This window comes from Larimichthys crocea, chromosome XII, assembly GCF_000972845.2.
Source record: "Larimichthys crocea isolate SSNF chromosome XII, L_crocea_2.0, whole genome shotgun sequence".
Classification (NCBI taxonomy): domain Eukaryota; kingdom Metazoa; phylum Chordata; class Actinopteri; family Sciaenidae; genus Larimichthys; species Larimichthys crocea.
In genome coordinates, this window is record NC_040022.1 from 8,281,518 (window position 1) to 8,399,180 (window position 117,663).

The 117,663-nt window shown below is 38.4% G+C and overlaps 1 protein-coding gene across 1 annotated transcript; it reads right to left on the reverse strand.

The window, feature by feature from the left end:
* Positions 1-26,780: 26,780 nt before the first annotated feature.
* On the reverse strand, positions 26,781-92,709 carry elfn1a (extracellular leucine-rich repeat and fibronectin type III domain containing 1a). The gene is made up of 3 exons (XM_019261927.2): positions 92,083-92,709; positions 49,839-49,929; positions 26,781-33,400 (listed from the first exon to the last, which is right to left on the reverse strand). Exon 3 carries the CDS (start codon positions 33,018-33,020, stop codon positions 30,648-30,650), a length of 2,373 nt encoding a protein of 790 aa, XP_019117472.1. The 5' UTR covers positions 33,021-33,400; positions 49,839-49,929; positions 92,083-92,709; the 3' UTR covers positions 26,781-30,647.
* Between the last annotated feature and the right edge of the window lie 24,954 nt (positions 92,710-117,663).

A 117,663-nucleotide genomic window follows, 5' to 3' on the forward strand; every position in this document is an offset into this window, starting at 1 on the left:
ACTGGACCTTTAAGGTAAAATAGCAATTTATAATTGGCATCACCAAATGTCAATATCAATACATAATATTTCAAATGTTTGGGTGCAGTCATATTACCATGACGTATTAATTACTTTCAGACAAATGAAAGTCTCACAATGCAGTATCTAACATCAATTTATTTTAAAATCAGCCTGATTGAAACTGACTGTACAATGTGCCTAAAAAACAAACTTCCTAACTAATACTCAGTACAGCAGGACAATAATTTGATTACTTGAAAATCACAGCTGAAGTAGTGAGTACAACCTGTTAGTAAGACCGAGCCAGAGATGTGACTGCGAGAAGTCAGGACGAAGCAGCTGCCACACCGGCTGACCCTGCAGGGTAGCAGGAGGCCCCGGCCCCTGAGGTTAATTAGCCTGGACGGGTAGTGGTCTATCATGCCCGGTGCAGCATCTCTGTGTGTCCCTGACAGCAGTCTGGCAGGATATTGACATAAATACACATCAGGATGTTCTTTGTTATAAATGGTGTTAAAGTAAAATACAATACAATAACTAAAGACTGAAACAAGCTAGAGGAGAAACATGAAAACCCTAGCGACAGCTCAATTATCCGCACATCAGTCAGCAGGGGATGTGATTGGTTCTGTAAATGGACCTGGAGTGATGTGTTGTGGTAGATCGATGGCCCAGCGGTCCGCGTCTCAAACAAGTCCACTGCTGTCATCATCACCTCCACCCCCCTCAGAGCTGCTTGCTTCCTGTTTCTTAACATGCTGATGACTTGAAAATAATGCAGATTGTGCAGAGTGTATGCTTTGATCTTATCGTTCTGTGTCAAAAATATGGATGTGTACACAGATTTTTTTCATGGGTATCTGCAGATCTGTAAATCATGGTGGAAATCAAAGGCCAGTTGGCTGCACAATTTACATTTTTTTTTTATCATTTCTGAGATATAAATTGAAATTATGCTTACATTTCCACCATCAGTTGTTGATTCAAGTCATTTTAAAATTTAAAGTGTGCTCAACTAATAAGTCAGAGCCTGTAGCAGGATGACAAACATAGCAGCATACTATAAATCGGGGATGGGGCTTTTACTTATGTGGACTAAATCATTTAGTTTAAACCTGCAATAAGTGACTAAACTATTTCCTGGAAACAAGTTGTAAACACATCGATACAATTATATGGTGAAACAATTGCTTATTTAGACATCCAACACTTAAGGAGCAGCATTATGATCCTCTTCTAGCTCTGTTTTGGTTTCTACCAGTGAAAATCTGTAGGTACTAAGTGCTTCAGTGTGCTCACTAGCTTGTCTCTAACAGTGTCTGTCTACTGTTTGGGGATGAGTAGGTTGTGTATAGTGCTTTTTCACTAAAAATATCTTCCTGTCGCTCAGAATGACATTATAAAAGCACAAAGTTGTGGTTGAACAACTAAAACAAGGACTTGGAACTTTCATTGCTAAAGGTTGCCCTTTAACACTCTCACATTATCATTTCACACATTGTTATTCTGAAAAAAAATAATTATAGCTGCTTTAAAGTTGCACCCACTTCAGATAAATATACTGTTATAAGATGTGTACAGTGGCTCCTGGAAGCTGCTATATAAGCATTTCATGATCTATTATGTTTTTTTTTTCTAGTGTGTGTTTGCTGCTTTGTTGAGAGGTTGTTAGCCAGCACAAATGTGGTGGTAACTAATGTAAAAAGGCTCTAAAAACACAAGAGGGCATTCCCGAAGGAGTTTATGAGCGCAATGTAATGGAATATAGTAGGTAAGAAGCTATAATGATGGGTGGTTGGTTGACAAACAGTATCATTATCTACAGTGTCTCGGAATGGAGAGCTCTCACTTCTGTTATTATCACCAGTCCAGGCTCCTCTGAGTACTCACTCTATATCACTCTGATGTCCTCTCCTTCTGTACATTTCAGAGAAGACAAAGGTGCTTTTAAGGAGTAATTTGCTGTTTTTTTTTATTTCATCTTGGACTCTGTCTGCTATGACCCCAGGCCCACTGCTTTCTGCTTTCTGTCATCCAAATTGTCGTCCTGTTCATGATGATGTCTGATAGCTTTTAATCTAAAACTTAACAAATCATTTGCTTCTCCTCACATTAGTCATCACACTATTGCTTTGAATGCAACTCCTCCCTGTTAATCAACCCTGTTCATGCATGACGCTCCATCGCTCAGCTGCTGCAGTAAGATTGGATGTGTAGAAAATGGCCTCATTAAATTTGACAAAAGTCTCCATCACTGGCAAAACAAAACATCCACAACCATTTTGAAAACTTTGTTCTCTGCTCCTCCATCAGAGAAAAACAGCAAACTTCCCCCTCATAAAAGAAAAACGTTTAGACAAAAGTGTATTAGCTTCACAGAGTTGTCCTATGTGCTGTACCTGCTTGAAAAGTTTTCAAATTAAGAGTCTGATTTGAAGTTCACGATGGTGTTTCCGCCTTTCTGTCGGTGATAATCAAATGCAGCAGGTGGTGAGGAAATGTGCATCTCAGCAATCATCTCCATTGACATGTGTTAATAGCTCATCAGACTAAATTGTACTAATAACTGCTTTCAGGAATCATGATTGCACATACTTCAAGGTCTTGATTCCTAATAAGGCTGTGTTTAATTCCTGAGTCGTGCATCTATAAAATGTTTTGATAGATAACTGAAATGTAATCATATACACTGAAAAGTAAAAGTCCTATTTTTGGTGAATGGTTACATATCCTTGTCTTAAGCTGGTTCACAATAATACTGTAGCAGATGCAGACTAATGCTCTTCCATTCGCAACAGCTGTCTACTGTATTTTCAATGAATTTAGTGGCTATTGCACCTAAATCTGGATTTAGCCTCCGGCTGCCAGTCCGTGCTGGTGTTGTTGGCTGCATGCTTGTGGCTCTGAGCTTCACACGCCTGTGTCAGATGGACTGGAGCTGAGGCACTGCCATATCATGTCATTCAGTGTTGCTTTTCTTTGCTGTTCTGGCAAAATAGAGTGTTGGAGACAAGGGATGTAACAATGCATCATGACACGATTAAAAATCGGTACAAATGCGTGAAGATTCACACCGGTTGACAGAAAAAATGAGTCGCGATTCTTCGCGAATGCGAGATAAGTAGGATATGTTCTTTTTCTTCTTTTTTTAAAATTAGAAATAGGTTACGTAATCTTAAAAAAAGTCACTGGTAGGTGATTCATTTGTTCAACATCAGATGTCAAGTCACGTGACTTATGTCACTACATAGGTTTGGAGCACAGAACGAGGGAAGACATGGTGACGGTAGAAAATAGCCTTGAAATAGAGGATGCACCGAGCAGTTTTAAATCACCTGTGTGGCGGCATTTTGGATTCCCTATATACACAAATACAAGCGGTGAGAAATGGATAGACAAAACCAAAACAGCATGTAAATATTGCAAAAGACTGCATATAGCGGCAACACGAGCAACATGCAGCAGCATATTAGCCACCACCACACCGAGAAGCAAAGTAATGTTACGGCACCTCGTGAGCGAAAGCTACACATCACACCAGTTAACACCAGTTTACTGTGAGATTGTTTCTAAAGAAAGGAGATATGTTTCAGAGTTTCTGTAAACATAGCGCCAAAGTTTTTTTTCCTACAAATAAAAAGATAATTTTATTTGGTCATAATTTGTCTGTAGCTCATTTTGATTAAAAAAAGAAATCGTGAGAAAATCGTATCGTGATCAAAAAATCGTGAACCGTATCGAGTCGTGAGTTAAGTGTATCGTTACATCCCTATTGGAGACTTGAATGCTGGTTGCATAGAGGGTTGATAAAAGATTTTACTTAGTGTTCTGTGGGTGTCAAGGACACAGAGAGCTTCATAGCAAGACACAATGTCTGAGCAAGGAAAGAGCGTTACTGAGTATACTTACTGGATGAATTGGGAAGCAGAGACAAGTTGTGAACCTTGACATATAATCGCCTTTTAAAGGTCCAGTGTGTAGGATTTAGTGGCAACTAGCATTAAAGTTGCAGACTGCAACCGAATGAATATTCTCCCACCTTCACCTCACCCTCTTCTTCCATGCATGGAGGAAAAACTCTATCTGTGAAATTCACATAAAAAGCAAAAGGCCATTTCTAGATCAGAGTTTGTCTGTTCAGGTGATTATACACTAATGACACATTAATGAATATTGTCTTCCATTCTTGCTTATAGATATTCCTAAATCTTACACACTGTACCTTTAAGTGGGGCTGGATCTGAAAATTTGACTTTGTTTGTTGGGTAGATATTTAGTTTTTAATTTGGGGATTTGGATAATTGTTCCAGTACTGTGTAATAATGGAGAACAGCAAGGATCTGTAAAAGCTAATTCCTTTAATTAAACCAAAGATACTTGTTGCAGTGTTTTGCCCATCTTAGGCGAGAATGGAAAAATGTCTGGCTGAGTCCTTCCTGAGTCATCAGCACCCAGGTTCATTCTCAGAGTGTATGCACTGGAGCTTTCAGGTTTCACATCACGCTTATGTCTAAGCTGCATATTCAACCACATTCGGCTCCCACACTAGATGTGATTTAAAAGTGGATGATAAATCTACCAGACTGATCAGAAGCAAGAAATTTCTGGATATGTAAATGCCAAACTAGGTTTGAGATTTAGAAACCGTATCACGAGTACGTAGTCCATCCAGCAGAGAGCTCAGGCGAATGGTGTTTTGTAAATGTCCTGCTGCTTAGTCATAAGAAAAGCTTGAAACATCATTTTGCACAGTGAAAGTCAAACATCTAAGTGAAGTAAGAATAAGCAAGTGTAGGAGGACTCAAATGTATCCTATCATATAATCTCCAAATACAAACAAAAAAATTGCCTCAATAAGGTTAATATAACTTTGAACCTTTTAAAATGCTAATTAACGTGTGCATATCGATGTTTAATAAAACTGCTTTACAGATTTTCCCATTTCCCTCCCTTTCTCTTTCAAAGTGGTAATAAAACACACTATCAGCAGTACACAAGAAATGCCAGACACAGCATTAACTGAGTAATATAATATACGTCAGAAACATTTAGTGAATCTCAAATACAATGTACAGTCTTCTTCCATAGATCGCTTGTAGCCCTAACATTTCCATTTCTAATCAGATGAACACACTCTCTATTGACACCATAATGCCACTGCATTACAGTTTGATTTGCCGCAGTACAGTAGCTGTGCACAATTTCCACAAGAAGCTAATTTCTCACTCACTTCCTCGACACATCCCTTTTTATATCTGCAACAGCAGCAAACTGTTCAACTTCTCAGCCCCTTCTGCTTTCATTAAAGAAAGAGTGCTGCTCTCCCTTGCTACAGTAATTGACATGTGGGTGAGCAATGACTTACAGTGGAGAGTTTCACAGACCGGCCAGCTGAAGGGAATATCAAGAACGAATCAATATCGATAGCAAACAGCCCAAATTAGAAGAGCAGACAGTATGGAGGGGGAGGGGGTGGGGTCCTGTTTAGCAGTCTGTAGGCGAGGGCTGAGAGACTTAGTGGGTAGCATTGGGAGTTTTAATAACACAGAATCAATGAGCACTGCCCACAAACCTTTCACGGTGAAGTTATTAATTGGAGAATGAACAATACAAAACTGTCACTGCAGAGTTGTGGGCTTCCAGCTATTTAAACAGGGTCCATTTACCAAGGCAGGAAGGGTCCCTGCCTGCTTTGTATTAATGCTTTGTAGTGCTTAGGCGAGCTACCACCAGATTCCCTCTGTTCTGTCTAGTTAACACTCATGGATTTGGAAGCAGTGGAAAAATTCAATCCACGGTCTCCTGTGTAACATGTTGCTGTGAGAAACATCCAGCAGCATCTTGTTAGTGCTTTACACGAGGTAGAGGTTACAGAGTATGAGAGCTTTGTCCTCTGTCAGCCCAGCATTACTCACCAAACAAAGCTGTGTGATTTATCTCAAAATCTATTATCAAAATGAGTAGGCAGAGACCAGGGCTCATAACTCAATTGACACTTTATGGTGTTTGTTATTGGGAGCAGAAGGGTGGGAACACATAGAGATGCTGAAATATGACTGCCAGCAAACTAATGGGCCTGCAGTACAAAGTTAAAATACACACATGGTGCCCTCTCTTTTAAAGTAGCCAGCTGAGCGTTGATGAATTTGACAGAGTAATTCATCTGCTCGCTGTGTGTTTAACAATGCTCAGTAAAGCAGCCAGCACATATGCATCTTGAGGGACAGGCACTTGTAGATGTAAATGAGGGAAGTTTATATTTAGAGCAGCACCTTCATTCTGTGCATGTTAGCTCATAATGCAGCTCAGAATCACAGCGAAGAAAAGTTATTATCCCCTGACGTCTTATCATTGCGTTCTCCATAGTCGAGTAATCTGAAACCCTCTTAACAGCTGACCATCTTTGAACCACCGTGATTTTTCCTTGTTTCATTTGTCACATTGGATTTAAGGGGTTTCTCCTCACATCTGCAGGGTAGAGAATGTTCACTGTAAAACATTCAGCGAGTCCCAGTCCAGAATGCTGCTAAAGTCAAGGTTAGACTCAATTTAAATCCTGCTTGTTGAGGCTTGTACCAAAAGAAAATTACGTGAGACTAATTTAAATGTGTGTTGACGCCACTGAAAACTGTCATGTAGGGTTTTATTTATATAATAGTAAGCCTTCAAAAAGGAATCAATTTCAATCCAAATGTGAGAAATTGTCAGGTTTTTGTAAGCTATTCTTGGTTAGTCTTTCCACCGTTCCATTAATGAATAACTGTGGAAATATTCTGGTAGAATTGTTGAAGGACTCTGGTCTGGTGGCTTTGAAGAGAGCATACAGTAGATGGACATAATGGCTTCAGTTCAGAAGAAGTAAAGCGGTGAAGATTCATCATTTACTCAAAGAAATGTCAAGAAAAGTGGATTATATTTATTATATATTGTATATATTATTATATATATTATAGATGTTTAAAAGATTAAAGAAAACATTTTCAAATAGTGTAGGAGCAAAAATAAACATAGCCAAGACATCAGTAGGATTTAAAAGCAATGGCCAAGTGCAACCTATTTTAATATTGCCATCTTGTTTTGTTGCAGCTTTTGGTGTCAATGACATTATGTAAATAGAGCAGACACCTCTGTAAATAGAGCAGACACTCCCATCTTTATAATTTCAAAGACTGATTAGAGATCTGTTATCTCATGTGAATAAGGCCATTAACATTACAGATGTCCTGCAACAGAAATTACTTTGCAGACAATCTCCTGACGACTCACTCTGTTCAAAGAGGGCTTAAGATCATTACGAAGAGTTGTATCAAAGTTGTGTGTGTTTGTGTTTTTGTGTACTTTGTGTTTGTGTACTTTGTTTCCTGAATGAGGTGCTGTGCACCGTCATGGCTGAACCCATTAATCTTCCTGAGTGTGTTAATGAATGCAGCCTTGCCGGTCTTTACTGTTTGATGTTGAAATAATTAGGAGTAGACAACGGTGAAAGTTCATGAGTCTTATCAGAATCTTGATGTCGAGTATGTAGGAACCAATGCTCTTCATGTTTCATGAATGCTGATACTATGCGACACATTCCAGTCTGGAGAGAGTGCAGGTATTGCACAAGAGCCGGTGTGACGGCCTCTCGTCCAAGTCAGCTGCCGTGGGAAGCCTGATGAACAAAATAGGCTTCAGGCTTCTGTTACTCGGTTGATCTGTTGTTGAGAAAGAAAACCAGCAGAGGTGAAAGGGGGTTACGCTAGGTACAACCGAGTTCAAATCCAGAGCTTAGAATAGAGTTCCAGCATGAATTAATGCCACTGTGCTTGAGGGAATATGATATAAATGGTTTTCATAAGGGCTGAAAAGGTCATTGCACAAAAAAACGTGGGCCATCTATGTGATGTTGAAACAACCTAGAGTGGTAATTTCCTGAGAGACATCGTACTTAAAAGCAATGTGAATGTTCAGATAGTAAACATAATTGTATTGGCAGATTTAAAATGACTCCTGTGTAACTCGGAAGACTTAAAGGTCCCAGGAAATGAAAAATGTCTTTTCTGTAGTTTTTTAGCCTGTGGCCCTGTGTGTGTTGTACTGCTGCCCATCATTATATACCAAAACATGTCAAGAAATGCACTTCTCGTTTGGGTCTTTTTTTCTTTTACAAACCTTTTGCCTTCCCCATGAAGAGTATTTCTTTTTTTTTCCATTGACTCTGCACTCTGGCACATACGTATAAATAAATTCCCACCAGTAGGATGTGATTATAAATTTTGGGGTGAATGACGGAGTACTTGCAGCTCCCCTCGGCTCTTTAGAGCTCATTCTTTCATTTTTTAGCTGTCCAGCTCACAACTTTACTGTTTTTTTTTTCACTCGCGTTGATCCTTTTGTCTTTTTGGCTGCAACAGGCAGCTTTGTTCAGTGAAAAAACTCTAAAGATGGGCTGCACACTACCTGCTTAGCACCAAACGTGACCTGTTAGTGAAAGCTGGTGAACAAAATGGAGCATTTCTTCAGTCAAAGACCCAGTTATTTCCTTCAGGACCTGGTAGAGACCCAAAATAGTGCTAAAAGAAGAATGAATATAGAAGTTACATTTGCCAGATGACCAGAAATATGACTTCAAATAAATGCTTATGTTGCTCTATAACTGCTGGATATGTAAATAAACACTTGTTTGCTAACAAATTCACCATATCGACTCGAAAGTGGATGATGTGTCCTGTTTCCACTGCCCTCCACTTTTTGTGTGAAAGTATAGGGTATATGTGACTGTGTGACAATGATTAGTGAGGTAGTGGAGCAGGCATGTCATGCCACACATCTCTGGTGTGATGTTGTTGATTCGATCTGTCAGATAGCGTCATCTGAACGGTGGGAAAATACTTCAGTGCTCAGCTCCATCAGAGTCTTTCTTTTGAGCCCTTTCTTTAAGCAGCGATGAGCTTAATATTCACACAGTTACAATTATTCACATCTGAAAGCTGCCTACGAGAACCACCGCTTTCTTGTGTCTACTTTGGACCAATTAGCAGCTCCACTGGAGCAGTTAGGGATGTTAATACTTTGCTCAAGGGCACTTTGACAGTCACTGAGGAAGAGGAGTGCAAGTCTCACTCATTTTTCTTTTTACCATTTGATGTTGTGGGGATTGAAATTTGTAACCTCGTCTAGCCTGCAGCATCCTGCTGTCTTCTTATTTACTGTAATATATTTGGGACATTTGGTGAATGACAAAAATGGGCAAGGGAAAAAAACAACTTATCATTTATTATTATGCTTGAAGACACTAAAAGATAAAAAAAATGAAATTATTAGCTTTAAGCACTGATGGTTTTGTTTTTGCTTTTTAAGATCACACATATTTCAGTTGTCATGATTTTCATGAGGGATGGTGTGTCTTCATTGTCACATCTCCCTTGTAGTCAGTCAGGTTGCACTAGAGTTTACATTTAGAGTAGGTGCTGCCACTCATCTGTCATTTCAGTGGGAGAAATCTGCCAGTCATTGTCAAGTGTTTAAACTGCAGTTGGCTACCATTGGTTCTCAGGTTACTTTAATTCTTAACCCTCCTATCAAAGGCCCTATCAGCTGCTTTGCATTGTGGGAAATTGCTCGAACCCCAGAGGGATGAATAAACCCCAAAGTTTTCAGGCACAGCTTAAATCAAGACAATCAAAAAAAAAGTTATATAATATAACTGAGTCTCTATGATGAAGTTTTGAAGGGATATTCATGATGGAAAACACAATGAAGTAGAACTGAAAATGTGACGAAAAGAAATACGACCAGACTGATGGTTTGAAATGTTTCAGTTCATTAAATACAAATCGCATAGTCTCCATGCTGTAAGATTATAGTTCTAAACATCTTTAGGAACATTAGGAAGTGACTGCAAAGAAGAATAGATGTGTGATGTGTTTTAGTATTCAGAAATATGTTTGTTTAAATAACGTTGACCTGTTACTACATGCTGCATTGTTTCCTGTGAATCCTTCATGCGGAGGTAGGCGATTTTAATCCCCTGCTGTGATGGCAGACCCTGCCTCTAACGATGAAAACTACGACTTAAAGAGGCAGTTACTGAAATAAAATATGTTAAATAGTTATTGCAAAAAGGGCGTGATGTCTTGTACTGTAAAGGATCCAGGCATATTTTAATAGACTGGTATGAATAAAGCTAAGCATTCTGACAGTTTCTCCCTCACTTTAACCTTCACTCTGTAAAACCACCAATTATAACTTCAATGTAAATAACTTCTTGGTATGGTTTGGGAAATTTTCTCTTCATAGTGAAAAATAAGCAGCATTTACTAGGAGACAGAGAAAGACTACACATTTTCATCAGTCATTCACGCCATTCTCCTCTCTAATCGTTTTTGTATCAGTGTGCCTTCAACCTTTGTCCCCAAACATAAACATGTGGGGTTTCAAGAAATGATTAATACTGTCTCTGGAGAAGACAGCTATTCACTCCATAGTGCACATTAAAAAGGGCAAGATGTAATTATCTATGGTCACTGCTCAGTTCCATCACTGCAGAGTCTTTGGTCTTGGATTCTTTTGGTCTAAGCTCTGTAAAGTGGTGACCCAAGGTCTCCAGCTCGAATGTAAGAATCGGACAACCTTGTAATTTTTACTCCCTAGTCAGTTTTTATTCTGTAAGCACATGCTGCCAAGCCAGGCTCCACAACAAAAAGGTTTGAACTGTTTCAGTCGAACAAGGTCATCATTTCACATGCTTAGGCAGTTTATTCTGTGCAGGGAAAAATAAACTCCACTGTACCTTATCACAGATCTGTTTGGGTATTTGTCTCAGAGCAAGTCCTTCCACCACCACTCCCATATATCTACCGATTCAATATCTCAACCTTTTATTGTAGTGGGTGTAAGATTATGATACAAGAGCCACAAGGGAGATGTGGGAAGTGACCACAAAGTAAAAGTGAACAACAAATCAGAGAGTCTGTGAAAAGACAAGCGAGAACTGTCCTAAGACAGTCAGATAACGACTGTGAATCTGCCGATGTCATGGGAGAGAAAAAATATAATTCCTCTGCCTTGAACAATAGCCATATAGTATATGTCCAAGACAATAACTCTATCAAAGGTCATCCACCTTATTGACAGTCATAGTGTAATCCCCCACAAGAAACATTCTCAGTATTAGACTTAGAGAGAGTGGGTGGACATGCTCACTGTTGTGAGAAACATGCTTTTATGTTTCTAATGGTCTTTCATTATAAAGTCATAAGTACTTTGACCATCTTGTTAGGCAGCATGCTGTGGGATATGAACCCCCTGTAGATCAGAGCCAAATGAAGTGATGCATTTTTATTGAATTGCATTCTCATTTGACAAGACTTGCACGTTTATTTTGATCCACACATGTGTTGACTTTTATGAGAAATCTGTCAGCCGTTCAACTTTTAATATGAAATAATAAAAGCAAAAATATTATTTGTGTGTTACTTTTAGTACTTCTACAGATAATCTCTGTTTCCAAAATATTTCAGATGTTGAAGCCATTTTTTCACTACATTTAAGTACTCAAACATCAAGTAAGTTTTAAGTGTAGGTTGTCTCAGTATTTTAGTTTAATATTAGTTCCTTTATCGTTTATTTTATTCGTCATATTGATAATTATTTGTTTGCATTTCTTTGCGGATGACATTAACAAAAAAGTAGTTCTAATAGTTTTATTGTCATTAATTTACTGTGAAATGATTATTGTAAACATCTCAAATTTTTCTTTATCTTTACTTAATTAGTTTAGCAGTTAAGTCAGAAAATGCTGAAGCTATAGTTTGTTAAAGAAAATATTCAAACAATAAGACATCAAAAGGGTTTGCAGCCAAACATTCCCCTCTCCTTAGCACAAGATAAAAAAAAAATGGCTGACACATTGCCATTTCTGCATTATGACTTTAAACAATACAGGACAAAGCAATTGTCATGATACCCCCTCTGGTTTTTGTGAGCTTGTTGTGAAGCTATGGGACTGTGTTTATGGGCACTCACCAGGGCTTGAAATTAGCACCTGCCCACCCTCTAAATATGGTTAAAAATTCATCACAGCTTGTAGTGTCATCGGGTTACTAGCCAACTTGGCAGCTGATGAATATATATATAAAAAAAAAAGCTCCCACAAAGGCGCAAACAGAATCACTAAAACAGAGTGCACTATGCACAAAACAGGTGAAGTGAATGAGTGTAGTGATAAATTGTTGTTATGTTGGTCCTCTTACAAATAGACGTGTGCTTGAAGAACGTCCTGTTTTATGAATAGTTTGGTCTATGAAATGTCAGAAAATAGTGGAAAAAGCTTATTCTTGTTCCCCTAAAGATATTTGGTTTACAGTGTTATAAAATGGAGAAAATCTTCACATTGAAGAAGGTGTAAGCAGGAATCTTTCTACTATAAAATGGCTAAAATGAGATTCTCAAAATAGTTACTCTACAGTCATGTGCATCAGTGTGATGAGTTCAAGGCATGCTTACATCATGGTGGTGCACTAATATGAAACAGTGATAAGACCACTCCATTAAAGCTATATGCTGTTATCTGAAATTAATCAACAACCCTGGAGTCATTCAGAATCGAGTATTCATGGCAGCCCTGGTATTAAAGTGTAATGAAATTTATTAGATCTTAAACGGATGTGACCGTATAAGAATAATACCAGAGTTATTGAGTTTTTTTTTTTTTTTGCACATCTCTGAGTATAGAAATGGCACTTTATTCACCGCAGACATTTTTTTAGTTCTATTCACTGCTGCGCCAGAGGCTTTGATCTGAGATGTATTTAGTTAATGTCTTTCCAGTGAATACACGGTGCATTTTAAACATTTAGGAAATGTGGGTTTTTCTCAGAAGTTGGTAACATCCGGTGAATACTGTGTGGACTGTGTCTGCAAGTGTGCTGTGCTGTGGTTGATGTTGAAAATGCATTTTCGTAGTTGTAGAAAACAAAGTAGTGGAGTTCCTATTAAAAAAAATACACAAGCTAGACACATGAACCTAATCCCACCTACATTTATTTTGAAAAGACTGTTGCCTGGAGCCAAAATATGAAACTATTCTGTTGAGAGAGCTGACAGAGGTGACACAGCTGTCAGAGTCCTTAGTGACTGACACTCTGTCCATAACAATGAATTAAAAGCAAATTTGTTTTCCATGGTTCTGTTTTGGAGACAGTTGACATTAATAAGGAGGATTTAGTCAATAGCTGCACATCATATTAGAACTCTCAGTTTTGTTGTTAATTAGTGCTATCAGAATACTGTCCATGGCTGTGCTCGGATATAACTGTTGTTTTTATGATGAACTGTGTGGTGCATCTTATTAACATGCAGCTCAGTTTTTGATCTGTAACTTCACTTAATGGTTTTAGACTCTACTTGTTATTGCACACAGATATCATCCCCATGCTAGTTACTCTTGGTAATTGCTGTAAACACGTAAAAATGTTTTTCTCTGTGAAAGTGTGAAGTTTGCAGGCTCTGTTCATGTTTGTGTTGGTTTCAGACCTGCAAGTCAGAGTTGTTCCTCTAAACTATCTTCTTGCTCGTGGATGTGAAGGTGAGGTATTTGTCTTGGTTAGCTTGTGTGTGAAGAGTGTCTCTGTATGATTTAATATACCGTGTTAGTAGTTTTAAAGCTTTTAAGACAAGAACACCAGTCATTTATCTAAAGTGTTTTAAGCTTAGTCTATCATCCTTGTCCGTATTATGCTACTGAAATTTATTACTGAAAAACAGGGAAAGATAAGGAGCACCTTTGTTGAACAAAGCCAAGGTTAAAATATTGTGTAGATTGCCAAACATCCTCACTAAGTGTCACTTCTGTTTGTTTTAGATGGTACAAGTGGTAGAACAAGTATCTTTTGTGATTTTACATCTTTCAGCCGGTACTCTCTGGGGAAAACAGAATCACTTTGACTCTAATGACTCCTGACAACGTATCCACTGCTCTTCATTTGCTTTACTAATCAGCATATGTCAGCTGTTTGTGAGTCTCATAACGAGGAAAAACTATAGCAAGGGCGATATTCATGTATTCTTTATCAATTGATATTTATGTCTAAAACACAATGAATCAAATATGAATTATTCAGTCAGATCTTTAGGCATTTTTTTTCTTATTACTACAACAAACAAACAGCAAACTGAAACTTCACTTTGACTTATAAGTCAAACTTTTACCTGAGCCAGTTAATTATCATTTCATTTGGGATTTTTCCCCCCATTATTTCCCTTCTCCCTTAAGCCACATAAGCACAAGCATAAGTAGAGTGAGACCAAACTGGTGTCATAAAAAATGACAGCTTTGTCAGTGGCCCTAAGAGCAAGAAACTTAGGTTAGGTGGTTAAATGGATCAAACGAACACGGAAGACCTTTTGTATCCCAACTGAAACCAAAAGTCAGCGTTGACTTTTTGACGTTATGTAGGTTAAATACTTATTTTGACACAAACCAACTGGTTTGTGTGTTGATTGTTGGTCTAGGTTGTGCTTAAACCTAGCCAAACTATGACAGTTTAAACAAAAAAATTTGAAATGTTTGAAAGTCTAACACGGATTTTGCATATTAATTATTACTAACTTCTCAGGATGTTAGAGTTAAGGTTAGGGTTATAGGTTTAGAGTTATTAACTGTTGCTAACTTAAAACCCTGCACATGCAAAACTGACACTAGAGGTTGTCTACAGGCCTAGTATGAAGCATGTTGACCATGCTGCCATATTTGTTCGATTTGGGAGTGAGAATATGAGAACGAGTGAAAACACACAAATGATCTTCAGGACCCTGATTTTTGTCCAATGATTGTGGCACTCAAGGAATGTTGGGAACATATGACATGTTATTTAAAATGATGGATTATGGTAGCCAAGGCAGCCGAGATTTTAATGAATATATGAAAACAACTGAACCCTGTTGTGCCCCTGCAGAAGATCAGACACTACCTTGTGACTGTGACAAATACATACAGTAAATGTGGGTTTAACAAGTGAGAAGTAATTCTTAGCCATGTATCTGATGTACTGTCTTTGCACAAGGAGCCAGTGTTTGACTGTATTAAGTATTTTGCAACATTAAAAGACATTATGACTATATTTACTTAATTACTTAACATTATGACTGAAATATTTCAGCTTAGTGCAAAGCAAACAGACTTACAGATTAGCTGCTGGAAAATTTGTAAGAACCTCTAGTCAAAGTAGGTAATTGAAAACTTTGTGCAACTATTATTACCTGCTATACTGAGTGCAGCTACTCTGAAGGTGTTTAAATACACATACAGACCAAATCTATGCCCAGAACTAACCAAGAAGGCAGTAGTTTGAGAAGAAGGGTTAGTGGATGAGTCCTTCTGCTATTGACGATGCAGTCTATATTGCTCAATATGCCCCTGTGGTCTTGCCTCCAGCCATTTCTCTATTACCCCAGACTTGTTCATTTCTAAAGAACTTTTCACACCTGCCCTCCTGAGTTTTGACTTGTGCCCCTTCTTATCCCTCTGGGTCTGTTTACATGTTCACTTGAACAATGATTAGTAAATTCCTTTTTCTTCAACCAGTTGACTCAGTTGATTGTTGCGTTAAAATAGCCCTATTTCTAACTATTATATGCACTATATAAAGACTGGGAATGAGACAATTGTAGGATGGTTTACACAAATCAGTGACCATCAAAGGCACATAGGTCTGACTTAAAAACAAGTTTAAATCTAAGTCTAAATGCTCCTTTATGCAGCAATGTTGCCCCCTGATAACAAGCGATAGAAATATAAAAGAATGTGTGAAGGGTGGCAGGAAAAGCTACACAGATGTTTGGTTGATCCTTTTGGGAGCGTGATTACAGACTGAGAAGTGTCCTCATTGATTATTTTATTGATTAATCTACTGATCTAAAATACTGTCACATTTTTAGAGGTCAAGGTTAAAATTTCTGCTTTGGTTTTACTTACATTTGCTTTAATATCATATAATAAGGTCATTGGATTACCAAAAATATTAGGAGACATCCTCTGCAGACCAAGGATGTCCTCAGCAAATCCAGCCATTTGTTTTTTCATTGCAAAAATGGAATAATGCTGTTTTTTTTTCCTTCTTTTTTTAAACCACTTAGTCATCCTCTCACACCTCTGCCCTGACCGCTGCTCTGTCCAGCTGTTTCTGAGCTGTAGGCAAATCAAGATAAACCAATGGAGTCTGACTTTACAATTCAGTAATATTGACATGTACTCAGTGAATATTTCCCACTGCAGGGGGATATCTGACCCACTCACTCTGGCCTGAAAAACAGAGAGTATGATAAAAGAGGGATTATTCAGGAGGATCAATCACTCGGACTGGACATATAGATGATTTAGAGAGTATAGGCTTCTCAAATGAAAGCTTGATCACTGAATGTGGTTTGGTTGAGGGACACAGGAGTTTGGTGCATGTAATTCTTTGGATCATATCCTGGACCAAGGACACTGAATAGTTGTAGCAGGAAAAGCACAGGTGTAACAAACAATACTAATGAGACAGCATGCACGAGTACCTAAATGGAACGGAGCCGTAATAAATGTTATTAGTCTCTGTCTAGACTTTTTTTTTTTTATAAACGTTCTAATTGCATGGTGGCTCTGGGGTGCGAAACACATCAACACTGGACAAAACCCAGTCACAAAATAGAAAACACAGTGACATTACAGAAAACAGGATGATATTCTAGAACACAGTTTCTCAGAAAATGCAACAGTATTTCATGAAACACAATATTTTGAAACCCAGGTTACTCCAGAGTTTAATTTAGATTGATCAGCAATAAAATACAGAACTCAGATGCACTGGTTGAATGTACCTCGAGATGGTACCCTGGCTGAGTGTGGGGAGCACTTTGAAGACTTTGATCAGCATGAAACTGAAGCATAAACATTAATTGTCAGAAGTGTCACCAAGTCTGGAAGTCACTAACTGACTTTGCTTCAGCATGCACACATTTGCAGCACTATAACATACAGGGAGTTTAAAAAGTTGCTGACTTGTTAGCATCGGGCAGTCCTAAAAACTGCTGTTACAGGATATTATATTATTTTGCAATTCATTTAATCCAACTGTATAATTATAATCTTAATGTGTCTAATCTAAAGAGAACATGTAAACTATTTTGAGAACTTTCAGTAACTTAGTAAGTGTTCCTATTAAGGTTGACCCTGTGCTCGTGGTTTCTTTTGACAAAGTGTACCTTCTGGTCTCATAGAGCTTTTTTTTTTTTTGGTAAAGATACAAAGCTGCAGAAGTCAACACTTTTGAAGGCAAAAGGATCATGCTGGTTTATTGTTTTCTGCAGACTTCTGACAGGGGACTAAAAACTAGATGAATGAATCGGTTATGGATCCACAAGGTCCTTCTCATGAAAAAAGTTGGATGATATGTAATTTACAGATACAGCATGCATTCGTTGAGAAGTGGGGTATACTGCTGGAGAGGTCACCAGTCAATCGTAAGGGTCAACACATACAGACAGACCGACATATCCACTCTCACATTCTCACCCACAGGCAATTTAGAGTTTTTTCTTTCATCTGACCTGCATGTCTTTGGACTATGGGAAGAAATCAGAGCAGCTGCAGAAAACACATTCAGACATGCTGAGAAACTAAAAAACAACTCACACCAAGAGAGGCAAAACAAAACAAATTCTCATCCTGAAAAATGTAACTTTTGTCCCAGTATCAATCAAAAAAGGGCGAAAAGCTGAAAGTCTTTTCCTACTTTGATTTCACATCAGCATCATTTATTTTTAAATGAACTCTTCTCTTGGACAGAGCCCTGTTATCTTCACACAAAACATGAAGTGATGGGAGCTCTGTTAACACATTTACTGGACGTAATGAATTTATGCACAGCCACCTACAGGAGCTATTTCAGTAGAATTCAGGTTTCTCTGCACGCCAAGGATGTAAAAGGAAGAACAGAGCTTAATTTCAGTCACAATGCATACTAACACACCATCCCCGGGTCTGATGCATCTCATTCTCTATTCAGCAGGAGTGTTGTTGTTAAGTAGAATGGAGAGGAGGTTCAGTCCAAATTATCACTTGTTTTTTTTTTCACACAGTTTTATCCTTCAAAACTAGTTTCTGCTGCAGTGACAAAGCAGATAATCTTAAGCCCTAAAATGCCAATACACAATGAACAGTGTCATGAAGTGTTAGAATTACAGCATCATTTGAGTTACTTCATATGTATGAACATGGTATGAAAGCCTTCAGGCATGCCGGTTTTTGCATGTTCTTCCCATTGGAATATGAGCAGAGGTGGGGCTGGAACAACCAACTCCTGTTGTTGTTTTCAGTCTAGGGACCTTGTTTGTGTGTGGGAAGGGTGGATGGCCTTCTACATGGCTCATTGTCATGGACGAGCTGTCCATGGCTGTAGGCTATTTTGAATTATTGATACTATCTTATACTAGAATATTTCAAATCAAAGGGTGTCTAAACGCATCACTGAATGTGTGCAAGTGTGACGTTACTCGTCTGTCTGTAATTATCTGGCCTGCGATGGACTGGAAACCTGTCCAAGGTGTTACTGGGCCTTCAGCCCATTGCATGCTGGGATAGACTCTAACCCCCATTTGACCCATGGGCATGGAAAATTAATGAGTGCATAAAAATGTGTTAATAGTCACTTCATCATCACATCTAATACAAACAGTAAGTCTCCTTCATGTTGATTCTGTGCAGATGTTCCATTCATGTTCATTAGCTTCTTCGCTTCCTCATGTCTCCGTACTTGTTGCTGTCGCACTCATCGATTAATGCTTGGATTCATATGTTGCAAAAGAAAGAAGGGAGGAATAGGAATAGTTAGTGTTTGTGCATAATTTTGTAGCAATGGAAAATCATGGCGCTTCCTTCCTTTTCTGTGTGATTAAACAGTCAATAGAATTTGGATAATAGAGAATTGTTTTCTACTAAAGAGAGAAAATAATTCAAAGTGTGAAGTATTCAGAGAATTCTTAATATACTTTTAGTTCATGATGGGAAAATGTAGTTTCTTAATGGTGTGCAATCTAAGCTTTTTAAAATCATGAAGCCTCTGACTAATTGCATTATCTTGTGCACCACAAAGTCATTTCATTTGTCACGAAAGCTGCACATTTCAGAACTGATAATTCAAAAAGAAACTTCACAATAGCTTATAATGCATATCGATAAAGGTTGACTTGCTATGCTATGTAAATACTGTATGACCAACAATATTATTCTTAAATTGATGGCTTGTGAGTGTTTTTATTTGCATCCATGTCTTCAAGAGCACTGAAAATCAGTTTTTGATTTGTAAATGTGGGTGTTTACAAATCTTTAGCATACTATTGGACATAAATTGATAGAGGTTATAAGTGCCTTTCTTCGACAAGAAATAATGTGCTTCTTTTACGCATCTTCTGAAATGTCACTATCTGGAATAGCTTCCAGAGGCGCCATGATTGCTGGACAGATTAGAGGACTGTAGTATGCATCAGAGCCTCTTCCAGGAAATAACAAGTACCTCAGCAATCAGAAACACGTCCCTCAGGAAAGAAAGAAAGGAAAAAGAAAAGACCCTGTGATTGCAGCGTTTTCAGATTAAAAGACGTCACAGTGAGGATGATGGTGAATTCCCGGGTGGGACAAAAGAGCCTACAAAGTGTGACAGAAAGAAATCTCATTGTGTGAGATCACTGTTTAGGATCTTGGCACATATAAACACAGAGCAGCAGCAGCAGCAGGACATTATTTCACTCAACACAGTGAATTCCTACACAAAATGATTTAGTCCCTCTGTGAAATTCAACATTTTCTGACATTGGTTTATGAGTAAAGTTAGTGTTTTACACCCAAAAACAATGTTCTTAAGCATTGTAAATCCTGCATTTTTTACATGAATTATTTGTTTCATGCCAGTTCTCACCTTCCGTGCTGTAGTTGGTGCATGGCTGTATTTCTTGGTATGTTATTTCCACTTGTGGAGCAGAGGCATAGTGTGAACCCACTGTCAGGAATGTTCATGATATGCATGTGCGTCCTTGTAAAAGCATTGCTTCATACTAGTGGTCAAAAACAGGGTATCGTTAATAGATCATTCTGTGGACAACTTACTTGAGCTAAACTAAGAAGTTACCAGATTAATAACGCATATTCAAATATACACACCTGCACTGGTGTTCTCCCTTAGTTAGACTAAAGTTGGGTGTTGTGTGTTGAAGTCAAGGTGTTACCTCACCCCTCATCTCTCTCATCATCTATCTCTTTCTGTATTTTTTATATTTACTTGACATATAACAAGAATAATTCTGACAGGGTCACATGTTTACAGTTAAAAAATATATATTGTTTCTTCACTTTGTCTTCAAGGGTTGTTTTTTTCATAGATGGAAATGATAACAATGACGGTTTTGTTGTAGAAAAAAAAAGAAAGAACAAATAAAATAGAAACATGTGTATTTTTTTTACGTCAGTTTCTAACTGTCAACTTCCAACAATCTTTGGCACAATTTTGGAGGACATACACAATGTTTGTTAAAACAAGACCTCAATGACTTGATCAAACAGTTAATGTCCGTCCTTTTCCAATAGCCAATAGCTTGCAGAGTGGTGAGGCCGTCTCCATGTATCTGTAAGTATCCATTACCTTTATAGTAGGCTATGTGATAGGAGAGATAGAAAAATAGGGTGTGTGTGGTTAACAGATCATCCATCCATCCTCATCAGCCTATCCCAGCTGACTTTGGGCGAGAGGCAGGTTACACCCTGGACAAGTCGCCAGCACATCACAGGGCACATAGAGACGAACAATCCTTACACTCACATTCACACCTATGGCCAATTTAGAGTCACCAGTTAACCCGTTAGGTGTACGTCTTTGGACTGTGGGAGGAAGCTGGAGTACCCGGAGAGAACCCACAGAGACACAGACCAAACCAACAACCTTCTTGCTGTGAGGTGACAGTGCTAACCACTGCACCACCGTGCTGCCACACTCATTATTTATTTATTCATTGACAGCAGACTTTGACCTGTCAGGGTGGGAGAAGCAGAGGTATTACATTAAAGGTAGCTCTGTTTTATTCAAGCATCCCAATAAGCTGTGCGATAGGACCCTGAAACTGAAGCAGCCATCATTCATTTTATTATTTACACCTTTTATTATTTTGACAGGTCAACATATCTTTCACTTAGATTCAATCCTTCGGTTCACTTTGGTGTATAGACCGATACATAAACACTGTACATTTGTCTGTTTTCTGAGTTTGAAATCAGATGTTTCTCACCGGCTTTATTTATTTTTGTTTTGTTAAAATGTTTGTTTTATTGGATGAATTACTAATACAAGCAAAAACAAAGAAAGAAACTGATTGCTTTTCGGCTAATCCTTCTAGATAAGTAGTTTCACAGACTCTAACACAAATAATTAACATCCTACTTTACCTGACGTGAAAGAAAATGATCTGAAACTGAAACTGATCCAGCCTATTGTGAGCATCTTCAACTGAGTCCTCACCTCTGAATGGAGTGGTAAGCAAATTCATAAAGCTACAAGGGGGAAATAATTAAAGCTAAAAGCTTTTTATCTTCCTCAAGAATGAAACCATTGATTTTTTTTTCTTCTCGTTTGTATTCCACCATGATCAGAGGAGTCTTTGTTTGTCAGAGGGAGAAAAAAGAAAAAAGAAAAAAGGAGAGGACCAAAGATGTGGAGAAAAGACAGGAAGGCTCATTATCGGCAGAAGTTCCGGGAACAAAAGTCACGTGACCTGTGTGGGCACACGTCTTATATTTTCTGCTGTGTGAAGACTCTTTGATTTGCTCTCACTTTCATATCGTAATGAGCCATTCGGTCTCTCCTGCTCCAACATGGAGTGTGCTCAGCAGTTCTTCTTCTCTTCCCTGCCGGTAGTGTTGCCTGGTGGTCTCTCTGACCTGCCTCTGCACGGCGCTCATTTGAAGGATCATTCACTTGTTCTGCTTTGGCGATCACTGCTGCCGCTGCGCTGTGTATTAATGAGCAAGTCCTGGGTCTTTTTCAGCTCGTCGGAATCATCCATCAGCATAAATCTCCTTTTAACAAGAGTGAAGAGTCTCAGCCCATCAACATGAAGGTGCTCATAGATCACAGTCTTCAACACCCCTTGGTGAAAACATGAAGGATTCATTCATAATGCTCTTTCTTGGGGGATAAGTCACAGTAAGCACATAACACATTTAGCTACATGTGGAAAAAGTTACTGCTTAATGTTTAAATTAATAGTAATATTTCATATTTTAAAACCTTTAAAATTAAAATTTTAAGGTGCATTTTCCCCTGAGTCCCTGCTGGTCACTGTCCGTGCTGGAAATGTTATTAGCTCATTTGATCACCCTCCAAAGCAGCTTTATAAGAACTCCATCTGTTAATTATACCAGCTATTTGATCCTTGATCTCTATGCAGATCTCATTTTAGAGCCCAACATAGATACTCTGGTCTTCATAACTGATCACCCATATCCAATTAGACGTTGAATTTGACAAGAGCTAAGGAACTTTTGGTGTTTCCTCTCAAATACTTTAAAGTCAGAACCTTGGACATGCTCTGCTGACAGCTGATTATTGCACTCTCTCTGCCAGGTCCAGGGATAGTGGTTTCCATCTCTGAACTTCACAGGAAGGGTGGCAGGCAGGTCCGAAAAGCAATATTTCTTCCAGTGAAAGGGTGTCTTGAAATGGAAGTCACGTGTGGCTTGTTTTCCACCTCGACCGTGGACATGATCTTTTTGTCTTTTTACAATGTCGCTCATCCAGGGAGGAACACCAGAACCAACGTAAACAAACGTGTTCGGGGATTATGTTGACCTTTTTTTCCTCATTATTATCTCGCTGTTATGCTGTGTCCCCTAAAATATTTGTTTGTTCAGGATCAACATAAACCCTCGGGTAAAGCCTCAGTTGTGTGATCAGTGTGCTGTTTTCTCAACTGTGACATGATGCTCATTTTAGTCTGTGCTGTGTCTAAAGTCAGTCACTGCTTCTCACATTCATTATTCCCTTAGACTTAGTACTTTAATTTGATAGAGGTAATTATAAACTTCTATGCATCATCTTAAACTGCTATTCAGTAGTTGTGATTTTCATGATTCACAAGTGAAACAAACAAACAAAAAAAAAAGCCAAATTATGCTCAAATATAAGCTGACATCAGGTGTGGCCAGAGGTGTTGAAACTTCACAATCTTTAAATTAGATTTTGATGATGATTCATGATTCACGCTGTGTGCTGACTGAGCTGTTGTTTTCAAACAGAGAGAGCAACGCCGTGCAGCCGGGATGTCAGCGCTGCTCATGCTCCAGGATTACAAGTCTAGTCTTCAAAGTGTATTATATTTCACTGAAAAGTCTGGATGGATTTCAAGTTCAAAACATCTCTGCTGACCCGCTCCATTCCAGACCATATAAATATTGAGCTAGTAGTGTTCTAGGAATAGCAATGTGTCTCTGCTAGTTGGTCGGCTCTTCACTTCACTTAAGGCTAAAACATCTCTACAAGCAGGGGGTGGGAGTGTGAAGGGTGATGGGAGGTCAATCCTATGCTGACCTCTCACCCCTCACCACCATTCCCCCTGCAATACTTGGGTTCTTTCAGATGCAGGAAGTGACACTGCATGTTTTCTGTCGAAGACAGGAAAAGACATTAAAATGGGGGAGACGGGGCGAGGAAAGAAAACGTCTTCAGTACAATCCACTTCTTGAGTTATCGAATTTCCTTCCTTCAGATTGATTATTTAATTTCTGTGTCAGGGGTTAAATTTAAGTTTTCCTTTTTTAAGATAGTTGATTCATTAATGTTGGCTCAGTCGATTATGCTAACGACATGCATTGCGGCATGACGGCCTGAACAGATTAACATGCACATAACATGAGGTCATTCTCTGCGCTTTTACAGCGGTTATTTTACAAAACGACTATATTGTTACCATAAATGAGTTATATTATAAATGTAATGTGGAAATTATGCAATTTCCTGACAAAAACAGCTGAATTTTTAACGTTCAACCAGGGTAACAAAATTTCAGCGAAGCAAACATTATTTTTTACAGCTGATATTGGAAATGTTCTCCAGTACAAGAAAAAGGGAGGCACAAGACAACCAGGCGTTCTGTCTACAAAAAACAAAGCCGGACTATCCATGTTAGTGTCAACTAGTGTCAACTATTGAAAGGATTGCCATTAAATTCTGTACTGACATTTATAGCTGTGTGTGTCTGCAGTAGCATTCCTGTAGCAACCTGTAGTAACTACTGGCTGAAACCTTACGTTGCATTCTTCATGCCAATATTTCAGTGGTTTATGCATAAATACTTGTGTTATTATTACTAGTTATTAAATGTTAGTATGCTCAACTAATGTCCCAAATCCCTCCCTCATTCACTACTCACCATAGAACAGACGCTCAAAGATGAGCAGTAAAGAGTAGTCATCACTGGCAGGTGTAGAGTTGCACAGCGGTAATGTTTCGCATCTATTGAATTTGATGCATTGCATTGTGGGATTGTTAACATCACATAGGGTGAATGCCATGCACCCTGTGTTATGGATGGATTTTTTTTTTTTTTTCACTTATTGAGATGATTATTTTGACCTTTTTCTATATATGTAATGTGCATATTCTCTTCCATCTAGGTCAGCCTTTAGAATTTGAGCACTTGACCAATAAAAAGATGTTTTGTTACATCGTGTATGTAGGGTAGATAGAAGAAGGATAGCTTTGGATTGATAACATTTAAAGTTTTGATTGAAGGATAAATGACAAGCTCTGCGATCTGTCTGAACTGTCAAATGGCCATTAATCTGGATTATGCTGATTCAACCTAAAATAGTAATCTAGATTTGATTAGTTAGTTTACTATGTAGAAACATGTGGGACAGTCTTGCTATTGATAGTTTATCAACTGAGGGGGACATAAATGGGAGAGTCGAGGCTCCAAACCAGTCGCACGTTGTTGGAGTGCATATCCGCATCCATGTAAATCCATTTAAAATATTAAACAGTTCACTGATGACTGTGTAAACAGATTTTCTCATAAATGTGTCTCATTAAAGTGTTTTAGGTTTATTTTGTAAGCTAGTTTCTGAGATGAAGTGTTTTTCCACCTCTTGAAAAAAAAATATGTTTGGTCACATACAGTATGGTTTTCATCAGAGAGCGACAATATACAGAATAAATTTGCACTCAGTACAGAGAAATAAAATGGTGAGGCTTTAAATACAGGCTATTGCACTATATGGTAAGGCACAGTCTGTGTTTTTATTCTTTTCCAATTAGTATTAGACAGAAAAACTGACTTGCAGAGTCATGGTGGAGATAGCAAATCCCATCACAGCAACAGCATTTCCTGATTTTGTCTATCATTATTAATAATAAATAGAATTTTAGAACAATGAAACATTCTAAGTTGGATACAGCTGTAAAACTTTCCACCTCTAGAGGTTGGTCTGCATGAAGATTAAGTGAGAAGTTATAGGTTGAGTCTGTGTGTAATTTCTTCCTTAATGCTAACTTCTGCTGTTCAGTGATGTGAGCAACAACAGCAAATCAAAGTCGACACCTTCCACACGCTCTCCCCTTCATTTCCCTCCAGGCAAGGCAAATTGCAATAGAAAGGCGGCAAAAGCAGCATTGTAAACAAGCTATTGATGGTCGAAGTGAGTCAAGCAAAGTAAAGCAATATGGTTATTTCTTTGCCGTTGAAGTTCATTGCAAATTTAGGAAAGCAGTAATGAGCAGTTACTACGTAATGTATAGTACATGAAGCAAGTGCTGCTCTTAGCCTCAGGTACTGAAATGTTGATTATCCAGTGAATTACAGGATGTCATATACAATAATTGACAGTTTGTTCACATGCATTTTCTGCTCTCAACAAAGTGAGACTGTTGGACCTTCAAGCAAAATAAAAAACACAACCTTGGCCTGCTCCTGATTTTTGAATGCAATCTGGATGGTGTACCCTGGCTTGTTTACTCGCCTCTTTTAATCAGTAACCCCTGCAGCCATTCACTGCTCATTATAAACTTCCAGAAAGCAGTAAACACATAGAATCTTTAATATTATCATTCTGACTTTTGTGAATAGGCCTGAACTTTTGCTTTTAGTCAAAAGTGGGAGTCAGGACATGAAAAAAGCTTTTACCTTCTTTCATAGTTGCAACCATGCAATAATGACAATGACAGAGCTCCTGCAACATGCAGCTACATTGTGTGTACGGTCTATTGAGGCTCCTCTGAATGGATTAAAAAAAAGGTATTTTTTGTTATTTTCTCCCTGTATGATGAGTGTAAAATGGCAAGGAAAGACATCACTGCTCTTTGGTTTTGAGACACCCAGACCTTACATTTGCTGTTTAATACCTGAAAAAATATACTGCCCTGAATGGAATATTGCCATCAAACAGCACCACATTGTCTGTTTGGGCAGTTATCTACTGGGACAAGCAAGATACACACCTGAACAACAACACAAGTTCATAAAATACAAGGTGTATAGGTAAAAATAAGCTCTTAATCCAGTCATTTGGTACTTACTGTCATTATTACCCTAATCACATTAAAACATATGACGAGATGTGCGTGTGAACATGTCTGCTGGTTGAGAGCTGATATCAAAATGTGACTGACAGGTGTAACGTACATGAAAGGAGATGAAGGTCTATATTGGTTCACCATCACCAGCTTACTTTGTATTAAACCTTATCTTTACTGCACTCCAGGCTCACTTATAGCACACGTGATGTAATGATGAGAACAAAATCACAAACGGGTAAAAAAGGAAACACTTGCACACATCAAAAAACGGAGTTTAATTACTCAAGAGCAACAAGACTCATATTTCAGACACAGATTTGATATATATATAGTGGAGATGATGTGATTAGTTTATTGTAGAACCTTCCAGCATAATTTTGTGCATGAATGAGTTAGAATGGCAGGGCAGGTCTTAGAAAACATTTCTCCTAAAATAATGGAGGCTGTACAGAGGGCCTGCATATTTTTCATTACAGAAGGGTTTGCTCATCTGGCATTCATGATTTAAGAGTTTGGCTTTATTTGAAAATGATAAAAAAATATATGTTCGTAATAACTTTGTTTCAACGACCAGTGTGTGGGATTTAGTGGCATCTACAAGTGTAGTTGCAGTTGTAGATTGCAACCTCCTTGCCTCACGCTCTCTTTCCTAGCATGAAGAAGAGACTACAGTTGCCCCAAAACACACAAAGAACAAGAAAGGACCAATGTTTAGGTTGTCTGTTCTGGGCAACTGGAGAAGCATGGCAGTTCAACATATCAGACCGGCAACAATTCTTACTTTTGGTGCTTATACACTCATGAAAACATAGTTATAAATATTTGATTTAATTTCTGCCATATTAGGTCAATAGAGCCCTATAAATCTTGCACACTAGTCCTTTTATTATTGTACTTGTAGCTTTTTGCACTTTATGTCCACTGTGTCGTGTTTCAATTGTTCTTTGGTTTGGTTCCATGGTTTTAATGTCCACTGGAAATGTCTCAAAAGTGGTGTATCTTCTGGCAAATGTAGACTTGGCTCATAAAGATAGCAGAGTGGGTAAAAGGGTGTTAAATGAGATGTTTGAGTTCATAATAAAGAGAGTGTATACTGTATGTGCACCCTTAACTTTATTTCACAGTACTTTGTCTGAAAGCAGATAACATAGTATTAGGAAATGAAATAAAAAACACATTTTTGTGCTCTTGTTTGTTTTGATGCACTTGAACAACTGTTGATCTTTCTAAAGGTTTTATCAACACTTTAAACTCTTATTAGACACAGAAGTGCTACAATATGCAGTATAAAAAACATGTTGCTAAATAACTAAATGAACTAGAAACCTGACAGCTCTCAGGAGATACTGAAATGCTTTTATAAAAATAACAACAAATGGAGACTTGTCAACGGTATCAACAATGAAACAAAACAAAAGGAAATTTACACTTGTACACATATCCCAAAATCTTAAGGCGGTTGAAATATTAAGTCAGACAACCAAGTTAACACTTTATAAAGTGCTTACATAACACATTCACATCAGGCTCATGAATGCTTCATCTCACATTAATGAATAATAATAGTGTCGTGACACACTTACACAAAATGGATACTGCGTCATGACACAGAAAAAACACAAATGGGCTGACTAATGCCTGCAGTTAGATTACACACTCAATGTCTAATGCATGGGAAAAGACTTGATGAAAAAGTATGTCACCAGATAAATTATTTCCCTCGGCTCTGTTATCAAATCGCAGACTCTGGTCATCGCTTCAGCACACAGTACACAACGTATGTCTATCCTGCTTTCAAGTTTTTCACCCATACATATGAATTATCATTCATTTGCATTCCAACGGCTGATGTTTTTTGAGTATTCAAAATGAAATGACCACAGTTATTGTGTTTTCATCCACCTTCAGCTGACACATTCGAAACTTGAGTGTAATCAAAATACGTCTATGTTTTCACACTAAGCTCGGTTGAAAAGTTGTGCAATGGAAACTGACTCAGTGAGTCAAAGCACGTGACTTCAACTGAAGTTTCTGTTCCAGCGAACAGATATAAAATATGGGATCCGTGTGGATTAATGAGGACACTGTAATGGTTGTCAAAATAAGACATAAAACAAGCGTAGATTACATATTTCAATCATTTTTTCCAATCTGTTTTCTTTCCTTTCAGGACTCATTGGCATTCTTTTCTGATGTCACCTTGTAGCACCCTCTTGCTCTGCAGTGGTCGAGTAGAGAGTTAGTGCCACCAGTTGTTATCTTGATGCAGCCAACATCTAATATTCGCATAAAAGTGGTGGATGAATACACACACTTCTTTTTGATGATTTTCGGTTAAAATTAGTGTTAAATGATAGCAGCTGAGATATTCTGAATTTCTCTGCGGCCCTAAAAATGACACATCCCACATTGACATTACATTTCGAGTTACACTATTACATTTTTTCAAATAAGTAGGAGAGTTGAAATGCATATTCAATTCTCTTTCATAAATATGATATGAATCATCATGAGCCTGTTTGGGAAAAAAACGTTATATAAACATCTTACAAAGAAAAAGCGTTAAGTCTTATATTTACTCAAAAAATTCCATGATATACAAATTCACAGCCAGTAAGTCAGAGGATTCAGTTTCACATTCTCAAATTTTACTCTAGCAAGTTGATAATTGTCTGGTACGAAGCTTTCATAATATACAAAACGATTTAACAGCCTAGCAGGTAAAAATAAAACGAAACCTCTCAGCAAGCAACAAGGCTCATCCAAAAAAACAAACTACTTTCCTGCATTTATCGGGTCAGACAGTATGCAATATAATACAATGGAAGAAATACTGAAGCAAAGTAAAAGAAAACACAGTCGTTAATAGCATTAAATAAATATTTCCTTACATAAAAGCTGCCATAGACAGATCAGAATATGTATCTGTTACATTCATCCATCGGGCTTTCTTGTAGGGAAGAACAGCTGTCCTTACCTAAACAACAGGTGATAGAGTACAGTTCCCTTCTCGTTGAAATGTTAGTTAGTGTAGTAGGCTTCCAATGCCATATCCCGTATGTGGACATTATCGTTTCCCAATGTGTTCACCTTTTTGAAAGAGCAACTGATACAACAACAACAATAACAACAACAACAACAAAAGTCACCATGGACCTACTGCTTTGTGTTCATACGCTTCCCAGACCGTGCAGAAATATTGTAAACATTTCAGCTTTTTCTACTTTGGTACTAAAGATAGAAATGATGGTTCATGAATCTGATGACTGAGACCTTCATTACAGCATGTAATACACTGCATCTTGTCTGCGTGGAGTCTATCAGAGTCCATCCTGTGAATACTGCATTGCGTGATTAAGGGGACGTTAAGACTGAATCCATCTGCGTCTTGTAAAATGCATGTAAAAGCTTTTAATAAAAAAAACGAGGAAAGAATAAAAAAAAAAACAGGCGGTGACAGTAAAAATGAGAAATGTTCTGACAGGTTTAAAGTAGGATATACTGTTCTTCAGCAACAAGCTATTCGAAATGAACAGCTCTCCATTTGATAAAACCTGATTCATCCACTAATATTTTTTTAATTTACACAGCAAACATTGCAAATATAGAAACCCATATCTGTACATAGTTTTGTTGAATTAAATATATGCAGGGAGGGAAGAAAACAAAGTTCTTTTTGAATAAAGGATCCAGGTAGTTCCTCAAAAAATACTGAGGTTTCAGTAGACATATCTTCATATAGTAGTTTCATATTACACAACAGCAAATCCACTGTCACAGGACTTGGCCATGCGATACCCAAAAACCTATAATCCGTTGTAACATATATATTATTAATTTGTAATATATTTTCTCTTTAACAGATAAAAGTTTTCCCGATGAATGCTTTACATAATATGACAAATTTAAAGAATCTTTATCCCATTTCCCTCACATTCAAAAGAGAATGTGATAACACGTGAGTGAGTAGTTGACTATAATATGGAAGTATCCATTGATTCAATTGTCAGATGAGGTTCTTGTGTCATTTCTGTAATGTGTGGTCCATTTTAAAAACACCTAAAGAGGTTATGATTTATGTTGGGCTGATACACCTTTCCAGTAATCTAAAATATCATGCAGGTCCTCATCCTTTGCAAACTGGACTTTCTTCCGCAGTGCATGTCCCGCAGCCATGTACTCGTCATCTTTGTGCCGTTTCCGGTGTAGTTTGAATCTCTCCCAGATGCTGTGTGAAGGTTTGCAATAGTATTCGGGACTGGAGGAGTAGCTTAGATTATGATACTGAGATGGCAACTGGGAATATGCTAAGTCTCTAGAGCGGGAGTGAGTAAGAGGCTCCAACATGGAGGACTTGTGGCCATCAGGTCCCTCAAGCTCCTCTATCTGAGCATCAGGATATGAGTGCCGGTGGTCACTGTACTGACGGATCTTGTCTGCCTCAGCCCTCAGGATGGCGGCAGCAGGCGTCACAGTGAGGATGGTCTCTCCTGTTGGGGAGGTTTTCTCTATGTACTTGGATTCAGAGCGATAAGGCCTGGGGCTTCGCATGGGTCCTCCTGTGGCAGTGCTGGGCCTCTTTGGTGAGACATCAGAGGTCCGATGCCTCTGCAGAGAGTGGTGGTAGCTGTCCTTATAAGGAGGGGACAGAAGGCCAGATTTATTCTGTGGGTGTTCTGATATCAGTACAAGTTGAGGCTCTGCGGTGGATACGGCTCCAGATTTCACCCCTTGAAAAGACGTGGATTCTGACTTTAGAGCATCTATACAGTTGTTAATGATCTGATTGACTTTATCCACCTCTTTTGCAATGGTGGAAATCTCTGCCACCGACCCTTGGCTATTCCCAGCCATTCCCATGTCACACTCTCTGCGTTCATGGTGGTCCATGCTTCGCACTTCCATGTAATTTCCTTTCATCATTTTAGGAGTCTCACTTATCTCTTGAAATTTGTACTGCTCCATCTCACCTGCAGATGGTAAGTATGGCATGCGTGCCATGCTCTCGCCAGCCAACAGTTGTTTTTGTGACATTCGAGAAATAGTCCCTCCCTCTAGTTCTTGTCCATATTTAAGTTCCATTATATTTTTCTTCAGGCTCCCTGATTTTTTGTGCTTTTCATCTTGCTGACGCTTTCTTCGCAAGCAATAGTAGACCACACCCAGAAAAATGACCATGCTAAAGAGGCAGCCTAAAATTGTCATAATGTAGTGAGTAGCAGTTGCATTGTTTACAGCTCTGTCCTTTCCATTCCAAGGGCCAGTAGTGATTGTCAAACAAGTGTGGTTGTGTCTAAGTGAATTACGTATCGAAGCAACACAGTATGTGTAGTTAGTGTGGGGTTTAAGGTTTTTTAGTTCAATGTCCTCTTTTATATCTTTCAGGTTTTGAATATCTGTGAAAAAGCTGTTGTTGTAGAGAACCAGGATGTACATCTTCTTGTAGGGATAAGGAATCTGAACCGTGATGGTGGCACCTGTGTTTGATACTTGCTTCAGTTTCATTAGTGGATTTACTTCCACATCATTGTAGGTTGTACTAATGGTAATGTCTTCAGGTTCTGTGCCCGAGGGACAGTCTTCCAGCCCACAAAGTGTTGTGTCTGGTGGAGGTGTCGTGGGCTCAATGGGCACAGGAATAAATGGTGTAACGTAGTCATCAGTACACACAGTGGTGAGCATGTGAAGCGCATTCCGATATGTCGGATTGTTCGGATTCTGGCTCAGTAAACTATAACCAGAAACACCAGGTGGGGAGTCACAGACCATCCGCTCATTCGTCCTGTTGGGGAAAACTGAGAGCCATTTGACAAAACCAAGTAATTCGCATGAGCAGTTGAAAGGGTTGGTGTACAGCTCACAGGTGGTCAGCTTAGTCAAACTGGTAAACGTGGCTCCATCTAACTGCTGGATTCGGTTCATGGAGAGGTCAATGTTCTCAATGTTGGGGCACTCCCAAAAGGCATTGGGTGTCACAGTCTCAATCAGGTTTGCCTGGAGGTAGAGGTACTGCAGCTTTCCTAAACCCCTAAGGATCCCTTCTGTCAGGTTCCGCAACTTGTTGAAGCCCATTTGAAGGACTTGTAAGTTAAACTGAGCAGAGAAGGCCCCATCCTCTATGTAGGAGATTTCATTCTTTGTCAGGTTCAGGTAGGTCAAGTTGGCAAAGCGACTAAGGGCAGAATAATGAATACTTTTGATTTTATTTTCATTTAGACGAAGGTCCACAATGGTGCTGTTGATATGCTGTGGGATGGCCTCATAAGGTGGTTGGTTTTGGCTACAAATTGCAAGCCATACAAAGCCCTTTTCACCCTCAATTAACCAGCAGTCTCCTCTGACTCTGCCAATATGAGTCAAATATACAATGGCTACAGACCAAAACAAGGCACTCATCACCATGCCTAAACTGCAGGCCATTGGTGCTTCTCTGAGAGTCATGTGCAGAGCCAAAAAAAATCAGAGGAAGGTGATACCACCGTGGTTTCAGAACAGCTGAGACAATCCGGTTGGAAAATCAGCTGGATGTTCAACTGTTCTCAGGGGCCAGAGACAATCCTTTTATTTGTCTCCTCTTCATTGATGGATGGTGCTGTCCCCATGTACCAATCAGAAAAATGTTATGTATCTGCCCTTACACCGAGTTTCTTTCATTGAGGTTTGCCTGCAGTGAACTTGTGGTGATACTTAAAAGAGATCTCACCACCTCAGGCTGGCTTGTGCTTTTCTCCTTAAAGGTTACCATCATTAAATGGTCTCATTTTATTGTTTCGGCCACTGTCTTCTTTTCTGTGTCTCTCTCATGTGCACGGAGGCATAATCTGCAATACAAAGAAAAGAACACATTTTAAATGACATTTTATCAGGATGAGAAATGTATTTAAATATGTTGAAACTGTGCATTCATTCAAGGATTTATGTTTATTGCATGCTCTCCTTGTTCATGCTCCACTAATTATTTTGTACACAATTTAAGAGGTGTTTGCAGTCCCTGTGGCAGACTGCAATTTAGGGAAACTGTTGGCCGATTACTACATGACAGGTTCGAAAAAGCAGTGTCCCTGTTTTCACGTAATTAACCTGAGGACTGTCAGATGCATTTGAAAAAGGCCAATGTTACAAAGCTGCATTAAATCAATTAACTAACACCACATGAAACAACACTTTGGGTGGATAAATTTAAATCTTTTTGAGCACCGTGTCTACAAGAGAAAAGAGAAATCGTACACAAAATGTGATTACTGGATCTTGTGCAAATACAAAAAGATGACATCTTCACAAACACTGTGTGCTTTTGAACATGATTATTTGTTCTGTTTGTGCAGTCCACAGGAGGCATAAAGTCAGCAAACTGACTCTTTAATGTCACTTTCACATCTATACAGTATGTATCAAAAGTTTGCTATCATTATCCACTATAAGCTGGTAAGGTTATAGCAGTAAAACCCAAGGTTGTGTTTTTCTTACTTATGTTTTTAACTTTAAATTAAAAACAATGAAAGTGCTATTTTGTCTTTTAAAAGTTACTTTGTGTTGATTTAAAGTGTAGAGATTATAGTTCTTTCAGTAGATGGATTCAGAGCACAACCTCACTCTGTTATATCACCAAATCACTCATTATTACAGGTCAATGTACTGCTGCTGACAAGGAAATTAAAAAACATATCACGCTGCCTGCTGCACAGGTATGCAGTAGTGGTTGAAAAAGACTGCAGACACCAATATTGTCTTTTAAATCTATTTGTCGGATTGATTTTAACATGCAGCAAGTGGATGTTTATGCTCAACTAAAGAATTGTGTATAAAACTAAATTTGTTATGACAATCAGATTTTTATCTCGAAATATCGTCACTCAATATGACTTAATTAGCACAACCTTAATTGTTTCTTAAGCCAATTTAGATTTTTTTTTATATAACTTTGAAATCAAATTCAGCAATTGTTTTATTGTTACAATACAATTATGTTGATGTAAACACTACTCCTACTATTTTAAAGTATTTCCTTTGCTGTCAGATTTCATTTCCATAATATTTACATGTCAACAAATAACAGAAATAATAACAGTGATGAATATTTTTTTATATTATGAAGTAGTTAAACAGAGACTACTATTTATAATAAACGCGAATTTGTAATTAATTATTATAATTGGAATATGCTGGAAATGAGTGGGCAACAGGAACATCAACCTGCAGGTCTTGATATGTGTTATAATCTATTCTTGTCACCATTCCTGCCTCTGACACACACAAAAATAGGCTGCCTTGTAGAGAGGGACAGGATAAGGAGGTGTTTTGTGTTTTGTGTGACATGGCACTCATGGCAACAGGGACAGTCATTGTTAGAACATAGTGTAAATGTGACAGTTTATGTATATACAAATATATTTCAAGTTGAAAACACCACCTGACAACTGAGTTATTCCTGCTGTCATTTGACCTTTTCCTGTGTTTAGTATTGCGGTTTTCCTCATTATACATGGGCATACAAGTGTCTGCACTGAAACATAATCACTAATGTGTCCTCTTTATTTGACACTAAATAGGATGGGTATCAACCAGGGACCAGCACCAGTTATCTCAAGTGTCACTATTGTGACTGTTACGTTCATATGCTACTGATTTGATTTGCAAAATAAATTTTAAGAGAAACATAATTGATTTTCAAAATATATTCAGTGGCAACATTTTTCAGGTAAAGCAGTCAAGTCCAAAGTTACCACACTCAGGTTGTAGGGAGATGGTCGGAGTTGGTGCACAAGGCTCAGGACTTAGAGTACTGTGTGGTTAGGTTTAAGCAACAAAAGCACTTAAGCTGTGGACACATTTGTGGTTTTAGTTAAATGTTAATAAAGGAACATGTCCTGTGTCATGCTTTGAATCACTATTATTTAACCAACACCACAATCTCTCTCTAGGGATTCAAATGCCTGAACATAACCTTAAAGAAGATTTTTTGGTGTATATTAACAGATATTGTAAGAAAAACAAATACATTCCAATGTCACAGAAAGGATATGTTAATTTAACACTCGTTCTGTTGAGGAAACATTTGCTGTTGCAGATTAGTAGTATGTGAATACAATCTCTAGGACCATTGATGTATGATAATTCTGCAAAACCCCTGATTAGGTTTTTAACATTTAGTGCCAACATTTTAAAATTGCATGTTCGTGGCAGCTAAAGTTTGGCAAGGTTAGGTAAAGGTGGTATTTATGGCAGATAAATTATGGTTAGCACATGATATGCATGCACTACACTACTTCTTGGATTGTTACTGTAGCTCAATTATGAGGTCCTGAATCAAATATGAATTTTTATCTTTCTTACAAATGCTGAGTGTAGGAGTCTGTGTTTTCCACATTTTATATACAGAAACAAACCCAAAGAGCCAGACAACGACCTACATGTTATGTTAAAAGTCTTTCTTTCATCAGAATAATAATAATGAATTATGTTCAAGAACGTTCACTCTTCTGCACCCTGATAAACTGATACACTGGCACATTGTATTACTTAGTACAAATTGTATTACAAGTGTATTGTAAAGATTTGTATGTTTCATATATTTAGATTTATTTATTTTTTAATATAGATTTTTGTTGGGCCAGAGGTTAAGATTACATTGTATGTAAATCTGTAACTCATAGTTTGGCCCATGCTTTATATTCCATACACTGACTGTGGATGGGAAAGCTGGTATGTCTTCTCGACAATTCATTATTTCTGCTTTTCCATTGCTACTTTATCAGTTAAAGGTAAATGAATGCCTAGTACATCAAGTTGTTTTGCTATGTGGTGGATGCAAAAGCTGTCTTCAATAAACTCTGATATTTTTCAATATGAGTGTGACAGAGTTCCACATCTGAATGGAGACCCTGTCACTGAATTTCAGTCCTTTGCAAGTACAGCTTTCTGCAAGGCTGTGTCCATACACACTTAAAAGTGTAATTCAAAAGCGCGTAAAAGACAACACAAATGAAAGGCAATTTTGGTGCATAGAAACGTTTTAAAATCTTTTTTTTAATTGCAGTTCTCCCCCGATTCGCACTGAGACATTATCTGCAATTGGGCTGAGATGATCAAGTAAAAGCACTGGTCAGCTATTCAAGTAGAGATAAAGAGGAGACATAAACGCTGTGATGGAGGACACTGGAACAGAACGCCAAAGGCTGCCATTACAAAACCACCTTCATGACGACAAAAGAGCAGTGGCAGAGGAGCATTGAAGAAAAGAACACTCTCAAAGCTCCTGGGAGGAAAGGGGCTGCAAATCAAATGTTCCATGAAATGAATATGAAAAATACCGCTCTGCAAAAAGGATTTCTTAAAGAAAAACGTCTTGTTATTATTCCCCAGTCCCTGACCTTTATTGCAAATACCGCACGGCAGATACTGAGCTCTTCTGACCTGACCTCCACTTGCTCACAGCGTGACATTGGTGCAAGATCCTTTAGCGGCTAAATGGTAGTTTAAGTTAAAGCTGAGAAGTCTCCTCTCATTTAGAATGCATTGGCTGTGTTTTGTTTGTCCACAGTGACTCACTCTAGCGAGCCTCCAACTGATTCACTGCCACACAACTGAAAACCATGCATAAATTACAGCCGGGCTAGTTCCCCTTGTTAGAGGAAACGCAAATACACAGTCATGCTTACGCTGGTAGGTGATACTGTAGCGTGACAAAAAAAGCAGATTTTGCATTCAAACACCGTATCTTAACTCTTGCACACATGTCCCAGTGAATCCACAGCATATGCCAACAAAAAACAATGCCTGCAGGGTTGACTTGCAACAAACTACATTGAAATAATTTGTTAGTGCTTTGTTTTCGTGCAAATCGCATTGTACTGTACATTTGGATCTTCAGATGAGCCTAAGGCATCCAGCAGTGTAAGTTTCCTTATGAGAGCTTAGGTCTATTTACCACTACAGACCCACTTTCCATAATGGTAGCAATCTGTATGGTCCAGTGCTAGCCCTGAGTGCAGCAGGCCAGAACACCTAAGGCATCAGAGCTGAGTATATTCCCCTATCAGACACAGGCAGCCATTCCAGCCAGTCTCTTTTCCATTTAGGCTTTATGCACTAGGTAATGAAGGCTTTTCTTTTTCTTTTCCTCTTCTGTGGATAACCTATTGAAACCCTGCTGTTGAAGAATGATTCAAACACAGCCTTGTAAATTTCTGTTCCAGTTGCTCGGGGCCTCGTCATACTTGCACTCAGTAAACCATTGGTCCTTTTTTTTTCTTTTTTTTTTTAAATGAAAAACAAAGACAACAGAAACGCAGCTCTAAATGTGGAGAAAAGGAGGTTGATCTTTCAAAGAAGCAACGAAAGGCAAAGAGTAAGCAAAGAATTTTACTTTTATGAGTCAAGAGCTGATATGGCCTTAAAGCAGAGGGTTGAAGTAGGTGTGATAGTGACAGGTTATAGTACTTTAAGGTGAATGTTTCAGCTGCAGTAGCTCTCCATGTCTTTAAATGTGAAACAAAAGAGTCGTCTCCTATCGTACAAAGCCTCTGGAGTGCTGCATCGCCCGACTCAAGAGCCAGTGCTTCAAGGCAACCTTTGACAGAAGCTCCATAACGCCACATTGAGAGAAAACAGATCTTGAAACTGTGTCTCCTTCCCCACGAACAATCGTATATTGTATGCAAACCAACAAGACAGCAGCTCACCTCCCTCCCCGGCTATCTCTGCCTTTCAGTCCCCTTCTGTTTGTCAGTGTCTGTCCAAACAATTTTCACCGTGCATACTAAATTACTATTTTTCTGTTCTACCTCCAAGTGTCTAGAAAAGCATGATATCAAAGGATTTGTTTTTTGACTTTGGGGTCCTGCTTTTTCTTGTTTCTCCCCGAGCTTCCTATCTTGTGCTTTGTGATGTTGAAGGTGCCTCAATCTCTGAGGACCCTCCTCATCCATACCAATGACTGCCCTTTATTTGATGTCATTGAAAATGCATGCACTTCTTGTTGGGAAGAATGGAAAAAAAAGAAGTAAAGATGGGAAACCAGAAGTGGAGAATCAATTGAGTTGAAATGGAACTACTTCTCTTGGGAAGGAAAACATTGTGCTCAATGAGGTACTGAATTGCTTTGGAGAAAGAGTGGACGAGGGCACATATGCTTGGGTTATATCAGAGGATATTAAACTCATACATTAATTACTCAGGGAATATTGCCTGGAATAGAATTGATGGAACTGTCTTCATTGAATACTGTTTGCTAAAAGTTCAGCACTTTTTATTGTTTCAGTGATATACTTGTTGGAGTTAGTACGGCAGATGGAGTTTTTAGTTACTTATACTTCTCGTATAAGTAAGGAGTATTGTATGCCACCTCGATGCACTGAAGTCATTTGTTTTCCAGACAAAGCCTTCTATTCCCACATGACAATTGGAGTTGCCGCCTCATATAAAATGAAGCCAGAAGCTTTCAGCACAGTATTTATCTTAATATGACCTCCTGAGGCTGAAATAAAGTGATAAATGTAGTGATAAGATACTGTACGTGGAGTTATATAATATAGGGTATTTGAGAACACTTGGAAACGTTTTTTTTTTTTTCATTTATGGTGGACAGGCTGCTTTATTCATGGCATTAGAGCTACTGATACGCACATTATGACTTTACAGCGGTACTTAGTAAATAAGCTATTTCTGTCTAAGTGAGACGCAGACTTACATATTATTATTATCTTGGTAGTTTAATATGCGAGTGCCGCGTGCTGCAACGGTGGCTTGAAAAAGATCTGAAAGATTAATATAAATGTGGGAGAAAAAAAAAGATTATTTTAAGAAGAAATATAAAAACTGTGTTGAACTGAATAAACACAATTGATGTCTCCCATTGCTCCTCTTGCGTCAACTGTTTTTTTTTAAAGAAACACAGATATTGTTGTTATGGGCCACAGTAATCTGACGTTCTAGATTCATTGAAGTTTTGCAGAGATAAATCAAGGACAAATAACATCTTCTTGCTGCCAATTAGCACCGGTTTCTGCTAATTAGGTGCACATTAGCATTAGCATAATAGGTATTGCTGAAGCGTGGGTTGATCTCAATTAATGCTGATGATACATTAGTGCTAAATGTCAAATAACAGGTCCTTTCTGGGCAATTAAAGACTCGAGTGCAAAGGTGGGAAGTTACAGATATGCATGGGCAACTTGAGTTTTGAACTGCCTCTTGGTTTATTGGAAAGTTACATTCAGCGCACTTATCACTTGGTATTCCACACAGGTGTCATACTTTGTAAAACTTTAAATGACTTACTGCCCTGCCATCTCTTGTAAATTCCCAATATCTCACTCTATTGTTCTTCAGTGTATCAAGAGTCCTTCAGCAGGCTCATGACCTAGTGCGATTCAAGCAGACGAGAGCAAAAAATCTCATTACAAACTAAAAGCTCTACTTTGGGTGACACCTCTTATAAAGATGATAAGCCATAGAAAATGACATGGAATCACACCGCACTGATAGAAACAGATGCATCAGTGGAAACGCTGCAGGAGAATTAAAGCAGCCAGGCACAATAGTTAGCAGAGAACAAGAAAGCAGAAAAGTGCATCCCCTGCCACCTTCCACGGCTCTTTCTTCAGCATTAATGCTGTGATCTCGGCACGGGCTGTATGAGTTCAGCTCCACGCGACGCATACTGAACAAGGAGAAAAGCAACTGGGCTATAGAAAGCATTTATCAAAGGGACAGGAGCAAAGTAGAGTTTAATTTAATTCTGTACGTTTGAGAGTAAGATACAACTTGGAATAGCACCTGAAGGTTTAAATGCAATTTTCCAGGCCATCAAATGACCATCAACTCGGCACGTTATTTTGGCCTCCAAGCCAAAGCATCTGCCAGCAATGTCTCTAGCTGCTGACTCATGACATGTCGAACTAAAATGGGAGCTACTGTGCAGCCCTGAGTGTGACAGAAAGTTATGGAAAAGTCATTATTCGGGCAGATTTTTACAGGATTTCTGGGTATCAACGTCTTTATAATTTTAGTAATGTCTTATGCTTAGGGAATTGATATCTGATTATAATTGATTCAAATGTGAGGACAAAAGCTGTGATAAGAAATTCCTTTTTAATATGGTCAATTACTCCAGCATGCTCAGCCAAGGTTTCCCCCCACCAATTAACCTTCAGAAAGTGACTGGAGCTAATTCAATTATGCTCTGCTGCAGGAGCATGACTGACAGGTCAACTTGCCTCAGTGTTCTGACTGACAAGCTGTGAACAGCAGAGCAGCCGTTTCCTGTGCTGAATGCTTATATCTGTCTGACCCCACAGACTATCTGACACGTCTAGGAAGAGGACATTATCACTTTGAGATAGGCTTGTGAGACTCAATTAATCTCCATCTTGAATAGTTAGCTGGGTTTGCAGGGAATTTTACAGTTTTATCTTCTTACATGGATTTACGCTAATTGCCCCAAATCATTTATTACAGCAATATGCATTTTAGTTTGGAGGTAATGTTTGACATAGACTGTCCCTATGCTCACAATCATCAAGCCTGAAATTTAATGAACATAAACATATCACAACATTATAAATTCACATACAATGAAATGCCAAAGCAGGAGGGAGGGAGGCGGAGGGAGTTAAATTTTGAATGTCTGCAGCAGTGGGGCAGCGAGGATGGAGAGCTCAGTGCTTTAAGAGTGCCAAATATTAATATGGAGAGCCCATTGTGAGAGAGGCTGCAGGTTGTGGAAGCAGAATGGAGGATGTCAGGAACGCGTGACAGTAAAATGACTTCTGTGTCTGCCTGAACTAATGTGAAGCTAGAGATCACTGGCGACTTTCAGCGTGCAGGCTATGCCGTTTTATCAGCGTGTGTCTGCATGTTGTTTTAAAGGTATGCCGCACTGTGTCTCAGATTTATTCATGGACATCTTTATAGAGTCACAACGATGCACAAAAATATGACTGAACGCATATTGGTAAGCAGTTGGGAGCAGTGGAAAGGTGCTATTGTGGAAAACATCTTCAGTGTGTTGTAAATATATCAGAATTTTCTATTTCCAGGGACTGATACCACACAACAGCTGATTAAAACAGAAAGTGCATTCTGGTGTTGTTGCATTCTGTCTGTAATTTTATACAGGGACATTTTCCTCCCAAAATGTAAAACATTTAACACTATATACTAGATTATGTAGGAATCTGTAAAACATTCTGACATTATGAGCCATTTAGTCTTTGGAGCCCTTCAGTGGTGTATTTTCTTTCTTCTTGGACTGAGCTGCTACAAATCCCATTGACATAACCTGCTGGAAGCTCAGTATTTGACTTTGCAACTGCAGGGTTTAAAATATAAATTTGGGTTCTGGTAAATGGATCAAACTGTAAATTTACCAAGGAACCAAAGTAACAGAATATATAGCTGTGTCAGCACTTTGGGCTATATTTAAAATTCTCAGTTTGGCACCTTGCACAAGTGTACATGTAAGTTTATGATTAAAAACAAGATGATGCTTTGAGATTTATTTAAATACACTCTCAGAAACATTCTCATTATATCTTTTTTATAAATACATGATCCTGTTGTAAGAACTCCATTGTCCTAAATAATAGTAGAAAGATTAACCTCACGAATGGGCTTGGCTAGAGGAGTTGAACAGTAGTCACCAGCAGAAATTGCAATTGTCAGCAGAAAGCAGCTGCAGCACTGCGTACAACTGAATGTAGGTAAAGACTGGGGTGGTGGGTGGTGTTTAACGCATGATGGGCATTTGTCGACTAATGATGGAAAAAGCAGTTAAATATATACAGTATAGGTGGTGGGCGGTGCTGCATTTAAACTTGTGCTGGTCAGATTCATGAAGCAGGAATGTCAATACATTAGTCTGTCATTTGAGCAGGTGCGTGGCTGTTTAGTTGGTGTTCAGGGAGATCAGCTGATTATCATCTAATCTGAGGGGGAATAATAACTTTATGTTCCTTTCTGAACCTACAGTCTGAGCTCTTTTTTTAAAGGAGTATTACAGTTGGACAAGGTGACAGGAGGAAAAAAAATGTAAAAAATCAATCGACAAGGATGTGATAAAAAGTCTGACTTATCTGGTGCTGCAATTTGATCCATCTATGATTTGCGAATTTGTGTTGAAATGAAAGGAAACACGGGGGAGGCAAATGGAAACGGCCACCTTGCGCGATGGCTTTGCTGAGAAATAAAACTGTCTCTTCCTTGAAGGGAAAGTTATTGTTTCTGACAGGACAAATTCTCTCAGGCTCAATAAGGTGCAGAGGATTCAACAGAGAGCTCGTGCTTGGCTATCAAAGGAGTGAAAGGTTCTTTGGTGCACCACAGAAAGCGAACTGTAGACTTGAGATCTGAACACAAGATGACAGCTGGACCAGGGGGTTGACATTTATCCCAGTTGGTTGGTTGGAGGATGCAACAAATAAATGCTTTAAATGCTAATGGACATTAAACGGGCAAAAATTCTCTGATACCATTTTGTCAGAATTTGCATTTTTATTGCTGTTGTCCATTTGAATTTACTACCACACATGCACACAGAAATGGAGCATTTGATTTTTAGTCTTTGAAAAAGTTTCTTCACAAAGGAGAGATAGTGGTGTGTATATATTACATAGTAAACAGTGGTACAGAAATCACCCTATGCTCAAGTAGCTCTCGCACGTAACGCTGTAGTTGTCACAACAATGTCGTTCATTTTTTTTTTTTTTTCAGAACAGCATACCACCCGGTACAGATTTTTTCTAAATTACAATCATTCCCTATTTAAAGAAGCAAATGTGTTAATGAGGCTTTAAACAGCAGGTTCTATCAGAAACAATACAAAAACAAATCCTCTAAAACAATTAACTCTCTTTCACGGATGCTCCTCGTCTGCATTGCCCTTTGCACTCAAGGGTGTCTAGTCAATAAATGTCATCTATGTCATAACCTACTAAGAAGATGAGACAGTACAATGAAATGCAGTCGATTTTAGTGGCTAATGCAGCAGTTTTGTTTGTGTGCACGTCTGTTTATTATTGGACACAGGAACCTCACTCTTGTAGGAATGATGTTATTGTACATGGAAGTCATGAAACACCCACAGCTGTGTGGATACAGGTATTAGATATTACATCTGTTGACTTAATCACTTCATTCTCTCACTTGCTGAAGGTGAATTAATAAGTAAACGCACCTGCTGTACAGCGAAGCTGAATCTCGTACACGCAGTTGGAGACAACTGATGTCAGTGATGTGGATAAATGAAACACTGACAGCGTTATTGGATAATTTACTCATATCAGCAGGATTCAGGATTTATTACACATTCACACTAGGTTTTCAAAACACACTGGATGAGTGATTCTTTGTCAGGATTCTGCAACAATCCTGACACATTACCGCCCAAGTTGGACAGTCCGACTCCTATACTAATCTATAATCCATCTCAGATGCAATTTTCAGCTTTAGTGTTATCTTTATAAAATGATAAAGGAATAAAGAAGCACAGAGGCAATGGAAAACATACATCATCAAACATAAATAAATCCTCAAATGGTGAGGTCACTTCCTGCTAAATAGAAATAGACAAACTTTGAAGGTTATGATAGAAATTATAGATAATATTTTATATCGTAGTCACAAAGAGATGGCAAAAAAAGTAGGGAGAAATAACAGTGGATGTGAGTCACACATTAATGTGAGACACATTAAAATGAGTGCCTACAAATGGTTTATCAAGTGATGCTGTGCATTCAAAATGATGGTGCTGACAGTTTTTCTCATTTGCGTAGCCTGCTACCTCTGCAATCTTGTTATATTTTAAACCATAGGAAGCTTATGTACCTGAGACAATTTCCACATCGGTTTTAGCTCCTTATTATAAATAGTGAGTCACATAACATTTGCTTAATGTACGATGGCGAACAATTGAGGTCACGGATAATGGTACATGCTCATCAAAAGTCAAATCTCACCCACCATGTTTTGGTCTGTTATCTAATACTAATCCAATATGCTTTATTTTTAAGCCCATAAATGTCTTACAAATCAAATCGTAAATGTCAAAAAGACATGACAAAAATGGACTACGGCTTGTGACAAGAGGACACATAAAGGCAGATGGCCAGAGATCCTTCTTTAAAGGGGAATGACCTCTGCTTTTTAATCCTTCTCGCCAGGCGTTAAGCCAGAGGCTCAATTATCTCCTTTTCACACTTAAGAACACATTGAATCTGTGTTTTAAAACATGTGCTTTGAGCATAGGCTGTCTTTGTTTTATTGTATTAATTTAATTTTTGACAATTCTAATACATGCTAGAGGGGTTGTCTTCTGTGTTCTGACTGACTGAATGGCATGTAATAAGATGGAAGAACTGAGGTGTCATGATTTGACAAAAGTCGTGCTGAGAAAAGTGCCACAGCACTTTATCAGTGGTATGGGGAAAAAAAAATCATTAGGGTGTCTGTAATGAATGGGTGACAGCTGTCTGTCAAAAGTATGTAGCCCTATTTTAGCTCTCATTCATTTTCTCCATGATTGCCTTTCTTATTGCTAAGTCACAGCTTGGCTGCCTGTGCAAGTCTCTATTAACAAAGTATAGGATTTGATTAAAGTAATGGAGATGATACTATAAAACCTGGCTGTGTGTTGACTGGCTTTATAGTTTTGTGTCACACAAACACTGGAATCTATTTGAGCTATTTTAAATGTATTTATCATAAAACATAATCTGTGAGCTGTAATTATTCTTTAACTTAACTTAATTTTGTATTGGGGCCTTATTTATAATAATAAGGGACATACAGCCAACATACATAAAATGAGGATTAAGCATTTAATCACAAGAAAAGTCCATCATGCAGACATCTAAAGTACTTTTTTTTCATTTTTTATTTATTTTTTCAATTTAATTTATTTGTTTCACAAATAACGTTGAGGTTTTAGTCACTGACCGACTCAAAACGATGTTTACTGTAGACATATTTGACGTATTTGATCTGATTTGTGTCGCTCATCTTTTACAGGGGCAATGCCTTTAATGTTAAAGTGGCCATATTTCTGATAGAAGTATCTCTCATCCAGGAATTAATGGACTGAGAGAGCATCAAGTGAATAAAGCGATCACTAAAAAATTACAGTACATTAGGACTGATGACAGCCCTGGAAAGGCAATTGGATAAGTTCAATTCTGGGAAACGCACCAATAGGGAACGACAACAGAACCACTGAGGGGGAACTATGTTGGATTTTCTTTTATTCTGATTGTGCACTGCAGTTCCCAGTAATAATGTAATCACATGAATCGTTAATCAAGAAGTGTAAACCAGCCATTTAGCCTTTTAAATATGGATTGTGCTGCCATGGAGAGTGTGCTATGCTGCATTGATCTTGCCTAAAAGAGCATAGTGAATAACAAAAGATAGGTTGGTTTTATATAGTCACCATGTGTTACCAGCTTGACGTCCTAATAACTAAGCCATCAATGCAGCTACATTTGGCAATCCTATATTTATAGCCAGTTCCATCCATCCTGAGGCTCATTGATCATTTGGGCAACAACAAACACCACCGCAGCCAACACACACATTGCAGCCAACGTGAGGTGTAACAGGCCAAAGTGATATCACTGCATTGAGCAAATGATGAGGAAGGGTTAAAGCCTTTGATGAGAAGTGAGCCCAATAATTGCCAACCATACGGATGTTTTATAATCACTTTATGTGACCAATTTAAGGCTCCCTCGGGATCCATGTCTCTCCCAGGCTAATCCATTATGCTCTTTACGGTAATCCATTCAAATAACTCTTCTCTAGTGCCATCAATTAGGAATCCAAGTTGACCGAGTAGCTGGCACCATGCAGCTTGATAGGGGATAAAGCTTAATGGGAGAATGACCATCATTGGGATCAATGACTTTATGATGTTAACTAACTGCAAATTTATATAGATTTTACATGTAAAACAGAATTTTAATGACAAATACTCACATGAACTCAAACAAAGGGCCAATGTGTAGGATTTTATGCCATCTAGGCATCTTAGAAGCTGCAGAATGCAACCCCCTCACCTCACCTTTCGTTCCATGCATGAAAGGCCATACCTAGAGCCAGTCTTGTTGTCTCTTCTGGGCTACTGTAGAAACATCACAGGACTCGTTTTAAGGTAACGAAAACCTGATGATTCTTATTTTACAGTGATTATACATTAATGAAAACATACTTATGAATATTAAATTCCATTTTAGCCAATAAATACTCCTACTAAATGTTACACACTGGGCCTTTCAAGAGACTTAATGCAAAATTAATATTCTTTGAACCAGATCATAATCCTTGTGGTTTGCCAATTTACTCAGATGTATTTTTTTTTAAATTTATTTAATTATATTTTATTTTGGCACACCAACTTATGCACTTTTGTATTATTAGGAAAATTCTCTCACTGCAACAACTGCCTCAGCGTCCCTATGCAGGTTACTGTCCAATATCATCTTCTGTTGCAACCAACAGTGTAACATCTTCTACTTTAGGCTATAATATCATCCAGTCTAATATCTCTGTGACTGTTGTATCCCCTTGACTGGCTCTCATACCACTTTAGAGAGACTTCATATCAAACTGTTCCCTCTTTATTTCTGTTATAGCATGGCGCTGCTCTGATGACATGTTGGCAGCTGAACTATTACAGATCTACTGACACTACTACATTTTATATGCTTCTGATGATTTCTGACAGCAGCACCTGAAACTTTGTGGTGCGAAATTCTTTGTTTTTACTCTTACGTTGCTCTCCTCTCATTTTTGTGAGTGAAACCCACAACAGAAACAGGAACACATAGCCACGTTTGGCCATTTTCAAGGGCATTGATTATGGTAAAGATCTCTTCGTAAACAGATAGCTGGTACGATATGGGTACATTTATTTCAACTTTGTGCAATTAAGAGAGTCTGGTGAATCCAACTTGGAACACTTGTAGGCTCACAGACGAAATGTACTGAGAGAGAGATGTAGGATAAAAATCCCAAAATGTTCCTGCATTAGATCTAAAATCCTCCGTTAGCACACATCCTGTATAAATCAGTGAACTAAAAGTATATCTCTGCAGGGGAACTAGGAAATATAGGATCCCTAAAAGAATATTGCTCTGGACACTCTTTCAAATAAAATAATTAAACTGGGAGTTTTGTGGTCCCTCTCCAGCTCTGGACCCACAGACTTGTCACTTCAACCTCACCAGCAGCAGCACTACATCTTCAGTTTTAATGACAGTGGTTAAAACCTAGCTGCACTGTCATGCATCACCAAAATAGTTTTAGATTGGGAATAATTAGTGCGTATATATTGGCCCATTGCGCTTATTATGCATTATGTGGTTTCATATTTATACCCTAAGAACTGGTGTAGAAATATTTCTGAACAGTTTGACATAAGAAAAATCCCATAGGTTGTACTTGAAAGACAGCAAGGATCAAATCAAAGTCGTTCAACTGATCCAGCACTCAAATTCATGTTTGATGTATCCATTTGGAGAGTTGATGTTGTCTGTCCAATCATGCTTTTTTGTATATGACTGACAAGAATATATAAAATGGATCTCGAACGCAAAGGCTGACTGTCTTTCAACTTCTAGTTTAAAAAAAGACACCAAAACAGCTGATCCCATTTGAAACAAAAAACGATGATGTAAACATCAAATACACTGAACTAGAACACAAACACTTTATTGTATTTTTGATGTTTTCTATTAAAGAGGATTTCTTTGGTTCGCGATGTCACTAAAACAGCAGATTCAATATCCATTCAAGTGCTTTCTATCTTGTACACTAAATGTCTTGTTGCAAGCTGATTTCGGTGATGATACATGAACCACTGATACATTATCTGCAACCTGAGAAACTGTTTTCAGATCAGTCTTTTATTATTCCTACAAAGCTTTCACCAGCATGATCATTATTAACATTCCTCTCTTGGGGCCCTCTCATTGTTTGATTGCATCTCTCTGTTTGGTGAGTTTCATTCTTTAGCCGGGAAATTTTTTTAAGCAAAAGAAGATTATAGCTACACCTGCATGACAATAAGATTGTATTGGTAATTTCACACCATTAGAGTTGTTGAATAGGCACAAAATAAAGAGAAGCTCTTTATAATGTAGATGTCTGTAGGACTACAAGATTACAATTCACCTGTGCTTTTTAAAATTCATTTTCAAACAAGTAAACACAAGATATCAAGCTTCCTTACTTCCTTATAGATATAGTTACAGCAATGATAATACTACTTGATAATACCATCTTCCATCCCAGTGTTTTAAAGTGTCCACCATCAGCTACAGTCAAGTAAATGGCAAGAGGAGAGTGTAACATTAAGAGCAAACTTTTCTGTCTATCATTGCTGATGTGTGCCTTAATGAAGCCATAGAGCACTCCCCATCTGCTCTGCTCTACATGACAGACCAGCTGAGGAACTATAGTGAGTCCCTTAAATGGAAAGGTTGTGCAGGTGAGTGGTGAGTGAGTGATGAAACTTGAAGGCTATGTTCCTTATGTGAATGTCCCCCTGATTACATGTAGCACTGATTGTTCAGGGTGCACACACTCTTTCTGTCACTGTACATATATCAGTAACAAAAGTACTCATTTGTTGCTTGATCACCAGTGGAAAGAAATTCAATTCTCAATTAAAAAAAGCTTAAAAGCTTTCTCACAGCATTAGGCAGTTAAACGTCCAAATAACTTTCTTTTTTTTGAACTTGTAAACATAGATTTTCAAAGGAAACTTGATAAAATAGATAAAACAATAGATGGGTAACAATTTGATATGGTCAAAAAGCAATTTGTGTCTTTACGTCTATATGCAGACCGAGTAACACTTTAGAAGAAGAGAGATGATGAACTTACTGAATTGAATGAAATTATAGGTTTACGTTTTTTTTTCTTTCACAATTACAATTCAAGAAATTTTCATAAATTCAAACCAGACTTCATATTGCCTTTTAAATCCTATAATAAACATTTTAGTTTCCGGTGCCGACACACTCTTATAAATGAAAATGCAGAGGCTGAATCATGGAAACCTAAACACAACATTAATCAAGTGGTAGTGATGCACGGACGGTCCACTCTCGGGATGACATGTCCTTTGAGTGTCTTGTCTTTGGCACTGCACTGTACTGTCATGTGTATTGACCAGAAGATTAGTGATGGATTCTCTCTGATCCTCTTAGGGGGCGTGCAGAGCTGCAGTTTACTCAAGATACTGTACCAAATAACTGCACTCACCTCTGTAATCTGGGTTGAAGTCCTCAGTGTGAGAGAGCATCACTGGTGTCCTCCAGCAGTGCAGATGTTCACTGATTTCTCTTCCTGAACTCTGAGGAAAAAAACAAGTGATAGAGGTTATTATTAATGTCATTTCCTATAAAGAGGTTTGTTTTTGAGCAACTTGGTGGAAGTGAATCAGTATGTATACACATAACATTGCCATATAAAGTCAACATGTTAAATTCTATTCATGGAGGCCAGTCTTAATGAAGCATGTAATAAAAAGCTGCTTCTTAAGAGGATAACCTTCTTTTGGCATTGCAGTCTCTGAAATGAATTCAGCAGCATGAATGTTCTTTTTTCTCTCCTTTTTTTTCCAGAATTGGAACCACCTCATTAACCTTATCTAACAAGCACGAGCTAATGAAATCCTCTGTTTCAGTTTCCGGTCTTGCCAAAGTTAGTTTTACTAATTAATCAAACATCAGTCCCCCTCCCCTATCATCCTAATGACTCACCGTAAAGTGAATGAGAATGTGCTGCACACACGGCCTAGGGGGAGGCTGCATGCACACATCTTCATGCATTTTTATTGGAAGTTAAAATAAAGAGAAAGAGAAGCTTTGTACTGAAGAGAGACGAACGTTTTTGTATTCGCCACAATACGCGAAATAAAAATAAAACATGATTTCTTCATCTTTTATCCATGCTTCATATTTGCTTTTATGATTCTGTTTACCGAATCTCCTCAGCCATGCAACGATGCAAGGCTGCAGTTTCCCACCTACATACATATTAATATCTGCGAAAGACAAGCTCCAGATTACTGCACAATCAGTATTCATATTACTCCTCTTCCTCTAATGAAACAATTCTGTGTTCTCATCCCTTGTGATTCGGAGCGTATGACATGCTGTATCAGATGAAAAGCAAACGCAAAATTCAATCTCCAACAATCAGTAATGGAAATCTGCAAAATGGCTGAATTTCAGTAAATGAGAGGACAATAGATAACGCAATTCAATTAGCTGCTAGGGCGGCTATTTGCATTCCAGTGAAAGGGGTGATAGTTTAAGTGGCCCAAGGCAGCTGCCTTTCAGCAAAGGCCCGTGACAACACAAAAAGCAGCGGAACCAAGAGAAAAGGGGAGTTTGGGAGTCTTCAGCAGTATTCTTTTAATTACTAGTCATAATGACTCCATTTAGCTGTTCAATGACCCATTTTACGGCATTGAACAGGCATGGGAAGCTCTCTGTCCTTGGCAGGGTCAGTCCTGCAGCTGCCCCTGCCTGCCATGCTTCAACTAAGAGGGAACTTTTTTCTTCCCTCATCAGCCTTTTAGCAGACAGGTTGCTCAAGAATTTCCACATTAGCTTCATCATCACAAATGCAGAATGGACTCAACCTCACCCCATAAAGGAATTTAATTTAAATTTAGAACTCATTATATGGAAAATAATTCTCCGTGAAAGTTGTTATGTGTCAGATAAAGATGGGGTTGTCACTTTGGGTACCCACCATGATGATGGCACATAGAGGCTTCTTGCTATGCTAATAACTTCAGTCCAACATAACCTACAGGTAAACACACACACAAACTCTCTGAAGTACAGATACGGGTACATTTTCTCTAACACATACACAAAACTAGAAATGATGCATATGTCAGACCCATCTGTAGTTTTGCAACATTGGATATGTGGGTGGAAAATACATAAAATATATTGTTAAGGATCAAAATCTTTGCAACTTGCCAGATACAGTAATCACAACATTTCTTCATTAATAATAGAAAACTTAATCAGCTTCTTCAAAACACATTTGCTGCTGCTAATTAGCTGCATGAAAAAGTAATTTGTCTGTGAATTCACTGTATTGTATTATTATGATCTAATGTTGCTTTCCCTGTTAAGTATGAGATGCTGCTATTTGACTCAGCAGACTTCTAAAATAGATTTAACATGATGTGACTTCCTAGAAATATATGATTGTATAAACAAATGGAACAAATTGATTGAAAATGTGGTTAGTTAGTGTTGAACTGATGTCTGTAGTTGTGTCTATTGAATTGTGGTGAAGAGTCTGAACTGTGTGATACCTCAGATCGTGCTAATGACTTTGAATTTTATAAATTTGCTGTTGGACATGAAACAACGGTGGTCAGACAAACGGTTGACAAATTGATTCAAGATGTTGCAAAGTAAATGCTAAAAGAGATTTTAGTGCGCTCCACAGCTGCATTCATTTTCCAAAACTGGATACTGTTTATTTACTTTTTGTGGGCTGGTAACAGGTGCAATATGTGCACTACAGTTCAAATATGTCATATTAAAATCTAAAAAATCATCAACTGGACTATAAACAGGTCAAAGTTAGATGACATATTGTATATATACGCAGTTCCACCATATACATATTTCTTGATTACATTATTATATAATCATGTATGCATTATTGCCGTGATCCTGCTGTACCATGGGACAAATAATTTTCTTATATTTGAGGAATCATTTCCAGATATAGATTTGTAAGTCCATTGGTATGTGAATGTATCTTACTATAAAATTATTTAATTTAAGGTTTTACAATAAAGTATGTGACATGCTATGTTGTATGTAACACTGTATAAAACCACAGCTTTATTTAACCTGTTAACCTTTTATACATTTTTTTTGGCAATAATCTTGAACAAATAAAATACATTGAATCTTTAATATCCATTTTCTGGGAAGTATTGACTGTTTATATATAGAAGTGTAGCAGCATCTCTCTCTCTCTCTCTCTCTCTCTCTCTCTCTCTCTCTCTCTCAGAGACTTCAATCTTTTTGCGTTGCTTTTCATATGACATGATGTACATGAGGATGGGTCAGGTTGAAGCCCTGGAGGAAGTGGTGTAGGGGGAACAGAGGAAACGAGGTGGTTTGTGGAGAAACAGACCCCATATGGTCTCGAGGAACTGAAATTTCTGGCATATCTCCAGGATGCTGACCCAGAGAATTGAAAGGTTGAGCATTGGCACCGATCTGACTGATTCTGCTCAGCTGCTGACGTGCAGAGGAGTACACATGAATATAAGGACAAAAATAGCCTGCTGTGGTCCACAGCTTGACGCAACTGTTCAGAATTTAAATCACTGCCAATTTATTCTGTCCCACGTCAAAGTTTCTATGAGAGGACGAGCGTCACAATGTAATTAGAATTTAGTTATTGTGCATAAAGGATGATTCAGGTAATTTAATGTAATTTAATTTATGGTATGTCTCTCTTAAGTTTTCAGGACTTGTGTGCAATGTAACTGAATAAAGAAAGCAGTTTAAAGATTCAGAGAAGAAGTGACCCCAGGTCGTGTGTGCCCTCCTCATCTCACTGTGTGGAAAAGGAAAACCATCTTATACGACCCATTCATTAATTAAAGAAAGTGTGCTTAAGTGGTTTACAAAGTAAAGACCTCTACAAGATAGGAGAGAGTGAGATTTTCCAAATGAATATTACATTAAGTGTTTAGAGAAGTCAACCAGGGCGATACTTTCTCCTCTTCCCCTGCTTTGCCATGCTGTGTGTTCCTGCAGCATAAACACAACAAACTCAATCTGCATCTGTATCAATTTGCTCTATTTGACAATATTAAACTCATTAACAGCAGCACACATAATGTATGTCACGTATTACAGCCATAATTGTCAGGATATGTGGACTCGACACACACACTGTTATGTGGGACTACTGTTAACAATTCATTTCATTACTGATGAAAACTGAACATTTGTTTAACCGATAAATGTTTTGACATTTTGGCTTGAAAACCGACTTACAAGATGAATGAATTATCAAAATGGATGTTGATGTGTTTCCTGTTGAGATTAGGTCAGAATGTTTTGTACTCCTGAGCTCTGATAGGGTTAATCGGTGCACCTCATGCACATGTGCACATTTGAATTATCTTCTGGGAAGGGAAGCTGCGACACATTCATCCATTTCTTCAGAGGGATATACAACATTTAGAGGCCAGCTTTGAGGAAACTATTTTGAAAGAACGTTTAAATTTGCTGGGTGAATTCCTGGGTGAGCCCAGTGGGCATCAGGTGTTACCAATAGCAGTTTCGAGAAAGTGTCCTTTAAAAAATGCATTGACCTTGGTACCACAGGCTATTTTACACTGTAAATGGCTTCCTGTGGTGTCCAGGTTTAAAATGTGTCTGAATTTAAATAACCCCTATATTTTTTTTGTACATGTAAGTAAAAAGAATGCATTAATCACGTTGATGGTGTTAACCTGCTTAAAATGGAGAACGGGCTCACATTGATGTAAAAACACATCATTCACTTTGATTTCTTATCTCTGTCTTCCGCGAGTATAAAATCATGATGCATACGCCGACAATACGCTGACAGGCTTACATTATCTTGTGATATTAACTTTCACTGGCCAGTGGCCAAACGGCAGAGATAAATCTGTGTGTGTAAAAGTGTTAAGCAGTGACAGAAGACAAAATTACACACATGGTTTGCTCCCTGCCCGGTATATAAGTATTAAATTAGACAATTTTTGATTTTTGACAGGATGACAAGCTTTAGGTGAGGTGGTGGATACATCTTCTGTACTTCACTCATTCCGAGCTGCCAATCAAGGAGTACCTCACTTTGCGGCACTTAAAAGCGTGGCAGCTTGGGTGGAGGAGGGTGTATGAAAGCATAACAAATCTTTGTAGCATGATGCATAGTCACAAGCAACAGACTGCACAGAGTGAGCGACAGACCGGCTAAAAGTATCTCGACTCTTTGAAAGTTCTGCTCTGATGTAGAGAGAGTGTGACAGGAGGTGTGTCATGAACAGGAGCTGGGTCAGTTTGCTTATGAATCTGTGTGCTGGTGCCATCATGATTAACAACAGTACTGAATTTTAAAAAAAAGCTTTCCAACTGAGTTAAAGTTATTAGATTTACATATTATTTTCTAGTGTTCAACATGTAATTGTTCTTGGCTTTATCTGAGTGACTCTCACAGTCTGGAAGTGGAGAGCGATAGAGCCATTTTCCTGTATGGAGAATAAAGGAGAATGTGCTGCCTGTTGAACACACAAACAACAAGCCTGAAGCAAAGCAACACACACAACAATACTTCCATATAAACACTTGACATGCACACGGTAAACTTTAAAATTGCCTTTCTAAAAATAGACATGCAGTAATACTTACTGTACCCTCAGCCATAGCAAATGCTATCTACACCAAAAGAAAAAACAAAACACACACACACACACACACATTTGGAGACCGAATGGCTTTCCTGATAGCTTCATGAAAGCAAGATACTGGTGTGCTATTTCTTCACTCATTCAATATTAAAGTAGCATTGCATGCTTTCTAGAGCACACATAATGATGTTGTAATGGCTCTATAGAAACATGGCTGGCTGCTGAAGTACAAAATGTGTGTGTGTGTGGGAGCCTTTCCACAAAACATTGTTCTACTAAAAGGCACATTGCAGTATTTCAGTGACCTTTATAAGGTCTTACAAGAGTTACAATGCATAGTAACACCACATGCTGCTTAATTATCACTTTATTTCTGCTATTCTAAAATGAGGTGAGAGGTTTAACGTATTCTAATTTAGTGATAATGAAGGGACTGTACGACAGTTATTGCAGTGGTGAGGAGCGCTGAATGTTTTATTTTCTTTGTTTATTATTCTACCCATTGTTAACATTTTTTTCTTCACTGAGCGAAAACATGCAATACCCCCTTCCTAATATTTCAAAATAATTAACAATACGATTTATGACAAAATGATGAAAAACAGACAGCACTGTGCTGAAGGGCTAGTTTGCCGCAATAATCAGTCTTTTTTTTTTTTATAATATAATAAATTTCACGAATATGAAATGAAGTAGAAATATGTGATATGCTCTCCCAGAAAGTTAGACTTTTTGTACAGTTTCTAAATTTTTATCTGTCAATGACCAGAGTAGCTCTTTGTACTTGTAAACCGGAAAACTCTGTTGACATTTATTTTAACTACCATTTTATTTTAAAGGAATACAGTGTCTTTTGTTTTATATCATATCATTTCATGGTTAAATCTACAGCCTTTCAGATTCTCAAAATTAAGAAGAAAGCAGAAAGAACTTAAGGAATTATGAATAGCCAACACTATCTTTTTTCAAGACAGCTTAAATTTAAATAATAAATAAATAAATAAATAATAAACTCTCAATTCTGCTATTATGGTATGCTACTTTGTTAGAATTTATTATTTTCTGGTGTGTTTATTATTATGTTTAAAATATAGTAGAAGTATTTGTTAGAATTTCATTATATTCCACTTAACCTGATTGCTGGACCTCTTTTCAACATGTAAAATCTGTGCACTTAACCTTTGCCACATTGAAGGAAGGAAACCCTGCCGTTGACACTTCATTTCAGAGGTGCACTCATGATCTTTGATTCGAGCCATTTCTATGCTCTGTGAACAGACTGGACCGTGGGGCAGAGAGCAGGAAAGCTATTAAGTGCCACAAACTCTGGGGCTGTTTTGTTTTGCCCAGGGAATCATTCATTTAATGCCTGATCTTTGCCTCGTAGATTCTTCTTTTCTTCCAGGACAGCTCTGAATAGTGATGAATAGCAACAGAATGGCAATCCGTTCCCAACAGTGGCCCTGCACACATGCATGTGACAAAGACACTCATGTACTGCAATGTCTGTTTTGGCTCTCCAGGATTATTCATCAGGAACATCTTGTGAAGCACCGTAATGACTTTTATTCTCGGTCATAGTCAGATCTCTTGAGTGACACAGGCAGTAATTTGTTATTATCTGGAATAAGTGGGGTAGAATGATAAGGATGACAAGTATAACAGGGACTCTGCACGGTTTTACTCCACTCCCTTTATTACTTTCAGCAGATTTTCTTCGGGGCAAGACCAGCTAAAGAGCACGTTGTATGCTGGTATTCTAAGAGAGGAACAGTTAGGAACATGTGAACACTGAGAACAGACTAATGCACATCGGCTCTTTTCAGTAAAAGAAAAGATTCATGCTACACTGTGCACTTTCTGTATGGACATGCATCACGTTATGTAAAGCACATACAGTAGTGTAGCCTCTTTTAGCACCAATAATCTCCAGTATCTCTGAACATTTCAAATTGGAACTATGGACCATTTGTTCCACAGAGGTTGTCGTGTCAAATGCTTTCTCTGAAAGCAAACGCTGAAGGCATCTGAGAAGACATGGTGCAATAAAGCACTGATGTTGCACTGACACTCCTGTTCAGCGTTTTTCTCTTAGTTCCTTATAAAGATTCTATCAAGAAGCAGCTGCAGAACACCTCCAGCACCGCTGTAAGGATCCAAGTACGACCTACAGCAGAGTGAAATCTCAGCCACAGCTCCATCATAAATTTGAAACGGGTCCTGTCATCATCAGACTTGAATTCTTGATTCTGTGGCTTGCAAAGGAAGTGCATCACATGATTTATTTAGCTTGTCTAATCACTGGTTAATCAACATTTTACCTTGAATAAAAATGGACTCCAGCATGTTTTGTTATTCTTCAAACTGGCTTATATAATCCCTTTAATAGTATTAACTCTTTATTCTTAAAGCGTTTTTTCAGTTTGCTTGTGGCCGTGTATTTTAAAATGTCAAAATATATACTTCTGTCAACTGTCGGGTTATATGGATAGCTTTAAAGGCAGACGAGTGAAGGACAAAAGGTATAAGCCCTCTATAAAGACGAGCTTGCAGTTCAATTGATGGGATCAGAGGAGACTTAGAGGACTGAGAGATGTAAAAGCCTGGAATTGCTGCATCCCTGGTGTGCACCCTTAAGGCCTCCGAGTTGTTTGCAGAGGTTGTCAGGAGGACAGAGCGCTGTAAAATCCATGTGTTTAAGTTTATTATCATTCCTAAACCAATCCATTTTCACCGTGCAGAACTGAGTGGCTGCGATATGTCAAAAAAATCCAAGCATGAGATAGAGAACACATCTTACATTTACTGATGCATATCTGGGACACCATCTGACATGAAAAATGGCGCAAGTTATCTCGCCCTTTTCAACTCACAAAGCTCAGTGTGCATGAGGGAGAGGGAGTGCCAGGCCCATGGGGCTGCACGGTACATATGTTAACATGGAAACCTGCAAAGAGTGTCCTCACACTGAGTGTGTTCAAGCAGTTTACAGGGGCAAGTCCCAGCCACTCAGCTGAATATGCAGGAGAGAGATACCGGCGACCGTCCTCTGTGCACATTTCCTCTATGTTCATTATTTAAAGCAAGCATCAACCTCCCGCACACTTGCTCTTGTCCATTCATATATTCAACACTGATAAATGTTAAGAATCAATTTGGCTGTGCAGACACGATTCCCACGACTGTTCATTAATCCACTCATGAATATGGAATCATTCAGACCTCATTTGCTCTTTTTACAGTGATGTGAGTACTGAAGCTTCGGAAAATCTCTCCTGACCACAGTGAGCTTCACTTTCCAGGTGAGAGCACTTTATTCTCCCCGCTTCCCTCTGCAGTAGGCCCACTCAATAAATCACAGTACAACGCTCCGCCTTTACTCCGCAGCCGTGAAGACACCAATGTCAGTGGCTGCGAGGATAAATTGTCATGACTCAGCGAACTCTTGGCTAGAAGAGGTCTGCTTTTGCTTTCTAGTTCAAGAATTCCCAAACAAATATGCAAAACATATCAAAGTTCAATTCGACACCTCAAATGACCGCGCACTGACATCTTGACCACGAATCCCTGCATTATGAGTGATGATTAACTTAATTGCCTCCTTTGCATGAATTGAATAATTAAAAAGGGAAAATGAACAGACATCATCTATAATACAAAGAGTAGAAAGTAACTTGAGATACAAGCATGTACAGGTATTGTTGTCTCTGAGAGACCTGTAAAAAAACAAACAAAAAAAAAACAAAACTGGTGTAACATTTCATGGTTCAATTTACAGTGTACTTCAGAGGAGAAAAATCTTAATATGAGCGCTTTATGTAACATCCTTCCATGCACATTTATAAGTGATCACACATTACACGAATTAAACTAATTCTATTAACCTTAAATGCATTTTAGTTTGACACCATGAATGAGAACAACCTGTGCACTGCAGCTATTTCCCCCTGTTTCCTCAATCAGCACTTATAGAATGAATAGGGTGGCAAGCTAAGTGTCTGCGCTAAAGGCATTATTCAGTGTCTTCATATTGATGGCCCTTGCCAGAGTTGATTCATTAAAGGGTTTGAGTAGAGCTGGTAATGCACTTTGGGCTCTGATGAAGCTACAGTGTCAACACTGAAGCCAAGCAGTCAGTTTGAGTCTTTGCATTGTGCGTTCTGCAGTGCAATGGAGAATGTTTACTAAAAAAATTGTGTGAAATGTTTGAATAATCAGTTAGTGGTGTTTTCTAAAGGCCTTTTACAGGACGTTACCTTATATCCTAATAGAAACATCCTGCAGAACATGATGATATTACAGAACACTGTGTATAAAGTGCAAAGTGTACAGGTACAGTAATAAAACACAAGTAGTTGTTGCCGAAATTACCTACAGTATCTGAGTCATCCAAGGGTTGACACTGTTATTCAATTTGGAGCAGCAGCCAACCCACTGGCGAGAGTTATTCAAGCAGAATTAATTTGAGTACTAAAACTTTTGTAAGTGCTTATTAAAGCATTAATTCAACACACTTTGTATTGTTGCACCGTTAAATGTAGCCTATGTTTTATTCTCTTCCGTTTTGATTGCTATTGCAGTGCTCATTATCAATTTAGCTGCAATTCCTTGTTTGCTAAAAGTGTAGAATTAAGTCCTACCAAGCCTGATTTCAAACTTCTGTTTGAACATTTTAAATTCTCTGCTGTAATTTAGGCCCTACAAGGAACTTTTTTGTGTGTGTGTGTGTGTGTGTGACTCTGGTGGCCCCTGTGGACCAAAGCAGTAGTGTTGTTTCATTGATTTCGAGGGGAAACTGAGTGAATCCAACCACATGGCAGGCACTGAGAATAACTATATAGTAATAACTAATCTTCACTGAAGGTCTTTATTGTTTATGCAGGTCACATAGAGACTGTTAAAAACAACTTGTTGTGCGTTTAAGTGACCAGACTGGTGATTGGCTCAAGCTAAAAGTTTACCATACTTGTGAAAATAATTATAAAAAGAATGCATTTGTATTAAAGGCAAAATATGCCAAACCTGATGAAATTGTAATTTAATTTTAGACCAAAAATTGGATTTATTATAGTTGAGCAAACTTTATGTCAGTTCAAACTTGTGCTGATTACTAAACTTTGGATAATTCCCAATTCTGCAGATAGGTCACTAAATCTCCTATCTTTTATTATTTTCAGTTTAATGTAATTGAGTTTGTCTAACAGTACAAATATTATTAAATGATGATCGTCTGTCATTTGAACTGCATATTACGCACCTCATCAAAAAGCTGCAGTTTTGAGTTTAGAAACAAGGCTTTGATTTTGAATTTTTGAATTTTTTTACAGCAGAGATGTTTAGGCAAGCACTCATCTCTAGTCTGCTTTACTGTGTTTTCGTAATTATATTGTATAACGTTCTTTCTTTTATCTAGGCTAAAATAATGAATAATTCAATCATGCCAAAATAATAAAATTATAATAAATGATTGCTTTAAACTATCTAAAGTCTTCAATATCTTAGTTTATGGGTGAAAATGCTTGCAATTTGTCAACTGCATTAGGATGCGACAATAACATTACTATGACATAACAAAACAAATAAAAGATGGCATGCTGTTTACTATGATGGATTACCTAGCTACATGAACAAAGACAAATTTACCCAGGGCTCTCATAAAGATGATTAAAATTAATTTAAAGGGACAGCTCAACAACAGAAACCTCCTGCCTGGATGTGTAAAGTTGCATGTGTGGATTTAATAGACATCCATAAAAAATGACATTAACTAACGCCGAACATCAAATATCAGTGCTTATCAAATACCTATTGTATCTAGTTTCTTTAGGTTCATTGTGTGTGCCCAATAAATCGAGCATCTCTAAACAGAAACCTAAACTATAAATCATAGAGAATTGAAAAATGGAGATGTTCAGTAGTTGCTTACAGAATTGTAGGGATTAGAGCACTAAATATAACAACATCTGCCACCATCATCTCCATAGTCACTTGGGTTATCTGAGGGCTTCACGTACATTGAGGCTAATATCTCATCACAAATGCTGAGGCACACAAGCAGACCCAGTTTCCCCCTGTTTGCCTCCTTCTCTCGTCTCTTCCTGATCTTGTTTTACCTCAAGAGGGTGTACTACAGAACTTACATGGAGGAACAGAGATATTTTGTGGCATACCTCGACCTTGGACACCCTATTAATTATATTAGAAGCGATTGCTCATAATCTTGGTTAGTGGTTTTAATGGCACAGATTTGATGTAACATCTCAGCTTGCCTGTAGCAGACAGAGTTGTTAAACAAACCTGCATCTGTCAAACTAATGTAATAAGATGCTATTTTCCACAAGTGAATGTAAGCTTTTTGTTTACCGGCATTGTGATTTACTCTTCGTGATATCGATCCTTTTCTATGATCTAATCGTGAAAGTTCACAGTGATAATAAAAACAAATACCACATGTCACGCAGCATCAATGAACAGCTTGCACTCTAGTCTGCTGTAATGTGCCGGGATTTGCCAAACCACTAGCTGCATCAAGGGATGAGACGACTGCTGCAGATATGAGCTGATGCCTTAGTGCTTCTTTTCCAGTTTGTTATCATTCATCTACTTTAGTTAAACACAATTTCTGACATCTCCTTTCATCACATGAAACATCTGTGCGCACCAGTACATCATCTGCTGTGTCGCTTTCTTTAACACTTCCTTCCTTCTGTGTAATTCTGCATTCATCTTGCAGAATTATTTGAACCGTCTGAGCCCTTAGTGCGGAGCACTCAACCCGCTTTCTCTTCTAGTTCATTCATAGCGCTCTCTACTCTCTAGTTTGCTCTCTGTGAGTCCTTGTTGAAGAGAACATGCATTATATTCTCTCCATGAACAGTCAAAGAACCACTCTGAACTCCTGAGGTATAGTCAACTCGCAAGATAATAGCTGCATTAAGTTTCTGTTTTGAATTTCATTGGCATCCTGTTTTGTCATAATGTCTTCATTACTCTTTAGCCAGAACGTGGTTGGAGCTGCAGGGGCTTTTTCCACATTTCTTGCATTTTTATTTTACCATCCAGCACCTGTTTTTGTGCTGGATTTCTGATACATTTTCCAACATCTGCATGTGCTGGCTGTGTTCCTGGGCTTTGCCATTCTTTTTCTGCCTCCAGAACTCCTCTGGGATGCTCACCTATGGGACATCTCTTGCCCAGCGCATGTATGTCCCTCCTCCTGTTGATTATCTGCTGCCTGGTAATCTTTATTTACCATGTCATTTGTACCACTTACTCTTTAAATGCTTTAAATGTACAAGATAAGTCCCCTATTACATCTTTCAGTTCCTTGAAGGTAAATTCAGGTGGGAACTGGCAGATAACTTTTGTTCGCTCCGTCATAGTTGCAATACACTGTATTTTTGAAGGTACATTCACAGATAGCACAGTAAGACTGAACGTATTAACATCATTGAATGTGTTCCACTATAACTTTTGTTCGCTCCATTTGTATGGATAATTTCCCGTCTTATACATAGTTTCAAGGTTTCACGTGATAAACTATCTTGCTGGTGGTGCTGAATGCCTCCCACAAAAGCTCAACACTGGGGATAATAGCATGACAAAATAATGAAGTCATATACAATGAATGAGTAAGTATCTAAATACAGGAGGGAGCTAATCGAGATGTTCAGTGAGGTCATATATCACAATGCTAAATACTGCAGCAACAAAACTGCTGTGATTTGCTTCTCAGATTATGCATTAATATGGAAAAAGAAAACTAAACTGGTCAATTCTTCATAAATAATGAGTAAAGATGTTTCCTCCCTAACTTCTACTTTTTTTGTAACTATACAAACTTGGGTCTTGGGGAGTACTACTGCACAATGAGAAAAATGTTGTAAAAAGCCTTTAGTGGCTCCAGAGGGGGATACATTGCTCCAAGTGATGTCATTTGAGTGTCGGTTGGAGCTAAAGACTACAGGTCAATAAAAACAATCTGGGGTTAGAAACAAGCGAGCTAACCGGATACCCACTCTTCATTGTTACTGCAGGCCAGAGGCCTCAGGCTATATTAGAAGCTACTAACATAACACTCCTGAATTCAATAGGACTGTTTGTGGTCATGTTGCATTGTGGGTAATGTAGATGGCGGGTTTTGAATATTATAGTCCAGTAATCTAGTCTTATAGTTTTATTTATGTATGTGTATGTGTATGTGTATGTGTATGTGTATGTATGTGTATATATATATATATGAGCATTTAAGTGTCAGTAAACGTCGGGATAATACTGCTGAAATGCGACACATACAGTATGAACAGTATCTTTCTATCGTACAGTCGTACAGTGCTGTGAATGATTGTGATGAAAATGAGCAAAGAGCAAGGTTACTCTCATGGATGCTTGTTTGTTGAGGGATAACTTCATACGTAATACCTTTCCAGTTTTTCATCCCTAGTTAAAGTAGAGCTAAAAACGAATAAAGCTACGATCAAGGAACAGACAATCCTGCAAATGTGTTCATGTGAAAAATTAAAGGATCTGTATCAGGTCTGTTGACCCCATCGTTGCCCATGGCTACTCTAAAGCCACACTTCATAACAGCCTCTCGGGGCTGCAGCTGCCTCTTCTCCACCAGGATTAGCGGTTTTAAAAGCACCGCTTACAGTCCCTAGAAGGTAAACCTCTCAGAGCTTCACATGAATAGCACTGGCGCTCGATATTACTCCACGTTCACATTAGTAAAGTATGATAATAAATGAAATGTCCTGAACACCCCATTAGTAAACCTTATCTTTTCACAGCCTCCTACAGCCACCAAATCACACAAAAACCCACAAGCCTCTGTTCTTATTTCTCTGTGTTGTTTTTCATTTGTCTCTCCTTGTCATCCTTTTTTTTTTTTTTTACAATACTACAGTGTGTTGTATAATGTATAGTGTTACATACATAACCCTACTCTAAAAATCCATTTAATCAATCATTTGAGTTTTGAATATATGAATAGTAACTACATACTCTACTTATTCTCTACCCCTTTCAGTAAGAAAAGATTAAGCAAAACAATCTTTTACTTGGCAACTGAAGCAGCACCATTATCCTATTTTCATAAAAGAATACATTTTTGTCATATCTAGAATATCCTGTACCCAGTTTTAATGGATATGACAGAGCATAGCTTACTATTTAAAAATCCTTACCCCACTATCATAAACATTCCCTCACTGAGTTTCTAACAATAACTTACAATCCCAGACACTGAATATTTTTGCATACTTTTCACACTGTTTTTCACACTATTGTATCACCTGAAACTCTGTATACTACTCCTGGTGCAGTAGTAGAATTATCAGAACGTAAAGAACGTGTGAGCAATTATTATTTACAACAAAATTCTCAATGAAGAGTTGGTTTTAAATGGAGGTGAACACATTTTGAATGAGTCTGGCTTCGTCAACAGCCTCTTTGAACCTCAGACCACCTGGACAGACCAGAGTGTCACAGCTCTGTCTGGACTCTGTACTAGTCCCAGATCTGCTCGGGTTGGATTTATATCATGTTATGAGTGTTTTTCAGGTTAAATGTTGAGCAGTCAATTTGTGTTTCTAGGCTGCTCTGCCTTTACATGTTTTTTTTTCTTTATTTAAACAAGTGCACTTAAAGATGGAATTTAAAAGGTATTTGTCTTTGCCCCTGGGAAATCCAAATGTTTTTTTTCTTTGCCAGTAGTGCATTATTTATAAAACCTGAAAGTCAAGGCAGAGATTGTGTTCACCTAAGTGTGATTTGCAGCACATTGCTTATGCCTTCTTGCCATATGTCTTTCTACCTGGCTGCACGCCAGCCACCTAAAAGCCTGTGTGCTTAATGTACATCATTGTTCTACTGGGAAGAAATACTTGAAATACTAGAAAAACGTCCTCCATTTTACAGGTGGTATCAAAACTGTTTCAGTGGTTGGTTGAAAGTCTTATGATGACTAATGCAGGCTCAGTGAAGCAATAAAAACACGATATCATGAACTTTCTTTCCTCACTTGTGGTTTGGAAAAATAATCTAGTATTGAATTTCTATTATAACACTGCATAACCTCAATTTAAGCAATATTACATGAGAGACTCATCTGTAAAAGTTTAGTCTTCAAAACAAACATAAAGGATTATGGCTCATACTGTGAGTGCACACAAATTCAGAATACATTTTATTACCAGCCAGAGACCAAAGTAGACCCTAGCAACTATATTGTTGTTTTCATGTAATGTTCATGCCGTTTAACACAGCACAAAGTGTTTCCTATTTGTTTGCTTTATTGGTTACACAAACTGGTGACATTAAAACACAATTGTACACTTGTTAGTCGTCTTGCTCCAAGATCAGGGATAAGTTAACTTATGATTGAACTAGGTTTTCCTTCTTTTAATGCTAAACTAAGTACAACCAATACTCCCTTTTACCTTGTACTTCTTGTAGTATTAATAAAAAAGCAACTGCATAAACAACACATCACCTCCACTCATCTGCCCAGCAGCTACAGCTACAGCAGGTGTTGCCACTCACTAAATAATGAGAATTACAGTGGGCCAACTTCAGGAATAACTGCATGTCCGTGTCATGAAAATGACTGCACTTTACCTACAGTGATCTCGCCCATGGGAAGCAGCCCCATAGGGCTGCTTTTGAACGCGGTGAATGGCTGAGCATGTGCAAATTTCTCTGAGCAGAGATTCAGAGATAAGTGGCAAAAAGCCCCATTAAAAGACTGACTGTGATTGTAAAACGAGAGTTGCGATGTGTGAGTTTTGTCACCATGGCAATGCTAAATAAGTCTGTTCAATTTATAGAGTTGTACTTAATGGATGCTTTAGAACAATGAATCCACAAGTGCTATCAAAGCCAGCAGGATGCATGCTTCCACAAATGGCTTGCTTCACTAATCGTTTCATGATGTCTCATTTCTGCAAGTAAATAAGCCTGAAGTTTACCAACCAATCTAATGACGAGCTCTAAATATGCCCTTCAACATTTGAGTATTATTGGTATTAGCCTGAAAGATAGTAAGAGAAAAACTATCAGTACTTGCAAACACCAGTTACCAAGGTGGGCATGGCCGGTCCTAGCTATGGGCAATGTGGGCGGCCGCCCAGGGCGCATTGTCCGTGGGGGGCGCACGAACGCCCGAAAAAGCAAAAAACCTCAGTAATTTTCGATACCGCTCATTAAGTTAGGGGAGCGGGCGCCCCGGGAGCGGGGTGTTGACAAGGCAGACGGGGGCGTCGGACAGACCGATGGGGGCGCACGCATCCCGGGGCGCATGGCGCATCCAGGGGCGCACGAGAAAATGTTCGCCCAGGGCGCAAATGTGGCCAGGACCGGCGCTGAAGGTGGGTCATATTGGGCTCAGCCCAGTTTGTCAACATTTGTCAGCTGAAGCTGCAGGTAAAAAACAAGGACTCGTATTATATGTGTTATTATATTATTTAATCTACTGAGTGGACTATAAACATACATTTTACAAGTACAAAACAATGTCAAAAACCATGGCCTGAGAATGCAAAAAACTCCTGTGGATTTGTTTATATGGTTGTGTCTGTGAAAGTGGTCGTTCTGTCTCCAGTACTTGACATTTCCATGCCAGAAATGGTGATCATATATGAAAAAAAAACTTTAATCTGGAACTACAGTGTGTAGTGAAATGAACAAAGCAAAATCGGACAAAATCACTCTTGCTCACAGTATAATATGATCCAAACCTGTGTTATGACTTATCTTGAGGTCCCTTTTCATTGTGGGATTGTACTGAATAATGGCACAAATTGTCAGAACACTTATTTCTCTGTGCCTTTTCAAGGCAAAATTTCTCCCAAACCAAACACGACCGTACATTTTTAAAAATGGACTGTTTTCACACCAGACAGACGCAGACTACAGCGTCTTTGAGGAAGAAAAGAACTGACTGTCGGTTCAATGAGTCTGAACAGCTGATCTGTAGGAAGAGGTCTGTCTTCTCCAAGAGAAGTGAGCAACTGTCTATCTTTTCCTTTTACATGAACCTGTTAAATTGCCAAGATGTGAGGCTGCAAATGACTGGTGTAAGTCACTTGACTTTTTCTCACCACCTGACACACGTCCATCACTGTAATGTACTGAAGGAGCTCAAGGGAGATAGGACATGTGGAGATGTCCTGTGCTTAGAGTTGTGATTGACTCATGCCTCAGTGCCCGGAAAGGTACTGTCTGACAGCGGCTGAAAAAAAAAACACTTTTGTGTGACAGTTTACTGCTTTTCCTCCTTCAGTCAACTCTGTGTCCCGAACAACTATCAGAGGACAAGCATGAAATGAACGTTGTTGTACTGTAGTGTAGAAGAGACACCATGTACCTGCATACCTACCTATATAGAGATTTCATTCCACCTACAAAGGACAGGAAGCTCTTCAGAATCATATTCTTCGAATTATATTACTTTAAGCGCTATCACATTTGAAGCGGTGTGAGTAGGCAGAGTCTGAGTTTTCAGGTTATTTGCCACCTCAAAGACAGATGACAATTTGTCCACCTGCGGAGCACGGGGTGGGTTGAAGTGCAGAGAACGTTAAGCACTCCAGGGGACTGTGCTGTCACCTTTTTTGTCCATCTGCTGGACCTCACTGACTCCAGAGTTCACTTACACAACTTCCATAAGTTCTTTGATGAATCCTATCGTTTGGGACACTCGGGGGTCGGAGAATATAATAACAATCTGGAGGAGAGTTTCATCAGCTGTAACTCTACCTGCATCAGTCGTTTTTAGCAGGTGCCCCAAAACAGCATTTATTTACGTTCAAGTGACAAAGCCCCTGAGCTACTGTATGAATGATGACTCCTGTCTGTTGGCAGAAAAGCAAGAAGTTGACTTTATTATAGAGCCACAAATTCGGTGTAGGGGGGAGGTTTGACTGAATGGGTGGGTCACCAAATATTGAACTTTTTATTTCCCATTTACTACCAATAGTCAGTGTTTGTTTCTTTTATTGACTGCAGTTTTTCCATAATCGTAATCAAGTGGTAATTATTAGGGATGCACCGATCCGATATTGTTATCCGCATCGGTCCTGATATTAAAGAAAATTCTAGTTATTAATTCTGTCTATCAAGCTTGTGAAGCTATTGTTTTTTTAAAGATTGTTCTACTATTAAATAGATAAGTAATTCAGTACATTTATATCTGTTTATTTGTTTTTAAAAAATAGGAAAGAAATGTTCGAGTCAAGTCTGATGTTGAATGATCCCAGTCTTTTCCACATGAGACATACCGTTTGTTACCGTAATCCTGTGCTGTTTTTCGGTTATCAGTATCAAATCGGTATCGGCTGATACTAAACCTCAAATAATGGTATCGGAGGTGAAAAAAGCGGATCGGTGCATCTCTAGTAATTATTGTTACCATGACGGCAGAGGTCGTTTTCCCTCAATGTTTCCCTAAACCTGTTTTTGTGCCTCAAAACCTTAACCAGAGTTTTTCTGTTGATTGTGCCATCAGATTTGAAAACAGTTATTATAGTTATTATATAGTCATTATTCTGCCATTTTGAGATTTCAAGCACAAAGTCAAAATGTACAAAACACTTAGCACCAGAAGTCAAGTATGCAGTGAAGGAATGGACTGCCAGGAGAGCAAGAAACACTAAATCTAGTGTGAGGACGTGAAAATGGAAAAGACAAAAATGTCTCTATTTGTAGTGTTTGTTTGTATGTAAAGCTGTTTTTGTTTGTTTGTGTTTTTGTTTTTGTGTCTTTAGGGCTCTTTTGAAAATGAGATGCTACATCTCAAGGGCCGAGCCTTTCAACAAATTCAAATTCAAAGTCTTCCAAGAACAGAGTGCTGTTTTTCTTGAGAGACTCAGGCTCAATGCGTGTAACAGACCATTAAACATTCTCCGTGGTCAGTGCTCCGCTCTCTGTGGAGGCAGACAGGATAAACAAACTGTGAGAAGGAACGACTGTGTTGTGGGGTTGATGCTGGACGGCCTGGAGGCAACAGCAGAGAGAAGACGGAGGTCTAAACTCCATCTTAGACAACACCTGATGAGCTTATGCAGCTACAGAGCCCTTTCTGCCTCGGGCTCAGAACCCCAATGTGCTATACAGAGCTCTTTGGGGGCTCAGCAACCATCAGTTTTTACAGCAGTGCTTTATTTTAATGCTTGGTTCTTTTCCAAACTTGAGGTTAAAGTTCTGCATGTTAATGAAACCCCAAGCTGTTCAAGATCACGAAGGCACAATACAAAGATTCAGCTCTGCTTTGTTGCAGATCTTTTATTTTAACTCTAATCCTCTATGTATCTTTCAGAGCCAAAAAGAAAGAGTTTGTTCTTTTCATTCACAAATATGTGCTTATACAGTACAGTGAGGAAAGATCTAGAGAAGTTCACTTAATCTGTGAAAGCAAAAGTTCAAGAAAAATGCTCATTTGCTTTCATTTAGATGACACTCAAAACATTGGGTTGTCCTTTTTCCACTTTGGTCTTATTATGGATTAAATAAATCACATATAACGAGTGAACTATAAAAGTGCTGGTCAATGAGTTTTGTTATGTTCCAGGTTAACTGTTTCCAGTCTTTATGCTCTGTTGACTGACTGTAGCCTCATATTTACCATACAGACATTGGAGTGGTATCACTCTTACTCACGACAAGAAGGTGAATAAGCATATTTTCAAAATGTTCAACTATTCTTTTTAAGTTTCCTCTATGGCTTTGGTTAGAGAAATCCAATTACTGTACTTGTAAACATAAAAATATTAATAATGATACCATTTGAATAGGTTTGTATGGATTCATAAGTCTTCTCTCGAAGCCTGAAACCAGATAACATAATGAAACCTGGTACAGTAGGAGTTATGTTACTTATTCTTTTCTTAACAAACAATAGTGGAAATTTGAACTGCATTAGCTAATTTAGACACCTCACTATTTTAGTTAGATTTGAGCATCTGTTGCAGTGAGACTCTATGAGAAAATCTTCTCTGGGCTCATACACTGGCCCTCAGAGTGAGCCCAGGTGTATTAGATCAGTGATGGCACTAAGGAAATGGTGTCAACCTCAGGGCGGGATTTTCCCAGGGCGGTGTTGACTATGAGCTGATAACGATAGCCACTGAGTCCTTGAGTCCTTTTCTTCACCAGTATCACTTGATCCTACTGAAGTTCAAATAAACGGAGTACATTCTGAGCATGGCAAATAATGGATTAGGGGGATTAGAGGCAAGCAAACAGGAAAAGAAACATGTGTTTTGAATTTCCTCATGACCTAAATGTTTGCTTGCACAAAGGGATAGATAAAGCCCAGTGTGCTGGTATGTGTCTGACATGACGCAAAGTGAGAGTGAAGGGGTGCTGGACCGAGTGGTTTTATGTGCATATGTTTGATGTGTACCCCGGTGTGTGGCAGAAATCAATTTACAAAAGATAATTTCCGAGGGGAGAGGAGGAGGCAATAAAAGATTGAGTCTACATCACTGTACACAAATGGCACTAATGGGGACTATGATCATCTCCAAATGAATCCAATTACGAGGCTGTTATTCTCACACCTCACAAGTGTTCGTGTCTTCATATGGGCACAGTTATTCAGCTTCCGATAAAAAGTTGTTGACCACATCATTCTTTGCTAATAAACCCATATCTACCCTGACAGTTTGACAGTTAAGTATAAACAGATGACAGCTGTCCAGGAAAGCTCAACCAGGGAGGTTGTGGCTGTAGTGAAGTTGATGGGATTACCTGGGGGATTAGGAACTGTAAGTATAATAAGAAAATAGCTTGACGAGGACACAATTACTCTTCCACGTTTGAGACAAGCTGATAAAGGTTTGCAATGTGGATGCGAGGGACTGAGTCACTCTCCACCTTAACTCAAAATACTGAACTGTCAACATCAAATAACAGTCCTTATTGAAAATCAGGGTTAAAAATTGTGACATATAAGTTTTAAAGGCGAGAGAATAGGTTAGAGGTTGTTAGTTTGTTGAACAATCCAACATTAATATAAAGGACAGCACTACAGTATAATGGGTCAAAACAATCTCTTGTCCTGGGTGGTTCTCATGTGTACATTTGACTAATTTTGACCCAGTAATTTTTAGCGTGTAATATCTAGATCGTCCATGAGACATTCGAGTTAACATTAATCTTTGAAGGCCCATGCATTTAAAAATCCGCTTGATTCCACAGGAAAAATTGTATTAAGAGTTCAGGAGAACACCACGATGTCTTATTTAGTCTGGCACCGAAAACTCCCATCAGTGTTTGTGAAAATTGAAATTCCTCCGAAGAAACCTAAAAATATATTTTCCCCATATCTACTTAAGCCAACATATTGAAGAGTCTGAACACCATTTAGAGTGTAATCAGCCCTCTGCTGAAATGATATTAGATTCCAGACTCCCATCCCACTCTTCTCATCAACTTAACATTAGGCTTGAAGCTGTGCAAATTATGGAAAACGTTCATTTAAGGACCGGCCTCTCTACTCTGATGAAGCCGTTTGTGATGGTTTAGAGAACACTGCAAAGTCACATATCATTTTCGTGGTGCATTAAAAAGTCCAATCAGGATCCATAAAGATAAAAAACTCCCTCCCAGAGCCAGCGAACCAATACTAAACTGCAGTGTCACATTGATGCACAGCCTAGAGCTCTTCCATTGATAATGAATAGGAAACAGACCTGGGTGTCTCATAAATAGTTTGTCTGGACTACAGCTCAAGGAACTTTATATTATTATACTAGTAAGAAAAGAGAACATTGATCCACACACAACGAGTAGAATATTCTCTGTGTTGCCATGGCCACTTTTTTCATGTTTTAGTCAATTTCTTTCTCTATCAGGCTGTATATCAGTGAAACGTACTGCGCATTACATTAGTGGTTCGAGAAAGCTCTTTTCCTGGCACACGTTAATAATAAAAATGTCATCAGGTCAAAGGCCTTTAAAACAGGACTAATGTTTGAAAGCTGCACTCTGATCTTTGGCTTAATCGAGAAGAAATATCTGTTTGAATATTTCAAACTCCATCATCCATGTGACTGTTAAAGTCTAAAAAAAGCCTGCAGCACAAAGTTAGAAGCAACGAGTTAAATGTGCGTTGCTGTGGTGCTAATACAGAGCTGTTATTATAAATTAGACCATATCCTGCCAACAGTTATTCTCAACATATATGGCTGTCATGGAAATATAGCTTTTATGTTTGTTTAACGTATTGAGAAAGGTTACAGTCTCCTCATTAGTTCCACATCGATCTAATGTTGTCGTCTGTAGCTATTTTTGTTTCTTCACTGGAACTGACGCTCGAATAGTCCACAAAGAGAGGAGTGCAGGCAGATGGATGGGTAGAGAAAATGTCAGACATGTTGCATCTTTTAACCGTGACCATAGTCGTTTCCTAACCATGAGAAAATATTTATTTTAACCCAAACCAAGGTCTTTACCTGAACCTTTCCCTGAAGCTGTTTTTTCTGTCTAAATCTCAGCTGAACTTTAACCATACTGCTATCAAATCAGAAAATGTTTTTATTTTTCCAACAGTGATTCATAACAGGTTTGGAAGGCACTGAAAAATAAAGTAGTTAGATCAGAAAATTCATGTGTATCAATCTGGAAGCAAATGAAAAACAATATATTTTGTCATTTCATTTGGAGGACTTTTTTGTCTGCCCAAATGCTCAGTGTGTTATTATTATTTTGCCAAACAATGAATTAATATGCATCGATGTGAAGATGAAATTTGACTGTCTGGAACATGCAGAATTGGTTTGTCTGCTGTGACAATGTGTCACAACAAGATAGACTTGTAGGGTCGAACACCACTTTAGATTTGAATGGATAAAGACAATATATTTTTACATACAAGTAGACATTTACTATATTCTTAAGGCAAGGCAGATAGTATTATTGGCCCTCGCTATTGGGAAATGGCCTATTTAAATTTATATATTTCCAATTTCAAAAACTAAATGAGCAAAATGTTTTATTTCTGCTTGGATAACAGCAGAAATAGGACATTCTCTTTGGAATACGCTGTCAACGAGGTGTGGCGAGAGAGATGAGGTTGAAAAAAGCAGACAGATAGCTTAGCAGGAGGGGTTAGAGAAGGGAGAAGAAAAACAAGGACTGAAAACAAAGGTGAGAGGAGAGGCGAGGAATGGGGGCGATGGGGAGAAATGAACAGATGAGGACAGTGAGTGCTGCCAGCTCGGTGTGAGTGCATGTGTGTGTAGCTGGCGGATAATACGGCCACGGTGGTGAAACACACATCTCGCATCACACTCAACAGGTGGGTCAACAAGGGGCATCTCAAACAGGCAGGCAGGAGCTTATCTTAATTCTGAGGCAGAGAAAATCCAAGATCCTATCCACAGTGACTCTCTGTAATCGATGCTGACAGGTAATTCAGAGGAGTGCATGGGAGAGCTTACAGCTCGCAAGAGTGGCAGGCCGTTTGCGTGGCTTTGGTTGCTACACTCCATGCAATCAAAGTGCTTGGCAGTTCTAATATATGTCCAGATAAACGCGTATTTTATAAGAGCTAAAAAAACAATTCAGCAGAGCCCTAATGATGATGGACGAGACAAGAAAGTTAAGACTTGAATTATAAAGTTATTTGTCTATCCTCAGTGACTCTACGATGAAGTAAAATGTTGTAAATATTGTGTGCAGTTTCTATACATAGAATGTTTTGTTTGTACCATTATCATACATCATCATTATACATGAAAAAAATAAAAAAATAAAAACATTTTGTCACATCAATATTCCTAGTCTTATCTTTGCCTCATGTTCTAGTTTTGGCACTACAGTTCCCATGATGCTTTGGGGGACATAAGCAGTAAACATAATGTCACCATGATGATAGATGATCAAGACTTGCAGACTGAGCCCTAATGGGCCATCTGTCAGTGGCTTATACAGGTTTCACTCGTTGCTGTTGAAATCTCTCTCTATATATATACACCCGCACATTATATTAATATTTATGTAAGGCATGGGTAATTAAATAAGTGAAGTTTAGGGTGGTCTGCACCTTAGGTGAACTCTCTGGAAATCAGCCTCTCGAGGCTCCTTGTGGACTGGATGAATTGTGGAGTTTGGACAGCCCTGCAGTTTGCAAAGTCCCTGAGTCTGCAAGAGTGTTGGAATCCGGACATTTAGATTCAGCCAGTGGGTTACGTTGAGGGCTACAACTTGAGCCCTATACCTCACTTTGTCATGGATTACTCTGATACTGAACAAAATGTGACGATTTTGAACGATTGTGGCTGTTGATTTGTGAGGAGTTAATGATATGGAAGTGAAAGTCGCACTAAATTTAATAATATGTCTGTCATGTCTGTGTGATTTATGATTCAGAAAAGAAGTGTGATGTTTGATGCAAACTACAAATTATGTTAAATTATAGTTTTGCAAGTTTTGGGGTACATAATTGTGCAAACAGTTAGTCATTTGTACTCTGATATATGATATTGCATGCATTTATTTTTTATGGTATTGAAAAAAAAAACACCTTGCCCAATACAGCAGTACAATACAGGAATACAGCAGTATCTACTGACAAGCCTAGAATAAAGTATCTTCAGTACAGTATCTGACACCTCTGTCTCAGTTTACTCTCTAAGTCTCTCACTCTGTGCTTTTAAACTGTCTGAGTCAATAAAAACAATATAAGTGGAGTGGATCTCCCACTTGCCCATTTAAACCAATGCTGGTGTTTTTGGGTAAAGTCAAACACTGTAGAATATAGAGGCCAAACCCAGAGGACAGAAAAGAAGAGGAGTGTATGTTGACTACCAAGGGAAGTATGATGGCTCATGGCTGTGTATGCAGAGCACATTTAAAAGAGAAGTCTAGCTGGTCCCTCAAAGCTGCCACTGGCATCTTGCCAGTTTTGTGAGAGGACTTATGTAATTCCAAAAGAGCTGGTTCTCTCACCACTAACATGTCTGGGAGTTCACAAAAATCCATACATTAAATGAACATTTTTTTATTTTTTGCTTTTTCTATTCTGAACTTGTTGCGTGAGATAATACATCTTCTATGTCTATTTTGCAAGCACAAGCAGCCATTTGCATGCATTGACTAATATTACAGAAATACAGGAGTGCATTGTTTTGAATGTAGGCCACACACACACACACACGTAACAAGAAAAGAGCTGAGTTGAGCTTTTGAGCTATGCATAAAATATTCACACTTTATTGTGTTCTTGTTCACAGAGGGAACACTGGAATCCTCTGTCTGAATCCATTTGTTGTTCTGCTTTAATTTTAGTGTTTACACTCCAGTGGGGGTTTATGCAACAACAACAACAATAACAATAACAACAATAACAACAACAACAAAAATCAATGTGTTGCGAAGAATTTTACAGCAAAACCAAGAGAGCAATATACTCTATACTTCTGTCACTAGTAGAAGTGCTTGATCTTATTTATATGTAAATCCTATATATGCTATATAACAGCTGCCAAATTTAAAGCTCTAACTAAGTATTGTGCACACTGCACTATAATGTACATTATGATAATATAAATCATTATTTGTTTTAAAATAATTTTAAAAACATTAAGTCATTATTTTATATTATCTAATGGCATTTTGTTTGTTTTTATGACAGTTCACAGTGACAACATGGAGGGAAAGAAGAGGACATGAAATGTGACAAGGCCCTCAGCCTGATTCAGACTGACGACGTTGTGATTACATGGTGCATGTCTTACACCACCGGGTCACCAGGAAGCCCCATGTGGTCAAGGCTTGCATGGTTTATGATGCATGTAAATGCAAATGAATCATGGCAGGGCAGTCCAGGCTACAGCAGACCCAGACATCAGGCTCTATATAGAAAAGTACATGGACGAAAAGGACGTCATTTAGTCATGTAAGATGCTTAATTTAAATCAGGACATTTTTCAACTGTTCATATTTCAGGGCTTGTGAAATAAAGGATGCAGATGATAAGCAAAAACAGAAGTGAAAAAATACATTGCAGAGGTTGCCAGTTGCAGTTTTTTAGGGAGATTAATGGTTTGATAGTCAATGTGCTTTGTGGCTTTGCATGAGAGTTTCACAAAAATGCTTAATCATATTATAGTTCCTTTCACAGGGATTACTGATGGCTTTAATTACTTCATATTAAATATTTGAAGAAAAAAAAACACTGAAATGATACAGACATCATCTTGAGCTCTCTGATACTACATTATTATCTGAGCATAAAAAGCAGAATGTGAAACTGAATTTTTAATCTTTTCTGTACAGCTGAAACTGTCCGGGTCAGTTTTTTGTAGTCTCTGACTCAAAGAGGTTAATAGACCTTTTCAATCCTCTTTAGAAAGTCTTGGCACTGAACTTCTCAAAAATAATTACTCTACATCTTTTGTTTGTCCTTCAAACTTGTTTACACTTAATAGGTGAATATATTTATGAAGGCCATACTTGACGAGGCTCTAGCATGGTGAGTCATGTACATTCACCCACTGAACTGTAGACTGCGGGACAAAACTGCGTGTTTGTGCATTTTAGTTTTCCTGGGGAAAAAAAAGAACAAACTTCAGAGGAAGATTGCGACAAGAGGATAAAGTCACTTTCTATCAGGGAGTTCATTTTCACAGAAAACTCAACTTTTAATCAATGAAATAGATTGAAACCAAAGTTCAAATGTCTCTCTCTTATGGGAGGTCCTTTCAAACTTTTGAGCCCTTGCCTCAGACCAGACCCTGGCTGCGGTCCGAGCTGCAGGGATGACTGCCAAGATTGCCTGCAGAACCTGTCTCAAATCTATCGGCTTTTACTCACTCATGTATTCAGACAAAAACTTTAAAAGCTTTGATGTACATGCCGGTCACCAATGAATGATATGCTTCAGGCTATATTCAATTTTTAACAACCCAAACATCCTGTGCTCTTTGTATGATAGAAGCTGCACAGTGTCATTGCTTTGAACACGCCGCATAAAAGATTTATACCTGAAGACATAAATCAAATGGGTTTCAGACACAGACTGCCATCTAATGTGGAAAACATAAGTATGCTTTAACCTATATGTGTTCAGTAACATAGTCCCATAAGTGAATCCACTTTAGCATGGACAAATTGCATCTTTAATTTTATAGTAGTCCTGTTACTTATGCAAAGTGTTGCATACAAGATGATGGATTCAACTGTGTGAAATCATTACCATTATTGACAGTGTGAATGTCTGCTTTCTAATTACTAAGACTGCAGTCCTTGTACTTGGGCAGTCTGTTGTCTATTTTGTAATTATAGGCATCAATGTCTCCTCAGTCATTTACACTGTATATCTTTGTAATCACATCAGATCAACCAAATTGGAATACTGCAATTCCTTAAACAGCATGAATAATGAAAAGTGAAAGACCTAACATTTTTAATTAAAAGTACAGTGACACTGGCACGTAGCACTAGGCATAAGCATTTAGCTGCGCAAATCAGATTAGACAGAAAAGGATACAGTTAGTCAAGCCTGAATCTCTAATAACAGGGTGCAGAGCCCAGCAACTGCTACAGTGTGCACTTTTCCTCATGGTTATATCCACTTTGTCTGATGTGGATTTATACGCTGGTCAAGATGGATTCTAGTTTTTTAATCAGGCTCACATCTTAGAAGTCTATCAAGGAAAATTAATTGAAATTTCAACCTCTTTTATGTTCTGATTAATGTCATCATAATAAACCTATTTTTTTGCATCATATGGTGTATTGAAGGGTTGTCTCACTATTACTCATTCCTTATAGTGCCACACAAATAAGGCCAGCTACTCAACTCAAATTCATGAATAGTATTCTTACAAGTATCCATCATAATTATTATTTTCTTCATTTCTTTTGATAGTGTGCAAAGTAAAAAAAAACACTGAGAGAACAAGTTTATCATGGTTTGACTGACATTATTGTGACAGAACAGATGTACCTCTTTGAAAACTTCCCTGGAGGAGGGACTGGAGGCAGAACACAGAGGAATTGACAGAGGGACTCTGCCTGCGGCAGAAAGGAGTGAAGTCGAGCAGGCACACCCGCAGGGCTAATAGGCACTCGGGCCCTCGAGGGAGGCCCTGTCCTCGAATAAAACATACAGTACAGTATATACTGTAGTAATATTCACTGCTCAGGCTTATGCTCATGCTCAGTTCATCCGGCACTCCACTGAGCACTCTGAGGATATTGAAGGACCCGAGTGGTGTGCTTCTATTTTAATGGTACAGGGAGCAATGTCCTCACATTCAAATTGTAGAACATCTCTTACTCATGCAGTATTTCCCTTAAACACTTCTTATTTCCCCTGGAGGTGAGTTGATCTACATTGCTAGGCTGTAATGCACAGTATATCTGCTTTTAGAAGAAGTTCCTCTCTCTGAGACCATCTACTTGTATTTTATTTCCTTTGTGAGGTGTTCTCTGGAGGGACGGTTCATATGGTGCCGTCTCTTCTTGCATCAAATCAGCGATGGTAGGTTCAAGTCCATGATTGTTTATGTGCACTGCTACATATTTTCTGCATGCGCCATGCAATGTCCCTGTATTTTGTTAGGTGCATTTCACTGATGAAAATCCTCTGCAGCTAGTGCGAGTGAGCAGAGATCCGGATGCATTATATTATGTGGGGAGCATTGTGCTTCACCTGTCATTGGCACGTTATTTCCTGCCCTGACACCATGAGCCTTTGGTATTAATCAGCTCTCTGAACTTAACTTTGACCATTAGAGAGAGCCATTTCTCCAGAGGCCATAAGACTCAAAAAGTGGTCACGTACAAGATCTTTATTTACCTCTGTCACTGCAGATTAGAGAGTCTATTCATTTAGTTATTCAATTACAAGACTGTGAATTTCTTTTCCAGTTGTAGACTATCAATCAACCTCTTGATTTAGCAGCAATGTTCCAATCAAACTTCAACAAGCATACAACATACGAAGGCAAGGACTTATTATGATTTCTTATGTTCTTACTGTATATGACGGAGTAAACAGTATAAATGGAGCCTATGCCATGTGCAGCCCAAGTGTGGAGGGGAAAAGTATCATTTTGAATTTAACATGTATTAATTAAAGCATGTGCATGGCACAGGAAAATCACACAAATCCTAGTCCAGATGCCAGCAGAAACCGCTGTACAGCATGAGATATTTCCAATTTTCCAATTTTTATAATCTTTATAAGCGAGCTTCATGGTGTTGATGGTTTAACCACCGAATAATAAGTGTTATCTGTGTTTAACAGATCACAACAAATGGAAACATGCTTTAGTAGTTTTGTTTTCTGATGTTTGCAGGTTTATGTGAAATTTGCCAGCGGTTTTGGCAGCAGATTGTAAATGTGAAGATCTTTGGCACCTGCATTTTGCCTGAAGTAGTTTGGCAGAATCTAAATTCAGACAGGTTATGGAGAGCACCCAAATGTTCATTTTTCTTCTTTTAATGGCTGGTAAAAAGCTGACAACAGACCTCATCAAACAACCCATCCTTAAAATGAATGTTATATAGTATGAAGTGCATGTTGAGCTTTAAAAAACACATTAGTTTAACATTCTTTACTTATTATTCTGTATCTTATTCTGTTCTGAATAAGGTTGACGTTGGAGAAATCCAATTTATTGAAATTACTAACACACTGTTACTGTTTAGTGCAGCAAATAATGGACTGATGATACTAATTTTGTTCCAACTGTCCCTTCTTCAGTTTTCAATCAGTGTTACTTTAGTTTTACAGGCTATATCTGTGTTTTATGACTGTTGGGGCCTTAAAGTTAGACAGTCCAGCAGATACTGAGGCTGGTTAAAATGTTGCATTAGCCCCTGAATGAAAATTCTCCTTTAAAGGCTAACTTAAAGTCTTATTTACTGATACAGCTACCTACAGTGCACAATACAGCCTGACAGCTCTGCATAAAATGTTTATTCAGATGATGTCAGCTTGGTGTCATTTATTAAAAGATACTCATTTGACTGTTTAACCTGCACTAAAGAACCAGACCTTCTGTGTTGGATTGAGGACATTTTGTGAATGGGATCATTAACATGTAAAGGTTTGAGGTTGTTTTCTCCATCACTGTGCCTTCAGATTGGTTAGACCACATTCATAAATGAAATATATATTATAAAGACTCTGTCTTTGTAGAAACCGGCTATTAAAACCTTTGAAACTTAACCTGAGACACTTAAACCCAAGAATCTAGTCTGTGAGCCACAAGGACATGACACGTGTTTGAATATGAAATAACCCAGTGTGTGGTAAAAACCTTGAATATTCAGTATTCTAGCACACACTAAAAGGTTTTACAGGCTCAGTCAGGATTACTATAGCCAATTCCTCATGATCCATGAACAATGAATAAAATAAACCCAGTTCTAGCAACAACCATGGGAAAAAAATAAAAGAATATTTTATTTTATCAAGACACGGCCACCTTGCCGTTGTAGCACTGCACACATAAACTAAAATGATGTCTGTGAGAAATGAGTTATGTATGCCCAAGGAAAAAGACAGAGTCTGCCCTCACATACAAAACACTTGTTGTCCCAAAACAGTTTGATTGTTGAGCAGCACTGGAAGCACAATCCACTTCCTGTTTTGTACGGACAAAAATGCACTGTTCATTTTATATTGCACATATCCATCAAATGGCAAGAGACTATAGTGTCTGTACATTGTATTCAGTGTGCATAGCTTCACACAGATTCCAAGTGGTCTTACTAAAGAAGTGGGAAAGCATAATTGGCACACAGGCTTTACACATAATCTTCATATTTATTTGAGGAATAACACCTCACAGGCCTGACAATCTGGCACCCCAGATCCCTTCTCTCTCTGTGCTCTGGTCTCACAGTGGGTGATCACCAGGCTGAGCTGATTCGGCCTGAAAGGCAGCGCTGTTTAATGAGCAATGGAGGGCGTGAGTGAAGAGACAACAGGTGGAGCGTTAGATTAGTGCTCTGCAGCTGGGGATGCACTAGTTTTCTTGCCAGCTGTCAGCCTAGATAATATTCATTAAAAAAGTATGTTTGTAAAAGTATTCATCCTACCAAGTTATTTTTTTGTCTGTTTTTTTGTCTATCAGCTGTTTGGAGAAAAAAAATAAAGTTAAACGCATGTGATGTTATTCATCTGGCTATTGTTCAGAGACATCAGCTCTCAGCATGGCCGATATCCAGGTAAATATTGATATGTTTCTGATTTGCTGCTGCAAGCAGCAAGAATGCTGCCAAGAAAGGTCTTGCATTCGATCTGAATCATGATCTGTAGTATTTGGTAACAGCACTCCTAAAACTTGGCAGAGTGCAACACTGACTTCATTGCTCTGGGCACACCAAATATAGTGATTTTTTTTTTTTTTTTTTTTTTTTTTCCTTTTTTTTTTTTTTTTTTTTTTTTTTTTTTTTTTTTTTTTTTTTTTTTTTTTTTTTTTTTTTTTTTTTTTTTTTTTTTTTTTCCAGATGATGTGACTCAGTTCAGATATTGCTTTGAAAGTCCGGTGTTCTGCCTTGCTTTGTTGCTCTGCAATCAATCTTCTCTGTAAAGGACACTTTTTTTGCTGCATTGTTTAATCAGTCACAAAGATAGAAACACAAGTGACTCAGTGGGATATTTTTTTTTTTTCTTAACACTGAGTCTTAATTAATTGATCATGTTGTTTCAAGCTCCCTTATGCAAGTCATTCTGTAAAGCACTTATACCAAGGCCTTTTCAAGACTTCTTTTAGATGACTGTGTAGAAATCAGGCCCTTTCAGAAATTAACATATTAAAGCCTTGGATAGTGTCAATGAACAGTAAGTCAAGTATGCAGCGACGCTATCCAATGTGAGTGTTATGGTACACTGTGGCCTGCTAATGGTGTGAATACTGGCACATTTTTTATAAGTAGATGCTAGTATGTTTGCTCCAAGTTTGGAAGCAGTTTCTATGGCAACGATGTCCTATCTTCACTTTCTCAGTGGCAATCTGTAGATTTAGCTTGTGCCACTGATTAAAATGAAATCACCCTATTCAAGCCTGTGAAGAACCATCACACGGGCACGTTAGAACATGTTGCATTCTTTAATCATGACACGCGTGCTTAGGTAAGCAAAGATGCACGCTTGCCAAAACTTAAAAGCTATAGACTATTTTGACGGATGTGCTTAAAAGGCTTTTAAGTTGAGATGTACAGATGCATTAGAGGTATTCTGGCAGCTTGCACACTGTGCAAGTCAATAACTATTAAAAGACATTTTACTTAATTATTTCCTCACAAAACTGACCTTTGATCCGCACAGTACAACGAACAAGGTCATCCGCAGGTTGCAAAGGCTAGACATATGGCTGATGAAATTATTGATGAGTCAGTCATTATTTATAACCTGCCCTTCTCAGCTGGTCTTTAAAACAGCCATCTTCTTGTTGAATGAAGCTTGACTGTGAGAATCTTATTGAAGTTATTGGTCCCAGCACTGATGGCTAGTTAAATGCCTCAATGCTTTGCTCTAACCTCATTCCCTAGGGTTCTGATTGCTCTACAATCACAGAGTCTTTTAAACATGCTGAAAATTAAAGTTAAAAAAAAAAAAAATAGAATATGAGTTTGGTTTTGCTGCCATCTTTCAGGCAGCAAAGATATAGAACTTAAGTAATAAAACAGATGCTGCGGATTGTTGTGAGATAAAAGCCTTCTGTTACAACAGCTGCACACTGAGTCAAGAGGCTTTTATTGCAGGAAGTGGAAATGATCACTCACAGTCACTTAAGTGGCATTATTCTTCATTGTGAATGAGAATAAAATCTTCCACAATGAAATATCTGATATGAGTATAAGAGTAAGATAATGTATGTAGAAGTAACAAATTAAACACCCTAAATAAAATGAAGGTGTTTATTTTGAAAGAAGGGAGACGGGAGATTCATCATATATATGAATGATGCGTGCTTTATCTGCAACATGCTCACAGACATTACATTTAGCAGTTTCCAGCAGACACAGTCATGGCAGTTGCCATAGGTGACATAAACTACTGCATGTATCTCTATATTGACATGAAATCTTAATTCTCAGGTTCATTTCTTTTTTTTTTTAAGATTATTTTTTGGGGGGTTTTTTTATGCCTTTAATGATAGTACAGCTGAAGATAGAAGGGAAGCAGGGGGCAGAGAGAGGGGGAGTGACATGCTGTAAATGGCCGTCCAATGCAAGATTCGAACCGGGGCCAGCTGCAGCGAGGACTGTAGCCTCCACAGACGGGGCGGCCGCTTAACCCACTACCCTACCCACTGCCCCCTTAGGTTCATTTCTGAGGAAAGTGGTCATAAGAACCGTCCGATCTTAATAATGTTAGCAAGTCATAAATTCAGTCACAGAGGTCCATGAATTACTATGATCAAAGGGAACACTGCCTGATGTTGACTAGGGTAACCTTGTTTTTTTTTGTAGGTCAGCAGGATATCTTTGACGGGTAACCATCAAGCACTCACAAACATTGCAGTATGTCCCCTGTATGGCTTCTATAGAGTTGGCTCTCAGGGAAGCAATCGACAATCATCCATCAGTCGTTGTACGCCAATGTGGTCGGCTGTGGTGTGAAAGAAGATTAAGGGATGACCTTCACATAACATCAAAGTGTAGATGAGTCCTAGACTGATCATCTGATTGCTCCGTGTATTCTTGGCTTTCACTTCAGATGATTGCACACTTAAAGAAATGTTTGTTCAGTTGGTGAGGGGCAATTGGGTGCAGAGAGTATAAACGCCTTCTCAATCAAATCCCCTGAGTTAAAAAGTAGTGACATTATCCAGCAACATTGTGAGTTGACTCTGACTAGTAGAGGTCTTGAGGTTTGTTTTTGAATGTTTCTTACGAAATTGTGGCTGTGTATTCCCCTTTTTTTTTGTCTCTGCAGAATGTTTTCCAGTTACTTGATCACATTATGACACACTTGCTATTTTTCCTTTATCCTTCATAGTTCATTTATTTATTTATTTATTTTAGTCAGTCTCCAAATCAGAGGTGGGGCCAGAGGAGTGGCCAGAAGTGGCACATGCAGTAAGTAAGTAGTAAGAAGGTGATAGTTGGGTTATTCAGAACGTCAGTATGAAGTAATATTTAACATTTCTCGTTTGAAAGTCAATCAAAAAACCACAAAGAGAACCCAGGTGAACAAAGAGACACAAAACAACTATAACAATGATTAGAATTATCACAAAGAGACACAAAATTATGTTTTTTTGTTTTGTTTTTTTGTCAGTCTGGGAGTCTTGCGCCTTTGTTGGATGGGTGGAGGAGCTTATCTTTCCAAGGCCTAGTTGTCTCATAATAATCTCATAATCTGTCCACAGATGTAGGGTTTTTGGTGTAGCCAATCACATCTAATTATTTATTGTAATTCAGATTATAGCCTAATATTTAAGGTTGTTGATTCGGCACATGTTTATTACAGTGTTCAAACATTATAACATAAATATTCAACAGTTTGTTGCCAAGAACCAGGGAGGAATCTTAACATACAGCAAATTTAAGCTGTAAGTAAAAACCAAGCTATATTTACTGCTCAACACGACCCATTATATCAGACAGAATAGTGTAGTCAAACAAACCAAAAGGTTAGTTTATTGGTGGTAGCTTTCATGGATTTTGATTGACAGGACATAACTAACAAATCACTTTGGAGACGAAGACAGAAATGGAACACATACCTGGAAGCGGTGAGTGTTTACAAGCAGGAAACAGAAGTAAAACGACTTCCTCCTGTCTCGTTTTTGCTCTCATGTTGTGCCTGAATTAATATGAAATCTTACTTAGAGAGATGAGACCTTTACTAACTAAATTAGAAGTCTCAAGAGTTGTTTTCTTTGCATTAGGAGTTGAATGAATGACTCTGGGAGGCTGATCCAAATTGATCTGAAAAGACCTTCCCGTGGTGCATGCAGGAATAAACTATGAATTAACATTAAAAGGATGAAAAAAATTAATTCGAAGTGAATGGCCGATGGCGCTACAATGTTTGGGAGAGATAAAAAAAAATAAATAAAAAAAACTCACTTAGTGATTCATATTTGCAGATGTTTGCAGGAGTCATTGAACAGGTTAATTTCCTCAGTGCATCATTAGCGTATCAGCTGCTTACAAGCACAGACTGGGGTTACTTAACATTCATAGTGAGGAGAGCCAGGTATTGATTATCATGATGTGACTTTTGGCACCTATTGACCTCAAAGAATTTTCTCACCGTTTGCTGAAAAGCATTTACCTTCTGTGTGGCATGTGGGAGCAGCTTTATTCATGGAGCATCTGTCATCTTTAAAGGCTGATGGTTTTAAATTTCATAATTGGTAGGAAACTGCAAACTGCCTAATCATGCTGCATTACCAATCAGGGCTCTAATCAGCTACGTCTCCTAACAGTATTTGTAACCACTGAAATCTAATATAATTATCTAAACAAAAGATGTGTAGCTTGCGGCAAAAGACAAGATACAAAGTCTGCTGTGTAAAACGTCTTTAATTTGACTTGGCTTATTTTGACTGACAGCTCACAATCTTAAATATGTTTCCTTTTTCGGTTCACTTTGAGTGCCTTGGACTTTGCAGACCTACTCTTTGGGTTTTATATTCCCCAAAGGAACCAATTAATGTGATTGGTGTCCTGTCTTTTCAGTGAGCGAAAGAATGTGTGTGCGTGGGTGTGTGTGTGTGTGTGTGTGTGTGTGTGTGTGTGTGTGTACGCATCAGATAGGGAGAGTGTGTGTTTGTGTGGTCAAGTACATGTATGCCCATTTGTGTGTCTTCTCAGAGATCGAGTACCAGGACTTCCTTAAGGTACATGTCAGTCATTAAAATGATAGATAGTAAAAGGAGTACTACACTGATCATTTTTATGATGCTCAAGATGTTACTAAGCTCTAATCGATATTAAAACATAAAAACAGCATTTCCACTCAAGATAATCACCTACATCCAATAAATGAAACACACGTCATCTTGGCACATTGTCATCTTTCACTTTCGCACCTGACGATACATTCACAAGTCTGTTAGAATTAATTCATGAAAACCCTTCTGCTTTTTTTTACTTGAGCAGGTGAGATCTATGCCACTCAAGTGTGCGGCAAAAAAAAAAAAAAAATGCATCAAGACAGCATTAAAAAGTGTGTAAGATATGTATGCCCTTCATTTTTACAGCATCCCTTCTATAATTAATGAAGTTGAACGGTTTGGACAATAAAGTACATAAGACTAATTCTGATCTTCAATTATTAATTCACTATCTTTTAGTTTGCCACATGAGTTTGCTACCACATAATGTAAAGCCTTCGAGTACAATTACTCGCAACCCACAAGTCCCGTAATTATAGCTAAATATGACCTTTATTACTGCTATTCTTTTATGATTGACACCGGACAGTATGCAGCTTTGTATATGCTGTAATGCTGATGTATGACAGAGCAGTAATTTTATTGGAAGACAAAATTAGAATCTCAAGCGACTAGTGCGTAACAGACTTGTAGACCTGTGTATTTGACATAAGGGTGTAACTTAATACAAATATAATATTTTGGGTTTGCACAGATAATGTGCATCAACATATGAACCAACATCTATTCATCAGGGCCTCCTCCATTTATATAGGCAACAGAAATCTATGCAATATGACTTGTATTTTTCCACGACTGAACTATAACATTTACACAGCTTTTATTTAGACTCAATTTACTTTTTGAAGGTTCCAATCAAAATCACATTTTACTATTGGCTCATTATAGGTATGTATAGCTACGCATATGAGGAGGAACTATTACAAACATACTTCCACAGACTTGTAATATGCACCACAATCACATCTGGTTTAAACTGGACTACAGATATGTTTGTGACATAAACTGAAACATAAACATGCGCCACACTTTTAATGTATAATGTAATTCCATTGCATTTGGGCATAATATATTAGAATTTGGAGTCAAATGTAACTAATCAGTTGCGCATTTTAACCCCCAGTAAAAATGTTTTGATCCTTTTGTTCTGTGGAATTAAAAACCAGCATAGCCACTGCATTATACAGGAACTGACTTCAGCAATTAATTATTCCATGTCACCATCCTGATCTTCTTGGTTTTGTCTTAGCTAGGCAAATACATGGGGTGCATATTAATGTGATTTGATGTTCGGCTCATAAAAATGATGTGGCAGCGCCTTTTGAACCAGTGAAACTAATGAAAAGAGTTCAGTTTGATAAAATAGAGTAGACAAGGAGACTTGAGTTATTTTTGTGTTCATATTCAGTGTATTGTTTTGTGCTGTGTACAGTGCACAATGCACAGAGGAAATATGTTGCATACTGGCCTCACAGAGCTCCAACATTCCTGCATATAGTGAACCAGCTCTATGTTTGTGAGCAGTGCATCTACAAGCTCTACTCTGGTGTGAATTTTAATGTAAAATGCCCCAATCCTTGCCCCCCTGCTCTTGGTCTGTAATGAAAAAGTGACCCACACACCAGAGAACCCAGTATACTCTGCTGTGCTTCTCATCATGTTCATAATCTGGTGTTACAAAAAGACAGAATTTAGGCGACGTCAGGGACATCACACTAAAATCCTGCTTCTGATGTGATCTTTGACAGACCTGTTATGTATCCGCTTTAATGGGCTCTCATGTACAGGATATTCATCAGGCAGAGCAGGTGCCTGCAGATACACTGCCATGGTGTTTTGCATCCCGGCAACTAATTGCTTTGCTGAGAAGATGGCAATGCAGAGACAGAGCAATATTCAATACGCTTCACTCACTGCCATTTTGTGATGCTTGTTTACTAAAGGGTTTCATCTATCATAAGGCAGCCAGCAGGTGGCTGGGGAAACTACACAGAAATGTTTCTGGCACTCTTGGGTAGATTAATTTTTGTGCACTCCTAAATTAATTATGACTGATTCACACCCTCGAGTGAATCCCTACATCTCCGGCTTGATCCCCACAATCTGTCAGTGGTACAGCGGCTCATTCTAACTTGTATGTCTCGAGATATTTTCCCATGTCCATAATAATCCTGAGCTCTGCGGGCTCATCGGTTATCAGGGAGTATGTAAAAATCACCATAAATGGCAATCATCTCATTTTATCCTGAAATGTAATCAGCATGTAAAATGCTACTAAGGTGAATAAATGAAAGTACTCAGCGATAATGGTTACACCTGCCATATTTTTTTTCTTCAAACGTGCCTGGAATCCATTGGGCCATCGCTGCCACATTTAATAACGTCCTCTAAGTAAACCCAAATACATTCTTTCCTGAGATGAGACCAGGCCGCAGCTCTGTGTCCAGTCATTGACACGTGAGCTGCTGATTCAAGGTGATGTTTTCCAATGTTTTTTTTGCATGCTTTGTAGACAGAGATATCATCTGCATAGTGGTGCATCTTTGTTACGCAATCGCTAAATAAAATGTGCCCAAAGGCAGCAGCATTCGAAGCAAAGCAGTTTTTTTTTGTATTTACAGTCTTATCTGTTAGTTACAGCCTTCATTAGATATTGGAAAACCTCAACCAATTGTCTTTCTTTCCTGAATGTTAAGTTACTGTCAATAACATTTCTTTTTTATGTCTCTTGCCCTGAGGCACCTCTGTACCAGTGTCATTGATGGCTCTGTCCTTCACAACAAAGAACTCTTCAGAAGTCTGGCCTCTGCAAAAACTGAATTTGAAATTGAGAAATAAAGATTAAGCTAGGCTTCAGCCCCACCGTGACCCTGATGAGAAGAAACGGTTACAGATAATGGATGGATGGAAATAAAGATTTTTTTAAAAGTGGATGCAATAGAACCCATGTATATGTTGTTTTTAAAGCTAAGATAATAAATGGCTGATAACTCTGGGTCACGATTTTGTACTTTAGGAGCTAGAGTTCTTTCTCATTTACTGAAATTGTATGTTGCAGCAGTTTTTTTGTTATTTAACATTTTTATTCAATTTGGTTGAATTGGTTGCATGGGACTAACAGTGGGGACAGTTTAATACAGCAAACACTCTTTGAGAAGGTAATCTCTGTTTACAGTGCAGCCAAAGAACTTCACATTTTCAGTCAAAATCAATGCAGTGCATTCCTGTCAGTGTTTCACAATAAAAGACATTCCATTTGAACTCAGCACAGGAATGGCGGATACTTTTATATAGAGGTAATTACACAATGCAAATTAATTGAATCATTATTATATAAATACATAGCAAAATAGTCTTAAAAACTGTGTTTGATTTAATTAAAATTGTAAGGATTTAATTATAATGTGCTGTTTGGCTCAGTAACTATTACTAATTTACTGTATTCAGCTCAAATATACCTGCTGCATCCAATCTAAACATTACTGAAGAAAAAAAACAAACATTTTCCATGTTTTTCCCCAGTGACTAATTTCATGGTCATACCATTGTTCATTACTGAGGAAAAGGAGCTCATTCTTCCTTTTATACAACAGCTGAGTGTCACTTGAGACTGAGGTGGTGCAACAGCTCTTGTAAAATGGCACACACAGCACAGGAAGTTGCTGTTTGAATTTTACGGTTGTGGAGAGCTGTGGAACTGAAATGTGCCATGCTGTTGTACCATATGTTTCACAGCTCTGTCTACAAACCCTGACTGGTCCCTTTGATTACACTTTACACATTGTTAACCATATCTCCAGAGCATCGCTGCTTGAACATATAGTCGGCCAAGCCTCGCTAACTTTTCTGCAGCATGACATCAGTGTCAAAAGATAAACATATTTACACTGAATGCATAATGTTTTTGCTGTTTTTCTCATTTCCTGCTGATGCTTTCCATGTCCAGTAAACTGCATCTTTATTATCATCACAATGGGAGGCACCACTAGACCTCAGCGCACACACAAAAACACAGAGATCATCATCATACGTTGAACACCAACGGGATCAGCAAAACAGTTGAGATAAAAAGATGATTTTTTTGTCCCTCATAGTTCATAAGCGGTGGGAAACATGGGGAGAGATAAAGGGCAATGACATCTGTGAGATTCGTCAACTTGGGGTGCCACAGTTCCACGCAGGGTGTGTTTAGATTTGAGGCTTGTATGGGCTTGAACTGATTTGCCTCGAAAAGCGTTCTCAATCCAGAGAAATGCTTTATATCACACTAACTTCTTAACAAAGAGTTTTGGATGCTTCAATTTAAGTTGTCTGCAGTATAGAGCCATAGAAAACTATAACGTGCGCTGCCATTTCCATTTAGAAAGGTTGGTCACATTTCCAAAACCGCTGTCCCCCGAGGATATCAGTCTCTCTCAAACAGCAATTTATCGAACAGGGCAGCCTCGTCTTTTCCACTCCTCGCCGTCATGAGAAGCTGTAATTCTCTCTCAGTATCCTCAGCACGATCTCTCTCTCTCTCTCTCTCTCTCTCTCTCTCTCTCTCTCTCTCCTCCACAAAGAACCAAGCTAAGGCAACTTGCATACAAAATAGCTGACTCAATCATCCAGCTGCATAATCAAGATAAGGGAGACGGGTACAGGAAAAGGGAGATGTGAAGGCTAATGCGAGAGACAGCTTTAGCAAAAGCAGCAAAACTAAGTTATGTTTTGAAACAGTCGCAAACTCCAGACATAAAAAAGTTAAAAGAAGCAAGACTGTGATTCACACTGATGGCAAAGACTAAGCTGAGGCTGATCTTCTGTGTAAAATGACTGGAACGGGATGACCAATTAATAAAGAGCCTGCAGTTGAGTGGCATAACACAGATTGTTTGAGCTGTATAATGTTAAATGCTTTACTGGCTTTAAATGTCACTAGGACAGTAACACTTGATGATACAGCACTCCTACACCTATATCCGTAGTGCAGCTGGAAAGCCAGAGAATTATTCTTATATGCTTGTCATTTCTTTGGCTGTTGTGTGACCGCAGGTGTAGGTTATATTAAACCTGGCATTGTTTCAGCATTTATGACCCCATATACTTTGGACTGCAAACCACCAACACCACCATCTGCCCCTCCTCCTTCTCTGTCAGAGAATTCAAGGGAGTCTTCATTAGTGTGAAAGACCTCAGAGCTGGCTAAACATCTTTGGCCTATGCTGACTAAAATAAAGAAAATCAATCCATATGAAGTGTTGTGCATTTCAAATAAATCAACATGTCCAGTGTGCAGTAAAGGCTATAGTATGCATTTCCTAGACAGATGGCACGGACGCAGCAAAATCCTCAGCTAATCTGAGAGAGACTGCACAGGGCTACTGTGCTGTAAGTAAGACTGTAGGATGACAACATAGGTTCAGGCAGTGCGCTGGTCAGTTATTATTTGTGTTTTGAATTGTCCTAATCATTGCCTTTGTCATGTGTGCAGATTTTCATGTGACATAGTGCTGTAGCAGGATTGCATATTATTATTTTATATGGTAATAATCAGAGAAAAGGCATTCAGATGTGTTCTTACCCAGATGTGAACTCATGTCAGTATCCTGTGTGTAAATCTCTGAAATAAAAAGTTGAGCCAGTTTACTGCTTTAGTAAAGGCGGCCGAGGAGCTGTCCGTGGTGCTGAAACGAGATCTCAAGCGGGCGGTGATACTGGAGGTTTGCTGTTGCAAAGTACTTTCACTGGCGCTGTATCAGGTGAATACAAATCTATTGTGTCATTTAACTTTGAAAAAAAAAGAAATAAACTCAAAAGACTGTGTCAAAACACTGACAACATACATGAATCGCAGTCGATGCCAAGAAGTGCCCCCTCCCTTCCTCCTCCGCCCCCCCATGTCCCGTTCACGGTCCATGTCAGCTTGCAAAGACCGCACAGAAACGGACGCAAAATGAACTGAGTTCGTCATGATGGTGCACAAGTTAAGATTTGCATTTGGTGTGTATGCACTTACTAATAGAAGAGTTAAGTCTGTTTTCTGTTCTGCAAACACAACAGCCGAACAATACTATCCACATACCTATATTCTTTAAAGCATTCAGTGTCAACCACACCTGAAACCTTTACCTCCACTCCAGTGTGAATGCAGAACACGTAAAGTACAGTATGCTGTCTGTAAACTCGGATATTGAACACTGGAACAGCTTACCTGCTTGACGATCGCGGAGCAAGAGCCTCTCGTCGATACAAAGCTGGGAGCTTACTGTATGTCACCACGAACACAAGACATTTTCAGAGAGACATTAGATATTTCTGTTAGATAATAAAAAATAAAAAAAAAGAACAACAACAAAAAAAAAAAAGAATCCCAGTTTTCTGTTTTCGGTCTGAAGACGCACAAAGCGGCGGCTCACTGCGTCAAGGGACAGTCTCAAAGATCCATTTAGCGGTGAGTGATTTAGTTCAGGGCTGAGCTCCTCTCACCGCTCTTCTTTATGTATGCTGAACAGACCCGGAGCCCTGCTTGGGCTTTTCTATCAAACCGAGAGCTGACACTGGCGTTTAACCACAATCAGAGGAGGCGGGTATAGGTAGGCAGGTATACAGTGTCAGTTGAGAAACTGCGAGGAATAAGTGTGAGAGGAGCGCGTGTTGATCCTCCAGTCTAGTCGAGGCAAAGTTTAAATCTCATAATAAGATTGTTTGTCACCGCGAGGCTATAAATGGTGGCAGGTTCATCACGGATGCCGGGAGGGTTATGGCAACTCCTCCGGTGGAAGTGAAGGCGCATGATAGCCGCGTGTGTTATAAAAACCTGAATAGGTTCAAGTTAATGAAGACAGTCAGGCAAGAGTGAAAAGTATCAGCTACGTCACATGAGCTTTAGAGCTCCATCAGCCTATCTGTGAGCAAACTTTTCCTCCCCCTTTTTTCTCAGATTATGGGCTGCACCACCGGGCTGCACCACCAGGCTGGAAAAGGCTTTGAATTGCTCAATTTCACAGTCTGGTTGGGGGCATGTTTAATTTGGTATTGCATGAAAGCAGATAATATTTTCCCTCACATAAAAGTCCATTGGTCCCACCAGCAGGGGGCTATTTATTAATCAAAAGATATGCTTAATGTCCATTTAATAGTATTTGGTGCCTGTGATTCTTAAAATGATGTGACTGCTGTTGACCATGTGTGAAAATAGTCTTTTTATTGTATCCTGTTTCATATCACCTAAACATTTTTGTAATATTCACATAGACCTAATGTCATTTCTACTTGTACCTCCTTCTAAATTCTTAGGGGTTACATCATTTTTATTTACATAGTCCTATATCACATATCACAGATTTGCCTCAGTGGAAAATGTTTAGCATATGACACCCACTGTCCTTAGACCCTCAGTTAGCACAGACTGTTTGTGCCATGACAGTGCACAGGCATACTAATGTAAACTGAAACCGTTAAGGAGTCACTGTTAGACAAGTAAAAACTGCCACACATTGCGATGGCAGTGGTCTGTAAATTTCAGGGTTAAATGGAGGAGGAGGAGGCAGGGCGGCTGTTGAAGTAGACCATACTTCACTGAAGAGGTCAAGCCTTGGTCGTTGTGATAGTAAATCAATATATATCAATGATAAATTATTGAATACAAGGACCTACAGAATACAAATTCCAATCCATGTGGTCCTGCACTCACACAGTGTGATACAGGATGGTATTTGCATGGATTTTGAGATGATAGTAACATGTTTAAATGCAGGTTATTTCCTTTACTCCTCCTCTGGTTTCACACATGCAAACCACGATACACAGATGTGATCTCAGCATGGTCAAACCTGCCGTGGAAGCTATGGCAATGTTGATTAAGACCCTTCTTGAGCGTCAATGCAAAAGGAGCTGAAATATATATATATAAAGATATCGTTTCCCTGCTAAGATATTGCTGTGAAAGCATCTGATCTGCACCTCAAGGGTTAATCCACAATGTCTGTTCCTGCGTAAATGCAGTCCCAGATTTAATTTATGAAGAGTGCAGCCTGATGTCCTCTCTAATGACGTAGTCTTGGGGATGACCTGAGCAAGTCGAGAAGCAGCAGCCAGGCTGCAGATGCTCTTCTCTGAGAGGGAGCAAGTGGTTGTGTGAAGACTTGGCACAGACCATGCCTTGTCTCATTGCAGCAGTCACGTTGGAGCTGAGAAATGTGGATATGGACAGCCTGGCCTAGGAAGTCACAGCAGTGCAGCTGCAGCACTGAGAATGACAGACATACTGTATCATGCTCCCTAATATCTTCACGACCCCAGGGCGAGCCTGATACGTGACCCTATATACAGACAATATAGACCTTTGAGCCTGGTTCTGCCACTGCACACCACCCTGAATTCAAAAATAAAGGTTTAAAGATATCAGAACCCACAGCTGGCAGAATGAAGAAAGTCAGGTCACAGTCAAAGGTCTTATTATTCTTTTTAGGTACATGGATTCTGACAAATGCCAAAGTTTCTCCTTCAATTCTGAATCATAACATACTAGATATTTCTTACAGCCATGGGTACATGCTTCTGAAATGTTTTTTTAAATTTTGTTTATTTTTTATTGAAATACAGCATGAGGACTTTCCTCCCTCAGAATGTAGCATATGGTATTGGCTTTATGGGCTTTCATCAGCTGAATTTATCTTGAGGGCACAGTTGCTTTATTGTTGTCTAGGTATAAAATTTCCCAGTGGATAGGACTGTTCCTGTTTATAATGCACAGTGTAGGGTACGTATAGAAGGGAATACATGATAAACTCAACTCTATGATGCCATGCTGTCTTGTCAACCTGCTACTGGATTTATTGATCTGGAGGACTTGTGCGGGAAACGTGAAAAAAATCTAGAAATGTAGTTAACTGTTTTGATACAAAGAGGTAATATGTAACAGATGGCTTTTGCATATAATCCAAGGTTGCAATAGTTTTGTTTACATTGTAGTATTTAACTCTGTTGTTGTTTTTTCACTTTACATTTGAGTGGATTAACCGCATTTTCAGTTAAACTGATGCTTTCAGGGTTTTGCTTGAAGCTGCACATTATGTTCAACGTGATTGTCCTTTCAATACAAGCAAGCACAGCCATGAATAATAGTCTGCGCATGCTTCAAGCTAAATTTATTTCTGTTTTTCCAATTTGCTTTTTTTTCAAATGGTTAAACAAAGTCTGAATATTGCATTTTATATATATATATATACACACACACACACACACACACACACACACACACACACACTGAATACAAATTCAAAACATGAATAAATTTTTTACTACGAAACTAAACTATCCCACGAGAAAAGGTTTAATGTTCTGCTCTGAACTCCAGAAACAATAAAGAGCGATATGTAATACAAAGTCATGTATTTTTTTGTATTTATTGAGCGCTGCAACACATCACTACTGGGAACAAAGTTTCAACTCCTCAGCACACATCGTTATTGCTTTTGTATATACATTTTGTAAAACATAATTTGAGAAGAAGTATGGCGCAAAGGAGACCAACAACCAGTCCTAGAAATTAATCAAGTAAAAAAAGCTGTACATATAATTGAAATTGAGGTTTTCTTCGACTTACCTTTAATACGGAATTATAAAAGATAAAAAAAATAACAGCAATGCTACTTTCGATAACAGGCAGTTGCATGGGAGAGGGTAGAGGGTAGTAATGCTTCATGTAAATCGTGAGCAACTGCTACAAATGAAAAGATTATAATGTCACTAAATGAAGTCCAGGCAGTCTGGGTGGAGAAGAAAAGGAGGCAGATAGGTGGAATGTATTATTCAAATCCTTCATTTACTGGCTAAGCCAATTTGGTGCTGAGGCAAGTACCAGGGCTATAACTCAGGGGAGGAGACGGTGACTGCTGGTTGATATAATGGAATATCTGCTGTCAGTGAAGTGCAGGAGATCCATCTAACTGGCAAAGCAGGGGGGCGACTTCTACAGCTGCTTCACCAGTGATAATGTTATGTGGGAGATATGGGAAGCTGCACTCAGAGGTGCTTGTTGATGCTTAACAGCCCTACTTACATATGTAGGTATTGTCCTCACAACAACGCGCAGCATACAGATGTAGTGTTGCATCTTGTAACAGCAACAATATGAAGGGATCGCACACAATGATTTCAAAATGTTAATTTAGTATAAGTATGTAAGTATTATCTGGAAAATGTACTTAAAGTATTCAAAAGTGCAGATGACTGCATCTGTAAAAGTGCTCAAAGCAGAGAAATGGACTAAATAAAAGTGTAAATAGTATCTAATACCATGCTATATACGGTATACATTATTATCTTATCATATATATAAAATATCTTTTTTAATTAAATTGGAAATTGACTTATGTGAAAAGATGAAATCATGAAAGTTTGCACAAAAAAATACTAAGCTTAATCAGTTCTTAATATCAGATCAACTAATCAATTAATTTAATCATATTTAAAAAAATATATTTTATATTTATTATATATTGTATGCAAAATCAATTTGTAACCCTTAACCTTTGTCACTACCTGTGAGTTAAATGTAGTGGAGTAAAAAATGCACTCTGAAATGTAGTGCAGTCAAAGTGTAAAGTAAAAAGTCAGCTACAGTTACTTGAGTAAATTTACTCTGTTACATTCCAGCATGAAATATTAGGACAGTGATAAACAATTCTGAAAAACCTTAAATCTAAAATTATACTGAGAGGACAAAATCAAGCAGTGACAGAAGCACAAGTCAAAGTGATGAAGGGAAGAGAAAATATATATATGCAGGCACCTGTTTAACCTGTACTGTGCTAACCGAAGAATTACAATGAGCAAACTAACTCTGAAGAATTATTTGCATAAACACTAGGTAGAGCACTGAGTGGGACTAGGTTACGACACAGATCCCAAACCACGAGCCTCCTGTGGGAGTACCATTTGCATTCATTTAAATATTTAGTCAGCAGCACAGATAAAATGTTTAAGATAATAATTGATCTCATATTTCCCACTATGGTTTGAAGTTTTGAATTGCATCTAGAAGGGACATTCAGTCGTCTCTGAGCAAAAGATTGATTTTCATTTCAAATGGCCACACCTGGCAGGTTTGGGTTGGACTGGTTAGAAACTTCTTTTGTTCTGCTGAAATATGAATCACCTCTCGGCGAAGACGAGGAGACCAATTTGATTGTTTACTCTTATCAGTGACTCTGCAGAGGTAGTGAAATGTTGCTTTAGCCAAGGTATTATCATTGCTAAAGTTGACTGTCTCTGCTTTGCCTGTGTCCATGCTCATCATCCAGCAGTCAAGGTGTCAGACTTACCTCATAATTTCCCCAAGAGCCAGGGAAAGAAATTAGTGGGAGGGTCATACTTGCTCTGTAATTTAGTGAGAATTATGTCCCCTCTCAGCACCAACCCCCTATCCTTCTGTATGTTTCCTGTGAAGATATTTGACAGCTTGGATATCGAGAGAGACAGACAGCTCACAGTGGAGAGCGGAGCGTGGGCAAACTCAGCCAACACTCAACGAGGAGGGCCGAGGCCCCATGGTGGCTGCCTCAGCGTGACCGGTGGGATAAACACACCACCTACACTAAAAGCCTTACAAAAGAGACACGGCTATTCCAACAGCTATGACATGCAGCCTGTACCCAGTGACTCTGGAATGAATGAGGTTTATTTATGGTTTAGATGGAAGAAAGGCTGAAAATACCTGATGTTGGTACTTCGCTCTCCCAGCTGAGATACTCTCGTTTAGGTTTAGGGTTGGCTGCCCTCATGGCAAATCAGGGAATACAGCTCTATGTCTGTAAATAGTGTCCAACTCATACTGATACACTTAACAGGGGATGCGCAGTGGGATTATTTTGACAGGGGATGCAAGACATATATTATTAAAAATGTCCAAGTGCCTGTGTGCCTTGTTTGGTCATTTTACTGACTACTTCTTCTCTATCCATTAGCTTGAAGGCAAGAGAAGGGAAATAGGGTTATACCTATATTTTACACATGCACTACATGCATAATTTAGAGGCTTGTTGAGCTTTGTCGGCTCAATTTATACATCGTCAACAAGTACAATCGCTTGACTCAGATTCCAGGTTCCGTGGCAGATTAATTTGAATATCACGACAATTTGGCATTGCAATCAAAGGAAAGTGCGTGCTTTAGATGTCCCATATCATCAAGTTGATGCCTGAGATACTGACACATACATTAAGAACTATACAACGGCGAAGATTTATCCCTAATATGAGTTCTACACACAAGGACATAAACTTACAATACCTCTGTATTTGAATTATTCAAATTTGAAGGTACTCTGAATGCAGAGCAATCCCTTACCAGGGACCTTTTATTAACAAGCTTGGCTGCATGCCTGTGAAACCATGAGATCCTCTGACTCAATGCCATCGTTTATACAGTCAGCAATCCTCTCACCTGTCTGCACACATACTGGCAGCCGCTTCATGCCCCAGAGGGGTAAAAATAACTAGTTAATTATTCATCTTGTGGAACTGATGCCGTCTTTCATCATCTGAAATGTCTCAAGAAACATCTCAACTAGACAGTACTGACATACAGAGCACCAATAGAGACATAGCACAGGGAAACACTTCTCAGTTGTGAAGGATGTGCTACCCATTCAGGTTCTTTATAATCTTCTCTAGTAGTAATTATGTGAGTTGATATAAAGACAATGCTGCTTATATTAGACCTTATTACACCTGATACTTTATGTCATGTTTTTTTGGAAAATGACACTTTGAAACAAACTGCTGACACCTTCACGTTAGCTTTCTGAGTTTAAAAAAATGCTTCATAAATACAGATTCAGCCATCATTAGGTGTATACTGACAAAGAATGTGTAGTAGCAAATGAAAGTTGTGATTTTACTTTATGTATCCATTCATCCTATCGACCCATCTCATAATTGTATCTCATTTGCAGCTTTATTTTATAGTATTAAAGTAATAGTTTGATAACACTCTTATGTTTGTATGCCAGATATGCAGCTGTAGCCAGCAATTGGTTGGAATAGCTTAGCACAGAGACATCTAACTTGACTCTGTCCAAAAGCACCAAATCCACCTACAATTATGTGCTACAAGGAGCTTTAAAACTCACTAATTGGAACATCCTAACTAACAAAAACAGAGTGTAAAAACAATGTATCTGTCTTTATTTTTTTACGAGGGCTTACAGTATGTGTTTCTTTGCCAAGCACAGTTACTTCTCGGAGTCCCCTCTGGCAGCTGTTTTCTTTTTTTTTTTATTCTACTAAGCTAAGCTAACCAGCTGCTAGCATTACCTTCATACTACTCTATGAATATAGATCATTAATATGACAAATTATTTCTTTAACCCTATTAATTTCTGTAAATGCCGTTTCAATAAAACTATATTAGTACAAACAACAAAAAGAATAATAACATTATGCATACATGCTCATCCTACACAGTATTGTTTTTTTCATTTACAACACCTGACTCATGATATAAGATGTAAACAGACTGATGGCAGGTCAGAGGCCAGGGAAATGGACTCAGGCACACATGTGCTGAATATCTACATCACTCTCACTGTCTCATTTCAAACTGAGTGTTGGTACACTGTAGTCGCTGTTTGTGTGTCTGACTGCAGGCAGTTAGCAATGAGGCGCCCACTAGTCTGCATCTGTCAGACTGTAGCCAGGGAGCCTGGGCCTTCCAGTGCCCTATCCATAAGAGAGCTGAGCCCAGCAGGCAGCCCACACAGATGCTGTGCATACTGACAAAAGGACATCCGCCTACACTATGTTGTCTAAATGATTCCCTGGCTCACGTAACGGTGAAAAAAAAAAGCAGAGCAGATTGTGAAGTGTATGATCAGTGGAGGTTGGAAAGTGTTTAGAGAAAACCTCAGTTCCTGTGAAACTTTTCATTAGTGCTCCACAGAGTTACTTGAAGACAAAGAGGAGGGTCAAAGGTTGTGAGCTGGTCTATGATTTCTGACAGATGGTGCATGGAAAGGAATTGTTTTGTTAAACTCTGGCTAAAAGTGCCTTCTTCTTTTGAACACAGTTGCACAGTGAGAGCAGGGCATATGAAGTGCACTCACACACAGCGGGCACATTATTGCAACTATTATTGCAGGTGTTAGAGAAGAATAATAAAAGAAGCAATAAAAGCAAGATACTCACACTCACACACACACACATTCATGAACATACACACAACCACACATGTATTTCTGGTAAGTTGACGGCCGCGAGCAGCTTTTGACGCAGCTTAATTTTCATCAAGGTTTTGATGCACCACAAAATCTGTCAAAAGCTCATTAGCCTGACATGTTAATTAGTGCTCATTAACACAGGAATTTATTCATGAACAGATTGAATATTATTTGTAATAACTTTGAAAATTTAAATTTCCAGTTTGTGAACTCAAAATGAATACCCTCATGCTGTTAATAATATCTCTACAACTTATTGCTAGTATTCAAACTAGCATGATTTCATGAACAGTAGACCATCAACTTCCCGCGGGAGCAGGATGGCTGGTTTTGACTAAATGTGCAAAAAGTAGTTAGCAACACTGCAGCAAACTAAACTCATCTGCATTCAGCCTTATGCCATGCATAACTCTGGCCATACTGGCCAAGTCATCCAAAATATTGAAAACAACCATTTGCAGTGCCTTCCACCTGGGTTGCCAAGATTTTATACTAGAGGCTTTCTGGAGAAATTAATTTTCAATATTCTGTTACCCTTTTTAAAAAAGCTCTTTACTTTAATTTGCAGGAATTAGAAATGGCTTCAGGCTTACAGGGCTGCTTAATTAAAGTAGAATACAGAATTCAAGAAACTTGTTTTTATAAATCAATGATTTATTATGTGATAGAATGATTGTAGTGAATGTTAACATTTGCCACAGCCAAACTCCCACAATCTCCCTGTCCTGTGCACAAATGTAATACTGCTCACAAATCAAATACAGCTATGAATGTAGTGAAGTCGTGCATGAGCCTTGTACAGCACAAACTGCTAATTGTCATCCAGCCACTTTGGCCTTAGTCACCACACAAGGATCTACAAATATTGAGCTGGCACCAAAAACTCTGCAGGCTTTTTAGATAGTTCCAGTTACTGATCTGTGACATTAGCATGAAGGCTGTGTCAGTCATAAATAATAGAGTTTATGCAAAAGAGATTTAAGCTGCTGTGCTATAACGTGATCAAAAAATATGAGTCCAATGCTCAGGGATTTGAACAAATCACTCTCCCTGTTTGGGTTATGTACTCACTGGATGAAAACCTTGTTGGATCTGTAAATGTTGGTTAGTCTGTAAACTACATTTGAAGAGACCCAACCCTCTCTGTAATCGTGTATTGACTGATTGAAGATGGCGTGTGTTTGACTGTACTCCATTGTGTTAATATCTTGCTGACAGACATGAAATATTGATCTTTCCACAAATCCCACTTGTTTAACTCTGGATTATTTCATGAGGCATTTGCCACCTGACAGCCACTGTCATTGATACTCTGCTGGTATTTTTGAACAATTTTTGCACAAGGACACTGAGCAGTGGTTACATACAGCAGTAATTGGACCAATACCCCTATGCTGCTACTAAAAGTTTAAATAAAAGCACAGAAAGCACTCGCAGGCCTTATACCCCACATCAAATTTTAAATATTTCCTTTACTTCTTGCACGTCACATTGCTTGTTCCTGGCAGAATAGGAGTAACACCTGATTCTTGCCATCTGAAACATCTGTGCATCCCCCATAATGCTTGCCCTGTGGTATGTCTGAATTTTATTTTGATTAGGAGAGTGACAAGCGGAGATAATCACACATCACTTTCTGAAAGAGCTGCTCTCAGAGGAAAACACTTTGAATCAAGTGACTACATCAATGGGGGGTCCCTTAAAGGAGACTGTACACAAGCCAAAGGATCAGAAAGTCTCTTCTGGCTTTATGAAAGGCTTAATGTCAAGGAATCAAAAAGCAGCTACTGTAAGCTTGCAAAAGCAACAATTTTAATAATTACTGTACAGTTAAGAGATTGCTGCAACTCTGTGGTACCATCGAGTGTGCCAGGAAGAGATATGAATACTTCCACATGCAGTATTTACAAAGGTGTCAACCATACAAATCAGCAACTATACGGACAGCAGCTGGTATAGCTACAATGATTCAATGAATAACGCTGTTGGCAAAAGTTTGTCACATCACAGTGTTACATTATAGTTACATATTTCCCCACACACTCCTAAAAGTGAGGTTTTTACTCACTTTTTTTCCAGATAATTAAGGCCAATTAATTCAAGTTCAAGGCATTGGATAGTCGTAGAAAGTAGCTCGAGTAAACAAAGGAGTTGGAATTTGAAACAAAGGAAAGGTTTTAATGTTGAATGAGTTTGTTCTCACACATGCAAACCCAAGAGCCCAGAGACAGAAGCAGCATGTAGGACGGACTGCTGAGAACAGCTCCTGCTTGGTTTGCGGCCTGCAGCTGTCATGTGTAAAGCATGTAAGCATATGGAGGCATTCAACTGAAAAGCCCGCTGGCTTCTTGAGCGAACACGACATAAAGAACTGTTCTGCTCTGCATGTACGTAACCATAGCTTTCTACTTAAGTTATGATATAGGAAGAATCTTCTAAAAAAAAATGTTGTTTTGACAAATCCATTCATTCACTTTCTTGAGGAGAATTATAAGACAAGATGAATACCGCTGTGTACATGCATAGCTATAGCATGTCTTAGCACAGCATAAAGACTGGAAACTGGGGTAAACAGCTGTACTTGCTCTGTCCAAGGAAACAAAATCACTAATTAGCACATTATATCTTGTGTGTTTAATCCGTATGAAACCAAAATGTAAAAACATAAAACACATTGTGGTTTTTGTATGTGTCACTCTGTTTAATGGATACTCAGATACTTCTAGTACCTATTCTAGTAGATCTATTTTAATCCATGCAAACACCTAAGTGTAAAAAAGATTGCATGGAAGTTTGGGGAGTTATTTAGATAGATGGATATACTTTATTTATCCCAAGCTGGGAAATAACAGACAGAGACAACTTTTGTGCTAAGCCAAGCTAGCCAACATCTGGTGGTAGCTTCGTATATATTGTACAGACGAGAGTAGTACAAAATTGAACGTGTGTCACGGAGCTGGTACTGGCAAGGAGAACCCAAAAGCACGACTCAGAGGCAAAAAGAGGGAAAAATCAGTTTAGTCAGTCCAAGGTACAGCCAGGGTCAAAACCAGGAGATCAAAAAGGCAAACAAATCCGACAAGGGGCAGCCAGGTGGCTGAAGTGCAGAACAGGCAAAAACAGGGTCAGAACGAGAAGACAAAACTGGAATCGCTGGTGCGCTTGGCAAAAACAACACAAGACAATCTGGCAAGGATGAAGTGGAAATGGACCTGTGTATATATATGCTGAGGGCTAATGAGCAAATGGACTGCAGGTGAGGAGATGGGCGGGGAAAACCAGGTGAGGGAAATGAGTTGATTGAAAGGTGGGATCTGAAATAGTGTGTAAAGTGTAACTATGTTACAACTTGAGGCATGAAAGCAAATAAGTGCATTTCCCAAAATGTAGAACCATTTATTTTATTTTTGAAACTAGGGATCTTAGATCTGCAACCAGTTCTGATTACTGATGCTCTGTGAGCTGTATCATAGTAACCGGTATAGCAGTATTAAAAATGTAATACCTTGAAAAGTCCTTAAAATCAAAGTAAACCAAAACATGCTATGATGCACAGATATTATGACTAAAGTTTTATTCATCACATAATTAATTAAATTACACAGAATCAGAAATCTAACTGTGACGCCACCATCTCTCCCTCTCTGACTCATCACCAGCTCTTCCTCCCCTTTTTTTTCCTTGCCTTGATGAGCCTATTACTGAAAACTAAATATGCCAGGGAAGTGTACATTTAATCCAGCAGGGCAGGAAATTGATCTTTATTGCTACTGGCTTTTCACTGCTCTGTTTTATACCGACTGCTGATTCCTCAGTCCTCCAAAACCAGCCAATAGTGATCAACAACTGCTTAACAAAAAATAAGGCTTTACCCAGTCTGTCGTGGGCCCCATTTTGGCTTTTGTTGTGCGACAAAAACTGACTTCCATAGCAATGCCTGGTATTAATTTGAACTGGAGCATCTGCAGATTAATTCCAGAGCCAACATGTTATGATCCACTAAAGTTAGACACAATGCTGTATGTCACCGCTCTGCATCTGTGTGGTCAAAGACCATGTTTGTCATGGATCAGTTTTTACAATTAGTAACTAGAAAACAATAATCTCCCTATAATTTCCCAATCACATTTTTTTTTTACTGAATATCATCTGATCTAATCAAATCGTATCAACCTGATCTGTCTTTCTTTTCTGTATTGAACTACTGACATTCTGAACTCCTATAAAACCCAGTTTCAGTTTCCCCACCCACATAATCTTTGACTTAAATATGATTCAAGTGAGATATTATCTCAAACCCTCAACATGAAATTGCTTTTGAACTTTGATTATTAAGGGAGACAGAAAATCTGAAATTACTTTGTGAATGCCAGAGAGACTTTTTCTCTCTCTCTCTCTGCAGACTACAGTTTTGTTTTGTAGGTTTGTTAAAATCTACAGTGGCTTCTTCAATCATAAGCTTACGTGACCCTGTGATGCCACCACACAGACAGATATCACTGGAGCGGGACAGATGCAATCACAGTAATCCTTCCTCGTATGTCTGAGGCTCCATACGATGAAACCATTAAAATGATTCAGGTGTCTCTGCTGCTTGAAGCAGGTCAAAGCGGAACAATGACGACCCCCGTGACACCGCCTGCTGGAGATGAAGACGCCTGAGCAACAAGCTCACCCAAAGATAACACCTGCATGTGTTCCATCAGCTCAGTGTGTGTGTGTGTGTGTGTGTGTGTGTGTGTGTGTCTTTCTCTCTGTCTATTGAATATTTCATTCAGGTCAAGGGCAAAAAACTCTTGTTCGCCAACACAGTGATAACAGACCCGCTAATGGCAGGCATATGGGCAGGCAAAGCGTGCATTTTAATTGATAAATTAGATGAGTGCTTTTTATTCAGATATTCAACATTTAGGTACATGTTCAATTTATTGTTTCCACTGCTAGGATATCATTTCAGTTGTCCCCTGAGTGGAGAAAAATTACTGCACAAATAAGCCCATTTTATTTCTAAATAAATGGAGGCTGATGGGTAATGTTAGATGTTAGTCATCGTGCTCTTCTGTATTAATGATTGTCACTCCCACATATTTTACAGCTGCATGACTTGATGACACTCCAGAGGAACAGATGTGTTCAAATGGGAACTCTGATGTGAGAGAGATGGTATTCATTATTCTCCTGTCATTTTGTTCAGTTCAAAGTCATCAGCTGTACGGAAAAAGGTTCAAAGCCCAAGAACAAACCATTTCAAAGTCTTAGCATAGTTAAACAGCACGTACCACACTGTGCAATAACATACAAGTACGTATTATTATGCAAATTAGCATGGTCTCTTTAGGTGATCCATGAATTCCCTTTCAATTATGGAATTTTCTCCGTTGCCGTACAAGTTGTCTTTCTTCTTTATTGTGTTTTGAACATCAAATCCAAAACAGTCTGGGTATTAAATTAAAGTCCAAATGCATGTTTCAGAGAATGCCTTAAGAGTATTTGGTTATGCTTTGTCACGCCAAATGAAAAAAAATATTCATTAAAGGATTTAGAAAACCTGAGTGCAAATGAGCATGCTGCCAGTTGCTTCACATGGATGTCAAGTCAAGTCAGAGTTTATTATAGCCAAATATCACAAAGCATGCCTCAAAGGCCGTACTAAAAACAGCAAAGAGGAACATTAGCATAACATCAAAAACCTATAGAAGAGATGAACCACATACAAGGTATTAAAATACAGTAATTGACACACAATAGATACAATTGCAGTCAATGAGCAGCATTAGCAAAATATACTAAAATGTACAGAAGTGATACAACACATATATACATACATACATAGATAGCATAAATCAAATCTAGCATGTACAGTGAGTCAATCTAATTAAAGTAATGTAAGCAAATTTTAAATCAGCTATCCTATCAGCAGTATTTTGTACAAGTTGCAGTTGATTTAGTTTCAGAGAAAAGTGTATTAAGTCCACATGAGACAAGCATGAAGCATGTTTCAGTATCATGAAAAAGGGACAAATCTTGGCAATGTTTTGTAATTGAAAATTTGTGGTCTCTGTTATATTGTTGTTATATTATTTTTTGTTATAACACTTGTTGTGTTACACAAAGTTGATCTGTTGGATATGTATAATCTAAACCAGGAGAGAGCAGTATTAGTGAGACTAATATAACTTTCTAAGTCTAATGGAACAAATCTTTTCCTAAGCTGCACTGAGTTCATGGAGTACCAATATTGAGTCTGAAGCAAGTCGTAGGTCATTAACCACTTTTGTCAGAGCAGTTTCTGTGCTGTGGAATTTTCTGAGGCTGGATTTATGCAGTTCACACAGGGTATTGAATGAGGGGTGATCTGTAAGTTCATGAGATAGCCTACTGCTTTTTTCAAGGAGTTTTCAAATGAATGAGACATTTGTCATTGGTTGTCAAGTTGTTCATCAAATCCAGGCCCAGGTTATAAAGGCTTTAAAAGATATAGGCACAATTCCACTAGTAATTCACTAGCAGAAATTGAATTGGAAAAAGGTCCATAATACACTAAACTAGAAGGAATAGGATTGTGTAAACAAGCAGTAGGTTGAAGGAGAGTACTGATTTAGAGAGTGTATCAAGGAAGATTGTGTTAGAGTGGGTGAGTTTGCAAAATAGAAAATTGTCAGATGTAATTGTCCTGTCCTGAGTGGGAGTTGAGGAAGTATTTCAGTGGTAAATAATGTTATGAAGCCAGAACAATAAGCTGCTCCAGCAGCGTTAATATTGTGTTTATATTTAAGTAGCTTATTTGACCTCACAAGCCCAAATGTTTTTTCAGTAGTTGTATTTAAGTTGTCTGCATTTTTCTATGAGGGAGTGTCTCAATTGTACCAGAGGAATGGTTTTGGTGTTGTTTTTCTAATAGAAATAGGGGGTTGACTGAATTAAAATGTCCAGTTGTATGAGATTAAAATTGTCAGTGAAATTATTAAAGCACTAAGGCTGGTCTATGGTGGTTTCAGCAGATTCAGGTTTCTCAGCAAGTTCAAGAGTGGTAGTCAGTATGATGGGTAGCATAGGTTTTAGAGTGGCTAATACAATGCCCAGACAGTGTGGCGACCATGTGTCAAGAAAAGGTCAGGAATGCAACCACAGAGGTGAGCTGGTACATCAACATGTTGACTAAAACCAGGATAATCTATGAGATCTAAGAAAGCTTTACTGAGCGACACAGATTTGCCATTAACATGAATATTAAATCTTACCCAATGTCAGCTGGGATTGTCTCCAGTTCCTGCAACCCTTTAAAAATGATAATTCATGGAAAATGAATGAAATTGAATGAATAAATATTAAAATCCCCCATAATTAAAACCCAATATTTAAAGTAGCATTTTACAAATGGTAGGAGATGGAGAAGATTTATAAAGCTCTTATATTTAACATCCAGTTATCACTAATTGTGACAGGATTATGTAACTGTAATAGTGGAGCAAATGGGGATGTTCTTAATCATTGTGTCTGTCCTTTGGATTTTATTTACAATATATAATGTTCTTCAAAGGTGGGGTCATCAAATGGTGACATTTTGGGTTATTGTAAAGGGAAAACAAACAAAGTGGCTCAGAGCGAGCCACACAACACAACAGCTGGTGTTCATGCTCCAGGGTCGTAAAATACTGACGCTTTGTGTTGGTAGCTTGAAGATAGTTGATCGTTGAGTCTCAGTCCCAGCATGAACACCACCTGCTGTGTTGTGTGGCGCGCTCAGAGACACTTTGTTTATTTCCCATTTGCGTTGGTATTTGACGACCTGGAAATGAGACTGAAAAATCAACTATCTTTCTCCAGTATGACTCACCCCACCTTTAATTTACAGCCATTATTTGAGCCTTTTCATTTTACATAATGAAAAGTTTTTTGCACTAATTTCCTTTGTTTTGTAACACAAATATGCAATCTCAAATACATACATACTCACTTCATCACAAATTTGCATATGGTTCTAAAGAAAATCCAATAAGCAGCACAAGCATTATTAATTTCTTTGCAGCAGTTACTTGGTAATGTCTTCAGTAAGACGGCAAACTGTTGTCATGCAAACCAAGTCTGACTGTCACTACCATTGACATTATCTGTGAATAGGGCTTGATAAATACAACTATTTAGTTAGCTGACTATACAAAAAGTGCCAAGATAATTATTCCAAACAGATTGTTGGCTACGTCTCCTGGCAAGTGTGTTTGCAGCTTGCATTAATATTTATTGCAATACTGTGTGTGTGTACTGTGTGTAGAACAACTGAGGCAAGTGGGACGGCTTACTGTAACAAAAAAAGAAAAAAGAGAAAAAAGTTCTGACTTTAATGCGGCCTGTAAAATTTGCCCACAGGGTTCTGATGTTGAGACAAATTAACATATCCATCTTAAAACTTAACTCAGAATTAATTAGGGATAGTGATCGTACTTAATTCATTTTTTCACAATTTCTGTTTAAAAATGCAGAAATCAATGTATTATGACTGCACTGAGGTACGGGGTCACCTTCAACTTCAATATTCAGTATAGTGATTTATGAGTCTATAGGCATAGGCCTGTAGAATCTGAGCAACCCTGCAATGAGATATTATGCTGGTCTGCACAAGGTTGCCTACATATATACACACCATGTTATATACAACATGAGTTTCCATTTCTGGGATGTAAATGTAACACACTTTGTGTGCATTGTTATCAGTAAGTCACCTTCACTTTTATCACCAACTAACAAGTCTGAAATCTTAATAAAGGTGAATAATGTAAAGGTAGAAGATGAATTATAGTCCATGTTGGTCTGTATCAGAGTTCATAAATAAGAACTGTATTTTATCGATGGCAGGCTGATTTCTTTGACCTGATCACTTCAGTCTTGAGGATGTATGAATGAATCTTCTATCACTTTGGCATGCACAGACAAGGAAGTCAGAGATTTTGTGCACAGCGCACTGAAAATGTTATGCAATTATAAAGGAATAATACATTCTCTCAACAATGAAAGGGCGTTGGATGAATAAAAAATATTATTATCCTTCTGGAAATACCAGAAAAAAAAATATTTATCAGTTCTGCTTCCTTGAGGACTATAAACCTGCACAGTAGGCAGCCCTGTTGCAAGATAATCACAACAGTGACATGCGTGGTGACAGAGATCATACAAAGAAAGTAGCAGTATTGTTTTTGTGAAGAGAAAGAAATGCTGTGAGGCTTCTGTGCCTCATAAACAGCAGAGGATGTGTTGTGTGTCACGTTGATCTGTGCAATAAACAAACAGTCCAATTTATCATGTATTTCTACACATCACTTTCTGAGGCTTCATCTTGCAAAACTGATTGTGAGAAGGCTCTAGCCACATTCAGCAGAATTAGGTGCCAGTAGGTAAAACTGCAAATAATTAGGTAAGTGTTATGCATGAGCATGTTCACCAGGTAAGGACTAATTAACATCAATGATTGAAAATATGAGAGTAATTTTAGGAGTGTGACTTAACACAGATGCACAGATATCGAATGCTCATGCACACACATAAAAATGTCTGTGATTCACATGTGCAGTATGTGCGAATGACACTATTTGGAAACCAAAGGGATGCAAAAAGGGAAATGATGGAGCAACATATGCTGTGACAATTAATCACATTACAGGCTGTGAACCTTCGGCGTCGTGTCTCTCATCCTACATCGTTATATACGGAAAAAAACTGCGCTCACTAGGCAATATTTCACGTGCTGTAGAATAAAATACCTGTTAGTGCTCATGCTGGAGTTTATCTAATCTCACATGAAACCCCCCCTGGGGTTGACACTAAAGTTTACATGCTAGCTAGTGTCAGAAGTGTTTCCCATATGTTAAAGTGTTTCATATGCGTGAGTGTGTCTTCACAAGTACTGTGTGTTTGTGTCCATCACTCAGTTTCTAAATCCAGAACACAGCTAGTGCCAGAGTGTATTCCAAACTTAATATACTGTATTAAAAATTATAGCTACACTATTTTATAGTTAGCAATGATGGTCTGTCAATCAGTCAGTCCACTATTTTGTTCCAAATTGGAATATCCCAACAATAACTGAATGAAATTTTGTAAAGGCATTCATTGTCCACAGAGGATCAATGTCACTGGCTTTGATGCTCATCTATTTTACTTCCATTTCCACACCCTGTGTTGTGGAGTCACAGTTTAACACAGTTCATTGTGAAACCAGGTGAAAGGAGATGATCAGGGTTGGCGGAGCAGGACAGCAGAGCGAGGCAGACAGTTTAAACTGGTCTTTGAGCTGGTTAGTGACCTAGTGGGGAATGAAAGAGAGGCAGGTAATAGGAATCTTAGCAGGGAAGTGAAAGACAATTTTTGTCAGGAATTCAGGTGGACATTACACAGACAAGAGTGTGAAGGTCGTAATGAGGGGTGGCAGTGGCTTGGGAACCGGCCGGCTCAAGTCCAGCATGGACCAAAACATGGAAGGTGGACTGGTAGCTGGTTGCTGAGGTGCCCTTGAGCAAGCACCGAATTGCTGCAAGACAGTACTGAAGAATGGGGTAGTTACACCACAGCAGCTTGATGAGTGGATGCGTTGCAGAGATGAGGAGTATATTTTTGAACCAGTCATCTACTTTTCACTTCACTACATTTGCATTCATACCTTCATTACAACTAGTCTGATCTAAATGCGGGGATTGATTGTAGGAGGGAGAACATGTGATGAGCACCTCTATTGCACATGCCAAGTTGCCAGCTGCTTGGAAGAAAAATAAGCACCACCTGTGTTTTGACCATGATGCAGTGATGATGGAACAAAACCCAGAACAAGACGCAGTTTCCAGCAACAAGCCCTGGACACAACCGGCCACACTTTGTATCCCAAAATATAAAAAAGGCAACAGCCACATGATGAAGGACTTGCTGTACCTCCCAAAAAACACTGAGATGGTCCACTTTTAAAAATTCCACTTCTAACCTCTGCAAGCACATTGAGGTAAGACACACATACTGTAAGGTCAAAAATTAGCTTTGTTAATTTTCCATGTGTCACAATAATATCTGACTGGATTAATCAGGTACTTACTTTTATTTGAGTTATTTTAAATGGGAGTACATTTTTACTTGAGTATAGATTTTCTGTACTCCACCCACCACTGGTTGCAGGTGTGCCAGCAGAAGAGAGATGAAACACCACACTCAACACAAACACACAGGCAGATAGAGGACAAATGGGGACCAACAAGAGACACAAGGGAGGAGTAAACAGCTGAAAGCGCTAGTAATGAGGGTCAGGCACAGCCGGACAATGACACCCTGAGGTTGCTATTTGTGGTTTTGAGTGAAACATCTCAGGAATTATTGAACGCGTTGTCATAATTTATGCTCCCTGGGAAGAAATAACTTTGGTGATGTCTCTACTTTTCCACTGCCTCCATTATGAGGTCAACATTTGAATCTTTCCAATACAGCGGTTTATGAGCAAATACCTGCTATAATATTTATATTAATTAGGAAATGTTAGCATACTAACATGCTGATGGAGAACATGGTAAAAATTATATCTGCTGAAAAATCTGCATGTTAGCACTATCATTGTGAGCTTTTTGGCATAGTGAATTTAACATTGAGCTCAAATCACCAACTGTGTCTCTCTGCTGGTATGACTCTTATTGCTCTCTCTTTTTAGACTCATGCTGGTTGAAATAATTTCCGTTCTGAGAACGTATAGTAGGTATCTATTTCTGGAGTTCTTGACATTTTCGTGTAAAACTTGAAGAAACTATAAACCTCTTATGAGTGCCAAGCCTTACAGATATTGGTCAGTGACACTCATTTAATGTTTACTCATTAAAAATCAAGCATGGACTTAATTAGAACCTGGATATCTTTACTTCAGTCCAGTAATACAGTGCAGGTTAAAGCGATCTCATTAAATCAGGCATCAGCAATTCATTAATGCTACTATGTAGCCTGAAGGCTTATTTATTTCAGACCAAGCAAGTATTGCGATTTGACCATCAGCTTCTGCCTTCTTTTAGACTAGGAAATAAAATACCTATTAACCTTTTATATTGAGTTGGAGTCCCAGAAATCATTAATAAGTCGCACTCAGGTGGCAGATCTAAGACCCAATGGTTATGCATGTGCACAAAAAAAATGACTTGATCAGGTTCCCTCATCTGCATGCAATCAAACTGTGCAGTGAGCCATTAAGGAGGATGAAGACAAGGCAGAAGACATATGAAGGGGTCTATATTGTCTTGACCAACAAAGGTAGGAAATTAATCAGTCAGTCTTGAACAGTCAGTGAGTGGCCTGTGGGCGGTAAAAGCCTACCTCTGTCTTTTCTGGCTGCTGGCAACATTAGGCAGCTTGAGACTGGATCTCTATCAGGAAACCTCAGGCTGTAGCATGTAGTCAGGATACACTGCTTCAGTGGAAAGACACGAAAAACCGAATGTGAGCTCTCTGTGTCTAAAGAAGATAGATAATATTCTCATAAAAGAAAAACACTCATTATTTTGATGAGAAACAGCTGGTGTGCTGCCAATTAGGTGCTGAATTTACATTATTAGAGAAGCTTGCTGCTGGCAGTAATTTTTTTTTTTTTTCTGTGTGGATGAGTTCAGAAAACAAATTGGCTCTGACAGGCTTCCTTGTCCACGTTGTACCAGAGAAAGATATTATTTTGGCAAAAGTTCGGAATTGCAAAACAACATATATGCAAAAGCAATCGTGACAGATGGAGTGAAAAATGTGAGATGTGGTTGCACTCTTCAAAGGCTCAGGTCTGTGTTTTATCCAGTTTTTTCTATCAATAAATCATGAAAGTTTTGTTGCACAGATGGCATTTTCATTCCATTCAAATGAGATCATAAATTTCAATGAAAGTAAATGTCATCAAATGTATGTTGTGGCTTCTGGACTGAACTCCTCCTACTTGAAAGTTAGTTTGCAAACAATAACATGGCAGTCAGTGACAGTGTCAAAGGCTAAATGAAAAATGAGACCTCGTGACCTTTCCACATTAAGGATCTTCATATTGCCAATTTAAAATTCAGAGGACATTTTCACTCTTTGGGGAAGGTCATGAGGTGAGGGTGGTTCTGAATAGGCAGACATTTGAAATGATAATTTTATCTGCTGAAAAACTGTTGTCATTTAAATTCATCATTACGATAACGTTGATAAATTAACATTCACCCTATGTTAGAGATAAGCATATTTTTCAACACGTTTCTTGCCAAAATGAGGTTTTCATTGTGCAGATATCTAATCAAACATTCAGTCAGGGAAAAAAAATGACACAAACAAACTTGCAGTGGAATCCTTTTGTTAGTCCTCAACCTACTTGGGAAGTCAGTGACCTTTTTAAAGCTGAGTTGAAGTTCAATGAGTACAAAGTTTGAATTATGACAGTTAGAAAACCTCCTATGGCATTTAAGTGTATTTTAATTGTTTGTTTTTATTCATGGGTCTCTGCATCTGGTTTCTAAGATGCTTTGGTTAGTGTCACAGTGGAAGCTGCTTCCTAAAGATGGATTTAGTGATTTTTCATTACTAGGCGGCAGAAAGACAGAAACACATCTTGGGCTGAATTTATTTTCTAGCCACTTGCTAACCTAGATAGTCTGCTGTTGTCGAGCTTAAGAGTAGTACACATTTCACTTGTTCAAGGTCACTTGTTGGAAACAGTTAAGATGTCACATGAGAGAGATTAAGAGCCATGAGACCTCACTCTACAGTCTGTGTGTGGCAGGAAAACCATATAAATGACTGGCACAGAACTACAAAGTTAGGTGTTGAAGGAGTAGCTTGAATGTTTTGGAAAATTTATTTCTAGACCGGGAACTCTGAGCTGTAGGGGAGTGTTAACATTACAGTTTAAACATACGCTGTATGTTCTGTGTAAGGAAAAGCATTACAGGTCCCCTTTAATGTGTTATGTCTAGTTTGTGTCATTTACTGTGTGGTACTCCAGCTTCCTCCCACAGTCAGTGGGAAGACATGCAGGTTTTTAGGTTAACTGGTGACTCTAAACTGTGAATGTGAGTATGAATGGTTTGTTTCTATGTGTCAGCTCCATGATGTGATGTGAACAGGCAACATGGGTGTACTTTGGCTTCAGCATCCCAGGACCCTGACAAGATTAAGCCGTCATGGAAAAGGGAATGTACAAAAACCAAAGTGTAAGAAATTACACCTAGTGGTTTTATGGATGGTTTTGTGCCAGACTATTTCTTGGCTGAGCACAGAGTCACTTTCTGGAGTCTTCTTTGTTGCTGTGAGGTTTCCAGGCAACCAGCAAAGAAAGCACATTTCCAAACATGTCAGGCTATTCCTTTAATTCTCAGGATTTTGGCACTGAACAATCAATACCAGCCTGTTCTTTATTTGTTGGGAGGAAATTATGAAGGAGATTGCCATTATGGGTAAAAATTAGTACATTTGAGTACACAAAAAAGTACATTTTTACTCCTGCATGTTATCCATTACACTGTTGAAAGGTCGTTCCTTCTGCACATTTTAAAATGTGTGCTTCTGCTCAAGCCAGAGTTGTGTTTTTTTCCTCTCCTCGTCTTGATTGGTTGTCATGTTACGTGTCCCTGGCCACAGCAGTTGTGGAAACGTTATTTAAATTAGATTGCCTTATAGCTCCCAGTGTATGTATAAGCACAGAGTTGTCCAAATATTTATCTACATAATGTATAATTAGTGACATTAATGATGTCACTTTGTGCAATTGTGAGATAAAAATACCACAAGCTTTGCAGCTGGTAAACAGCAGAAAAGCCAACATACAGACTAAAGGGACATGTATCTGAAATACCTCTTTGGGTTTCCAGCAGTGGAATTAATTTGTTAGTGACAATAGAAAAGAAGATATCAAAAGTTTATCTGCTGGCTCTGGTTCAGAATTGGCAGATAGCTGCTTGATTGATTGGGTATCAATTGGTCTATTAATTAACTGGAAGAGTCTTGACACTTAAATTCCCTCCTACAACTTAGGGTCAATTGTTATATACAACTCACCTCTAGGTTGTCCCTAATAATGTTTCCTCTAGTAAAAGTAAGGGAAGATGATGCAGGGTTTGGCATGTGTTACAACTGCCAAGATTATCTCTTCAAGAGAGTTGTCCAATAACAAAATAGACATTTTGATTGTTTTTTTTTTTATTTATTTAAAAGCAAGGATGCACCCCTTTCTTCCCCATACCCTGGCTGACCCAATGGAAGGTTGTAATATTCAGGCTTGAAGTACATAAATATGATGCTGCTGATGTCTTTAAAGTATTGACTCAGGTAGTAGAATGCCCTAACCCTAATCCAAACACTACCCCCTAGCCCTGTTCATCTGTACACTATGACCCTGTGAACATCTTGCCCACGCTCTGCAGCACTGACTCTGCTCCCAGTTTAGTACGGCACATAGAACAAGGCTATCTTCAAGTCCTACCATGGTCTTGGACTTCCCTGATTCACTGACCTCATCCACCCCTACACATATCACTCCGCCCACACTCTCTTGGTCTCTGATAGACTCTACTTTGTTCTGGCTTGGTAAGTGGTGGTTTAATTAAAATCTGTTGAACCCTGGTCCAGAACCTGCAGGGTCACAACATTAATTAATTCAGACCTTATTTCACCATTTGATGTTTGTTTTTTTTAGCTTGTTTGTTTTTGGATTTGCAGGGAAGCAACATTCTATTCTTCTGGTCATACTACATATTATGTGACGATTTTGTTGCAGACAGCTACTAATGCTGTTTCTTTGGAAGTTCAACTGTCAAAGTTTGTTCCTCACCCTGTGAGTTTGCTGGGCCCCACATTTGTTAGTTTTGTAACTAGGAAATGACACTTCACTTAAATATATATAGAGATATATTGTACATGAGAATTGATCCAAACTAAATATAACTATAACTAAAACTAAATGTTAAATGTTTAACATTCAACACTCAGCCTAAAACCTAACATTTTTTTAACTAAACATCTAACTTTTAAGTTAAACAGTTAAACATTGTTAAAATGACGTAAGTAGATTTACTGAAAACACTCTCTCTCACTGGTCTCCTGTATTACAGTCCTTTAGGACAGATTTCAGGTAGCTTAAGTAACTTTTTTTTCTCTGTGAAAAGTAAACCAAGTTGTAATAGAAAGGTGAATATTGTTTAGTACATGAAGCAGGCCTTAATAAAGCTGTTAGACAGTTGTTACTGTGACATAAAATGCTCGACTCAGTACCTTCTACAGACGTTTTTTTTCTTACATCTGAGGAAAAAAAGGTCTTTGATTCCAATATGAACCTTTGCAGGGAATTTAATTTTGAAGTGAAAATAATATATCCCTATACTCAACAACACGCTGCTTTGAGATTAGAGGCCGCCTCAGGCATTTCTAAGCAAGAGACTTTAATTAAAAACACTTACTGTACTGTGCAGTTTTCCCATTTATGATAATATTCAGTGGCAATCAAAAGAACTAAGCCACACTAGACGCACTAGAAATATTTTTATAATGACCACAGTACATGTACAAATACCCATTACATATTCACAACAGAGAAGGACAAAGATGAAACACTGTTTCAAACAAAAAAAAGAAATAACAATGAATAACACAAAAGATAATGTTTCTTTTGTTCAAATTTTGGATTAACATTTATATTTTGTATTTTTAGTTTCTGGGATGGTCTAGTAAATACAAGACTGACCCTTTATAAATCTCGGCTCTACCTTTCTGCATTATGTAAATTAAAATTTCTAGTGTGAGTTGGTGTACTTTTAAAAATGTCATTGTGTCGTTGAGGCTGAGAAAAACAATGTTATAATCCTGCCACAAGTAGGTGTGGTATAAGAGCTTTTGTTTTGTGAAACGATAATGCTATTTCTAATGTGGCAGCACAGATGGTGCCACAGAGCTTGAATATTTATGCTCAGTCAGTGTCCATCAACTCAGGCCAGAATTTCAGAGAGCAGACTGGGTCAGGCTGATCTTTTTCCAATGAAGAACAAATAAACTAGTAATGAAAGCAAATGCAGCACTCACATGAATCACTTCTAATGGAATCCAAATAATCCAACCAGTGTATCAGTGGAACTAAAGGAAAGAAAATGGTCAAATGTGACAGTAGCACCTTTTCTAGATACACAATCGTGAGCACAGCACAGATAGTGACTCATTTATTGATCCACAGGGACCAGGTGGCCATAGATCCTCTGGAAGGGTCTGATCTAACTGTAACTCTAAATCAAAACTGTACATCAGCTGCCAAAACAGCTCCTTTAAAATGGATATCAGATGTGTCTCTTCACATGACCTCTGCCAACAACTGTGACATAAAATAACAAAAGTCATAAAAAATATGCAATTATGTGCTTGACCAATAACTATGGCTATTACTGAAGTTAATGAAGTCTGACAATCAAAAAACAATGTTTCTTATCATTGAGGTCCAATGAATTAATTTGTGCAGCTTAATATGTGAGGTCAAGTCACTTACAGCAACAAAGACTGCATCTGAAATAACATATATTTAGTATATTTGTTTTTCTGTTTCTTTCTGAAACAATGGATCAC

Coding starts and splice junctions, on each gene's coding strand:
- elfn1a (XM_019261927.2), bottom strand. CDS start 33,020: ATGACTCTCAGAGAAGCACCAATGGCCTGCAGTTTAGGCATGGTGATG.